At 37.4% G+C, this 115,781-nt stretch overlaps 2 protein-coding genes and 1 pseudogene across 3 annotated transcripts; 2 read left to right on the plus strand and 1 right to left on the minus strand.

The window, feature by feature from the left end:
• Positions 1 to 17,840: 17,840 nt before the first annotated feature.
• NAALAD2 (N-acetylated alpha-linked acidic dipeptidase 2) lies at positions 17,841 to 73,782 on the minus strand. 2 transcript variants are annotated; one of them, XM_068556645.1, is made up of 22 exons: positions 73,734 to 73,782; positions 73,291 to 73,402; positions 71,563 to 71,666; positions 67,494 to 67,816; positions 66,685 to 66,796; positions 55,404 to 55,590; positions 54,179 to 54,280; positions 53,348 to 53,473; positions 51,013 to 51,199; positions 47,052 to 47,145; positions 45,814 to 45,912; positions 40,986 to 41,071; positions 40,591 to 40,710; positions 40,404 to 40,486; positions 37,816 to 37,879; positions 36,804 to 36,871; positions 33,693 to 33,784; positions 31,675 to 31,765; positions 29,833 to 30,097; positions 27,951 to 28,032; positions 26,654 to 26,746; positions 17,843 to 19,251 (listed from the first exon to the last, which is right to left on the minus strand). In XM_068556645.1, the coding sequence occupies exons 3-22, from the start codon at positions 71,625 to 71,627 to the stop codon at positions 19,059 to 19,061; spliced, it is 2,532 nt and encodes an 843-aa protein (XP_068412746.1). In that variant the 5' UTR covers positions 71,628 to 71,666; positions 73,291 to 73,402; positions 73,734 to 73,782; the 3' UTR covers positions 17,843 to 19,058. The 2 variants fall into 2 exon arrangements, with proteins under 2 accessions (XP_068412747.1, XP_068412746.1); XM_068556646.1 differs by lacking the exons at positions 71,563 to 71,666; positions 73,291 to 73,402; positions 73,734 to 73,782 and having other exon boundaries at positions 17,841 to 19,251; positions 67,498 to 67,577.
• Positions 42,451 to 42,683, plus strand: LOC137772596 (mitochondrial import receptor subunit TOM6 homolog pseudogene; annotated as a pseudogene).
• Positions 73,783 to 98,474: 24,692 nt separating the features above from the next.
• TRIM77 (tripartite motif containing 77) lies at positions 98,475 to 106,229 on the plus strand. The gene is made up of 6 exons (XM_068556649.1): positions 98,475 to 98,885; positions 99,584 to 99,679; positions 101,992 to 102,222; positions 103,256 to 103,278; positions 104,340 to 104,437; positions 105,736 to 106,229. The coding sequence occupies exons 1-6, from the start codon at positions 98,475 to 98,477 to the stop codon at positions 106,227 to 106,229; spliced, it is 1,353 nt and encodes a 450-aa protein (XP_068412750.1).
• Positions 106,230 to 115,781: the final 9,552 nt, after the last annotated feature.

The raw sequence follows: 115,781 nt of genomic DNA on the forward strand, positions 1-115,781 counted from the left end.
TACGAGTTAGTTACAAAGCACTGACCTTTTTATATATATATATATGTGTGTGTGTGTGTGTGTGTGTGTATATATATATATATATATATATATCATCTGTCAAAAAAAATGCTTATTAACTTTATTAAGTTGTTTCTCTAGAAATGCTTCATCTTTCTTAGCATTCATAGTAATTACTATAGCAAAGCAGTCAACTAATCTGACAGCTGACTCAACATGGGAAACATAAAATACCGTTTTTCTTGCCTGGCACGTTTACTAGTATAAAGGAAGAAAAGTGCTAAGAACTTGAACTTTTATTATTTTTTAGCCTCTTATTTTTGAGATAATTTTAGATTTACAGAAGAGTTGCAAAAAAAGTACAGAGTTTTTTATATACTATATTAATCTTCCCTATACGTTAAAGTCTTACATACCCGTAGAACATTTACAAAACTAAGAATTAGCCTTGGTACAATGCTGTTAACTAAAGTTGAACATTAGTTTTGACCATTTGTTTTTAGTGGAACACGATTTAAAGAGTAGTTCTTGAGACCTATCCTAATATTTTGGTAGTAATTAAAGCCAGTAATTATGAGCCATTAAAAATATAAATTGAAATCAACCTATCATAGACATCTATAGGTCAATGTTGTAACTTCTTGCTGTAACCATATACTGGCAAAGTACTGCAATGATCTATTTTATTAAAATTTATATTTTATGCCAGAGATTTTAATCCTTACTAAGTAAAACTTGTTGTGTTTGGTTTTCTTTAGACAGTTCAACCATCTAAGGGTGAAGAGAACCTTAAAGAGTTCTTGGAAATATTTTAAGGTGACTTTTGGTTATTGCCTTACCACCCCTTGCTTTAAAAAAAAACAAATCGGTCATTGCCCAGCCCAAAAATGCATGTCATACAACTACCCATATTAAGTAAATTCACTTAAAAGCTTAAAAGTGGGAATTGCCTGGTGGTCCAATGGTTAGGGCTCCGTGCTTCCACTGCAAGGGTTCGGAGGGTCGGGGAGGGGGAGGGAAGCTTAGAAGCTCACTTATGAGGTCTGTAACCTTTTATTTTTTTTTTAATGCCCAGGTACTTTTAAGTTATCTATTAGAACGTTAATGGGTTTTTGGTTTGTTTCATTGCAAATTATTTTGACCTGGCATTCATATTTGATATTTATTTTTGCCTATGTTATAATTCCATAGCCTCAATTCTGGAATGAAAGCTAAGTCCCTCTTGTTTTTAAATTTTGTTAATAGGTGTTTCCTTTATTTCTTTTGTTTGCTGGGTAGGTGGCAAGTTGGTTTTTTACCTGATTGCTTCTTTACTTCCCGAGTACAACTTAAACTCATCTGGAGTTGTTGCATGACTTGCTTATTTTATTTAAGTGTAGATAGATACCTGCTGCTTTAAACATTTGGCATTATCTCTAAAATACTGGACTTGCAAGGGTTTTTTTGTGGTTTTTTTTTTTGCATAGTTGTTTGATTTTAAGTTTTTATATAATTCTTAGTTGTGAAGAATTCCTTGAAAAACAGTTTTTCTAGAGCATGTTTTTGTTAAATGCTAATTAATGCCTTTTCTTAGTTTTCCAATTTAGTAGGCCACGTTTAATGTCTACTGAAGTGAAATAAAACTTCCAGCCTTAAACATTTTTATGTTGCTTAAAGATTATGTGTCAAAATAATTTTATTTGTTAATCCTTTTTGACTAAGCAGATACAGTGTTCAAGTGATTGAGTCCTTAAATTATCTTTTTTAAGACTGTTAATAGAAGTAAGATTACTGATTAAGCCTGGGAGAGGGTAGTCTCCCTGAACCTGTAGTACTTTCCCCTCCTCCAAAAATGAGACTAGTTGAGTATATTAATGTTTTTGAAAACACTATGATCCTTTTCTTCATATTGCTCATTTCAGTTTATAGTTCCATATTTATTAATTATTTATATGATTAATTTGTTAATGTTCGTATACTCTTATAGACCACATACAACCTTGACTGTGTTTTGGCCAACAATTATGTCCCCGTTTTCTAGTACAGTACTTGGCATGTTGGTTGGCTCATGTAAATATAAAGACGTAGCACTTGTTATGGCCCTGTCACTGTTCTAAGGAGTTTTATGAATATGAACTTAATCCTCATGACAACCCTGTGAGGTAGGTTCTCTTATTACAGTCAAGGAAGCTGATTTATGGCACAAGTAACTTGCCCAGCGGCAAAACTAGTGAGTTGTGGAGGAGAGATTTCAAACTCAGGCACCTGGCTTTCTGTTCTGTGCTCTTAACTATTATTTTATGCTGCTTGTGTCTGTCAGTTGAATTAGTGGGTTCCATAAAACATTGGCACATAGCATGGAAAACTAGTAACACTGTGTTTAGTTACCAGGAACAAATTTTACTTTCATATGTTTTGTTAGAAAATAAATTTATAAAATAAAGTATGTAGTCCTTTTGTACGGTTTTGGTTATAATAATAGCTGGATTATAAACTTATCATTTATGTTTTGACAACTCTTATGGTCTCTAGTTTCTCTAAACAGCTTCCAAAGAAATCTCAGAATCCTCAGTTCAAAAAAGTTTCCATTGCCATTTTGATAGTGATATATCTGGTATATAGCTTGTAGATAGGAATTCGTATCTGTGTGTTGGATAAAATGTGTAATGAAACAGCATCAAACTTATCTTTGTTTTCCCCATTAATATGAGAGCTGCTTAAAGCAATCTTATGTCTGGAGCATAAGATATGCAGAGGAAGGACAGATAAGATTGTAAACATGGGGATAAATAGCAAAGGATCATTTGAATTGTTGGCTTTCATCTTGTAGACGAGGCCACTGGTTATCAAAATACCACTTCTAGACCAGAGGTGTCAGCATCTTGAAATATGTTAAAAATGCAAATTCTTGGTCCCCAACCTGTCAGACCTACTAAATCAGAAACTCTGGAGTGATACCCAAAAGTTTGCGGAAGAATTTCCATTTTATTCTGTTGTACGATAAGTTTGGAAAACGCTAGCAGCGTGGAAATCTAATTAGGCTTGCTTTTTTTTTTTCTTTTTATCAACTTAATTTCTTTTAAGTTAACTTTTTGTTTCAGAACAGTTTTGGATTTAAAGAAAAGTTGTGAAGATAGTACAGAGTTCCCATATATTCCACCCCCATTTTCCCCTATTTTTAATACATTGCATTAGTATGGTACATTTGTTACAACTAATGAACTCATATTGATACATTATTATTAACAAAGCCCATACTTTATTCAGATTTCCTTAGTTTTTTACCTAATGTCTTTTTTCTGTTCCAGGACACCACATTTCATTTAGTCATCATGTGTCTGTCCTTGGTGTCTTCTTGATTTTGACAGTTTCTCAGACTCTCTTCAAAACCCTTAACAATTTTGAGAAGTACTGGTCAGGTATTTTGTAGAATGTCTCCCAATTGGGATTTGTCTGGTGTTTTTCTTAGGATTAAATTTATGTGTTTTGAGAAAGAAAACCACAGGGGTAAAGTGCCATTCTCATTAGTGGTGTCAAGGGTACGTACTGTCAACATGGCTTACCGTTTTGATCTCCTGGCCAAGGTAGTGTTTGTCAATTTTTTAACTGTAAAGTTACTCTTTGTCCTGTCTTCTATCATTTAGTTCCTTCTGTGTGCAGCCCACACTTAAGAAGGGCTGGGGAGCTATGTTCCACCTCTGAAGGGTGGAGTATCTATGTAAGTTATTTAGAATTTTTATGTGTGGAAGATTTGTTTCTTCTCCTGATTTATTTATTTATGTATTTATACCAGTGTAGACTCGTTTTTATACTTTGAATTATAATCCAGTGTTACTTTGTTTCCCAGATTGTCCCAGCTTTGGTTATTGTAGCCTTTCAGTTGGCTGTGTGTCCCTTTGTCATATCCTTGGCCTGTCATTGTGGGTTTACTTTTGGTTTTGTTTTGGTGGTGGTCTTTAGCACTTTCTTACCTTCTGGCACTTCAGCATGCTCCAGTCAGTCATTTCTCCAAAGATTCTACGTTCTTTTTATTGGAAAATGGTATTAGAAACCAATATCTGGATATTAGGTGTACTCATTGCTGACTTATCTTTGTGTCTAGGTACACTCAAGCTGATAGCAAGGAAATATATGTGTGTATGCTAACCTGTCTATACACATATCTATAAATATTTCTATAAGTAACTATTTGTGTCTATAGTAAGGTGAACGTGAGTTCATACTTAGTTCTCCAACGCTAGTCCATTACCACACAGATCACTGCAGCGTCCACCCCTAGCTTATGTGTAACTTCCCACTCCTACAGTAAATACCTGGCTTCTGTCATCCACTATCCATTTACTTGTTCAGTTTCAGTTTACATGTACAGCAGTATCAGAATTTTTAACCTAATCTCCCATAGGAAACAGATTTATCAACTGGAGTAGTGCTTAGGTAGTTTTTTGCCTGTAGTCTTACGTTTCTAGACTCCTACAGTCTCAGAGTTAGCTGAGCACCTTTTCCCCCTCACTTCTTTCTTTGAGGTTTTTTCATATATTTGTAATAAGGCTTGTACTTTATTTTAGAAAGATCATTGTAGGGAATTCCCTGGCAGTGGTTAGGGCTCCACACTTCCACTGCACAGGGCCCAATTTTGATCACTGATCAGGGAAGTAGGATCCCCAGGCCACACGGCACAGCCAAAAATAAATAAAAATAAAATTATCATTATAATGAAAGGTGCAATTAGAAGTGTTTTAAAGAGAAAGACCCTTTAGGACGAGGGCATGAAATACACCAGAAGCAGTAGGAAGAGAAGAGGCTAAATTAGGAGATTTATCTTGAACTCAAAGGAATTAGGGATTAGAGGGTGAAATTTCAAGGATAACTCCTACATTTTGAAACAGAAGGAGCACCTAAACAAGATAGGGAATTTTGGAAGAAGTGATTTTTTTACAGAGGACTCTGAGTCCAAGGAATCTATAATGCCCAGGTAAAGTAGTCCAAGCTATTGGTAAGTTCTGACGCTTACAGCGAGGCCATGTCTGGCTCTCAGAATTTGGAAGTCATAAGTAAATAGGCGGTAATGTAAATATACCATTTAGCTAACTTTGAGAATACAAAGTTGATACTGTTCTGAACTTTTGAGAACATCTTGCTTTAATCCAAAAGCAGTGACAATTCCTGTCCTTTGTATCATGCAGGAGTACACAGGCATTGAGATAAGTAAGCCTGAAAAAGGAGTGTTGAGGCTTACATCCTGAATATGCAGCGTGTGCCACCTAAACCACCTGTAATGGGTCCCCTAGATGAAAGAAAAGTTCTTTACCAGAAGAATGCGGAAGGAAGGCTGGGTGGATGAAAAACAACATAAATTCACCACAGACCCTTGATTCTGTCAGTATGATCATTAAACAATTTTAGTGTTGGGCATAATATATTCTTATGGTGGAGGGAAATGTAAAGATTATTTGTTAGAAATAAAATCCACAAATTTTAAATGATGCAATAGGCTTATTAGAATTGATGGGTTCCTTATAATTACAATTGTTTGTAAAACTTTAAAAGGCTTCCTAATTATGAAAGCTGGATTCCGGTAACAGACTGATCCCAGACTGGCCTGAAACCAGGTTGGACTGTTTTTGTTACCTTAATGATTCCTTCCAGCCCCACCCTCCCTTGCCCATAATGCTACTTAAATTATCATCATAAAAAGGCTGAGTTGGACACAAAGGAGGGGAATGAGTTTAAGGAAGCAGAAAGCCAATGTCAGGATGATGAAAATCAGAATTGAAAGATATTTAGTTAGGTGGAATTCTTGTCCCATTTAAGTAGGTGTATAGTAATAGGGCTTTATAATTCACTTGATCAGATTAAAATACTTCATAAATTGTTTGTGATTTAGGCTTAGGAATTTAGGAAGTACTAGTTACAAGTAATTCAGAACTGTAGACATAATGATAACTAATCTTTTATTCAATAGCTTGGCAATTCAAGTGTGCTAAGCACTTTGCTAAGTGCTTTTGATAGCTTTTCATTTTATCTTCAGAATACCCCCATGATTATATATTATTATCCATATTTTATGGATAGAGAAACAGAGGCAAAGGAAGCTACATAACTTGCCTCAGGTCACAATAGGTAGCAGATGGCAAAACTGGATTTTAAAATGAGGGCCTTCAACTTCAAAATCCTGTTTAAACTCTCCACCATGACACTAAAGACATCTGAGTCACCATGCAAAACCTAAAATTGGAACTGCTATTTCTTTATTAATGTTTAGTCTTTTCTTCCTTAGTATCAAGTGAGTGAATTATCGTGAAAAGATAATGTGCTTTTAACTTTTGCAGTAGTTAATTGAGCCATTGACTTTCTTGATAAGGACCTCTATAGGGCTGATGGGCTATTGACAAGAATTAGGGATGGCTTCTGCAGGACTGTAAAAGGCCCATGGCAATGAATTTGTCCTTTGCAGGCTGTTTGTTCTAAAGACTTGTGCATATAAATAACCTTGGACTTATTATCATTTGGAATCTGGAACAGTTTTCTACATCTGTATTCTTAGATGTTGATGATTGGAAGACAATGTAAATAGGCAAATAACATGTCACTGTAATGGGGTGAAAGAAGCAATGCATTAAAATTAAGTATTAGTGCATTAGGCAAACAAATTCACTCTTCAATCATGTAAAACTAGGTTTTCATTTGTGAAAAGTTAGGGAAGATGTCTCCATCAAAGTACAGGGAAAGACACTTAAACCTGAGCTCTAGAGTGTTTTAATGAATCAAGAACCACATGTAAAATTATCATGTTATAAATTATAGGACACTTCTTCCAAAGAGAGATCTGTAGCCTACATGGGTGATCTTTTTATATATTATTCTGCTTTGCCAGATAATCTTGAGGCTAGTTGAGGTTTCTAATATTTTTCTTAATATTTTTTTAATATTATTTAATATCTATTTTATTTATTTAATATCTCTTTAATCTATCTAATTATATTTAATATCTATTTAATCTATCTATTTAATTATATTTAATATCTAATATTTTTCTAATATTTTTCTTAATATTTTTTTCTCCCAAAGGAATTGTTCTGAGTTGGTAGGTATGAAATTTACAGATTTTATTAATGTTTTGGTAAGATATAAAAGTTTGTGAGCATCTTCAATCATTATATCCATCCCTTTGCTTAATTATTTCATTTCATTCAAGAAAACATTTTTAGCTACTTCGTATGTGCGGGGATAATTACCAAACACACTGGCCTCTGCTTCCAAAGAAGATTCCAGCAAGGAAAGCAAAAGGTCATCAAAAACTATGCTAAAGATCCACCTGTAAAGAGTTGCTGTGAGAGCATGTTTGGTAGATTTTATACATGGATTTTTGGAGGGGTAGACACCAGAGTGCTGAAAAAAAATGGGTAGGAGTTAACCAAATAGGAGAAGGGGGATGTGAAAAGACCTGGAGTTGAGAGATGACAATGGCCTCTTAAGAAAACTCTTGTTAGTCTGCTTAGCCCCAAAGCATTCTATCTTGCCTTCGCCCCTAAGCAAACATCTCAGCCTCGGTTTTAGGTTCCTCTAGATTCCAGTACATCGTGGTAGTTCATACAGCCATCAGAAACTCTGCTGATATTCCCCTTAAAGTGCCTTAGTCTAGGACGAATCTGACCTTTTAGCCCATGCCTAGAATCGGCAAATGTCCCCAAGGAAGTAAACAGTTGTTGCTCTCAGCAGTATTTGGAGACTTTTAGTACATTTAGTCTTCATTGCTTCCACAGCTTTTTGATATCTCTAAAAATATTGTGCATTTAATACATTTTTTTTTTTAGTAGCTGGAACTGGAGTGATTGCCTGCCAGTACCTACTATATCATTCCTGGGAGTGTGGAAGTCCCTACTGAAAATCTGTAAACAGAGTGTAGCATGGTCACATTTAGGAAGATCGTTCTGGCTGAAGTTACAATAATTGTGATACAACAGGGGAAAGGAAGTTGGGTGATTTGAAAGGAAGTTTTTACATCATTTAAGTGAAAGATATTATTGGCGTGAATTTAGAATAATCACACTTGGGATTGAAAGAAGTGGATGAATACAGACTTACTAAAAAGAGAGGAAACAGAGCAAATGACTCACTAAAGTTAAAAAGCAATGACAATACAAAAACTAAAATCCATTACAGTGTGGTAATTATTTCTCACGTTACTGTTTTACCAAACTCATTTCTGTACTTCAAAAGTCAGGATTGGAGAATTATTTTCTTGTATCTCATCTCCATATATAAACTTGAAAGTTGGAAGGTCAATTGATAGTTTTGAAATTCTGAGCTAATATGAAAAATACTAAAATAGCCCATGTATGCATCTGTAAATGAGTGTTGTTTGTATCCTCAGAACAGAAAAACTAGTAAATTACAAAGATACAAAAAGGTTTCTATTTTTGAACTTTATTGCATCCCAGAACTTTGTGTACTTTTTTCTCTTCAAAGTTAAAACAGCCTTACTGTAGTTTTTATTATGAGAGGAATATATTCCAATGTAAGAAATTAAAGCAATACAGAAAAGTACAAAGATTAAAAGTCCACCACCCCAGTGTAATAAGTACTGCTGATACTTGTGTGATATCTGTACATTCAGTTTTATCAACATATTTTTTTTCCAGCTCAACAATAACTCACGGACAACTTACCAAAAAATGAAAAATGTTTATCAGTTTATCAGCTTTATGACTATTATGCTATAAGTTAAGCAGTTTCCCATTGATGAATATTTACTTTTTTACTATGACAAAGTGTTGCAGTAAGTATCTTTGTCACAAATATTGGCATTCTTTCCAATTTTCTCTAGAATAAATTTTTAGAATTTCTTAATGTATATGCCTATATTACATTTCACATGCTTTTTATTAGTTTACTTTTATATTACTCAGTATAAGCAACATGTCTAGATTTTTTAAATGATGAAATTATTGCATTATAATAGAAATTTATTGCTTATTTAAATTTGATTTTAAAAGTCAGCAACAGGGAATTCTCTTACAGTCTAGTGGTTAGGACTCAGTGGTTTCACTGCCATGGCCTGGGTTCAACCTCTGGTCCTAGTCGGGGGAACTAAGATCCACCAAGCTGCGCTGCACAGCCAAATAAAACTGTCAGTAATAAAGCAGGCAAAACATTTGTCACTAGCAAAATATTTCTTTGCTGTTTCACAAGTATCCTTATGAGAAATAATCTCTTACTCAGGATGTGGACTGAACAGGAATAGGATATGCTTAGGGGAAAAAAGTTTTATTTTTTTTTCTTTTTGGGGGTATGATTCTTTGAGCTGGGAGATGGATAAATGGGAGTTTATTGTATGTTCTCTATGTGTAAGTTTGATGCTTAATGAGACTTGAGGTGCTGTTCTGGGTGTACAGGACTCAATCTCTTCTAGAGTGTTTTTTTGTTTGTTTTAATATATCTGATATGTAATGTGTAAGTTTAAAGTGTAAAACGTTAACTGGATACATTTATATATTGTAATATGATTGCCATTGTGGTGATAATTAGCACCTCTATCACCTTACATAGTTATCCTTTTTTTGGTAGTTGGAATAAGTTCTCTTAACAAGCCTGATGATTGTAACACGATACTATTGTCTGTACTCCCTGTACTGTGCATTATATCTCTAGAGCTTTTTTACTACTTATTGTAAATTTGTACCCTAAACAGCATTAGTCTTGTCCCCCACCCCTTAGCCCCTGCTAACCACCATCTTATTCTGTTTCTGCAAGTTTGACTTTTTAAAATTCCAAATATAAGCAATATCATACAATACTTGTTTTCTGTCTGACTTAATCTCACTTAGCAAAATGTGCTGAGGCCATCTATGTTTTCACAAATGGCAGGGTACCCTCCTTTCTTCGTGGCTGAACAATATTCCATTATACATGTACCATATTCTCTTTATTCAACCATTGACAGACACTAAGTTTTTTTCCACATCTTGGCTATTATAAATAATGCGGCCATGAATATTGGGGTACACATATTTTTTTGAGTTAGTGGTTTCATTTTCTTCTGATAAATAACCCAGAAGTGGAATTGCTGGATCATGTGGTAGTTCTATCTTTAATTTTTTGAGGAACCTCCACACCATTTTCCATAGTGGCTGCGCCAGTTTATGTTCCTACTGGTAGTGTACAAAGGGTTCCCTTTGCTCCACATTCTCACCGGTACTTCTTATCTCTTTTCTTTCTGATGATAACCATTTTAACAGGTATGAGACGATAACTCACTGTGGTTTTAACTTGCATTTCCCTGATGATTAGTGATATTGAGCATCTTTTCATATACCTGTTGGCCATCTGTATGTCTTTGGAAAAATGTCTATTAGGTCTTCTGTCCATTTTTTAATCAAATTATTTGTGTTTTTGTTTCTGACTTCTCTCTATATTTTGGATATTAACCCCTTATCATATATGTGATTTGCAAAAAGTTTCTCCCATTCTGTAGGTTGCCTTTTCATTTTGTTGTTTCTTTTGCTGTGCAAAAGCTTTTAAATTTGATGTAGTCCCATTTGTTGATTTTTTGCTTTTGTTGTTATATCCAAAGAAATCATTGCTAACACCAGTGTTGAGGAGTTTCTTCCCTATGTTTTCCTCTAAGAATTTTAAAGTATCAGGTCTTATGTTTAAATCTTTAATATATTTCAAGTTAATTTTTGTGAGTGGTGTAAGATAACGGTCCATTCTCATTGCTCTGCATGTGTTTATCCAGTTTTCCCAACACAATTTGTTGAAGAGACTATTCCTTTCCCCATTGGGTGCCCTTGACTCCCTTATCCAATATTACTTGACCATATAAGCAGAGGTTTAATTCTAGGCCCTCTAATGTGCCCCACTGGTCTATGTGTCTTTTTTTGTGCCAGTATAATACTTTTTTAAAAAATTGAAGTATAGTTCATGTACAATATTATATGTTTCAGGAGTATGACATATTGATTCACAATTTTTAAAGGTTATATTCCATTTATAGTTATAAAATATTGGCTATATTCCCTGTGTTGTTCAATATATCATTGTAGGTTATATATTTTATACAGAGTAGTTTTTAGTAGTTAATCTCCTACCCCTATTCTGCCCCTTCCCCCTCCTCACTGGTAACTACTAGTTTGTTCTGTATACCTGTGTGACTGTTTCTTTTTAGTTATGTTCACTAGTTCATTTTATTTTTATTTATTTGTTTCTTTAATTGAAAGGAACATTCTTTAAATTCTATAGAACTTTACAATTTTCAAAAGTTTCACACATGATTTCATATAATCCCATAATAACCCTTTTTTTTAAATCACCTACCCCTGTATTGCCCCCCCCTTCCCTCTCTGCACTGGTAAACACTAGTTTATTTTCTGTATCTGTGAGTCTGTTTCTTTTTTTATTTTATTCATTAATTTGTTGTATTTTTTAGTTTCCACATATAGGTGATATTATACAGTATTTGTCTTTCTCTGACTTATTTCACTTAGCATAATACCCTCCAAGACCATGCATGTTATTGCAGATGGCAAAATTTTCTTTTTTATGGCTGAGTTGTATTCCATTGTGTATATGTGTGTGTGTGTGTGTGGGTGGGTGTGTGTGTGTATCACATCATCTTCATCCATTCATCTGTTGGTGGACACTTAGGTTGCTTCCATATCTTGGCAATGGTAAATAATGCTATGAATATTGAGGTGCGTGTATCTTTTCAAATTATGGTTTTCTCTGGATATATGCCCAAGAGTGGGATTGCTGGATCATATGATGGTTGTTTTCACTTTTTAAGGAACTCCCCCATACTTTCTCCAAAATGGTTGTATGAATTTACATTCCCTCAACAGTGTACGGGGTTCCCTTTTCTCCACATCTTCATGAACATTTGTTGTGTTCTTTTTGATGATAGCGATTCTGATAGGTCTGAGGTGATATCTTACTGTGGTTTTAATTTGCATTTCTCTGATGATTAATGATGTTGAGCATCTTTTCATGTGCCTGTTGACCATCTGTATATCTTCTTTGGAAAAATGTCTCTTCAGGTCTTCTGCCCAGTTTTTAATCAGGTTGTTTGTTTTTTTGATGTTGAGTTGTATGAGTTGTTTATATGTTTTGGATCATATCATTTGCAAATATTTTCTCTCATTCACTAGGTTGCTTTTCGTTTTCTTGATGGCTTCCTTTACTGTGCAAAAGCTTTTAAGTTTAATTAGGTCCCATCTGTTTACTTTTGCTTTTATTTCCTTTGCTTTAGGAGACAGATCCAAAATAATACTGCTATAATTTATGTCAGAGAGGGTTCTGCCTATGTTTTCCTCTAGGAGTTTTATGATTTCCTGTCTTATATGTAGGCCTTTAATCCATTTTGAGTTTATCTTTGTATGTGATGTTAATGTTCTAATTTTATTCTTTTACATGTAGCCGTCCAGTTTTCCCAGCACCACTTATTGAAGAGACTGTCTTTTCTCCATTGTATATTTTTGCCTCCTTTGTCATAGATTAATTGACCATAAGTACATGGGTTTATTTCTAGGCTTTCCATCCTGTTCCACTGATCTATGTATCTGTTTTTATGCCAGTACCATATTATTTTGATTACTGTAGCTTTGTAGTACAGTCTGAAGCCAGGGAGTGTGGTTCCTCCAGCCCTGTTCTTTCTCCAGATTATTTTGGCTATTCAAGATCTTTTGTGTGTCCATAGAAACTTTAAAATTTTCTTTTCTAGTTCTGTGAAAAATGCCCATGGTATTTTGACAGGAATTACATTGAATCTGTCAATTGACTTCAGTATTATGGTCATTTTAACAATATGGATTCTTCCAATCCATGAACACGGTATATCTTTCCATCTGTTTGTGTCATCTTCAATTTTTTTCATCAGTGTCTTACAGTTTTCAAAGTATAGGTTTTTTGCCTCCTTAAGTAGATCTCTAGGTATTTTCTTTTTGATGTGATAGTAAATGGGATTGTTTCCTTAAATTCTTTTTCTGATCTTTTGTTGCTAGTGTATAGAAATGCAACAGATTTCTGTATGTTAATTTTATATCCTTCAATTTTACTGAATTCATTGATGAGCTCTAGTAGTTTTCTGGTAGCATCTTTAGGATTTTCTACGTAGAGTATCATGTCATCTGCAAACAGTGACAGTTTTACTACTTCTTTTCCAATTTGGATTCCTTTTATTTCTTTTCCTTCTCTGGCTGCTGGGGGGAGGACTTCCAAAACTCTGTTGAATAAACGTGGTGAGAGTGGGCATCCTTGTCTTATTTATGATCTTAGAGGAAATGCTTTCAGATTTTCATCATTAAGTATGATGTTACCTGTGGGCTTGTCATATATGGCCTTTATTATGTTGAGGTTTGTTCCCTTTATGTCCATTTCTGAAGAGTTTTTATCTTAAATGGATGCTTAATTTTGTAAAGCTTTTTCTGCATCTGTTGATATGGTTTTTGCCCTTCAGTTTGTTAATGTGGCATATTACATTGATTGATTTGCAGATATTGAAAAATCCCTGCATCCCTGGGATAAATCCCACTTGATCGTGGTGCATGATCCTTTTAATGTATTGTTGGATTTGGTTTGATTATTTTTTGTTGAGGATTTTTGCATCTATGTTTATCAGTGATATTGGCCTGTAATTTTCTTTTATTGTGGTGTCTGTTTTTGTTATCAGGATGATGCTGGCCTTGTAGAATGAGTTCACAAATGTTCCTCTGCAGTTTTTAGTACAGTTTGAGAAGAACAGATGCCAAGTCTTCTCTAAATGTTTGGTAGCATTCACCTGTGAAGCTTTCTGGTTTCGACTTTTGTTTTCTGATAGTTTTTATTACTGTTCCACTTTCATTGCTGGTAATTGGTCTGTTCATATTTTCTGTTTCTTCCTGGTTCAATCATGGGAGATCATACATTTCTAGGAATCTTCCATTTTCTTCTAGATTGTCCATTTTATGGGCATATAGCTGTTCATTGTAGTCTCTTATGATCCTTTGTATTTCCTTGGTGTCTCTTATAACTTTCATGTCTGATTTTATTGATTTGGCCCTCTCTTTTCTTTCTTGATGAGCCTGGCTAAAAGTTTATCAGTTTTGCTTATCTTTTCTAAAAACCAGCTCTTAGCTTCATTGATCTTTTCTATTTTTAGTTTCTATTTTACTTATTTCTGTTCTGATATTTATGATTTATTTCCTTCTACTAACTTTGGGGTTTTGTTCTTCTTTTTCTACCTCCTTTAGGCGTATGGTTATATTGTTTATTATCATACATTTTTAGTACTACAGCTTTGTAATATAGTTTGAAATCAGGAAGTATGATACCACCAGCTTGGTTCTTTTTCCTCAGAATTGCTTTTGCTATTTGGGGTCTTTTGTGGGTCCATACAGATTTGAGGATTGTTTTCTACTGTGAAGAATGCCATTGGTGTTTTGATGGGAATTGTGTTGAGTCTATAGATGGCTTTGGGTAGTATGGACATTTTGACAATGTTACTTATTCCGATCCATAAACACAGGCTGTCTTTCCATTTATTACTTTCGTTTTCAGTTTACTTCAGCAATAATCTTTCACTTCCTTGGTTAAACTTATTCCTAAGTATTTTATTGTTTTTGATGCTGTTGTGATTGGGATAGTTTTCTTTATTTCCTTTTCAGATGTTTCATTCTTAGTGTATAGAAATGTAATTGATTTCTGTATATTGATTTTTATATCCTGCAATTTTACTGAAATCATTAATTAGTTCCAACAGTTTTTTTTTTTTTTTTTTTTTTGGTTGAGTCTTTGGGATCTTCTATATATGAAATCATATCATCTGCAAATATCCACACTTAGTTCTTCATTCTCTATTTGGATGCCTTTTGTTTGTCTTGCCCAATTGCTCTATATTGAGCAATTTAGTACTTCAGTACTTTATTGAATAAGAATGGTGAAAGTGGGCATCCTTGTCTTGTTCCTGATCTTAGAGGAATAGCTTTCAATTTTTATCCATTGAGTATCATGTTAAGTGTGGGTTTGTTACATATGGCCTTTATTATGTTGTGGTATGTTCCTCTATGCCCAGTCTGCCTAGGGTTTTTTAATCATGAAGGGATGTTGTATTTTATCAAATGCTTTTCTGCATCAACTGAGATGATCATGTAATTTTTATCTTTCATTATTAATGTGATATATTACATTTATTGATTTACATGTTGAACCATCTTTGCATCAAAGGGATAAATCCCATTTGGTCATGATGTATAACCCTTTTTGTGTGTTCTTAAATTCAGTTTGCTAAGATTTTGTTGAAAAATTTGCAGCTACATTCATCAGGGATATTAGTCTATTGTTTTCTTAAAGTGTCCTTATCTGGCTTCAGAATCAGGGTAATGCTGGCCTCGTAAAATGACCTTGGAAGTATTTCCTCCTCAGTTTTTTGCAAGAGTTTGAGAAGGACTATTGTTAATTCTCTTTTGAATGTTTGGTAGAATTTGCCAATGAAGCCATCTGGTCCTGAGGTTTTCTGTGTTGGGCTGTTTTTGATTACTGATTCAATCTCTTTGCTCATTAATGGTCTGTTCAGAATTTCTGTTTGTCCTGATTCAGTCTTGGTAGTTTGTGTTTATAGAAGTTTATGCATTTCTTCTAGGTTATCTCATTGGCATATAGTTGTTCATAATAGTCTCATATGGTCTTCTGTATTTCTGTAGTATTTGTATCTCTGTAGTGTCTTTCATTTCTAATTTTGAGTCTTCTTTTTTTCTTAGTCTGGTTAAAGAGGTTTGTCAATTTTGTTTATCTTTTGAAGAGCCAGCTTTAATTTTGTTAATCTGTTTTTTTCCTCCCTGGTCTCTATTCATGTATTTCCACTTTGATCCTCCTGCTTTCTTTTTCTAGTTTCTTGAGGTGTAAAAGTTAGGGGGAGGTTTTTTTGAGATGTTTCTAAATTTCTTAATATATGAATTTATTGCTATAAACTTTCCTCTCAAAACTGCTTTTCCTTCATCCCATAAGATTTGATAGGTTGTATTTCCATTTTCATTTGTTTTAATTTTTTAATTTCCTTTTTTTTCCCTCTGACTCATTGTTTAGGAGTGTCTTGTTTACTTTCCACATATTTGTAGATTTTCCAGCTTTCCTCTTATTGTTGATTTCTAGTTTCATAGATTGTTATCTGAAAAGATAGTTGGTGTGATTTCACTATTCTTATTTGTTGAGATGTGTTGTTTTCATTTCTTCTCATATCATGATTTATACTAGATAATGTTCTGTGTGCACTTGAGAAGTATGTATATTCTGCTGCTTTTGGATATGTCTGTTAAGGTCATTTGTTATACAGTATGGTTAAATTCCAACATTTCTTACTGATTTTATGTCTGGATGATCAGTGGTCATTGCTGGCAGTGGGATATTGAAATCCTCTACTATTATTGCATTATTGTCTATCTCTCCCTTTTGATCTATTAGAATTTGCTTAATATATTTCAGTGTGCCAATGTTGGGTGTATATATATTTATGATTGTTGTATCTTCTGGATATACTGACCTTTTTATTATTATATAATGACCTTTTGTCTCATCATTTTTGGCATTAAGTCTATTTTGTCTGGCTATACCTGCTTTCTTTTGGTTTCCAGTTGCACGGAATATCCTCATCCACTCACATCATCTTCACCCTGAGCTTATGTGTATCTTTAGAGCTGAAATTATATAGTTAGGTCTTTTTAATCCATCCAGCTACTCTGTGCCTTTGATTAGTGAATTGAATTCATTTGTATTTAGAGTGATTACTGATATGTAAGGACTTACTACTGCCATCTTATCATTTGTCTTCTGGTTGTTTTGTATCTCCTTTCTTTGCTTTTCCCTCTGTTTCTGTCTACCTTTGTAAAGTGGTGATTTTCCACGGTGATTTGCTCAGTCTCCCTTTTTTTCATGTTTCATGACTACTCTAGATTTTTGCTATGTGGTTACCAAGTGTAAACGTTTTAGAGATAAAATAATCCTACAGGAAAAAGACTAAAAAAATAGTTCAAACACACGTTCTGTGTGTTGAACATGTGGTAGTACATATTCTCTATCTAATATCCTGAGTTTATTACAGTGCATACCACACAATCATTGTTCTGTTCAAATGATCAATTGTTGATTAAAGATGATAAAAACAAAATAACTTACCAATTAAAGTAAACAATAAGTTGAAAAGGTTACTATTTTTCTCTAAACCCATATTTCTAACCATACATGCTGTTTTAGCAATAAATATCTTTCTTCTGGAAAGCTGCTGGTAGAAAAAACATACAAGAGATTTATAAATTTTTGCATTTTGTCCCCTTTTGAAATGATTATAGAGTTAGATGGAACCTTAACAATCCTTACTCTTGAAGAAACTGATGCCCAAAATTATGTAGTGATTTACTCAGTTGGGACAGTAGAAAACCCAATATTGTCTCTACAAGACAATGCTTTAAGTCAAAAGTTAAAATACAGTTACTCCTCTATCCTAAAATAAAGTCTTATGTTAAGGTAATATAGTATGGTAGAAAATTAAATTCATAGATTTGCTAAAACTGTTTTCACAGAAGTCTAATTTAATCTGCTTTATAAATTTATTTATACTTCATGAGTAATATCTTTTATTGCCCTTTAAAGCTTCTTATTGTAGTTAGTGTGCCTGCCTGTGAGGCTCATTTAATTTTGATTCTCAACTCTTTTTGGCAAAGTAATTGAACGACCAAGCTTTTTGAAGCTTTCATCTCAGATTTCCCACAATTCTGAATCATTAGGCTCTGCATGAAAGTTTGCACATGCTGATATACTTCTGTTCAGTAGGAGTCAGAGTATGAAGATTTGTGGCAACTACAGTAGACCTGTGAACAACACAGATTTCAACTGCATAGGTCCATTTATCCGCAGATTTTTTTCCTCTAAATACGTACTACAGCACTACATGATCCATGGTTGGCTGACTCCATGCATGCAGAAGCAAGGATATGGAGAGACCAACTGTCAAGTTACACGTGGATTTTCAACTGCACAGAGGGTCAGCACCCCTAACCCCCATGTTGTTCAAGGGTCAACTGTTTTCACCTATCAGATATATATTATTCAGTAGAGTTGAAGTTATCAAAAGTATAGCTATTACTCACTTTTCCTTACCATTTATACTCCATGATGAAACTTTCACAAGAGAAGGTGTGCTATTCCAGTCTCCTTGCCAGACATTTTTTTCTTGGTAATCAAATTTATTTATAAGGTATCATTGTTACACATTTTAAGTTTACTGTTTGATGAAGTTTGACAGCTGTATATTCCTGTGTAACTATCATCCAGATCATGATACAGAAAACTCCCATCATCCCAGAAACTTTCCTCTTTGTAGCAGATTTCCTCCCTGCCTGCCCCTTACTTGACCCAAGCAATCACTGATCTAACTCCTAATACCATAGATTAGTTTTGCTTCTTCATATAAATTGAATCTCATACTAGGCATTCTTTTGTGTCTGGCTTCTTTGCCTCAACAATGTCTGCCAATAATATTACATGCATTGGCAGTTATTTCGTTTTTATTGCTGAGTAGTATTCCATTGTGAATATACCACAGTTTATCCACTCATTTATTGATGGGCATTTGCATTATTTGCACATTAAGCTGCGATGAACATGCAACAGTCTTTTGGTGATCATGTTTTTGCTTTTCCTTAATAAATACCTAGAAGTAGAATTTTAGAGCTATAATATAAGTATATATTTAACTTTATAAGGAAGTGCCAGACTGTTTTCCGAAGTGGTTGTACTGTTTTACTTTCCGGCCACCAATGTCTGAAGAGTTCAGGTTTCTTGCCATATTTTATTTTAGGGAATTTTCACTTACTTTATCTCTTTCTCCATATGACTAGAGGTTTTTTGGTTTGTTTTATTGGATTAGCACTTCGATGATGAAGTTATGAATTTTCAAAGAGCCAAAAATCTCTTTGCAGATGAACAAGGTGGAAGTCTAAAGTCAAAACATGACATGAAAAGCAAGATTTTAGCATGCTCTGGCTTCATGTGTTATCAGAAAGAAAGACGGATTTTATCCTCAGACTTTTAATGGCAGCCAGTTGGCTGAGACCTTACTCTAACACCTCTTTCAGAGTCCCTGCTGCTGCTTGAATTGTAAAGGCTGCAATTGAAATGTGTTTCTTTACTTCTTTCCAGGCTGAACGAGGATCTGCTTTATTTTCAATATCAAATAGAGCATCAAAGATGCCAGGAAATGATTGGCCAGCATATTTGTTGTGGCTGCTTGGAGCAAAGATGATGTGCCTAGTAGAAAAAAAACAGAGGACAGGTTGAACTGAAGCATATACATATATTATATTTTATATGCTTTTTCTTTATTCATTCTGCTGTGTTAGACCATATCTTACTAAGTATTCTGTGTCTCCTCCTGGCATTTACTTTAGTTACTCCAAAATAAAAACATATATAATTGGTTTGAGATACTTAGTTAATGGTATATTTTTAAGCAAAGAAAGGAGTTGATAAGACGCATCTCGTGAATCATATGTTGCCAACCCATGCAATTGGAAGTAAGTAGATTCTTTCCTGTAAGTGATGGGCATTAGTTGTCTAACTGCCTAGACATCCACAAACTGACATCCGTGAAGCATGGATAATTTATGGATATGTTTAATAAGAGATTAAAAAAAATAATTACCTCTGTATTCCCTTTTTTAGAGATTCAACAAGAATGACAGTTGTTCCCAGTACTCTTCAGACATTAAAAAGCAATAATTAAAGAAGCTTGTATTACAAAAATATCACAAGTGATAAGGATAATAAAGCCCATTCCACAAAGGTAAAATGGCTATATATGGGTTGCCCACAAAGACACTCTTTTTTGATCTAGAAGGAAAGTTTGCAGTTGATTTCCTACTTCATAAGTAGCTCAAGAGATCAAGTTACTTCTCTCCCCAGTGTGTGGAATTCTGCCTTCCACAAACGTACATATTTTATTAAACACTCTTATCAGGAATTAGGCCCAACAGTCAAATCCTAGAGCTGCTTCAAGCTGTAAATCTACTGTAGGCCACAATATGGAACTCTATGTAAAGTCACTATATTAATGGTCAAAGAGAAATTTATAATGTAATCATTTAGATTTCCCGAAGTACATCAGGATTTATTGCTCTTGGCTTTTAAATTTTAGTATGGCCTCAAATGGATCTTATTAAAACAAGTATATGTGCTAAACTGTTTATAAACATTAATATTCTGACATATATAAGCTGAGATTAGAGATACAGGTCACAGGTATTCCTTATTATACATGCCGTCTTCTGGAGAATTGTAAAGGGAGAGTATAGTACAATATTATTGATACAGCAATCAAGTAAACCTGATGAAATTGTAAATGGGGTGTTTTCCTAATTTCTTTCTGATCATTAGTGTGTAGAAATGCCATAGGTTCCTGTATATTTATTATGTGTCCTACAGCTTTACTGAATTCATTTATTCTAATAGTTTTTTTGTGGAGTCATTAGGATTTTCTACATGTAGTACCATGTCATCTGCAATAGTGACAGTTTTACTTCTTCCTGGTTTGGTTGTCTTTGATTGACTTGTCCTAATTGCTGTGGCTAGGACTTCCAGTACTATGTTGAATAAAAGTGGTGAGAGTAGGCATACTTGTCTTGTTCCTGATCTTAAAGGAAATGTTTTGGGTTTTTCACCATTGAGCATGATGGCAGCTGTGGGTCTGTCATATATGGCCTATGTTATGTTGAGATACACTGCCTCTGTATCCAGTTTGTTGAGACTTTTTTTTTTAATTCTCTGTGCGGCATGTGGGATCTTAGTTCCCCGACCAGGGATCGAACCCATGCCCCATGCAGTAGGAGCACGGAGTCTTAACCACTGGACCACCAGGGAAGTCCCGTTGAGACTTTTTATCGTGAGTGGATGCTGAATTTTGCCAAATGTTTTTTCTCTATTGAGATGATTATATGGTTTTTATTCACTTTGGTTGGGAATTTTTTTCTTTCAGCACTTTGAATACATCATGCCACTCCCTTCTGGCCTGAAAAATTTCTGCTGGAATATCTGCTAATGGTCTCAAGAGGATTCTCTTGTTCATAAGTTGTTTTTCTCTTGCTGCTTTTAAGAGTCTCTCCTTATTTCTACCTTCCTTGCCATTTTAATTATAATTTTTCTTAGATGGGTATCTTTTGGTTCATCTTATTTGAAATTGTCTCAGCTTCCTGGATCTAGGTGTCTGTTTCCTTCCCCAGGTTGGGGAAGTTTTCAGCCCCCTTCTCTTTTCTTCTGGGACCTCTATAACACAAATGTTGTTTCACTTGATGTTGTCCCAGAGGTCCCTTAAGCTGTCATCACTTTTTTTTTTTTTTTAAAGTTTAATTTTATTTATTTATTTATGGCTGTGTTGGGTCTTCGTTTCTGTGCGAGGGCTTTCTCCAGTTGCGGCGAGCGGGGGCCACTCTTCATCGCGGTGCACGGGCCTCTCACTATCGCGGCCTCTCTTGTTGCGGAGCACAGGCTCCAGACGCGCAGGCTCAGTAATTGTGGCTCACGGGCCCAGTTGCTCCGCGGCATGTGGGATCTTCCCAGACCAGGGCTCGAACCCGTGTGCCCTGCATTGGCAGGCAGATTCTCAACCACTGCGCCACCAGGGAAGCCCCTGTCATCACTTTTAAAAATCCTTTTTGCTTTTTGTTGCTCAGTTTGTGTGAGTTCCACTACCTGTGTTCCAGGTCACTGATTCTTCCGCTTCCTCTAGTCTGCTAGTGAACCACTCTAGTGTCTTTTTCAGTTCAGTTATTGTATTCTTTCTTTAACACCATGACTTCTGTGTGGTACTTTCTTATATTTTCTACAAGTTTCTCAGCGTTTTCACTGTGTTCATCCATTCTTCTCTCACATTCAGTAGCATCTTTTATGACCACTACTTTGAACACTTTATCAGGTAGATTACTTATATTTGTTTAAGGAAGTTTTTTTCCGGAGGTTTTGTCTTTTTTTTCTCTGTTTGTAACATATTCCCGTGTTTCCCCATTTTGCTTGACTCTCTGGAAGAGGTGCTGTTTCATCTAATGCACAGAAACCAACAGTCTTGACAGAGTAGCCTCATGTGATAAACCTTATGTTCAACCTTTCCCTGGCTCTTGGTTGTCTCTCAAACCTCTGTGATTCTCCAAGCCACCTACTTTTAATAGCTCCCAATAGCTGAGTGTGTGCCAAGACCTGTCAGTGTACCAAAGGGGAATATCTCAGTCAGCACTTAGATTCCGGATGATTGGAAGCCAGGCCCTCAGGCAGCAGCTTTTAAAGTATGCAAATATATACCATTCTGTGGAACACAAGAGTAGGTCTGGTGGCCACTAGAGCCAGGTCATATGAAGGTGTCCCCTGGGTAGCAGTCAAAACTCGGGGCTCCAGACAAGTGTATAAGCTCCTTTCTGGTATATACTAGCAAGCTGTAGCAAAGCAGAGGGAGAACGTAAAGATGGCGTTCCCCGGCCCGTGTTCCCTGAGAGGAGCTCCACAGGCCTCCAGATGTGTGCCAAGCCTGAAGGCTGCCCCTCAGGCTGAAGCTCCAGGACAGGCAGATAGGCCTCTTCTACGGAAAGGTGGGGGGGGGGGGGGAGGGGGGGTTCCGCCTGCTCTCTGTGCAGTGACCTGAAGGTGGCAGCCTCCCAAGCACTGACTCTCAGATCGTTGTAACCCTGTGGGACCCAGGAAACAATCCCACCTGGCCGCCAGAGGCAGGGGATGAAGGGGTATCCCCTGGGCAGCAGCCGCAAAAGCTGAGGCATCAGACGTGTAAGAGTTCCCCTGAGAGATGCTGGTTCTCTGGCGCGTGGCAAAGGGAGAGCATGAAGACAGCACCTGCCCTCCTAGCTCTCCGGTACAGTTTACAGTCAGCCCTTAGATGGGTAATGTGTTTAATCAGAGTCCTGCCTCTCGGCCTGCAGCTGTGATTATAAGCTTACAGCCTTCTTTCCCTGGAAGACAGCCTTTGGTTCTGCTGCCTCTCTCTTGCTGTGCCTGACAGTGGTAGGTGTTTAAGATCTATTCCTATGACACCTGCAAACATAATCCCCTCTGGTCACCAGAGCCAGGCAATGTAGAGGTATCCCCGGCAGCAGCTTCAAAAATCAGGGTGCCAGAAAAGGGTATAAGCTCCCTTCTGAGAGATAATGTCAAGCTGGAGTGAGGCCGAGGCAGAGCGCAAAGACTGCTTCTGCCAGCCTCCATTCCCCGAGAGCACTCCGTAGGCTTTTAGAAGTGCGCCAGAACAAAAGCCGTCTCCTCAGGCCAAAGCTCCTGGACAAGCAAATGAGCCTCTTTCTCAGAAAGACGGGGGGTGTTTTTAGTCTGCTCCCTGGGCAGTACCTTGGGGATGGTAGTCTGCCAAGAACTGTCTCTCCAGTTGTTACAGCCTCATGGGATCCAGGAATGCAAGCCCTCCCCCGACCCCCGACCCTGAGCCAAGCAATCAAGGAGTGTCTCCTGGCGACAGCTACAAAAACCAGGACACCAGATGCAAAAGGCAGAGTACCAGCTGCAAATAAAAGCTCCCCTCCAGAGATACCGGTGCTCCGGAGATCAGCAGAGGGAATGCATGAAGATCACCACCTTCAGGGAAGAGGAGGGAAAGAAAGATAGTGCCCGCGAGCTTTAGCAAGGCAGAGGAAGAGCGGAAATCGACACCCACCGGCCCCCATCTCGGAGAGTATCCAAACAGGCCCCTGCCCCTCCAGCCGGCGCTCTAAGATCAACAAACGAATCTCTTTCACATAAAATCTGGGTGCTTTTAAGGACTGCCTCTGTGCTGGGCCCTGTGGCAGATGAGTTCCAGCGAGTCCTTTCAGCCTGAGCAGTTTCTCAGTTCTGTACCTCCCTTTGGTCTTAGGGATGCAGCAGCTTTGTTGGTTCTCAAAGCCAGATATTTGGGAGGCTTACCTCTCAGGCACAGGTCCTAAAAGTTGAGGTGGCTGATTTGGGTACAAACCCTTTGCTGTGGGCTGCTGCCCCAGGAGTGGGCTTTGTGGCAAGATAGATTGGGCCTCAGCCTCACCTACCCACATCCACGGGGCCTTTTTCTCCTTTGCCTGATGTGAAGGAGTTGCTCAGCTAATCTTCAGGTCTTTTTCAGAAGAAACTGTCCCATCTGTAGCTATAGATTTGGTATGTCTGGGAGAGGTGAGTTCAGTATCTTCCTACATTGTCATCTTGAACCACCTCTCCCTGGCTTTAGAATATAGTCTTCATGTTCAATTAATAGTTCCAAAATATGTGTTTACCCTTTGACCTTGAAATCTCAGGTACTGATTATAGAGATATTAAAACAAATATGCAAGTAGGGCTCAGGGACATTTTATAGCAGTACTTTTCATAATACTAAATAATTGAGGGGCAAAATCTAATTAAAAACTCAATAAGGACTAAACAAATTACACATGAAAGCCATACAGTGGAACACTATGCAGCAGATGAGAAGAGCTAAAATTATATATATTGGGCTTCCCTGGTGGCACAGTGGTTAAGAATCCGCCTGCCAATGCAGGGGACACGGGTTCGAGCCCAGGTCCGGGAAGATCCCACATGCTGTTGAGTAACTAAGCCTGTGCACCACAACTACTGAGCCTGCGCTCTAGAGCCTGTGAGCCACAACTACTGAGCCCGTGAGCCACAGCTACTGAAGCCGGCACGCCTAGAGCCTGTGCTCCACAAGAAACCCACTCACCGCAACAAAGAGTAGCCCCCGCTCGCTGCAACTAGAGAAAAGCCCACGTGCAGCAACGAAGACCCAACACAGCCAAAAGAATAAATAAGTAAAAAATAAATAAAGTTATATATATAGACATAGATCTCTAAGATAAATTTTTACCAAAAGCAGTTGCAAAGTGATATATGGTCCCATTTATGTAAACAGAAATGAATAAATAATAAATAAATAACTATACATGTGTACATAACTGCATTCAAAATTTAACATCAAACTCATCACTGATTTTCCCTGAAGGAAATAATAGAAATGTCTGGGTGTTAGCACTGTCCCTTTTTATTCTATGTAATTGTACAGAGCCTGAATTTGAAAAAGAGATGTTTTGCTTATAAATCATATAAATTAAAAAATAAGGACTTCCCTGGTGGTCCAGTGGTTAAGAATCCATCTTCCAATGCAGGGGACGCCGATTCGATCCCTGGTCGGGGAACTAAGATCCCACATGCTGCGGGGCAACTAAGCCCGTGCCTCAACTACTGAGCCCGTGGGCCACAACTACAGAGCCCGTGAGCTCTGCAGCCCACGCACCACAAGTAGAGAGAAGCCGACGCACTGCAACGAAGAGCCTGTGCACTGCAACAAAAGATCCCACGTGCTGCAACTAAGACCCAATGCATCCAAAAAAATAATTTTTTTAAAATACCTTTAAAAAACAAAGAAATAAATATATAAAGATGGACTAATGATAGGCAAGAGAGGATTAATGTGTAGATTGGCTTTCAACCTTTGATTTGATTTATGTAAATACTTAACTGATGGCTGCTATTTCATTTGTATTGATAAACATTTATCTTTACATTATGTAAGCTATTATAAAAATAGCAGCCATTTACTGAGTATACCCCTCTCTGAGCTAAATCTTCTGCATGCCTTAAATCCACAAACCTATGGGGTAAAAGCACTGTAATCTCCATCTACAGCTGAGGAACCTGAGTCTTAGAGAAGTAAATTTGCCCAGGTCACACTTAGTATTTGGCAGAGCTGGGCTCTAAATGCCTGGGCTTGTAATCAGTTAAATTATTACTAATATTTATAAGAAAGGTAACATAGATATATCTTTTGTATATGTTATTTGATGATAAACAGCCTCGTAAAATAGCAATTATCACCATCCTAATTCAGATGAGCAAACCCTAGATATGACTTGCTCTAAGTCACACATGTGCAAGTGAACTAGAACACAGATTTTCTGACTCTAAATGCTAGGACCTTTCTAATTTTTACCAAGAAACCGTGGCTTAAAATGTACCTAAAAAAACTGGAGGCTATCCAAAAGCAGCCAAGATACTGAAAGAAAACCTGAGATAGACATAAAAAAAAAAAAGCACGATATTTCTTTAGGGGAAACTATGGCATCCATGTTCAAAAACGTGAAATGTTATATGGAAATAGATCTAGAGTAATTCTTTTTGACTTTGGAGAGCAGAACAGGGTCAGAGGGAGAAAATTACAGGGAAATATATCTTTATGAAGAAAACTTTCTATTAAGTAGACCTTTCCTAAAACAGAACGAACTTCCTCATGTGGTAGTAAGCTTCCATTCACTGGAAGATTCAAACAGTGGCTGGATAACTACTTTTCTGAGATCCTACAGAAAAGATTCATGTAGAAAATTGAACTACATGAGCTCTAAGATCCCCTTTAAGATTCTGTGTCTTTTCGATTTTGTTACAAGAGTTCTTTTTCAACTATCATCTGCCATTTACATCTGCAGCAAAGCAATACACAATATGAAATTAACTTTTCTGATAGTACAAATTATACTGTTATGCATGATCTCACCCATATTTCCTTCAGTATACATATCCACTTTCCACTTGTCTGATAGCAGGAGTGTGAAGCAGACCTTGGGTATGCTGGTTTTGGTCACAGTGACATATTTGGTGTCCTTTAGTGGAACAGCTGTTGCCTCCTTACCTATAGAATGGCCTCCCTGGTAAACCAAGGGGATCGATGAATGCTCTTTCCAGGAACATCAGTTGGTCATTCATAATTCTCACTGCAGTGGGGCTTTGAGAATAAGAAATAGATAATTAAAACCCTTACCATGCAACCACATTTTAAAATATTAAATAAGGATAAGGCATGAGGAAATAACCTTCTAAACTCATAAATTTTTTTAAAGAAAATGCATATAAAACACACAGTAAGGCTCATATGGTAAGCTACATATAACAGCAGGGGCATCTTTCTATTATTTATAATAAGCAGAGAGACTGATTGGGAAATGGTTTGTTTTGTTTTTCAAGATCACAGACCAGAAAGAAGTGAAAGACATTTTTAATTCTTTGTAGGAGGAGAGCCAGGCCTCCTGCAAAGGTAGGCAGGGTGGACTGCCAAGTTGTTCTTGATAAATTAAACCAGTTAATTCTACTGTGGAAGAAAGGAGCAGAGTAAAGGCTAAACAAGACAGAATGAAGGGAAGTTGCAGGAGTCTGCAAGGAGGGAGACAGCTGCTCCTAGTGGGCAGGGAGTCCCCTCCACACTTGGAATCTGCCAGCTCTCTTTTGGGGTGCTGCATAAGTTCCCTAGGCTGTCCTACAACCCCAGGGAGAGAGAGGGCCCTCACAATGACTGATACAGCTTTCTGCCCGGATGGGAGGTGGCAAAGCTTATTCTGATAAATCTGAAAAAAATTAAGAAATGCGACATGGACCGTAAGGTGGAACAAATTATGCTTGTTAAATAATGCTTTGAGTATAACTTTTAAATTATTTTTCAACCTACCAACGGCACGAGGTTAAATGAAACGCAAAAAAAAAGTATTAGTAAAGAAAGAATTTCTACACCGTTCACAGGAATATTGTGACTGTAGTAAAATATGCCACAAATGCATTTAAACCCATAGAATTATGAATTACCAGAAATAGTCAGAATTCTTATCATGCAAATTCCTAAAGACATGTCTCCTTGGCCCTTGCCATGGGATGAGTTTTTAGTCTATCATTCCACAGCTATGTTCCTCAAACTTTAATGTGAATACAAACTACCTGGAGAGTCTTGTTAAAGCACAGAATTCTAATGAAGCAGGCCTTATGGGGTCTGATATTCTGCCTTTGTAACAAGCTCCCAGGTGATGTTGATGTTACTGGCTGGCAGACCATAATCTGAGTAGCAATGATTCAGAGTTGAATGCTTCTGTAAGTGTACCCAGTGCATTCCAGTAACCAGAATGCTTTTCCAAACAGTAGGGAGCTTTACATTTGAAACTTACTTATTCAGATCAACTTGTGAAAGTCTTCTATGAAAATCTGAAGCGGACTTTGAGAAGTTTTTCACAGCAGAAAATAAGGAATCTTTTTTAAAAAATAGAAAAGTAGAAGGGAAATTAGTAAGCATGAGTGCTTCATATTTCAAAGGTTCATTTTCCAACCCCCCCCCATTCCAGATTGCTGTGACTGAATAGATGTTGAAACTGTTTTTCTACTGAGTCTTCTTGCAGATCCATGGAAATTATTAGAAAATATTGTAACAAAGAAATAATGTATAAAATTGAAAATGGCAAAATCGGTTCTTAAGGAAATAACAGATTTCAAGAGTTTAGGACATAAAAAATCCTTTTAACTCAATTTATCAGAAACCCAGCATTCATTTATTTATTCATTCAATACTTACTTATTGGGACAACTCTTCATATAGATCTAAGCACAATTTTCTAAATTTTCTTTGCTTCAGTTTCTAGATCTTAGTGCCTGCTGCTCGTCGTAACTTTCTGAAGGTTACTAATTCTTATGTAATTATGTTCCAAAGCCTTTACTGACCACCTGCTACTCATTCTCAGCACCCCTATAGTACTCTCTGTGCACCCCTTTAATAGCTTATCCCCTGCATTTTGTCTTCTCCTTCCCCATGAGAATTTAAGCTCTTTGAGGACAATGACTATTTCTTTTTTTTTTTTTTTTTTTTTTTATTTATTTATTTTTGGCTGTGCTGGGTCTTCGTTTCTGTGCGAGGGCTTTCTCTAGTTGCGGCAAGCGGGGGCCACTCTTCATCGCGGTGCGCGGGCCTCTCACTGTCGCGGCCTCTCTTGTTGCGGAGCACAGGCTCCAGACGCGCAGGCTCAGTAGTTGTGGCTCATGGGCCTAGTTGCTCCGCGGCATGTGGGATCTTCCCGGACCAGGGCTCGAACCCGTGTCCCCTGAATTGGCAGGCAGATTCTCAACCACTGTGCCACCAGGGAAGCCCCAATGACTATTTCTTAATCTTCCTTATATCTCCCAGGAAATAACACAGCACTTGGTACACAGTAGACTCTCAGTACATATTTGATAACTTTGATATATACTAAGAATATGTACTCCCAGAATAATAAAAGAAAATGGTTGCAATAAAACAGTAATAATAGCTAACATTATGAGCACTAAGTGACAGTCACCATTGTTTCCATATACCAACCAAATGAAATCTCCACAGCAATCTTGGAAACATTTTATTTTACTATTTCACTCATAATAAAACTGACACATAGAGGGGTTAAGTAACTTTCTTAAGGTCACACAATGACCAAATATTAGAGCCAGGATTTGAACCAGGAAACTGCTTCCAGACCCAACGCTTAATGCTCCTACACTACACTACACTACATTTCACTTCTGCTTTGCAGGAGATACATGATGTGGAATAGCAACCACAAAATGGCCAGATATAAAAGGAAAGAATGCTTAAAACCATGTAAAAAATCCTCCATGTAGAAAAACATTAATAGGTAAATGCTATAATAATAATGATAATAATGTAATACTACATATATGTAGTGGAAGTGGTGGCTTTCTCTACTTTCCAATCTTTGTGTAATATTGTTACATTTTAATAGTATTGTTCTTATAACAAAACATTTTTAAAGGCAGCAATATGGGGAAAATATTTACCCACCCAATGTTTGTAGCACTAACTTAGCAAAATGGATTCATCCTACAAATATCAAACTAAATCACATTCTTTAATAGGTGTTTAAAGTTTTTTTTCGATAAGTCAGGATTAAGAAATGAGGCAGGGATAAATTCTAGGATGAAATAGTATGCATGGATGACAATAGGAGGTGATATCTTAAAACTCTAACTTAATGATTATAAAATATCTGTCCAGCCATTTCTTACCAAATGATACTTGATGGTCTCTTAATTGTTGGTCATAATTCTTGGATAAACTGTAGATATCTGTTGCATAGTTTTCCAAAGTTTTTGCATAGTCTTGAATGTTGAAAGGAATGATTTTAGAGTCTGCAAGCTCATAAACCAGTGCTCCTCGTAATTGAGCTACAGCAAGCTGTTTTTGAAACGTGGGGTCATAAAAATTCTCTACCAATTCAAATGTCTCGTAAATTGTATGGTATGTTGGATAGCTGCTGTAATTATCTGTTTTCTGAAAAAAAAAAAAAAAGGTGGGGGGGGACCGAGTATATACAAACATTAAATACTCAAATTATAATATTTTATGGAATCATAAAATGATCGTATTTAAAAACATAACCATACGGTACCCTGAGTTTTATCACGAGTGAAAAAAGTTACGTCTAATTAACTAAAACCCCACCACCAAATCTTCACCCATTTAAAATTTTACCATTATTCATTTTATAATTCATATAATCTTTGTTCAAAACACTGCTTCTTGAAAATTTTCCCTATTGCTTTGTTGACAATTAAATTAAGGAGAACATACTCAAATTGCATACCAGCACAGTTTAAAATTATCTATCAACTGATTGAGAATGAAAGGTTCTGAGCAGCTAAGTATTGTTATAGCTGAAGGATTATTCAGCTGACACTTTAACAACACAGGTTTGAACTACAGGGGTTCACTTATACATGGAATGTTTTTCAATAAATATGTACTACAGAACTACACGATCCCGAATGTAAAGCTATGTGTGGGTTTACAACTGCTGGGAGGGTTGGCACCCCTGTTGTTTAAAGGTCAACATTTCAGCCCCTTCCCTGCCTTCCCAAACAGTATATAACCACATGCCATTTAACCTTTGTTACAAAATTAAGGGTTACCATTATAAACATAAATTATTACAGGGTGGTACTCCACATAAATATATTTTACTTCTTAGGTCTGCCTTTCCTAACTTTAGTTTTTACCTATCTGCTACTTTGCCATAAAGCTATCATTCTTATTGCTTTTAATATCACTAAAAGGCACCCCTGTATCAGTCTCTCTCCCTCTATCTGATATTCTGCTTTTAATCTGCATTGTCTTAGAAACTAGATAACTTTGTTCAGAGTGATGACGGTATAAAAGTGAACAGGCTTTGACAGAGGTAAAGCGCATCTCTTATGTACGATGTGTAATGAGTATTAGTATACAGATTTATGCATTTATTATGGGTTATTCTGAAGCTGTTTTTGCTTACTTCTCTGTTAGCTGTATTCTGGATAGTCAAATTTGCAAGGGATATGTATTCTAGACAAGCAAGATATTGGCATACTGCAATTATGATTAGAAAATGACTAAAATCTGTGACAAATCTGAGTTTACTGATGTAATCTTCAGTTTGGTTTATGACATAATTTATAACAGACAAACAAACACGGTATAGGTTCGAAACCCATGTACTCACATGTCATCAATGTGTTTGAGTGGCAATGGTGCAATGCAGGCAATGCAGAGCAGAAAAGAAGAATTAGATTTTCCAACAAAGCCCCCATCGGGAAAAGGATGCAAACATCTTGGTAGCGATAACCAGCTAAGTACCTGGCATTACTCTATCAACTACCACTTCACTGAATAACCCTGGCAGTGAACATTCACAAAATAGCTCAAATTATTTCCTAGTCCATCTACGAAGGGACCTGCAGGCTATCTCTATCCCTGCAATTCTTCCCAGGCCACATGTCCACTCGGTGCCTGGTACCCAACAACTAAATGACAGGATTCCTAACAAAGAGAATGTGGATGAAGTGCTATGTATCCAAAATAATAAAATGGCTTACCCTATTCTTAGTGTACCGGACTCTTCCTGAAGCAATTCCAAGTCTCTGAAAATAAGCTTCAAAATCACTTCCAGATCCCAGCTTGCTGATTCTAAATGTAAAATATGATATACATACACACACACACAAAGAAATAAATGCATAAATAAATAATATAAAATTAAATAGATGGCACCATGAATCCTGTCCCAAGAACTGCAAGGAACTGTATGGCACATTTATAAAAATTAAGAAAAGGTATACCACCCTCAAAACACTTTCCTATCACACCTATTTATATGTGTGATAAACCTATAAATCTGAACTGATTAAAACCAGAGTCGGGCAGTGACACTAAATATGGCAGCCTGGTAACTATGATATCTTCCGTATCTTCAGCATTTATGGTATTTGTTTTGAGGGAAAAACAAATAAGATACGGTCTCTGCCCTCAGAGAACTATAGTAAGAAAACTGCCATGAGAAAGTCTACATTTAAGATCATGAAGACTCTAAAAGTGCCTTAGTTTATTTCAGAAATAAATCTAATTATAATATATTGCTTTGCATGTAATTAAGAAGCCACTACATACATACATATATATAAATAATATATAAATATATACATATAAAATGTAATGACGGGATTTCCCTGGTGGCGCAGTGGTTAAGAATCCGCCTGCCAATGCAGGGGACACGAGTTAGTTAGAGCCCTGGTCCGGGAAGATCCCACATGCCACTCAGCAACTAAGCCCGTGTGCCATAACTACTGAGCCTGTGCTTTAGAGCCCACGAGCCACAACTACCGAGGCCTTGTGCCACAACTACTGAAGCCCTCACGCCTAGAGCCCGTGCTCTGCAACAAGAGAAGCCACCGCAATGAGAAGCCCGTGCACCGCAACGAAGAGTAGACCCCGCTCGCCTCAACTCGAGAAAGCCTGTGTGCAGCAATGAAGACCCAATGCAGCCAAAAATAAATAAATAAATAAAAACTTAAAAAAAAAATGTAATGTCATAGAAGATTTTCATTCAAAAATGTCAGTAAAACAGAATATAAAATTACATATGCATTAAGAACCTAACTATATACTTCTAAACTATTAGAATGTTTTTGAGATTGAGACCTTGGGATGTTTTTTAAATCTTTTTTTCTACTCTAGTGTTTTTTTGAATAAGCATTTAAAACATAATGGAAGGACTTCCCAGGTGGTCCAGTGGTTAAGAATCCGCCTTCCAATGCAGGGGATGTGGGTTCCTTCCCTGGTCGGGGAACTAAGATCCCACATGTTGCGGAGCAACTAAGTCCATGCGCCGCAACTACTGAGCATGCGAGCCACAACTAGAGAGCTCGCATGCCACAACTACAGAGCCCACCTGCTCTGGAGCTTGCGTGCCACAACTAGAGAGAGAAGCCTGCGCGCCGCAACGAAAGATCCCACATGCCACAACTAAGACCCAATGCAGCCAAAAATAAAATAAATAAATAAATAAATAAATAAATAAATAAATAAATAAATATTTTTAAAAATGTTCCTGTAATTAAAAAAAAACATAATGGAGATACATTTAAACTTTCACAAGACTTATTTGCAATATGGAATGAAGATATAAATTGCTCCCACCAGCTGGTTTTAGAAATAGTATAGGAGTAGAAAACAAATATCAACATAAAATAAATACAAGAAAGCTGCTATTGTATAAATGAGAAGTAAAAGTTAATTCTTACATAAAATCTAAACTAATTAAAGGTAAAGACATAACTTGGTAGTTACTGATAATGCACCTTAATAAATTTAGAAAGAAATAATCCATCATTTGTTTTTTTACTTCACTTGAATTGTATTTATTAATGTACTTAATACATATCTGAATGTAATTTTATGCAAGAATGCAAAATAATGGCTAATAATTTTTTACTAAAAATTTGCAAAAATACTCTCAAATTGTTGAGACATCTGAGAATTGCCTGTCTGGAGAAACAAGGGGCAAAGGGGAACTCAACTGATCCTGTGGTAGAAAACATACATATAAGTAATTTACCTAGGCAAAGTTTTATTTTCAGATGAAGGGTCCTTTTCTAACCAGCTTTCATAAAGAGATTTATTCTCAAAACCATCATCCGGGCTGGAGATCTGGAAAGATAAATCAAATATCGGGAATAAGAGGTAGAACAACTAAATTTACGCCAATATAAAACCACATGTTAGTTAATATCAACTTTTATGTTTATCTACGTGAACATTTGTGTATCATATTCTTTACAGAGAAATATGTTTATGCAAATTGCACGAAAAAAATCCAGCCCAAATTCTTGTTCATTTATAATTCCCACTTATTTGTAATTGTGCCATGTCCTTTGGAAAAAATTTCTTGCTTATACTGGTAAACTTTTTAATAGCATTTCAGATTTTTAACAAGTGTCATCACTTCAGTGTTGGGCAGCTTAGATTTCTTTTAGTGGGAAGTCACTGGGAGAAAACTTTATATATATAATATTTACTTTAGTAAATTGCTTTTGTCCAAGATGACCTACAGTGAGGCCTTAGGGCAGGAGACAGACATTAAGAAGCTGAGCTTGAAATTGTCAATATGAGTCCTGGTTTTGTAGGGCAGGTGGGGTGAGGAGGAACTGTTATTTTAGAAAGTCGGTGTTTAAACAACGTTGGAATTTGATGGGTTTTAAAAAAACTGCATAACCTCAGGTTTCTAGTTGGGCATTTTAAGAACTTATGTATATACATAAACATTTTTTATTACCCTCATTAAACATATACTTACAAACTTATACTTTCCTTTTCTTTCTCCACTCTAAGAAAAGCAGAAGTATGTGGTGGAAAAAAAATCATCATACATATTGGCTGCATTTTATTTGTTTGTTGGTTTACAGCTCTGCTTTGTTCAAAAATGGACCAAAGACAGACCCTACTTATGAAACGCTGAAGGCATTATAACCTTTGGTGTATTGCTTCCTTTCTTTAAACCCTAGTTTCCCACATGTGGAAATGGGGATAATGGTGCCCATCTTAATCCAAACAATATCTTCTCTGATATCTTCTCAGGCCTTTATACAGAGTTGGTTATTCCCTCATCATAGCATACGAGGTCCTCAGCTTAAAAACAGTCTCGGCACCCCACAGAGACATCGCCTCCCCACCAGCTTGTGGGAGCTTCAGGGATGTTCTGCTCATTTCCAGCCAAATGACTGGGTTCTACTCTGTGCTCTGCTTCTGCCAATTTGCAACAGCTGAGATCCTGCTCGAATTCCTACAAACTGCTTGAACCGAATTCCCTGCAAAATCCTCTTCATTTACCGGAATCATACCATCCAGGTGTAGCACCAACCAGAACTGTGTCCCTATGGCCTGTACAGCTAAGATCAGAATTTTCTGTTTCAGCTATATGCGCTGTCATAATTGCTGGTTCTCCCCCATTATTTCAACACCTTGTCCATTTCCTGCTTCTATCAGGCAGGTAGGTTCCCTTCTCTCTAAGCTCAGCCCTCTCCACCACACTCCCCAGCATGGTTTGACCGTGCCAACACACACTAGGGGTTGATAAAATTGTAATAAACAGTTTAGGAGGATAAAAGTCTCCTTTTTCTACTGGGTTTTTGTATGGCCACAGATAGGCATCTGCCTTTGTACAAAGGGGGGATAGAATGAAACTTCTGCTTATTGGCCCTGAAATTATTATTATCCCTCACATCAAAGGCAGGAGCCACCTCTGTAGGACAGAACATGAATGCATATCCTGAGAAGGGTTCTCCCAGTAAAGATTGTCTTTACAACTTGCTTTCAGATGAGATGTTTTTATGGGACATTCCAATGAAAGGATCAAGGACATAAGCTTCCCAATACAGTGAGAGAGTTGTGATGGGAATAATGAGAGGATTCTCATTTGGGAGAATAAGATGTTAAAGACACTAACAGTGAAAAGGAGAGGGCAAGATTAAGGAAGATTGGGAAATAGTACCTACAGAAAAGTGATACCTACTTCACATTGTCATCTACGTGATACCTACTTGAAAGAAATACGTCTATAGTTAAATCCTGTAACAAGTAATTATTTAATGATGTACACAGATATTTAATGAATAGATTACATAATTTTTAGAGATTCAGAGTACATTAGAGTTTTCAGAGTATTTTATATATCAATAAGTAATATTTATAAAATTCCTGTGTGCTAAGTAAGCATGTGGAATTATTTCCATTTTGCTTTTAGATTTACTACAGCTTAACCTATTCACTACACTGATACAGAGTAATCTTTCTAAATGAATAAATATGATAATGTACAACCTTGTTAAAGATTCTTGAATTTCTCCATCACCAAATTTCTGAACCCCTTGACCTATTTGTCATGCCCCATTTTGTACCAGCCTTTCACCAACACTTTATGCTTAGGTCACACTAAGTTACCTACAGGTCAAGAAATATGTTCTTTCATACCTCCACATCTTTTTTAGGTACTGCATCCTCTGTTGAGAAAGCGCCTCCCTTACCTTCACATCCCTCCATATTACAGCCCAACCATTAATTCTTCAGGAAACATCCTCTAATGTTTTCCCACTTCCCCAGCTGCCCCAGGATTTTAGCTTCTCTGTTCCACAATTGTTCTCCATTGTATATAGTATCCAATATTCTAGTGAAATATATATAGTTCCCCGTTTATAGGTCTGTATCCTCTCTAGATTACAAAGTATTTGGATTCAGTAATGTTTTCCTTTTATCATTGCTGCTGCTAGAGTTCATTTTATAGGGCCTGATACATAGTAACCACGTAATAAACACTTGTTGAATGAATGAATGAATGAGTAGCCAAGGCAATCTTTGAAACAAAGGCTTTTCCATTCCAGCTCAGCGTTCTTTCTGTTACATAAAAATGCCTATGCCAGACGAAATGATAGACCCCATACTTTATGACAAATGTATACAATTATTAAGAACTATCATTAGGACAGAAACTAGCACTACTATTTTCATAGTTATGTCACATAAGTAAATATTATATTAAAGATTTTGTTCTGCTTAGTTATATCAATACAATCAGCTATGTGTCTCCAGTTTAAAAATAAGTATCACTAATTTAGAAAACAAGTTATTCACTTACTATTCATCAGAAAACATTAAGACAGAACTACTTATATACCTCTTTTGTCAGTTTATACACCAATTGGTAAAGAAGGGGTGTACAGTCAACTCTGAGAGTATAATTGCCTGAAAAATAAATAAGACACACAGAGTATTTTAATACTTCCAAATGAAACTCCAATCTATTTAATTCTAACTTTATTTTCTAATTATAAACAAGATATAATAAACTTCAAATTGAAGGCATCATTCCCAGAGAATTAAAAATAGGGTGGAAATAATTCTTCAGGGGTGAGAGAGGCTGCGGTACACACTTAGGACATTGGAGGGCATAGGTGGACTTTGCTGCTAAGGCAGCAGCTCTCATCCTTCAGTAAGGCAGTATCACTTAGGGAGACTTTAGCAAAGGCAGTGATAAGGCCACCGTATTCTTTCTTCATTCATTCAATTCAGCCTTTTTTTCTTTTTTCCCTGGCTGCACCGCTCGGCTTGCAGAATCCTAGTTCCCCGACCAGGGATACAACCCGGGTCCACGTCAGTGAAAGCACTGAGTTCTAACCACTGGACGGCCAGGGATTTCCCTCATTCATTCAATTCAATAGTATATATCAAGACATTAGACTACGGCATGTCAGTAGCTAGTAAGTGTGCTTTGACATTTATCTAGAAATAATAATACAGTGAAAGCCTATAGATATTAATGTCACATGTCAGGGTCAAAAGGTAGTCTGTAGTTTGTACTCACTTCAAATTTGCTCCAGTACATACAGGAAGTATTTCTGTATGAAATATTCTGTAGACCAATCCTTTTACTATCTCCACATGAAGAATGTAATTAAATACTAGAGTTTTAACTAGTAATCCAAGATAGGCAAATGGTAAATATACTAAAGAAATTAGGATCAATAGCTTAGTTATGAATCATATTGAATTTCTCTCTGGTAAAAATGGAAAATGGAGGTATTATCGAGGTGTCTCATAGGAGAGGATAATCTTAGAAAGTTTACAAGCTGAATTTACAGACTTAAATGATGGTATACTATTTAATAACAACCCAAAATAAAATTTACCTTCTATAGATGAATCTGAGTTGATATAAGCAACGCTTCTCTCCTGAAGTGATTTTACATTCTCCTATAGTTGAAGCAAAAGTTGTTACTTAACTCACAGCATTTACAATTGTGAGAATGTAAAAAAAATAATTTAGTATAAGAGTGGTCTACAAATACCTTTATAAATCAAATACCTATGCCTTTGACAATAATTTCTGAGAAATTATCTGATTGGTTGACAACATTAATTCAGTTAAAACAAGTAAGAAAAATATTATGATGCTGTAGCTACTGTTTATAGCAATAGCAGTGAGCCCTGAGGCAACAGCATTTTGAAAATGTGGTTCCTTGATCCCCTGCAGCAGAATATGAAGGGTAAACCTCACGGAATCTCAGCCCCACCCCAGATGAATAAGAATTGCTCAAAGTAAGGCCTGGAAATCTATGATTTTTAAAAGGTATCCCTGGCAATCCTTACATACATTAAAGTGTGAGATCCACTGAAATTGGACACCCATGTAAATTTATCATTTTAAAAGTGAGTAGTTGGAAATTTCCATTTATCTAAATATTTTTTTTAAAAAGATATGATGAAGAAAAAGAACAAAAAAGCAGGAGAATAGAGAAAAAAACAAGAGGGAAAGAAGGATGGGCAATAAAAAAAAATGTACTCTCTCTCTCTCTCTTTCTCTGATTCACACACACACACACACACACACACATCCAAGAAAAATAAAGCAGAGAAAAACTAATGTCATCACACTCAGATGAGAATATGCTGAGAGACCACTTTACTTCTCTTTCCCTCTAGCTTTGTACCTTATAAGAACATGTTACAATAAAATCATTTAAAGCTGTAAGTGGTTATCACACAAATGAGGATTCTTGCCTCTACAGTTGCCCACACAGGCCAGATCACAGCTGACTCTGCTGTAGATAGAGTCACAGTTCCCATTATAACAGACTTACAGTAGAAATAAAGAAGGTTCCTTAACTATATTTAAGGAAGGTGGGACTTCCCTGGTGGCTCAGTGGTTACGAATCCGCCTGCCAATGCAGGGGACCTGGGTTCGAGCCCTGGTCCAGGAAGATCCCACATGCCGCAGAGCAACTAAGCCCGTGCGCCACAACTACTGAGCCCACGTGCCACAACTACTGAAGCCCATGCGCCTAGAACCCGTGCTCTGCAACAAGAGAAGCCACCGCGATGAGAAGCCCACACACCGCAACAAACAATAGCCCCTGCTCACCGCAACTAGAGAAAGCCTATGCGCAGCAACGAAGACCCAGCGCAGCCAAAAATAAATAAATAAATTTATAAAAAAAAAATAAAGAAGGTAACTATGCTGCTGAATGTGATCAAGAATCTGGTAGAAAACTGGAAACAGTATTGAAACTGTCTTTTAACCCACGTGTATTTAAATTAATGCAAGGCATATTATATCTTGGATTTATTTTATCTTTATTTTAAGCTGCTGAAATTATAGGAACAGAGACATGTATTTATATATACATGCATTCATAAGAAATTACATATTTCTAAAAGTAAATGACCTTAATGAAATTTGATTCATCTAAATTAACAGTCTATCCCGAAATACATATTCATAATACCAACATAATAATAAAACCTCGCAATATAAATGGAATAAAGCATAAGTGATACAAGTAACTGTATGTGTGTGATTTTACTCCCATATTTATTTATTTCATATTATTATTTTAAAGTAAAGTAAGAGGAAAGGAGTCAGAAGGAAAGCATTTAAAAACTAGACACAATGGCAAGAATTATAAGACATACTTTAAAACAATTCTATAAAATCTGGACTTATAAAAGATAAATAGAGGATGGTGGAGGGAAAGTGCTTTATGGTGCACTTGCCTTTATAAAAATGCACAAGCTTACCTTGCACATTTAAGAACTTAGAGATACTCAACAGAGAGGCTAAGGGAAGAAGATGAAAGAGGGGGCCTAGGAGAGACACTTAAAGACTAAGCATTAAGACCCAGTGAAAATAAAAATTAATCATAACTGAAGGAAAAATAAACCCTTGAAATTGTAACTCAGTTTACAAAATTATCATATTATACTCAACAATCAGGAACTTTTGTGAATGGTAAAATATACCTATGGTTACAGTTATACATGGAATCTGTAAATGTGAAATTACAATCAAAGTATAGTCACCTTAACAGAACATCTTATGTTCTCTTAGATGGAAGAACTCCAAGGAAACTTCAGAAGCTTGAAAATTAACTCCAAGTATCTGTATCAGTTTTTACATAAGTTAATTCATTTGTCAGAAACAGCCTGCTAGTTTTAACTACTTTTGGAACTTAACAGATTTTTTACAAAACAAATACAAATAGAAACTAAAATATTTTGACAATAATAAATAAATTTGTTTGTAGCCCAATAATTAAGAGGATATTCTGTTTTGCCAATCTGATATGATAGTAAAAGCAAACTCTAATTCCTAAATTCTCTTGGGTATTTATCCAAATTAAAACCATATTAGGTAATGGAACCTATCTGTGATTATCCAGAGATACATATATTTGTTCCCTGTTGTCCAAGAAAATAAGAACTTCTCTGTCTTATTTACCTCAGCCCATTCTGTGGAACCCAGAAGTCCAAATTCTTCTGCATCCCAGCTGGCAAAAATAATAGTTCTTCTTGGTCTCCAGCCTGTAATCATTGTTAACATACATAGTTAGGTACACCTGCCTAAAAACAAAGGAAAATTCAGCGAGTCACTTTTTGTCATCACCTACCAAAGAAACATTACTTACCTCTACTCATCAGTTTGCCAAAACTCTGAACAACTTCTTGCAAAACAGAAGCCCCACTGGTTGGGTCAATACCTCCAAATACCCAGGAGTCCCGATGACCTCCCAGAATAACATACCTGTCTGGGAAAAAATGTGTTCAAAAGAACTATAACTTTGAATACATTATAAAGAGTAGTAATTTATGTTTTTAAATTAAACTTCCTCTCGCTTGAGTTTCCCCATAGAAAATAATCAACACCATAAGTTACAGTCTTCTTTTAGAATTATACTTTCTTATTCCAAATTTAGTTGTTTCACATCAGCCAGAAAAAAATCAATTGTTGACGAAAATTTATCTTCTCTTACTCTTGTAATCTTTGTAAAAATAAAATGTCTAAAATAATCCACCAACTCACCAGGTTCCACAGATCCTCTGATAGTTCCGATTACATTGTAAATCCTTGTGATTTTATTGATGTTATGAACATGCATTCTAACCTTCCTAGAATTTCAAAAGGAACAAATTACTTCACATAGAACATTATGTCTAACAGCTTTCTTCCAATGTTTTATTATGAGAAATCTCAAAAGTACAGAAAACTGTATAATAGGACAATAAATTCCCAAATACCCACCACATAAATTCAATAATTGTAATATTGTTGAATCACTTGCAAGTAAGTTGCAGACATCATGACAGGTTACTCCTGTGTACTTAAGCATGCTCCTTAAAGACAAATTTTAAAAACCAAATATCAATATTTTATATTTTTCCTCCCTCATAGCCCTACTGTTGATATTTATTTAAAGTTCAAAATATTCTATTATTAAACATGCCTTGGGTATTCATTCTAAAATTTATAAATACACCCTATACAATTACAAAAATAAGGGAGACAGCCCATTATCTATTAAAGGTCAAAGAAGCTTATTTTTAATGTGTTTTATATGTATATTAATTCCTGCTATTCAGTAACATTTCCCAAGATTACTGAAAAAGTCTATCAGTACATTGTTAAAGGGCTGACTGAATGCTGCCTATAAGAAACATGATAAATTCTATTGTTAAATGGCAATTTGAGAAGCACCTGCTAAAATGTACAAGACAACTATACGATGAAACTTTTCCAGGTCATCACTGTTGATTCTGATTTGGGCCTGCCTTTTAAATATTCATTCATCAATTATAATTAACCAAATTAGAATTCATGGGAAAGTACAATCAAGCTCAGAAAGTCAGAAAAAAATGCCATTCACATTTTATAAATCCAAAATGACATGGGAAAATGTTGAGCCTCTTTTTTCACAAAGGAACAAAAGTTTTTAATCTATGGTGGGCTTACAGGAGGTGGGCAGGGAACCTACTTAGTACTTCATTTTTGAATGGAAGAACAAACAAGTCAAATCCTGTATATTAAGTGCAAATTCTGGTTTTTCTCCCCCTAAAAGTACACTGTGCTTCTGAATGCATATGTAATTCATATGCAGTATTCAACTAAAAGTGCCTTTGGGGGAAAACTAATCAATGGGTGTTGTCTTGCATTTTAAGACATTAAGTAAAAGATTTGTTTCTACTACTGAATGATAAAAATTAATAGCAAAAATACTCTTTAGCATGTGTTTCTAAGTATATAAGCCTAAGATCTATTAGTAAGAAAGCCAGCTTCATTGATGTATGTCATTAAATGAAGAAAATTAAGTAAATACTGTAACAATGAGGAATGAGAAAAAAATCTATTTTAATCTAAACATGAAAATAAACTGGCTATCTGCTCAGATTCTCAAAGAAGCTCATCTACATCTTTAATCCTTATATCTTTCTGGTTTTTAGTATCATTGACTCCAGGAGTACCTAAAAGAATTATCTAAAGAGGTGCTGCTATGGCTTCCAGTGGGGTCAGTGTGAACGATGTGGGCTCAGCAAATAAAGTTCCCGAAATTCTGAAATTCCGGACAACTTGGGAGATTGGCTTTGGGGTGTCTACTGCTTCACCACCAATAGGAATGACTTCCAGAGAAATTTGATGCTCAGTTTGGGACTCTTTGCTGTGGGAGTTTGGCTGGCCAGGAATTTGAGTGACAATGACCTAAAGGCACCTCAGCCAGGGGTGTAGCCATAAAAACACATAGAACCCCTGTGCTGTATCTGAACCTTCCAAACACAGGGCCTCCCATCTGTGACCATTACACGACTTGCCCTGATGGCAACTGAAGTTTGATTCAGATGGGCACCTTTCCTTCCCTGCCTTGTAATACTTCTTGTACTCTATTACAAGTTATTCATTAAGGGATGTTGCCTATAAGCTTAAATTATACATAATGGCCCATCTCTGGGAGCCCTGCTTCCCAGGTAATGAACATTAAGCTAAAATTCCTTTTTTTAAGCTCACAGGAAACAACCTGACCAGGCCCACCAGTGAATGACTGCAGGGAGGAAGAAATTAACACATCCCCTCTGCAGGCTGACAGGAACCAGGAAATGTTTGACTTTACTCCCTCCCCTTTTAGTATGAAAGGAGCCTGAATTCTAACGTAGGCAAGATGGTTCTTTGGGGCACGCCATCTTCTCGGTCTGCTGGCTTTCCGAATAAAGTAGTTATTCCTTGCCCCAGCAACTCATCTCTCGATTATCGGCTGTTCGTACAGCGAGCAGTAGAGCTTAGACTTCGGTAACAGCCTGATTTCCTTTTCTTTGCTGAGTCCATTCAGAACACCCTTCTCTGGTCAGCAGGCAGGTTTCAGCTAAAGTGTTGTCCTCTATTCCTTAAAGTTCTGTACATAGTTCCTAAGTTTCTGCAGGGGATGATCTTTGCTCTTGTCTTTGTTCTTGATCTAATCTAATGGTATTTTAACAAATATTTGAAATAGAGATTATGCACAAAGAAAAAAAAAGAATTATCTACAGTTGACCCTTGAACAGCATGGGTTTGAACTGCATAAGTGCCCTTACACGTGGATTTTTTTCACTAAATATGCATTACAGTGTTACATGATCTGCAGCTGTTTGAATACACAGATGTGAAACCTCAGATATGGAGGGCTAACTGTAAAGTAATACGCAGATTTTTGACAGGTGGTAGGCTGGTGCCCCTAACCCCTGTGTTGTTTGAGGGTCAACTGTATTTGTTTGTCCTGTTATCACCTCAAACTCATCATGTTCCAAATAAACTAAACTTCAGAATGTAGGCTCCACAGGGCAGGGATTTTTGCCTGTTTTGTACACTGCTGAATCTCCAGTACCCAGAATGGTACCAGGGGTATAGTAAATGCTCAGTAAATAATTGTGAATTGAATGAATACACTCCTGTATGGAAAAACTGAGAACAACCTTAGTTCAACCATCAGAGTTACCTTTGCCTGTCATTTTCTTTGACTAGACTATTTTACAACTCTGTAGTGACAGAACTTAACTTGTGGTAATGTAGTAATACAAATAATTCATGCCCACTGAAATGCACAATTTCTCTAGTGAACGTTCAATTGACTTCCCTCCCCCAATGTGGAAGAAATCAGTTTTTCATCTATTAAGCACACTCATTTCAGCATTCCTAAGGAGCTCATTTTTTGTATCATCTTTGAATTCTCCTTCGAACCAGTTTTAACTCCTTTCTGGTCCCCTTATTAACTAATGCATTAAATAAAATTTTTACACATGTTCAGTTTATATTTGTATGAGAATTATGGTTTTACTTAAAAAAAAAAATCCTTTATCATTTTTGGAAGTCCCACTGAGATGTACATGGGCTCTGCTTGAAGAACCAAGAATGGGCAGCTTAAAACCAGACATGTCTTCTTTTGGCTCTCAGATGTAAATCCCAAGCAGCAAAAGAATTTTAACTTTGCTGAATCTCTGAATCTCTAACTTAATTTTTTTCTACTGAGTCTGTGTTTTGTTTATGTTTCTAGCTTGCTTACAGTAGGTAAATTACTCCCTATTTGTGGTAGCAATGTTTAAGAATTTAAGGTTTCATGCCTTGTCATTTGGTAATCTCTGTAAATGGATCCATAGATTATCAAGATCTCTTTTGGGTAAGAAATGACATACATAGTCTTGTTTTTAGCAATTTTTTAAAAAAATTTGTGTATCTGCCCATTTTGAGCTAAAATCAAATAGGATTTTGTGCCCATGGTGAAGGTGAACATTTTTTTGATATCTTGACCAGGTAAATGTTCTGTTTCTGAATTTACTCTTGAACTGTGACTGAAGCTATATGTTTATTGATTTCTCTGTATGTTTCTGTTTATAAATCAGAAAGGCCTATATCTTTCATTGTGTGCCTCTAGAGAGTATTAATAATTAGACAATAAAGTCTCTTATCTTAAAAGAACTCCATTCTAATTGAGAGATAGAGATAAATAAGCACTTATATAAAAATATTTCTAAAATCCCCATAAAATAAAATTGAACTTCTAATACTTTAAAAGTTCAGAAATAAAAAAAAAAAACTCTTACAGAAATTAAGAAACATTCTAAGAATACAATTTCACATTGTTAAAGTAAATTGTTAGCAAACAAGACTGATTTAATCATTTTAGCTTAATAAAAACAGCTATATTTTCTCTGATTTATCAGTGTTAAGTTTCCCTTCCTCTCTACATTTCAAGCAAATCAAAGTACTTAAAGTTCTGATCATGTCATGATGTTCTGCAACTCTGTATAAGCTGTTCTCTGCCGCTGGCATTTCCTGCCTATCTTGATACTTATTTTTTCTGTAGAATTAAGCTCAATGAACACATATTCTGTGATCACTTCTCGAAGTGCTCTCATGGGTTAATAACAATAATACCCAAAATGCTAAGTGTATTGAGCCTTACAGTAGTTACCTGCTTACCCATTTTAACTCATCTAACCCACCCACACATGAAGTGATCAACAAAGGTTGGCTCCTTTCTCTCTTCTCTTTTACTCCTTCCCTCAGGTTAACCTAGTGCTTCACATGCATAGCGTTTTGACAGTTATCTGAAAAACTTAAAAAGGTTAGGTGAAGAGGGAAGTTAAAATGTTAAACCTATAACTCAAATGTAATTTTTGAGATTTACAAAACAAATGTTGTGATATCACTGTTGGAAGAAGAATTTAATACATCATTCCATAAGTAATTCTTAAGCAATATAAAATAATTATTCATTATGAAAAATGAGAAAAAGAAGATAAGCAAAATATATCTGGCAGAATATTTATCTTGACATTTTTCCATTAAACATGTAAACCTTTTCTAGGATACTAAAGTAACATAAAATTACCTGAAAGAATCATGCCCTATGAAGCCAGGCCCGATATTATAATTCACCTTAAGACTTCCCTTCCAGCTCTCATCTGGTGGAGCAGTTCCTCCCAAATAGCTGTCAAGAGAACACAAAAATGACAGAAAAATGCTGAGCATCACAATTTCTTAGAAGAAATCATAAAGTGTGATGACGAGATATTTCACTCATTCATTTAACAAGTATATATTGAGGATTTACTAAGTGCCAGGTACTGTAAAGTTTCCTTGCCTTGTGGAGCTTACATTCTAGTGAGAGAGCCATAACTGAGATAAATAAGGAAAATGTTTAATATATTACTGATAAGAGCCAAGGAGAGGAATTCCCTGGCGGTCCAGTGGTTAGGACTCGGCACTTTCACGCCTGGGCCTGGGTTCAGTCCCAGGTCGGGGAACTAAGATCCCGCAAGCCCCACAGCATGGGCAAAAAAACAAAAAGAGCTAAGGAGAAAAAAACCAACCAAGATAGTGAGGGGAAATAGGAAGCATCAGCCTTTCTACTTTTGACTTTAATTATTTACATAGGGAAGCATTAGGTCCAAGAAATCCTGAACGTGTGAAATTCATGACTGTGTTAAAGAGAAGAAATTTCTAGAAAAGCTGCTGATTACATAGTAGCCACTCACAAAGCAATTATCAAATTGTATTGGTACATACATTAAACAAAAATAGAAGTTAGGTGATTTGAAAAGCAACACAGTTATACAATACAATAATAACAAACATTAATTGAATATCATATTATAGATACTTTATATACATGATCTCATCTACTTCTCATAATAACTCTGTCAGGGAGAAACTATTTCTGTCTTCATTTTACAGAGAAGGAAACTGAGTCAGAGAAAGATTGAGTAACTGGTATAAGTTCACACATCTGGTAAGTGGTGGACATTACCACATTTTTAAAATGCAGGTCAAATACAGATATCAAATGAAGATCTAAGAAAATCTAACTACTTGAAAAATCTCAAATCAGTATTTTTATCTTTGGACATAGTTTTGCTTTTGAGACTTTCATTTGTAGCAAACAAAGTAATGTTTTCTTATTATTTCTTAGTCATTAAACTGACTGCTCTTCTCTTATGGAAAAAAAAGATGTGGTCTGTTTTTCTTATTTCAGGAGTCATTCTGATACAAAACGTATTCGTTTTAGAAGAGAAAATGGACATACTAGTGTAAAATATCTTATTCTCAAATCCAACTAGAAAACTATACCGTAATAATATTTCTGCATCATTATATCCAATGGGATGTACAGGGATTTGAGGGATTCCCACTCCTTCTTCAACATCGAGTCTGAAGGTGTACTCTGCAAAAATCAATTGCATAAGAGGAAAACGATTGAAGAATCTGAGCAAGGGGTATAAAGGAATTTCTTTTATTACTATTGCAGATTAGCTATATGTTTAAAATTATATTCAAAATTTAAAGTTCCCCAAAAGTCAATTATTGTTTTATCTAATATGGTCTATTTAATTTGACAGTAAGAAATTAAATCATTTACACTTTAATGTAAAATCAATTATAGGGATTACAGACTCCCCAACTTGCTTTGACATTTCATGTAATTCTCTTGAATTTTACAAGAATATTTTATTTCCTCAAGGATATCTCAAATCCTTCTTAAAGAAGCTTCAGTTAACCAGATACCTGGAAAATGCGTCCCAGATTCTGAAACTAGAAAGAATTGTAAAAGAAAAATTAAAGGGAATTTATGAGATATTGTGAATAAGTGATAAGGTTCTTATTCAAACAGTAACAATATTCTCCTTAAAGGAAGATGAAAAGTATTGTCAGACTTAAAACCTAATTGGGACTTCAGCTTTCAGCCAAAATAGAGTTCTCTAGAGCATTATTACCACTATCTTAGAAAAAAGGGAGGTTTCAGGACTTCCCTCGTAGTCCAGTAGTTAAGACTCTGAGTTCCCAACGCAGTGGGCCCAGGTTCGATCCCTGTCAGGGAACTAGATCCCATATGCCGCAATGAAGATCCTGCATGCCGCAACTAAGACCCAGAGCAGCCAAATAAATAAATAAATAAATATTTTTTTAAAAGAAGAAAAAAAAAGGGAGGTTTCAAACAAGTGACATCAGATTCCACTTAAGAAAGTAAAAAAAGAAGAGTAAATAAAGCAAAAATAAGCAGGAGAAAGGATATACTGAAGATCAGAGCAGAAATCTAAGAAATAGGAAACAGAAAAATGATGGAGATTATCAATGAAATCCAAAGCTGGTTCTCTGAGAGGATTAATAAAATTGATAAATCTCTAGCAAGACAAATCAGGAAAAGAAGACAAAAGATATAAATTGCTAATGTCAGGAATAAAGATGAGAATAGCACTCCAGTACCTGCAGAAAAAGAGAGAGAAAGAGAAAGAGAGAGAATGTATTATGAACAACTCTAAACCCATAAATGTGACAACTTAGATGAAATGGACAAAATTCTTAAACAACACAAACTACCAAATCTCACTCAAGAATAAATAGATAACCTAAACAGCCATATATCTGTTAAAGAAATTGAATTTGTAGTTAAAAACATTCCTACAAAAAAAAACACCAGGCCCATATGGATTCACTGAAGAACTCTACAAACATTCACAGACAAAAATCAAACCCATTCTATATAAACACTTGCAGAAAAATGAAGAAGATGAAATAGTTCTTAACTCATTCCATGAAGCCAACGTTACTGTTACCAAAATGAGACAGAGATATTACAAGAAAATAAATTGATAGCAATAAGGGATAAACGATATCCCTTATTACTAAAGACAGATTCTTAACAAAATTTTAGCAAAAATCCAATAATATACCAACACTATGAAAAGAATAATACATTGTGACCAAGTAGAGTCTGTCCCAGGATGTTTTGGTTTAACATTCAAAAATCAATCTGGGGAGTCCCCTGGTAGCTTAGTGGTTAGGATTCTGGACTTTCACTGCCATGGCCCAGGTTCAATACCTGGTTGCAGAACATCCTGCAAGCTGTACAGCATGGCCAAAAAAAAAAAAAAAAAAAAATCAACCTGTATAATTGAAAAACCATAAATAAGAACAACTTAAGACCATTTCAATAGACGCAGTAAAAGCATTTGACAAGGGGCTTCCCTGGTGGCACAGTGCTTAAGAACCCACCTGCCAATGCAGGGGACGTGAGTTCAAGCCCTGGCCCGGGAAGATCCCACATGCCGCGGAGCAACTAAGCCCGTGCGCCACAACTACTGAGCTTGCGCTCTAGAGCCCGTGAGCCACAACTACTGAAGCCTGCACGCCTACAGCCCATGCTCCGCAACAAGAGAAGTCACTGCAATGAGAAGCCCACACACCACAAGGAAGAGTAGCCCCAGCTCGCTGCAACTAGAGAAAGCCCATGCATAGCAACGAAGACCCAACACAGCCAAAAATAAAAAAATAAAAAAAAGCATTTGACAAAATCCAGTACGTATTGCTAGTGAAATGAGATAAATGTGCTAAGATAAAAACTCGTAGCACTTTAGAAGTGAACTTCCTCAATCTGATAAAAAGAATCTATAAAAAATATACAGCTACTATCATACTTAACAGAGAAAGACTAGGACAGTCTTTGGGGCAGGAACATGGCAAGGATATCTGCTCTAACAACTTTTTTCAGCAATGTTCTAGAGGTACCAGACGCTACAATAAGAAAAGAAAAGAAAAGGCACCCAGATTAGAAACAAAGAAATAAAACTGTCTTTATTTGCTGATGACATGATCATCTATGCAAAAACTCTGATAGAATCCACAAAAACCTAGTAGAACGAATTAGTTTAACAAGTTTTCATAATACAAGATCAATATATTTCTTCTAAAAATAAAATAACATTTCTATTTACTAGCAATGAGCAACTGGAAATTGAAATTTAAAATGTAATTTAAAACAGCATAAAACTTTGAAATTATTATGGATAAATGTGAAAATATACATGCATGGTCTGTACAGTGAAACTACAAACATGCTGAGAGAAAGTAAAGAATACCTAAGTAAATGGAGAGTTGTGCCATATTCATGGATCAGAAGATTCAATATTTTTAAAACGTCAATTCTGCTCAAACTGATCTATAGGTTTAATTCAATCTCAAATCAACCTCCCAGGAGACTTTTTGGTAGAAATTGATAAGTTGGTTCTAAAATTCACATGGGAAGGACCTAGAATAGCTACCAAAACTTTGAAAAAGAATTGTAACTTGGAGGATGTACATATCTATTAGAATGTAAAGTTAACAAGATTGACCATACTAAGTGTTGACAACGGTGTAGCAGCTGGAACACTCATACACAGCTGCTGCAATATAAAACGGTACAACCAATTTGGAAAACAATTTGAAAATCATCTATCATATTATCCAGCCATGCCATTTCTATGTATTTACTCAAGAGAAATAAAAACATATGTACATATAAAGACTTGCATACAACTGTTCATAGCAGCTTTATGTGTAACATCTCCAAAACTTAAAGCAATCCAAATTTCCAACAAAAAGTAAATGAATAAACAAACTGTAGAGTATCCGTTCAATGGAATACCATTCAGCAAAAAAAAGAAATGAAATACTGACACAGACATCAACATAAATGAATCTCAAAATAACTATACTGACAGAAAGCAAATCAATGATTTCCTAGGGATTGGCAGGGAGGGGGTAGGGCTGAGAGGAAGGCTTTACAAAAAGATGAGAGGAAACTTTTTTGGGTAATGGATATGTTCATTATCTTGATTGTGGATATGGTTATGCAGATGTCAAAACTTTTCACATTTCACATATTAAATAACACAAAAAACCCACTGGTATTTTTAAAAATAGAAATACGTGATCTACAGAAGAATAAAATCATTAGACAATTCAGAAACTCCAAGTTCTGGTTTGGTAAGAGTAATATTACTTTGGACATGAGAATCTGTGTTTCTGAACCTCTACTAAAGGTAGAGAGAGAATTGAACTGATCCCTTCCCCTCTCCATGTCCACACTTCATGAAAATTTAAAACTGAAATAAAAGGGAAATGTTTTTGAATTCCTAGCAATAGCAATCCAAAATATAATTGCACACAGTTTTAATGTTATTCTATAGATGCTTGCTTGCTTTTATGCCTTCTATAAGGGCAAGTAATATTTTTGCAAAAATGAGTGGACCATAACAGGCTTATCTATTACCTTTAGCTGGATAGCCTGGAGTGAGCGGGTCACCAGCACCATTCAAGTTTAACACATTCCCTCTCTGGGCTGCAGTTCCAGGAAGGTTCCATCCTTTTGGGTATGGCTGTACCCCAGGGGCAGAGTAGTCAGCTGGATCTGAGTACAAGATGATTCCTTTGGCTCTTGCTAACATGGCATTTTTAACCTACAGGGGCAATGTGCAACCCATAATGCAGAAATGGAAAATGACTGATTTACCAATCTAAGATAAAATCAATTTAATGACATAAGGAAATTTACACACTGTTTTATCATCACACTGTTACACATTCAGTTCTCTTTGCCTTGAATACAATTTCTGTCTTGGTAGACTTAACAACTCTCATTATTCAACATAACTCCAAACAAGTTATTGCCTTTTCTGTGAAGCATTCCTATTATCCCTAAAACTGCAAAATTAATGTCTCCCTTCTTGGTACGTCTTCTATATTTTGTATATAATTATATTACAAGATGGATTAAATCATTATAAAATACCTTTTAAACATCTTTCTCCCCTACTACATTGAGGCTGTTTTTGAGAACAGGGACCCTGTCTTACTCACTTTTAACTATCCACCCTCCAACATTTAGTACATCATAGAGTAAGCATGATGTAAATATTTGTGGAACTAAACTAATTTAAAATTCTACACAGGTGAAGTCCCTGGCGGTCCACTGTTAACACTCTGCAGTCTCACTGCAGAGGGCCCAGGTTCAATCCCTGGTTGGGGAGCTAAGATACCACAAGCCACGCTGTGTGGTCAAAAAATAAATAACATAACATAACATAAAACATAAAATTCTACACAGAACAGTCATAGTGTGTGAAACATTGCCCATAGTGTTTTGTAAACATTTTTCTAACAATTCAAACTGACCACAAATAGGAAAATCTATCCTGTAAGATACTGAATTCTTTATTACCAGAAGTATTATCGCGAAAGATAGATAACTATCAGTCAACTAAAACACTTTCCAGTATTCAGAAAGCACTCTTTTATAATATTAGAAAGAGTAAAATCTGGCACAACTCGATGATGCCCATCAAACTTTTGAAATAATATACAATTGACCCTTGAACAATGCAGGGTTAATCCAAGAATAACTTATAGTTGGCCCTCTGTATCCGCCATTCCTCTGCATCCGCGGATTTAACCAACGTCCAGCCATGTAGTATTGTACTACTTATTATTGAAAAATATCCACGTATAAGTGGACCCATGCAGTTCAAATCTGTGTTGTTCAAGAGTCAACTGTGCACTATGATTTAGTCATTCAACTTCTAGGAATGAATCTATATTACAAAAATCTTCACACGAATGTTCAAGTACATATGGACAAAGATGCTAACAATATAATTATTTGTAATAGTAACAAATTTAAGACAAGCCAAGGATCTGTCAACAGAGCAATGGTTAAATAAACTGCTTATCAATTCTGTGAAATATTACATAGCCATCTAAAGTAATGAGGTATTTACTTGATAAGCAGTTACCAAGAAATTACTAAGTACAGGTAACTATCCTAAGCGCTTTCAAACTTAAAGTCGATTAATCCTACTGTGGATTCTAAGAGATTAGTGTTATTATTAGCATTCCTATTTCATATATGAGGAAACACTGGCACAGAGAGGTTAACTAACTTGCTCACAGGAAAAGATCTAGAGAATAGGGGGCCCAGACCAGATCAGACCCCAGGTTGTATGGATCTAGCTACCCATACTCTTAACCACTTCATTATACAACTCTCAATGTGTTGACATGGAAGAATACCCTTGAGTTATTATTGAGTGAAAAAATAAAGTTATACAGTATATAGTATCTAATGCCCTCTTTGTAAAAAAAAAAATTATGTAATATGAGTATATGGAGACATATATTTATATTCATATAATATATTCATATTTCATAGGCCTGGAAAGACCTGTTAAGATTGATTATGTCTGGGCAATGAAATTGAGTAATACATGGGAGATTTTCATTTTTTAGGTTATATAAAATTTCTTCAATTAAATAAAAAAAAACATTGCTTTGGTAATAAAACTATTAAGAATAATTTCCCTTTCTAGATATGTGAGGTAGCAAACAAACAAACAAACAAAAAAACCTCAAAAATAAACCAGGATTTTCTGTGAAACCATGAAAATAGCAAATTTACATATATATATATGTGTGTGTATATATATATATATATATATATATATATATATATATATATATAGCAATTTTGGAAACCATAATGCAAGCTGATCATTTATGTTCACAGGTTATATCCTATCTTTTTCCCTCTAGAAAAGCAAATAACACAATACTTTATTTCCTCTGAAGATTTTCCCATATCTTGCAATAACAATTTTTCCAATGCAGTTGATGTTCATCTCTCTTTCTAGTTTGAAAAAGTCTTCAGTACGAGCGTAGTTCACATATACAAGCTCCCCCTGTAGGAAAACAAAAATAAAACAAAAGAAAAAATACATAATACTGCTATAATTAAAGAGAAAACCAAAGAATAAGTTTGCTCTGCAACACTGCATCATCAAAAGTTATCTTTCCTGTCTTGGGCTTAATAAACAGATCCATGCTAATTCTGTAGAAGTCTTTAAAAATATTTCAGTATCCTGAAAGTTAAAAAAAAAAAAAAGACAATATGTAAAACATTTTAGAGAGTGTGCTCTGTCTTGAGGAAATTATTAGCATATCCTGAGCCATGGGAAATAGGATAAATAAAAGTAATTTTTAAAATCCTAACTATGTTTGATTTCCAACCATGGTATTAATTTAAGAATTTCTGTGGTATGATTTATAAATTCAGATCTATAAATCTGTAACAAAGTCAGACTATGAACAAAGGAAAAAAGCTTGAAAACCACCTATTGCCCTTACTGAATTAAAGCCGTGTTCAGCAGTTTCTTAATTATTTCAAAGAGTGGCATCTGCTAATCAGGGTCCAATTTTCATGTATTTATTTTCTTTATGTTTTTCTTTTTGTTTTTTAAAAATTATTTTTAGGAAGGCTGTATATAGCATCAAGCCTCCAAGTATGAATTAGCATGTATGGCCCACCTAATCTTGGTTTTAGTCCTCTACATAGGTTTTTTTAAAAAAGGTTTAAAGAGTTGAATTAAAAATGTCTTTTATTTTACCTCTGGTGTGCCCTGCGGTGAAAAGGCATTATAGGGTGGTACAATATTTTTAACATTTTCATATCCATCTGGTGGTGGCTCATGGTATGATGTATTGAAAATCTAGCAAGAATTGAAACACATGAAGTTAGAATTATTTCGGATTGCTATTAAGGAATAATGCATTTTGTGGGTGAAAGACCTAAATAGACACTTCGCCAAAGAAGATATACAGATGGCAAACAGACACATGAAAAGATGCTCAACATTGCTAACCATCAGAGAAATGTAAATGGAAACCACGATGAGGTATCACCTCACAGTGGTAAGAATGGCTATCATCAAGAAGTCTACAAACAACAAATGCTTGAAAAAACCATAATGGAAAAGAATATAAAAAAAAGAATGTCTCTGTGTGTATAACTGAGTCACTTTGCTGTACAGCAGAGATTGGCACAGCACTGTAAATCAACTATACTTCAAAAAAAATTAAAAATTTAAAAAAACAAATGCTGGAAAAGGTGGGGAGAAAAGGGAACCCTCCTACACTGTTAGTGGGAATGTAAATAGGTACAGCCACTATGGAGAACAGTATGGAGGTTCCTTAAAAAACTAAAAATAGAGCTACCATATGATCCAGCAATCCTACTCCTGGGCATATATCCAAAAAAGACAAAAACTCTAATTCAAAAAGGTACATACACCCAAATGTTCACTATTTACAATAGCCAAGACATGGAAACAACCCAAATGCCCATCAACAGACGGTTGGTTTAATAAGATATGGTTTATATATACAATGGAATATTACTCAGCCATAAAAAAGAATGAAATTGCCATTTGCAGCAACATGGGTAGACCTAGAGAATATCATGCTAAGTGAAGTAAGTCAGAAAGAGAAAGACAAATATATGATATCACCTATATGTGGAATCTAAAAAATAATATAAGTGAATCTATATACAAAAGAGAAAGACTCACAGACATAGAAAATAAACTTATGATTACCAAAGAGGGAAGAGGGGGAGGGATAAAATAGGAGTATAGGATTAACAGATACACACTACTATATATAAAGTAGATAAGCAACAAAGATTTACTGTATAAAACAGGGAACAATATTCAATATCTTATAATAACCTACAATGGAAAATAACCTGAAAAAAAATACATATATATATATTTTTTAAAAACTGAATCACTTTGCTATACACCTGAAAGTAACACAATATTGTAAAACAATCACCTCATTTCCATGTTCATCCGTGATTGATATGTAGTTGGCATTTGTCTCATTAGGGTAAGACAGGAGAACATCATAATGAACCAACTTGGCTGAATCCAGTCCAGATTTCTTCCACTGGGTTTGGATTTTCTTGGCCAGCAGCAAATTTTGTTCTGTTCCTGCCAGATGAGGTAGCTCTGTAAAAGAACTAAAATGAAAATAAAAGGGGGAGTTAAAGACTATATTCAGAAAATGTGCCTAAGAACTATTCTAGATGCATAACTCATATTTTAGGCTTCACACTATGTTCCCGCAGAAAAGAACACATCCCATGGTGAACACATTCAATCAGCAGAGGTTCGGGTATGAGAAAACACGCTGGAAGGATGGCATGCCTCTACATCAGTGGTGCTAAATTCTTGCTGCTTAACAGGAAATGAGGACATTCTGAAAAAAGATCATAACGTTTGCCAGAGACCAGTTGGGCAGTCTTGTTAACATAAACTTCTACTGCTGTTTTCATACTATTGTACGCAGTTGTCTATTTATCTCATTGAAGCTAGAGCCCATGCATTTTTATTTGTATATTCCCTAATGCTCAGTACTTGCCTGTTACCCAGGAATTACACAATACAGGTTTGTTGAACTGAATTTGAGCAATGTTCTCTAGGTTCTGGGTCTAAATGATTTGGAACAGTTAAATGACTTCACAAACATAGTTCTGAATGAAATTCACTTTGCTTGAGGTAAATAATATTTAAAAAGTTTCCCAAACCCTCTCCCTCCATAAGTAAGGTAATGATACTTTTGTAGATTGGTTTTTTCATCAACCATAGTACAACCAAAAAAGACAGACAGTAAAGAAAAACCAGTACTTATTGAAAACTTACTATATGCCAGGAACTGGACCAGGTATTTCACATGGGCTTTCTTATTCAATCCTCACAACCCTTCTGCCAATGTCCCCGTTTTGCAAATAAGGAAACAGAGAGTACTTAAATACCTTGTCCATAATTTCCTAAGTATTAAATGCCAGGGCTAGTGTCTGAAAGTTGCAGTTGTCTGACCTTGAGAAATTATGTTATTTTTAAACCATTCATCTGATCATTTTGATCAACTGCTTTTAAAACCCTTCTATCTTCTACATTATAAAGTTCACACTAGGCATGGCATTTGTGCCCTTTTTCAACTAATCCACTGTTTCACCTTTCCAGCTTCATTTCCCACCACTCACCTTATAAACTTCTTCACTCTATATCATTTAATATGCTAATTGGTCTCCTAAAATGACCACCATTTTTAGCCTTTGCACAAGATCTTCTCTCAGACATAAATATCATCCTATTTACATGAATCTCCCTGTATCACCACTCCTAGTCATTCACCTTCCCCACCTGTAAGCTATTAATCACCCATTAGGACTCTTCAAGCATATTCTCCTCTGTGAAGCTTTCCACTTCTATACCATTAAATCAAAGCTGCAAGGCTTCCCTGGTGGCGCAGTGGTTGAGAATCTGCCTGCCAATGCAGGGGACACGGGTTCGAGCCCTGGTCTGGGAAGATCCCACATGCCGCGGAGCAACTAGGCCCATGAGCCACAACTACTGAGCCTGCGCGTCTGGAGCCTGTGCCCCGCAACAAGAGAGGCCGCGACAGTGAGAGGCCCGCGCACCGCGATGAAGAGTGGCTCCCGCTCGCCGCAACTAGAGAAAGCCCTAGCACAGAAACGAAGACCCAACACAGCCATAAATTAATTAATTAATTAATTAATTTAAAAAAACACAAACAAACAAAAAAAAAACCCCAGCCCACACCTTCTCTCCTCTCATCCAATTTCTGGTCACCTCTTTATAAAAAAAAAAAAAAAAAAAAAAAAAAAGCTGCACGTTACTGATATTTAATATTGTACAATATTTGTAAAAAAAATATTAATGTGTTTGTAAACAGAAGTTATTTTACATGCATAGAAAAACCATTGAGGGTGGGGATATTTAAAATTCTACTTCAGGGCTTCCCTGGTGGCATAGTGGTTAAGAATCCACCTGCCAAGGCAGGGGACATGGGTTCGATCCCTGGCCCGGGAAGATCCCACATGCCACGGAGCAACTAAGCCCGTGTGCCACAACTACTGAGCCCACATGCCACAACTACTGAAGCCCGTGCGCCTAGAGCCTGTGCTCTGCAACAAGAGAAGCCACCGCAATGAGAAGCCCGTGCACCGCAAAGAAGAGAGTAGCCCCTGCTCGCCGCAACTAGAGAAAGCCCGCGCTCAGCAACGAAGACCCAACACAGCCAAAAATAAAAACAAACAAATAAATAAATTTATTTAAAAAATAAAATTCTACTTCATATAATTCATTATTGTTTTATTTTCTGTAGTGAACAAATAATATTCTTACAATTAGGGAAAAAATGAGTATATTTCCTTCATTTAAGATGGAGGATTAACCATGAAGTTTTGCCTCCCATCTTTTAGGCAACCCACTGAAATGAAAGACAGAAGTGCAAAAAACAAAAAGCAACAGGGAATAACTTTACTGAATTTCTCCTTATGGACCCAAGTGGGACACTGCAGCTCCAGGCATCATATATTCATGCTGCAACATTCAGGAGAAGCAAGTACAAACAAGAACAGCTATTTCCTCTTTTGTGTTTCTCTTAACAAAGGAAAACTTTTTGTATAGGATCTCAGCTAAATTTTTCTCCCATTTCATCAGGCATAATAGGGTCATATACCCCTTCTCCAACTAACCCTTGTCAGAAGGAAGTTATAATGATTGGATTATAGACCAGATTCTTGGGCGGGATGGAAGGTAACCCTCACTGAACACAGGTCCCCCTTAAGGACTGAGAACATGAGCAGTTGAGGCTCTGTCAGCAAGGAAGTGGCTGGGGAGAAATCAACTTTTTCCCACTACATTAATCCCTTTAAACCAATCTTGAAACCTTCCTTTCCCTGGAAGCCTCTTTCACTGGTCATAAATCTCTATTCTATAATCAATCAATTCTATTTCCTCGGCCCGTTCCTGAATGGTTACTTGACTTCCTTGCCTTAACTGGTTTCTTCGGGGGACCCTGCTCATGCTTCCACATACCTCAGGCCCAGATGATCATTGAGGAGGAGTCCTTCTTACTCTCCATGGGCTCTTTCAAATATTTTCCCTTTATCTTCTCTCAAAAATAACAACTCTTTTAAAACTCATACCAAAAGTCACCACCTACTATGCCTTCTAGGTGCTGTCAAAAATGTGGATCACTCCCTCTTCACTCACTAAAGTCTTGGGCTTCTAATTCAACGCATTTCACTCTACCTCGATTCTTGTCATCATTCTTGGTATATGCAACTTCTGTCTTCAGTTGGATGTAAAGAAAAGAAAAGCCAACTCTAACAAGATAACATCATGCAAACTATTCATACATAACTTATCACCTTATGCTACATTATACATTAAAGCAAAGGAGAGAGAAAATAAACAGACATAAATTTTAATGTTTGGTCAAGAGCATCACCAAGTTTTGCTTCTGGCACCTCATGTATTGATAATTTTCTAGGTAATTTCTTCTGGACACTTTATGATATGCTGCAGACAGAGTTCAACGGTGTTTACATTTTACCTGGTCTTTTACACATTTTTATTTTGTTTTATTTTATTTATTTTTTTGGCCACTCCGAGCAGCTTGCAGGATCTTAGTTCCCTGACCAGGGATTGAACCCGGGCCACGGCAGTGAAAGCACTGAGTCCTAACCACTGGACCACCAGGGGATTCCCCACATTTTTAAATATAGGCATTCTGTCTTACTTGATAAGACAATTGGTTATTTTCATGTATTGCATGAGAAATATAGAATGCGTCTTTCTTCAAATGACATCCACCCTACTGCCTATAGATTCTTTTCTTATATCTCCAAACAAGCACCTCAAAACAGACATTTTGATTTAGCTTTCCTGATACCTATGTGCCTCAGTCATAAGTCAGCTCAAATTTCTAAGAAGAGTATAGCTGTTTTCATTCCTCAACTTCAGCTTGCTATAGTTCATCCATCGAAAGTAAGATGGAACTTTGTGATCACATCAAATCACAGGACAGATGGGGAGGAAATATACTACACCATATGAACTTCACCTTGTTCATTTGATTCTAGGGTTTAATTGGAGTCTCAAAAGGATAGAAGAGAAAGAATGATGCAGAAAATTTTCAAGAAAGAATGAACAGGGGACTTCCCTGGCGGTCCAGTGGGTAGGACTCCACACTCCCAGTGTGGGGGGCCCAGGTTCGATCCCTGGTTGGGGAACTAGATCTCACATGCATGCAGCAACTGGGAGTTTGCGTGCCACAACTAAGAAGTCCGCATGCTGCAACTAAAAGATCCTGCATGCCGCAACTGAGACACGGAGCAGCCAAATAAACAAACAAACAAACAAACAAAGAAATATTTCCAAAAAAAAAAAGAAATAATGAACAAAAAGTAGTGTTCCTAAAGTAGTGAAAGACAAAAGTTTACAAAGTCAAAAAGCTCAGAGAGGACTTCCCTTGTGGTCCAGTGGTTAAGACTCCACGCTTCCACCGCAGGGGGCAAGGGTTCAATCCCTGGTTGGGGAACTAAGATCCTGCATGCCATGTGGTGTGGCCAAAAATAAAATAAAATAAAAATTAAAAGCTCAGAGAGCCTTAAATAGAATAAATTTGAAGAAAACTATGCCTAGACACATATTAAACTGCTGAAAATTAAAGACAAAAATGACATATGTTATATAACTTAAATAACTGTGGACTGCTCATCGGATGCCACTACCAGCCAGAGGACAGTAAAAAAAAAAATATTTAAAGCTCTGAAAGGAGGAAAAACAAGGTGATCTTAGAAATCTATATCCAAGAAAAATTTTCTTCAAGAATTAAGATGAAATAAATGTGTTATAGACAAAGGAAAACTAAAAGAATTTGTCAACACCAGACCCAACATAACAGGAAATGCTTAAGAAAGTTATTCAGACTAAATAGATATACCACAGGATAACCTAAATTTTCAGAAACAAATAAAGGTACTGGAAACAATAAAAAAATAGTATTTTACATTTCTCAGATATTTAACTCTTAATTGGCTTTCAATAGGTACAACTGTTCAAAGAAAAAATTATAACATTGTTTTGTGAGGTTTATATTGTATGTGTATATGATAATTTCAACAACTATCATATAAAGGATGATAGAAAGACGGTAAATGGACATACAGAAATGTGAGTTTTCTGCATTTTATGTTAAATGGTACAGTAGTAACTTTAAAAATACAGTGAAACGTTAGACAAGTATAATGTAATCTCTAGAGTAACTGCTAGAAAAGAAAAAAGAATCAATGCAAAGAGTTATAGCCAAAAGATAAATTGAAATGAAATAAAATTTAAAATACTCTCCCCACTACCAAAAAAAAAAAAAAAAAAAGCAGAAAATGAGAAGTAAAGGAACAGAAATAAAGGGAGCAAACAGAGAACAGTAAAGGAGTTGGCCTAAGTTTAACCATATCAAGTTACATTATATGTTACCAGACTAAATGCTCAAATTAAAAGGCACAGATTCCAAAATTAATAAAATAGCAAGTGGCAATTACATGCTCTCTATAGAAGGTACATTTTAAAAGTAAGTGGATGGAAGAATACGTATCATGCAAATGTAAGTATAAGAAAGTTGATGTGGTTTAATTTATACCAAATAAAATATGCTTAAATATAGAGATTATTACCAAAGATAAAGAATATTTCACAAAGGTAAAAGGTTAGTTCTGTCCTGAAGACATAATATTAATGTGTATATGTCTAATAAATGAGTTTCATAATACATAATGCAAAAATTAACAGAATTAATGGGAAAAATAGACAATTTCACATTCCTGGAGGAGATTGTAACACTATTCTTGACAGAATTTGATCCCCCCAAAAAAGTCAGTGAAGAAATAAAGGAATCACCATACTAATCAGCTAAAGCAGAAAAGAAGAAAAGTCATATGATCATATAAATTGATGCAGAAAAACTGAAACTGAGCGGGGCCCTATGGGCTCCCAGGCACGGAGGCCTTTTTGTCTCCCATTTCTTGTAGGCAAGACTCCAGCCTCCATGACATTCCCCGAGTTCCAAAGGGCAGATTCCAACAGTTGCAAATCAAAGGAGGAGCAGCCAGGAAACCACCTGAGGCCCTGCACACATCCTAATCTTGTCAGCAACCCCACCCTTTTGAAACTCTGCAGAAGAAAGAAGAATGCAGGACTGTTACTGCCTTGATCCTTATAGCATACCCCTGACCAGGAGCCCTGACTGTAAGACCTCTCCCTATTCCCCAGGGAGGGGGACACATTTCTTGAGGTGTTAGCCTGCTGTGTTCCCCTCTTTGCCTGGCAAAGAATAAAGCCACCCTTTCTTTCTCCTCCAAAACTCTGTCTCTGTGTCTAATCTTGGCATTGGTGTACAGGGAGCCAAGATTTTGAGAGCAAAACCATTTTACAACTGCCAGCTAAAGTGTGTCACTGGCCATCTGGTTCTACAAGGATTAGCTCATTAGTCACTGCATTTACTGACCTCCAACACACTCTGAAAGGAATTCAGGGTTGGAGATCAGGAATGAGATACTCTATGCTCTGGGAAAAACTGGCAGAACAGGCCTTCAGATAGTTAGATATTTTCAGGAGAAAATTTTATTTACCCAATTTCTTGTATCTTCTCATACATAGAAAAGCACTAAAATTATTCATGGAGATATCTGCTCCTTGTGACTAGCAGCAACATTCTTGTTACTAGTAGCAACCGTGTACCAAGATGTGTGCTTGATTGCATGCACCCCCTTCACTAAAATCATATATATACGGACCTGGACCTCCACCCATCCCCACCTCCACCTCTTGGGAGAAGTTACAAAGAGCTATCTGAGAGAATGTCTCCTGGGTATAGTCCTCTGTAAGTCCCCAAATAACACTGAACTCACAGCTCTCTCATGTTGTGCTTTTTTTTTTTTTCCAGTTGACACAATATTTAATACCCATTCATGATTTAAAAAAAAAACAACAAACCTCTTAGCAATCTTGGAATAGAGGGATGTTTCCTTAACTCAGTAAAGAATATCTACAAAAAATCTACATACAACATCACACTTAATGGGGAAACTCTGAGTGCTTTCCCACTAAGATCAGACATAGGGAAAGAATGTTTGCTCTCATCACTTTTATTCAATGCAGTACTGTAATTACAATCAGCACAATAAGGACACATATATATATACATATATATATATATATATACACATATATATATGGCATACAGTTTGAAAACAGAGAAATAAAATGGTCCCTATTTGAAGATGGCCTGATTTTCTACATAGGAAGTAAATCCTAATGAATCTACAAAAACTCCTAGAACTAACACATGAGTTTAGACAAGCCACAGAATGCAAAATCAACAGTATTTCTATATACTAGCAACAAACATGTGAAAACTGAAATTAAACACCATATGATTTTACATCTGCTGCAAAGAAAATGAAATACTTCCATGTAAAGGTAACAATACATATACAAGATCTGCATCCTGAAAATTGCAAAATGTTGATAAAGGAAGACCTAAATAATTGTAGAGACGTACCATAATCATGGATGGAAAGTCGAGACAGAGTAAAAATGCGAAGTGCCCCTAAATTGCTCTGTAAGATTAAAGCAATTCTTGTCAAAATCTCATCAAGGATTTTTCCAGATATAGATATATTTATTCTATATTTTATATGAATAGGCAAATGATATAGAAAAATAAAGTGGGAGGAATCATCCTATGCATTGTTAAGGCTTACTACATAACCTCAGTAATCAGGACAGCATGGTACTGGCAGGGAGTAGACGCATAGATCAGCAGAGCATCAGAGAACTCAAAGAGACTCACACAAATATGCCCAACTGATTACTGACAAAGGAGCAAAAGCAATGGATAGCCTTTCAACAAATGGGGCTAGAGCAACTGGACATCCACAGGTAAAAAAAGAATGACCCTCAACCAAGCATTACACCTTATGCAAAAATTAACTCTAAAATGAATCACAAAATATATTGTAAAATGTAAACTATAAAATTTGGGGGTAAAAAGAGGAGAAAAGGTATCTAGGGCTAGACAAAGAGTTCTTAGACATGAACCCAAAAGCATGATCTATAGAATGAAAAATTGATAAATTAGACCTTATTAAAATTAAACACTTCTGGGACTTTCCTGGTGGCCCAGGGGTTAAGAATCCACCTGCCAATGCAGGGGACATGGGTTCGAGCCCTAGTCCGGGAAGATCCCACATGTCACGGAGCAACTAAGCCCATGTGCCACAACTACTGAGCCCATGCTCTAGAGCCCACAAGCCACAACTACTGAGCCTGCGTGCCACAGCTACTGAAGCCCACGCACCTAGAGCCCGTGCTCCGCAACAAGAGAAGCCACTGCAATGAGAAGCCTGTGCACCACAAAGAAGACCCAACACGGCCAAAAAAAAAAAAAAAAAAATTAAACACTTCTGATGTGCAAACAACCCAATTAAGGTGTGAAAGGACAAATAACAGACTAGGAAAAATATCTGTACACCACAAAGCCAACAAAAGACTTGTATATAGAAAATATAAAGAACCCTCCCTCAAAGCTCAGTAGAAAAAAAAAAAAAGTATCCAAATAGAGAATAGGTCAAAGGCATGAACAGACATTTCACTGAAGATGGTATACAGATGGTGAATAAGCACAGGAAAAGATGTTCAATATCATTAGGTACTAGGGAATGTAAATTAAAACCATAATAAGGTATCTCTATGCACCTGTCAGAATGGGTAATATTAAAAAGAGTAATAACGCCAATGAAAAATATAAAATGATATAGCCATACTATAGTTTGGCAGATTCTTCAACAACTAAAAGTGTACTTTTCCTACAAACAAGCAATTTTCACTCTGGGGTATTTATCCCAGAGAAATGAAAACCTATGATTACATAAAAGTTGTACATGAATGTTAATGGCAGCTTCATTCATAATAGCCAACAAGTGGAAGCAAAACAAATGTCCCTCAGTGGGTGAAAAGTTAAACTGTAGTACATCCCTATGATGAATGAAGAGACTGAAAGACTCTTCCAAATTCACCTACAGATTCAATGCAATTTTAATCAAAGTTCCAGCAGGCTTTTTTTTTTGGTAGGAATTGAGAAGTTGATTCTAAAATTTATTTGGATATGCAAATGACTTAAACAGTCAAAGCAATTTTTAAAAAGAAAAATTTGTAGGATTAACTCTACCTGATTTTCAGACTTACTATTAAGCTAGACTAAACCAGATAGTGTGGTACTGAGATATATAGATTAATAGATCAATAGAAGAAAATATAAAATCCAAAAAACAGGCCATGGATTTATGATCAAGTGATTTTGGACCAAGTACCAAGGCAATTCAACAGGGAAAGAAAAGTTTTTAAACAAATCTTGCAGGAATAATTAAATAATTGTATTTAAAAAATCATCAACTCTTACATCATACCACACACAAAAATTAACTTGAAGTGGATCATTGACCTAAATGTGCAAGCTAAAATTACAAAACTTCTAAAAAAAAAATAATATAAGAAAATCTTCACAACTTCTCATAGGCCTAGATAGGACACAGAGTATGAAACATAAGACAAAAGATTGTTCAACTGGAGTTTATCGAAATTAAAAATCTCTGCCCTTCAAAAACTCCACTAAGCAAACAAAAAAGCCAACCATAGAACAGAAGAAAATATTCACAAAAATGTCTGACAAAAGAATGTATAAAGAAAGAACTCCTATACTCAATAATAAATCAAAACAATTTAAAAATGAAAAAAAAAATTGAACAGAGACCCTATAAAAGAAGCTATACAAATGTCCAATAAGTGCATGAGAAGAGGGGTGGGATAGGGACGGTGGGAGGGAGACACAAGAGGGAGGAGATATGGGGATATATGTATATGTATAGCTGATTCACTTTGTTATACAGCAGAAACTAACACACCATTGTAAAGCGATTATACTCTAATAGAGATGTTAAAAAAAAAAAGAAAATGCAAATTAAAACCACAATGGAGATACTAGTACACACCCACTAAAATGGTTAAAATGAAAACAACTGACAATACTAAGGTAGGAATGTAAAATGGTACAACCACTTTTGAAACCTGTTTGTCATTTTCTTAAAAAGTTAAAACACGTGCTTATCATCCAACACAGCCATTCAAAAAGAAATGAAATCATATGTAAACATATGCTCATAGCAACTTTGTTCACAATAATCAAAAACTAAAAACAACCCGAGATCCATCAACTACATATTGGAGTCTCTCCATTCAATAGAATACTACTCAGCAATAAAAAGCAATAAACTACAGATACATGCAACAACCTGGATGAATTCCAAAATCATTCATCATGCTGAGTGAAAGACACAAAAAAGCATATACTGTATGATTTTATTTATATAAAGTTCTAGAAAATATAAAGGAGTCCAAAGGAAGGGAGTTGAAGGGAGGAATAAACTGCAAAGGCATGATGTAAATTTTCTGTATCTTAATTGAGGAGGTGGTTTGCTGAGTATATTGTGCATCTGTCAATACTCTCAAATCGTAGGCTTTATATGGATGCAGTTTATTTTATGTAAATTATGATTCAGTAAAAATTTTTTTAATGATACTCCTTTGAAAGAGTCGGAATATAGAAATAAACGTCATAACTGCCTTCAAGGAATTCATAACCACTCCCCTGAATGAATGTCACTCCTTCTCTTGCTAAGAGACTGGTGGGTTTGCACTGATCCTTTTGCTTTCACTTTGTCCTATTTGTGTTACTTAAATTTGCAACACGGGATAAAGGTTTAATTTGTAGAGGACAGAATCTGAAACTTTAATCTCCTTTCCTCTAAATCAGAGTTTGCAACCATCTTACTCTTCCTGGCAGAATATGACATTTAAATTAAATTCCTGATTAAACCCAGGCACAGGGAACAAAGAATAACATTGAGTTGCAGTCCAAAGTACATGAAGTTGAAACATCTCTTAATAAGGCAACCAGATACTTCTTCTGCAGATGAAGTTGGGGAAGAAAGGCTCCTTCAACATTCAAGTAGATTTTACTCAAAGAGTGGAATAAAGGAACATTTAAACTACCATGAATTAATGTGATATCGTATAATTTCACACAAAGATTACCCACATGAATAAAGTCAGTTTTCATACAGTTCTCACTCTGCAATATTTTAAACACTATTTTTATGATCAAGTATACAAAACAAACTTACCGAAGAAATGATTTAATATTTTCAGCTTTCATCTCAGATACCAGTTTCCACCTTAGATTTTGGTGAGTGTCCACTGAAGTGGCTGTTTCTTTGAGAGGCTTACTAAGCCAGCCTGGGAGGAGAATACATACACATATGCATACTACATACACAAGAAATTGCTTTTGACTTTTATAAAAACTAGAAGCCAAAGGGGAAGAAGGAAAAAAAAAAAAAAAAAAAAAAAAGCCCTTACCTAAGAAACAGATCATGGTGAGCTTTACAAAAACTTCATACCAAATGCAGAAAACCTTCAAGTTCTGATGTGTAACTTTGAGTTGGTTAAACGAGTTTTAAATGAGGGCTATTCTTTTCATTTTCCCATGAGCTATGCATCAAGGCACGGGTCTTTATCTTTCTTGTTCTCCCATGGGGGTTAAGTTCGTAGCACAGTGCCTGACACACAGGGAGCATTCGACAAATATTTATGTAATAAATGATTACAGAAGGGCAGTTCAAAGTTTTGACTCATTAATGGTCTTGGAAATGAAATCATCTTTTTGACCCCTGCGGATAGTGGCAACTCTAAATTGTCTTCACAACAGCCCTTAACAGTACCCTGAACTCAGCGAGCATTTAATAAATTTGAATTTCTGGCACACTTTATTAGGAAGGCCGAAATGCATTCCACTCAGTTTCCAGTTCTGCTGAAATTGGCGGAGCTCAGCCGGCCCGGCGCCCAGCGCTGCAGCCCAGCTCCTCAGCCCCAGGTTCTCCCGCTTTTCTCCGGGGAGGCTGGAGGGATCCGGGGAAGGGGTCGGTACACTTACCCACCATAAATCCACCCAGGAAAGATGCCAGCGCTGCAGCCAAGCACATCCCAAGGTACAGACGACCCCTGGACTTGGCCATGGTTTCCTCGGGACTGAGCAGGAGGCGCCGGCTACCGGAGCGAGCCTCGGGAATGAGGGCGAACAGAGAGCGCGCGCCCGGGAACGCGGGGAACGCCCAGGTTGCCGCAGACCGTGGCCTCCGCTGACCTTCCTCAAAGCCCTGCCTCTGCCCTCCAGGTGGGTCCAGAGGCGAATGGAAACCGGCCCCAAACTCCTGGCTCCTGCGATCCCCGGGGAGCCTCGAGGGGAGAGAGGAAGCCCTGCAGGAGGAGGACACGTTCTGCTTGCTGGCAGGCAACGTCCAATCTGTTGATCCTGGACAAAGTGTGCTTTCGGCGTGGGGGGGGTGGGGGTGGGGGTGGGGACTACTGAAAATGTCCCTGCTTGTTCCCTAAAGAACTCTACTTACCAGCCTCATTCTAGGAGTTGCCAGATGCATTTAACTCCAGCTTTTTCTTCCCTGTTTATTGCCCTGCTGCCAGATTCTGACTAATTTATAACCGGTCACACTTGGGCAGCCTTTCTGGTCCTGGCTGCTCTCTGATAACACATTAGTTTCCTAACCACATACAACCTCAGAACTGATAGGATTGGGCTCTTTTGTCTTCCTTTACCCAAACAAGTCTCCAAATTACTGAAATTGTCAGTTTCTTCTTCTGTAACTGGGGTTTTTCCCTATCTCACTAGAATGTTGTAGGTTCAAATTAATAAGATTAACCACTGAAAGTGCCTTGCACCCTAACCCATGGTGGTTTCTCAACAAATGTCATCCTCCCTAACCTCCCCCTCCTATCACGTTTACCCCAGCATTTCTTTTTAAAAGTGATTAAAAGGTTTACAAGGCAGTACTTGTAAATAGGACACCATTATCCATCCATTTTACCCTGGAGGAAATCTTTAGCAATTCATGACTGGATTCCTCCTATCCAACCAAAAGCAATTTTGCAGCCAGAGCAAAGGTGCCTACTGGGTGGAATATGAACAAGATAGTACATCTCTGGTTATGAAACTGAGAAGGACCCTGTGGGGTTCCCCAGTACAAATCCTTTCTGTGTCACTCATTTCTTGTTTGTAGGAAATTGGCTTCATTCAGCCTCCTTGACCTTCCCTGAGTTCCAAAGGGCAGGTTCAAACAGTTGCTAATCAGGGAAGGGAAGGAATACAGAAACTACGGAGGAGCAGTCAAGAAACAACAGTGCAGCCTTCGGGCAGGGTCCTGGTTCCTCTTGAGGGAATATATATAGCAATATCTTTGAGTTCTTCTGAAAAACTAAGGCCCCCACCCAGGTAGAGGACGGCAACTTCAGGCTGAGAGCAAGATTCCTGGAGCACTGCCCTGTTACCTCACCACCAACCAATCAGAACAAAGCCACACACCCTGCAGCCCTCACCCCAAATTTTACCTATAAAAACTTCTCCCCCCAAACAATTGGGAAGTTTGGTGTTTTTGAGCACGAGTCACCCATTCTCCTTGCTTGGCCCTACAATAAACCTTTCTCTGCTCCAAAATTCTGATGTTTCAGTTTATTTGGCCTCATTGTGTATCAGGCACATGAACTTTTTTCAATAACAGTTATACCCCCAATCTTCACTGCATTGTCTGAGGCCCTGATAATCTTAGATAAGGCACTTTTCTTTGCTCCTAAAAATTTGCCAGGAGAGTCTGATTTCTTTTTCTTGCACTGCAATTGTTGATAAATGTATTTGATGGTTTTTCCTTCAAAAATTTTGTAGAAGAAATATAGGTTTCTGATAACTTTCAGACCATACTACTGAACTGGGTAACAAATTACAGAACTCTAATTGAAAAACTGATGGCTTCCTAAAACTGCTAACAACAGATCAAGATCAACAAGAATCAATTGCATTAATGATTGAATGAACTGACGAATATTATTATAATTTTTATGACTTTTCATTTGAAATATTACTGGTTTTTTAATCTTTCATTTTCAGATATGAGGAAACCTTTCCTCTTGTGTAATGACATACAGCAATTTGGTAAATTATACTTTTGTATAATACCTTTGTATTTACATAAAGTCACTAATAATCTGCTCTCCTTGTAACAGGACACAATTGGAAACACTGTTTACATTAACAAGGCTTTGACTGGAAGGCAATATTTGAGAATATGCGTTGAATCAGATATGACCAGACAGCTTTAAGGAACTAAGATTGACTTTATGAAGCTATAAAGCCCCTTAGAAAACCAGCCTGGTACCTTGCTTACTTACAGTGTTCCCAGCAGCCTTACCAGGTGAGTAAGAATGGTCACTTCCTGGCAGATGCAAGAACCTCAGGATATTTTGGGAACCTCAAGAAGAGAGAAATTCACCCAAATCTATAGGTATTACATGCAAGTGTGATGGCAAATACTTGGCCTGGCTTGCTGGCCTTGAGAGCTATTAAAAATTCAGTCTGGGACTTCCCTGGTGGTCCAATGGTTAAGACTCCATGCTTCCACTGCCAGTTGCTATTCTTGCTGGACTTAAGTAAATAATCAGGCCAATTTGAGTGAAACTAAACTTATTTTCCAAACAAATTAGTTTTAATTTGGCTTTCTTTGGTAGAAATGAGGGTGATTTTAAAGAGAAAAAATTGTGTTTCAGCAAAAACTGTAATACACAGTTATGAATATTAGATTTGAGTTCTATCAATCATCTTTGAAGTTTTGTTCTTCCACCTAAAAACTGGACTGGGTTCTGAATTCTTCTAGTCTCCTCAAATATTTGGCAACGACTGTTCAAACTAATGTTTCCAATTTTTCTCCCCCTTTTGACTTGGAATCATTTAGAACTATAGCTGAACAACTTGATATAAACTTAAGAGAGATCACCACAATAGCCCATGTTTAGACAATCTCTGTGCCTGTCACTTTGTAAGCCACGCAGAAAGTTTACCTGAACACCTGATGACATCATCAGAGACATTTCAAACTACAAAAGATGCTTCGACCTTAAGATCTAGAAATCTTCTCCACTGGCAACTCTCAGGACTCAGACACTGGGTTTACAATTTGCTCCAACCATGAACCTTTGTTTTTCTTTTGTCTCCATAGAAATGCGTCTTAGTAAATACCTGATTGCTTGCACCCTATAGGGCTAACTTTGAGAGCCCACTTGCATCACTGCCTCCTGAAATGAGTAACTGACCTGACCTATTGTCAGAACTAAGAAACTGGCTCAGTGAGATAAAGCAATCTATCAACCCAACTTCTGGACTGTGAAATCTCTTAAAAGAAGTTTCAAAGGCAGGACTGTAGTAGAGCAAAATTTGCCACCTCAAAATGTCTCTTTGGCATACGTACTATTTCTAGATGAAAATAATCAAGGCCCCAAAGACTCAGTAGTAAACTTTGATCTTCCTCCTAACTGCCTAAAAGAAGGTAGTTAGAGGACCTGTTGCAGGAATGGAGCTATCAAGTAGATAACTATAGGATGAATAGGTGTGGTACACTGGAAGGAACCTGGAAAAATCTGTTAAAATTCCTCTCTGTGTCCCATTGTCTCTGCCTGGCTCAGCAAACTTTTTTTTTACTACACATCTGCTTTCTATCTCCATGTGAATTACTTTCCTCCCCTTTGAAGTCCCAAACTACTTCCCCCTTTTGTCTTTAGCTAAAGATGGTATTTAAGGTGAGGGTTTTGGCCATTTGGGGGAATTACTCAATTCTTCTGGGTCTCTCCCATCTATACATGTTAAAAAAAAAATGACTAAGTTATTTGTGAAATTTGTTTTTTCCTACTCCTATCTCAATTTTTATAGCTAATTATATGTTGACTAATAGAAGAGATCAGTCTATTAATTAGCACAGTTTCCCAACTTGATTAATATTCCCAAATTAAAATTAGATTATTCGTTCATTCAACGAGGCTATAGCATTCCAGACATTGTGAAAAATTCTGAAGATATGGTCCTTGCCTTTAGGAAGCCTACAACAGTGAGAAGGCAAATATTGAATAGGTAATTAAATGTAAGAAGTTCTAAGAAGGAGCAGTATTACCTTAAATGTGAAGGTTGTCGCTGCCTTAATAGGTGGCATCTGCAATCTTTATCTTGGCAATCCATTGTAAATAGTCCAGTTAACTGGTTCAGCAAGCCTTTCACCTTTGTAAAAATATGGACACAGAGTCATTTCATGATTTCATCTTCTCAATTAAGCATATAAAAGAATGCTGCTATCACAGTTTCTAATTATTAGCATCTTAGAAGATATTTGCATCTTACAAAGCACACTTAACAAAGCAACATTGTTTGATTTATGCCAACCCCTTTCAGTCTTTCCTTCAAAGCTAAAAACTGTATAGGAAACTTTTAGTATTGGAAAATCAATCTCAGTAAAAGTATTTAACACATTTGATCTGCTCAGTATTCAGGGTCTCTAACATGACAGGATCTCACTATCTTCTCCATTAGTGAAGTTAAATTGTTCTTATATAATCTTTCTTTCCCTTCTCCTCTCACATCCTAGAAAAGGCAATCTTGTAACTTCAAAGTCCAAATCCTATCAAATGGATCACTGCAAGGTTTGAAAACAAAGTGTGACTTGTGTACTAATAAAGCAGTATATGTAAGTTTCTTAATAAACATACCAATAATTAAGATTTAATAGAGAAGAAATAATATCTAGTGTCAAATTTCACATTTTCCCTGAAGATGTTGTATTATCTTTCATAAAAGAGGGATCGCCTAGATGCTCACTGTACAGATATAGACATGATGCCATTAATGATGTCACAAGGTGATAGGATGATCTGGTCATCGAGATAGCAACATTCTCTTTCCAAAAAAGTGAAAAGTTAATGTCATGGTAGCTGAGATTCATGACAAAAAATACATTCCAATTGAGTATTTCTAAAATCCTGGGTCTAAAAACTGCCCAAAATTAGTTTCAAACTTAAGATGTGAGAATGTTAGTATATTGTACCATAAACCATAACACATAGAGCAGGTGAGAAGTGAGACAGGAGTATAGTGTGAAAAGTGTAAAAGACTAATAAAAGTAAGTGAGAAGAAATTTTAAAAGAAAAGCAGAAAACCATGATTGGATGATTTCCTCCTGATGTCACAATTACTCTACGCAACAGTAAATGTAGAAATTAGAAAAGATCCACCAAGTTAAAGTGTAAAACAGAGAGAGGACTGCCACCCATGTCCTCCTATCAATACAGGGTGTGTGTACCATGATGCTAACATTCCAGGTGGTACCTTGGCGCTGGTAAGTTATATTTATTTGGCCTTTAAACCATGTTTTCCTATCCAGTATTTCTCATCCCTTATAATTAACATGTACCTTCAGCCTATTTTCCATGATAGCTTGTACATAATAGTGCTAGGATCAGGGGACCACTCATGCTTTTTCTTCCAACACTCTCATCCTCTATCCTCATTTACATCCTCAGTCCCTGTGTACTTTCCCTATCGTTAGATTATGAATAAATCTCTCCAGATTTTTGATCTTCCTTCTGACAGCCCTTTCTCTATTCCATCTTACCTGACACCTATTTTTACTTGATGATACCCCTTGTCCTAAAACCAGAGAAAAATCCACTTCATGGGGAAGTAGGAATGAGTCACATAGGGACTCATGGAGTCAGAAAGGAAGGATGGACCTTTGCTCTGACATCATAAATCACTGGGTGTTCTCTTTTGAAGTTACTACCCTCTGATTATATCATCTGCTTTTTATTCACATCATTGTCCCCAGTTGAGCACCAAGATATTCTCCCACCTTCTGTAATGGTTTGAACAGCTGTCTTGTAGATTTTTGGTGTACCTCTGGCACGTCACTCTTCCTTTTCTTTCACATCTTGCATCCAATCCACCAGTAAGTTCTACTGGCTCTGCAATCAAAATATATCATGAATCCAGCTGCTTCACCAGTATTCATCTAATCCTAGCCCCAGTCATCTCTCATCTAGACTTCCGCAACAGACCCCTAGTGGGGGTCTTCCTCCACTGTTGCTCCTGTTGTTACTTTAGGAAGAAAACTCTATGGAGTCAATCAGATCATGTTATTATTAAAATCCTTCAAAGCTTTCTCATTAAACTTAAAAACAAAATTCAGACTCCTTAGAGCGGCAACTACACCTACTTGATCTAGCTTTTGAAGCTTGCCTCCTTTCAAGGGAAGACAACACTAAGGAAACACATGCAGACCAAGTGCATACAGACCAGGAAACAGCCACATCAGCAGAGATCACCAGCATCACAAAGAACCAGACAATCCCAGAGGGAGGCCTGTGGTAATGTGCTCTCCCAGCGCTCGTGTAGTACATCCATATGCCTACAGATGAAGGCATTGGTAAATGTCCAGTGGCTAAGAGCATTCCTGGCCTTCTTCTACAGTATTGTCCAAGGCTTGCTAATAAGACAAAATAACAAAAAAAGCAGTTTTCAACAATTTTATAATTTGAGGCAGTTGTTGGAAAAGCTAAAATTATTTCATGTTTTTCCTTCAGTGAGCTGAGACTGGTACCACTTCTTGACCAGCTAGAGTGACCAAGGGCAGTATAACTCATAATAATAGCAATATAATTCATATTCTGCAAGCCCTATCCATAATAAAGGTCAAGCCTATATTTCCCTAAACTGCATTGACAATATTTATGATTCAGTGTTTATTCTCTGCTCTCTAAATCTCAGACCACCCTGAGAAAGGCTGTCAGGCATTTGCCAGGCATCTCACTACTACAAGCTTTCATGCAGAATGCCTTTTTTTTTATAGTAAGGCTATTCATGAACAAGTGAAAGAGGTTTTCAGATGATCAAGTGGTGAAGTTATTGCAGACTCTGGTTCATACACAGGGTGAAAAAGATAAAGGGAAGAAGAGCCAAAGGGTAAGAGATCCATGGTGTGGTCCAAGGGGATGTGAAATAATGCTCAATGAATGCTCTCTGGCTTTCACAAAGACCAAAATTTTAACAACAAATCTATTCCATTTCCTAAAACACAGGTCATTCTTCCACAGCAAAACTAAATCTCTAACCAACATAGACAATTTAAAAATTCCTTTATGCTGGAACAAAGTATCTTAGTGTAGCTTGCATATTGCAAATAGGATAAAAGACCCTAGAACTAAGTGAATAAGTAAAGCTGGACTTTGAATGTGTCAAAAAAATGAAAGGATGATTATAGTCAACTGTACATTGTCACAAGTTTTTCCTCAAAAATATTTTAAAAAATCAACTCCAATCAATTTGGAAGATAGCTAGATCCCAGGACCATAATCCTGGTAATTGTCATCTTTGTGTGGTAAGCAGGCATACTATAAAGCCAGTATCTTAACATCAAAACATTGTGTTTTCTGAATTGCTCAGAGAAGAAAGATTCTGTCCTTGCAATTTATTGGCCTGAAGAGACCCTGCCACACTCCGACAAAATACAGCCAAGGAGAAAGACAACCTTCATGGACAATCACATTTTCTTATTTCATTAGTTTTGGTGAAATCAAATTTAAAACTGATCTATAAATACAGAGTTTAGAGTGAGGTGATTCCTATTTACCTTCCACTTTAAAAATTGCTTTGGAAACTTGCTCTGTAGGCATTGGGACATGGCACCTCACTTGAGTGAAAGGGTGGTTCGCCTGTTATTAAAACAACTCCCCCAAAATTAAAAATAGAATTACCATATGATATGATCCTGCAATTCTACTTCTGGGTATTTACCCAAAGAAAACAAAAACATTAATTTGAAAAGATATCTAGAGACTTCCCTGGTGGTCCAGTGGTTAAGACTCCATGCTCCCAATGCAGTGGGCCTGAGTTTGATCCCTAGTTTGGGAACTAAAATCCCACATACCGCAACTAAGCCCACGGGCCACAGCTACTGAGCCCGCACACTCTAGAGCCTGCGCACCGCAACTAGAGACGCCAGTATGCTGCAATGAAGACCCAGCACAGCCTAAATAAATAAATAAATAAATTTTTAAAAAGAGAGCCACATTCAAATTAAAAAAAAAAGAAAAGAAATCTACACCCCCATGTTCATTGCACATTATTTATTAATAGCCAAAACATGGAAACAACCTAAATGTACATCACTGGATAAATGGATAAAACAGTGTGATAGGTATATATCACATTATACATATATATATGCCATAAAAAAGAATGAAATCTTGTCATTTGTAACAACATAGATGGACCTTGAGGACATTGTGCTAAGTAAAATAAGTCAGACAGGAAAAGTTAAATACCATATGATCTCACTTATGTGGAATCTATAAAGCAAAAAAACACACATATACATACACATGTTCTTTAGATTTGTCCACTGAGAGGACCCGGGAGAAGCACATTTCAGGAGCGGTGAACACACATATATCCTTGGCTAATATCATTCTCCTCTAAGTGGACTGAGGATCTTTGGGGAAATGGTTTATTCCAGGGCTGTGGAAAAGGAAATGCAAGTCTGGAACATCTTGTGCCAGAAATCAAGGAAATGCTCAAAGAATGATGGAGACACATCAAAAAGACAGGGAGGGCATCTTGAAGGGGCTGCTATTGATCAAACCTGGGACAAATTAACTCAAAATAAATAATGCTTGTAGCTAATTATAACTTACTGAATAAAATTGGAAATCATGAGTCCAAACAGTTATAAATGAATGAATAAATTAAAATGATATAAATGAATAAATTTAATGTTTGATGAGGAATATGCTTTTTACATAGCTTCCAAGTACATAGCCATAAATATATTTAAAAGAGAAAAAGTAACTTTTTTTTTTTTTTTGGCTGCACCACACAGCTTGTAAGGATCTCAGTTCCCTAACCAGGGATTGAACCTGGGCACTGTCAGTGAAAGCCCAGAATCCTAACCACTAGGCCACCAGGGAACTGCCTGGGAAAAAGTGGGGAAACCTGACAGACACCACCTTAAACAAGTGACCTAAATGAACAACATCAAAATGGGCCCATCAAAATAGTGCACCATTAGATAGGATGCAATAGAAACAGCATCACTTTTGTGATTTTCTGGTCAAGATGCATAACCTATTTGTAATCAGGAGAAAACAGACAAAATTACTTTAAGAGATATTCTACAAAATATCCAACCTTTCATTGTCAAAAGTATCAAGGGCATGAAAGTTAAGACTAAGGACCTGTTCCAAAATATATATATATATTTAGAAGAAAAGTAGAGCTGAGAGACCCCTGAGTTACACAAATCTGTCCAATTTAACTCAAAAAACATAAACTGACAATTTTGCAAATTTCTCAATGTCCAATTTGCAAATGTTTACAAACTTAAACTAATAATAATTTTATACAATTTTATTTGTAAAGCAGAGAAGTTCAGATGTCTTAGAAGTTGATTAGTCTCTATTCCATATTTCTAAATCAGTAAAAGTCCTTTAAAAGTTGATTTGCCATGGGACTTCCCTGGTGGCACAGTGGTTAAGAATCCGCCTGCCAATGCAGGGGGCACGGGTTCGAGCCCTGGTCCGGGAAGATCCCACATGCCACAGAGCAACTAAGCCCATGCACCACAACTACTGAGCCTGCGTTCTAGAGCCCACACTCTAGAGCCCATGAGCCACAACTACTGAAGCCCCTGTGCCTAGAGCCCCTGCTCTGCAACAAGAGAAGTCACCAAAGTGAGAAGATGGCTCACTACAACAAAGAGTAGCCCCCACTCACTGCAGCTAGAGAAAGCCCGTACGCAGCAACGAAGACCCAACGCAGCCAAAAATAAATAAATAAATTTATATTAAAAAAAAGGGGGCTTCCCTGGTGGTGCAGTGGTTGAGAATCCGCCTGCCAGTGCAGGGGACACGGGTTCGAGCCCTGGTCTGGGAAGATCCCACGTGCCGCGGAGCAGCTGGGCCCGTGAGCCACAATTACTGAGCTTGCGCATCTGGAGCCTGTGCTCCACAACAAGAGAGGCCGCAATAGTGAGAGGTTCGTGCACCGCGATGAAGAGTGGCCCCCGCTCGCCACAACTAGAGAAAGCCCTGGCACAGAAACGAAGACCCAACACAGCCAAAAATAAATAAATAAATTAAAAAAAAAAAAAAAAGGAACATACATATTGATAATTACCTTAAATGTAAAAGGATTAAGTGCTCCAACCAAAAGACATAGACTGGCTGAATGGATATGGAAACAAGACCCATATATATGCTGTCTACAATAGACACACTTCAGATCTAGAGACTCATACAGAATGAAAGTGAGGGGATGGAGAAAGGTATTCTATGCAAATGGAAATCAAAAGAAAGCTGGAGTAGCAATACTCATATCAGACAAAATAGACTTTAAAATAAAGACTGTTATAAGAGACAAAGAAGGACATTACATAATGATCAAGGGACCAATCCAAGAAGGAGATATTACAATTGTAACTATTGGGTTGGCCAAAAAGTTCATTTGGGTTATGCTGTATGATGTTACAGAAAACCCTGAACGAACTTTTTGGGCAACCCAATATATATGCACCCAACATAGAAACACCTCAATATACAAGGCAAATGTTAACAGACATAAAAGGAGAAACTGACAGTAACACAATAATAATAGGGGACTTTAGGACCCCACTTACATCAACGAACAGATCATCCAGACAGAAAATCAATAAGGAAACACAGGCCTTAAATGACACATTAGACCAGATGGACTTAACTGATATTTATAGAACTTTCCATCTGAAAGCAGCAGAATACACACTTTTCAAGTGCACAGGGAACATTCTCCAGGATAGATCATGTGCTGGGTCACAAAGCAAGTCTCTGTAAACTTAAGAACATTGGAATCATATCAAGCATCTCTTCCGACTACAATGTTATGAGATTAGAAATCAACTACAAGAAACAAACTGCAAAAAACACAAACACATGGAGGCTAAACAATATGCTACTAAACAATCAATGAATCACTAAAGAAATTAAAGAGGAAATCAAAAAGTACCTAGAGACAACTGAAAATGAAAACATGATCTTCCAAAACCCATGGGATGCAGCACAAGCATTTGTAAGAGGAAAGTTTTCAGCAATACAAGCTTACCTCAGGAAACAAGAAAAATCTCAAATAAACAACCCAAGTTTACACCTTAAGCAACTAAAGAACAACAAAACCCAAAGTTAGTAGAAAGAAACATATCATAGAGATCAGAGGAGAAATAAATGAAACAGATACTAAAAAAAAAAAAAAAAAAAAAAAGGAAAAGATCAATGAAACTCAAAACTGGTTCTTTGAAAAGATAAACAAAATTGATAAACCTTTAGCCAGACTCATCAAGAAAAAAGGGAGAGGTCCCAAATCAATAAAATCAGAAATGAAAAAGGAAAAGTTACAATTGACACCACAGAAATACAAAGTTCCATGAGAGACTATTACAAGAAACTATATGCAAATAAAATGGAACCTAGAAGAAACAGACAAATTCTTACAAGCGTATAATCACCCAAGACTGAACCATGAAGAAAGAGAAGATATGAACAGAAAAATTACCATTAATGAAAGTGAAACAGTAATAAGAAAAACTATCAAAAAGCAAAAGTTGTAAACCAGAAGGCTTCACAGGTGAATGCTACCAAACATTTAGAAAAGAGTTAACACCTATTCTTTTCAAACTGTACTAAAAAACTGCAGAGGAACATTTGTGAACTCATTCTACAAGGCTACCATCACCCTGATACCAAAACCAGACAAAGATGTCACAAAAAAGAAAACTACAGGCCAATATCACTGAGAAACATAGATGCAAAATTCCTCAACAAACTATTATCAAACCAAATCCAACAATACATTAAAAGGATTATACACCATGATCAAGTGGCATTTATCCCATGGATTTAAATATCTGCAAATTAATCAATGTACACCACATTAACAAACTGAAGAATGAAAACCATATGATCATCACAATAGATGCAGAAAAAGCTTTTGATAACATTCAAAATCCTTTTATAATAAAAACTCTCCAGAAAGTGGACATTGGGGGGAACATAACTCAACATAATAAAGGCCATATATGACAAACACATGGATTCAGGGCAAGATGGCGAAAGAGTAAGACGCAGAGATCACCTTCCTTCCCACAGATACATTAGAAATACATCTACACGTGCTCCTACAGAACACCCACTGAACGCTGGCAGAAGATGTCAGACCTCCCAAAAGGCAAGAAACTCCCCGCGTACCTGGGTAGGGCAAAAGAAAAAAGAAATAACAGAGACAAAAGAACAGGGATGGGACCTACACCAGTGGGAGGGAGCTGTGAAGGAGGAAAGGTTTCCACACACTAGGAGCCCCTTCGTGGGCAGAGACTGCGGGTGGCGGAGGGGGGAATCTTCGGAGCCACGGAGGAGAGCTCAGCCACAGGGGTGCGGAGGGCAAAGCGGAGAGATTCCCGCACGGAGGATCGGTGCCGAGCAGCACTCACCAGCCCGAGAGGCTTGTCTGCTCACCCGCCGGGGCGGGCGGGGCTGGGAGCTGAGGCTCGGGCTTCGGTCAGATCGCAGGGAGAGGACTGGGGTTGGCGGCGTGAACACAGCCGGAAGGGGACTAGTGCGCCACAGCTAGCCGGGAGGGAGACCGGGAAAAAGTCTACAGCTGCCGAAGAGGCAAGAGACTTTTTCTTGCCTCTTTGTTTCACGGTGCGCGAGGAGAGGGGATTCAGAGCGCCGCCTAAATGAGCTCCAGAGGCGGGCGCGAGCTGTGGCTATCAGCGCGGACCCCAGAGGCGGGCATGAGATGCTAAGGCTGCTGCTGCAGCCACCAAGAAGCCTGTGTGCGAGCACAGGTCACTCTCCACACCGCCCCTCCCGGGAGCCCGTGCAGCCCGCCAACTGCCAGGGTCCCGTGATCCAGGGACAACTTCCCCGGGAGAACGCACGGCCAGCCTCAGGCTGCTGCAACGTCACGCTGGCCTCTGCCGCCGGCAGGCTCGCCCCGCATCCGTACCCCTCCCTCCCCGCGGCCTGAGTGACCCAGAGCCCCCGAAGCAGCTGCTCCTTTAACCCTGTCCTGTGTGAGCGAAGAACAGACGCCCTCAGGCGACCTACACGCAGAGGCGGGTCCAAATCCAAAGCTGAAACCTGGGAGCTGTGCGAACAAAGGAGAGAAAGGGGAATCTCTCCCAGCAGCCTCAGAAGCAGCGGATTAAAGCTCCACAAACAACTTGATGTACCTGCATCTGTTGAATACCTGAATAGACAACGAATCATTCCAAATTCAGAAGGTGGACTTTGGGAGGAGGATATATTTTTTCCCCTTTTCCTTTTTTTGTGAGTGTATATGTGTATGCTTCTGGGTGAAATTTTTTTTCTTAATAAATTTTTTCTTAATAATTTTTTCCTTATTTTTTATTTTAAAAAAATTAAAATTTTTTTCTTATTTTTTATTTTAAAAAATTTTTTCTTAATAATTTTTTTATTTTTATTATAAAAATTAATAAATTTATTTTTAAAAATTAAAAAAACATTTTTCTTAATTTTTTCCTTATTTTTTTATTATAATAGCTTTCTTTTATTTTATTTTATCCTCTTGCTTTCTTTCTTTCTATTTTTTCTCCCTTTTATTCTGAGCCGTGTGGATGAAAGGCTCTTGGTGCTCCAGCCAGGCATCAGGGCTGTGCCTCTGAGGTGGGAGAGCCAACTTCAGGACACTGGTCCACAAGAGACCTCCCAGCTCCACGCAATACCAAACGGCGAAAATCTCTCAGAGATCTCCATCTCAATATCAAGACCCAGCTTCACTCAACGACCAGCATGCTACAGTGCTGGACACCCTATGCCAAACAACTAGCAAGACAGGAACACAGCCCCATCCATTAGCAGAGAGGCTGCCTAAAATCATAATAAGGCCACAGACACCCCAAAACACACCACCAGACGTGGACGTGCCCACCAGAAAGACAAGATCCAACCTCATCCACCAGAACACAGGCACTAGTCCCCTCCACCAGGAAGGCTACACAACCCACTGAACCAACCTTAGCCACTGGGGACAGATACCAAAAACAAAGGGAACTACGAACCTGCAGCCTGTGAAAAGGAGACCCCAAACACAGTAAGATAAGCAAAATGAGAAGACAGAAAAACACACAGCAGATGAAGGAGCAGGGTCAAAACACACCAGACCTAACAAATGAAGAGGAAATAGGCAGTCTACCTGAAAAAGAATTCAGAATAATGATAGTAAAGATGATCCAAAATCTTGGAAATAGAATAGACAAAATGCAAGAAACATTTAACAAGGATGTAGAAGAACTAAAGAGGAATCAAGCAACGATGAAAAACACAATAAATGAAATTAAAAATACTCTAGAAAGGATCAACAGCAGAATAACTGAGGCAGAAGAACGGGTAAGTGACCTGGAAGATAAAATAGTGGAAATAACTACTGCAGAGCAGAATAAAGAAAAAAGAATGAAAAGAACTGAGGACAGTTTCAGAGACCTCTGGGACAACATTAAACGCACCAATATTCGAATTATAGGGGTTCCAGAAGAAGAAGAGAAAAAGAAAGGGACTGAGAAAATATTTGAAGAGATTATAGTTGAAAACTTCCCTAATATGGGAAAGGAAATAGTTAATCAAGTCCTGGAAGCACAGAGAGTCCCATACAGGATAAATCCAAGGAGAAACACGTCAAGACACATATTAATCAAACTATCCAAAATTAAATATAAAGAAAACATATTAAAAGCAGCAAGGGAAAAACAACAAATAACACACAAGGGAATCCCCATAAGGTTAACAGCTGACGTTTCAGCAGAAACTCTGCAAGCCAGAAGGAAGTGGCAGGACATATTTAAAGTGATGAAGGAGAAAAACCTACAACCAAGATTACTCTACCCAGCAAGGATCTCATTCAGATTTGATGGAGAAATTAAAACCTTTACAGACAAGCAAAAGCTGAGAGAGTTCAGCACCACCAAACCAGCTTTACAACAAATGCTAAAGGAACTTCTTTAGGCAAGAAACACAAGAGAAGGAAAACACCTACAATAACAAACCCAAAACATTTAAGAAAATGGGAATAGGAACATACATATCGATAATTACCTTAAATGTAAATGGAATAAATGCTCCCAACAAAAGACACAGACTGGCTGATTGGATACAGAAACAAGACCCATATATATGCTGTCTACAGGAGACCCACTTCAGACCTAGGGACACATACAGACTGAAAGTGAAGGGATGGAAAATGATATTCCATGCAAATGGAAATCAAAAGAAAGCTGGAGTAGCAATTCTCATATCAGACAAAATAGACTTTAAAATAGACTATTACAAGAGACAAAGAAGGACACTATATAATGATCAAGGGATCGATCCGAGAAGAAGGTATAACAATTGTAAATATTTATGCACCCAACATAGGAGCACCTCAATACATAAGGCAAATACTAACAGCCATAAAAGGGGAAATCGACAGCAACACAATCATAGTAGGGGACTTTAACACCCCACTTTCACCAATGGACAGATCATCCAAAATGAAAATAAATAAGGAAACACAAGCTTTAAATGATACATTAAACAAGATGGACTTAATTGATATTTATAGGACATTCCACCCAAAAACAACAGAATACACATTTTTCTCAAGTGCTTATGGAACATTCTCCAGGATAGATCATATCTTGGGTCAAAAATCAAGCCTTGGTAAATTTAAGAAAATTGAAATCGTATCAAGTATCTTTTCTGACCACAACGCTATGAGACTAGATATCAATTACAGGAAAAGATCTGTAAAAAATACAAACACATGGAGGCTACACAATACACTACTTAATAATGAAGTGATCATTGAAGAAATCAAAGGGGAAATCAAAAAATACCTAGAAACAAATGACAATGGAGACACGACGACCCAAAACCTATGGGATGCAGCGAAAGCAGTTCTAAGAGAGAAGTTTATAGCAATACAAGCCTACCTCAAGAAACAGGAAACATCTCGAATAAACAACCTAACCTTGCACCTGAAGCAATTAGAGAAAGAAGAACAAAAAAACCCCAAAGCTAGCAGAAGGAAAGAAATCATAAAGATCAGATCAGAAATAAATGAAAAAGAAATGACGGCGACAACAGCAAAGATCAATAAAGCTAAAAGCTGGTTCTTTGAGAAGATAAACAAAATTGATAAACCACTAGCCAGACTCATCAAGAGAAAGAGGGAGAAGGCTCAAATCAATAGAATTAGAAATGAAAAAGGAGAAGTAACCACTGACACTGCAGAAATACAAACGATCATGAGAGATTACTACAAGCAACTCTATGCCAATAAAATGGACAACCTGGAAGAAATGGAGAGATTCTTAGAAATGCACAACCTGCCGAGACTGAACCAGGAAGAAATAGAAAATATGAACAGACCAATCACAAGCACTGAAATTGAAACTGTGATTAAAAACCTTCCAACAAACAAAAGCCCAGGACCAGATGGCTTCACAGGCGAATTCTATCAAACATTTAGAGAAGAGCTAACACCTATCCTTCTCAAACTCTTCCAAAATATTGCAGAGGGAGGAACACTCCCCAACTCATTCTACGAGGCCACCATCACCCTGATACCAAAACCAGACAATGATGTCACAAAGAAAGACAACTACAGGCCAATATCACTGATGAACATAGGTGCAAAAATCCTCAACAAAATACTAGCAAACAGAATCCAACAGCACATTAAAAGGATCATACACCATGATCAAGTGGGGTTTATTCCAGGAATGCAAGGATTCTTCAATATATGCAAATTAATCAACGTGATACATCATGTTAACAAATTGAAGGAGAAAAACCATATGATCATCTCAAGAGATGCAGAGAAAGCTTTCAACAAAATTCAACACCCATTTATGATAAAAGCCCTGCAGAAAGTAGGCATAGAGGGAACTTACCTCAACATAATAAAGGCTATATATGACAAACCCACAGCCAACATTGTCCTCAATGGTGAAAAACTGAAACCATTTCCACTAAGATCAGGAACAAGACATGGTTGCCCACTCTCACCACTATTATTCAACATAGTTTTGGAAGTGTTAGCCACAGCAATCAGAAAAGAAAAAGAAATAAAAGGAATCCAAATCGGAAAAGAAGAAGTAAAGCTGTCACTGTTTGCAGATGACATGATACTATAATTAGAGAATCCTAAATATGCTACCAGAAAACTGCTAGAGGTAATCAATGAATCTGGTAAAGTAGCAGGATACAAAATTAATGCACAGAAATATCTTGCATTCCTATATACTAATGATGAAAAATCTGAAAGTGAAATTAAGAAAACACTCCCGTTTACCATTGCAACAAAAAGAATAAAATATCTAGGAATAAACCTACCTAAGGAGACAAAAGACCTGTATGCAGAAAATTATAAGACACTGATGAAAGAAATTAAAGATGATACAAATAGATGGAGAGATATACCATGTTCTTGTATTGGAAGAATCAACATTGTGAAAATGACTCTACTACCCAAAGCAATCTACAGATTCAATGCAATCCCTATCAAACTACCAATGGCATTTTTCACAGAACTAGAACAAAAAATTTCACAATTTGTATGGAAACACAAAAGACCCCGAATAGCCAAAGCAATCTTGAGAAAGAAAAATGGAGCTGGAGGAATCAGGCTCCCTGACTTCAGACTATATTACAAAGCTACAGTAATCAAGACAGTTTGGTACTGGCACAAAAACAGAAACATAGATCAATGGAACAGGATAGAAAGGCCAGAGATAAACCCACGCATATATGGTCACCTTATCTTTGATAGAGGAGGCAAGCATATACAGTGGAGAAAAGACAGCCTCTTCAATAAGTGGTGTTGGGAAAACTGGAGAGCTACATGTAAAAGAATGAAATTAGAACACTCCCTGACACCATACACAAAAATAAACTCAAAATGGATTAAAGACCTAAATATAAGGCCAGACACTATCAAACTCTTAGAGGAAAACATAGGCAGAACACTCTCTGACATAAATCACAGCAAGATCCTTTTTGACCCACCTCCTAGAGAAATGGAAATAAAAACAAAAATAAACAAATGGGACCTAATGAAACTTAAAAGCTTTTGCACAGCAAAGGAAACCATAAACAAGACCAAAAGACAACCCTCAGAATGGGAGAAAATATTTGCAAACGAAGCAACTGACACAGGATTAATCTCCAAGATTTACAAGCAGCTCATGCAGCTCAATAACAAAAAAAAAAACAACCCAATCCAAAAATGGGCAGAAGACCTAAATAGACATTTCTACAAAGAAGATATACAGATTGCCAACAAACACATGAAAGAATGCTCAACATCATTAATCATTAGAGAAATGCAAATGAAAACTACAATGAGATATTATCTCACACCAGTCAGAATGGCCATCATCAAAAAATCTAGAAACAATAAATGCTGGAGAGGGTGTGGAGAAAAGGGAACACTCTTGCACTGTTGGTGGGAATGTAAATTGATACAGCCACTATGGAGAACAGTATGGAGGTTCCTTAAAAAACTACAAATAGAACTACCATACGACCCAGCAATCCCACTACCATACGACCCAGCAATCCCACTACTGGGCATATACCCTGAGAAAACCATAATTCAAAAAGAGTCATGTCCCGAAATGTTCATTGCAGCTCTATTTACAATAGCCAGGACATGGAAGCAACCTAAGTGTCCATCATCGGATGAATGGATAAAGAAGAAGTGGCACATATATACAATGGAATATTACTCAGCCATAAAAAGAAATGAAATGGAGGTATTTGTAGTGAGGTGGATGGAGTTAGAGTCTGTCATACAGAGTGAAGTAAGTCAGAAAGAGAAAAACAAATACAGTATGCTAACACATATATATGGAAAAAAAAAAAAAAGGTCATGAAGAACCTAGTGGCAAGATGGGAATAAAGACACAGACCTACTAGAGAATGGACTTGAAGATATGCAGATGGGGAGGGGTAAGATGTGACAGGGTGAGAGAGTGGTATGGACATATATACACTACCAAATGTAAAATAGATAGCTAGCGGGAAGCAGCCGCATAGCTCAGGGAGATCAGCTCGGTGCTTTGTGACCACCTAGAGTGGTGGGATAGGGAGGGTGGGAGGGAGGGAGACGCAAGAGGGAAGAGATATGGGAACATATGTATATGTATAACTGATTCACTTTGTTATAAAGCAGAAAGTAACACACCATTGTAAAGCAATTATACTCCAATAAAGATGTTTAAGAAAAAAAAAACTCTGGATTTTCAAGAGAAAAAAAAAAAGTATAGTATTAGTATAATGTGAGATATATTAATATGTACAACAATGAAACAGAATTAGAATCCAGAAATAGATAACACATCTATGGTCAATTGATTTTCAACAAAGATGCCAAGATAAGTCAAAAATGGAAAGGATAATCTTTTCTACAAGTAGAGCTTAAACATTTGGGATTATATGCAAAATGAACCTCACCCTCACATTACACCATACAAAAAATTAACTAAAAATGGTTCATTGACCTAAATGTATTTCCTGAAAACTTCTAGAGGAATTCATGAAAAAGAAAAATTAGTGAGCTTGTGTTTAACAAAGATTTCTTGCACATGGCACCAAAATGAAACATAAAAGAAAAAACTGACAAATTGTATTCATCAATATTAAAAATTTCATTCTTCAAATAAGGCATCTAACAAAATTAAAAGAAAAGCCATAGCCTGGGAAAAAGAATTTGCAAACAAATATCTGATAAGGGAGTTTCATCCAAAAGAACTCTTACAATTCAATAAGACAAACAATCCAACAGAAACCATTGTACAATTAAGAAGACTCAAGTAGGCATTTCACCGAAGAAGATATCTGGATGGCAAATAAGGACATTGCCTTTGTCTGTTCCAGCTTCTGTAACAAAAATACCATAAACCCCAGAAATTTATTTCTCACAGTTCTAGGGGCTGGAAAGTCAAAGATCAAGATGCTGGCAAACTCGACGTCTGGTGAAGGCCTGCCTCCTGGTTCACTGACAGCTGTCTTTTCTGGGTGTCCTCACGTGTTAGGAGTGAGGGAGCTCTCTGGAGTCTCTTTTACAATAATAGGACACACTGTATTCATGAGGGCTCTATCCTCATAACCTAATCATCTCCAAAAGTCCTACCTCCAATATATCACATTTTTGATTAGGTTTTAACATACAGCTTTTGGAGGGACACAGACAGCCAGTCGATAGCATACATAAAATGATGCTCAACATCATTAGTTATTAGTAGTACATGTGCAAATTAAAACTACAGTGAGATACCACTACACACTAAAAAATGAAATGGCTTAATAAAGGCAGACAATACTGTTGGTGAGGATGTGCAGGAATCGGAACTCATAAATTGCTGGTAGCAAAATAAAACGGTCCAGCCACTCTGAAAAACAGTTCTGCAGGTTCTTAAATGATTAAACATATAAAACAAATAACTTAGCACTTTCACCCATAAATATCTACCCACAGTAAATGAAAGACTTTTATGAAATGTCATAGCAGCATTACTCATAGTCACTAAAAACTGGAAACAATCCAAATGCCCATCATTTAGTGAATGGATAAATAAATTGTGGTATATTCATAAAATGCAATACCTCTTAGCTAAAATGTAATAAATTACATATACCAAAAAAAGAATAATGAACCTCAAAAACATTATGTTAAATGAAAGGAGGCAGGCACAAAGAAAGGGCCATGTGTAGTATGATTTCATACATATGATGACCCTAAAAAGACAAAACTGTACAGACAGAAAGTAGATATCTGGTTGCATGGAACTGGGGATGGGAGTAGGGATTGACTGTGAAAGATCAGGAGGGATCTTTTGGAAAGACAAGTGTTCTAAAAGTGGGTGTGGTGATGGTTGCATAAAATAAATTTTAAAAACATTTTTAGAAGTCATTAAACTGTACATATTAAGTGGGTGAATTTTATGGTACATAAATTATACCTTGATTACGCTAATAAAATTATTGTAAGGCCGGGCCCCCGAAAGCTTTTTGTTTATGTAGGTTTTTTTTTAATGTCAGAATATGCCACATTAGAAATTAAAACTAAAAATAATTATTAATTTACTAAATAATTAAAATAACATTTATAAAACCATCTTAGGCCACAGGACAAATAAACTCTGAATATTATTTTAAATATAATTTTGACTTCACAGACTCCCACGGTTCTCAGAACCACACTTTGAGAACATCTGTTGTAAGGACATATTTCCTGTGGGGCTGGGATGGGGAAGAGAATGGTCCACATGTGGGGCTGCCTGGGCCCCTGGACACCAGGCCTGTACCTTGTTGCTTGATCTTCTGGGCCCTGCAAACTAAGGACACTGCACATTGGCCATCTTGCACCCCTCCTAAGGTGCTGTAGCTGTACAGGCAAAAGAGCCTGCATTTTCCACCACTTCTTTCTCTCCACCACAGACCATAAAAAGCTATAGTAGCAAGTTCACAGTGTGCTTCCAGCCTTATGCTTTCCAATAAGATTTTTTCTTTTAATTGCCCATCTTCGTACAGCCTATAAGTATCATCTTTTTTTTTTTTTAATAAATGTATTTATTTATTTATTTTTGGTTGCATCGGGTCTTTGTTGCTGTGCATGGGCTTTCTCTAGTTGTGGCGAGTGGGGGCTACTCTTCATTGTGGTGCGTGGGCTTATTGCAGTGGCTTCTCTTGTTGTGGAGCATGAGCTCTAGGCTCACAGGCTTCAACAGTTGTGGCACGTGGGCTCAGTAGTTGTGGCTCGCAGGCTCTAGAGAGCAGGCTCAGTAGTTGTGGCGCACGGGCTTAGTTGCTCCGTGGCATGTGGGATCTTCCCGGACCAGGGCTCGAACCCGTGTCCCCTGCATTGGCAGGTGGATTCTTAACCACGGCGCCATCAGGGAAGCCCCTAAAAGAATCATCTTTAATGGATATGGGCTCAGTCAGAGATTCTAAAATTATGGTCCAGCACCAACAGCAGCATCTCATAATTTGTTAGATATGCAAACTCTGTGACCCCACCTCAGATCTACTGAATCAAGAATCTTTGTGGTTGAAGCCTAGCAAGCTGTGGTTTAACAAGCCTTGCAGGTGATTCTGATGCACCTACTAGGGTAAGTCAGTCTTGATGATTAACATCAAATCTGACCAGGATCCCTTCTTATAAAGGAAACAAAGCACAGCTGGGAAGGGCAGCTTCTTTTTGCCCTCTCTCGTCTCCTCCCCTTCCTGAATGTGGACAGTGGGCAGAGATACAGAGAATCAGTTCCTGGTGTTGGGGGCAGACAAAATCAGGCAACAGGGGTTCCTTGAGAAGAAGCATCAACTAGAAGGTGAGAAAAGTGAGTTGTATAAAACAAAATTACCTTGCTTCTGATTACTGTTAGTTTGTCTTTCCCTGTAGTTTGAATTAAGCCTTTAATCAAAGTTCCAACCTCACCTCTGCCCCTTGCTTGAATAAAAATTAGACCAGGACCATATTATGTGGAAAAAACCCACCTGTGGTCACCTTGATGGTAATGGGGGTTATCCAGAAAACCTTCAAAGAAGTGGAATTGGAGTGAGAACTGCCCTCTGCACCTGGAGACTCCACTCTAGAACACTTTGGCAGGTTCTGAGTTTGCTCCTATTAATGAAAGAGGCTTCATTATAGTTCATTCAAATGTCTGTGAGTACCATAGGGATAACCATCTACATCCCCTCTTCTAATACAATCTTGCACTTATATTTTTGCTACTTGCAAAAAATCTGTAAAGTACAAAATAACAAAAATAAACTATTTTAACCCTGTATACATAAGTAGCCTTTATTAATGATTTTGTTAATATTTTTGGTATAAGTTTTTTTTTTTAATTTTTTGTTCCATTGGAGAAAATTTTATTAAGAAAATTAGCCAACAAAATTTACTGGGATTGACTGGTAAGACTGCTTTTATATACATTGAAAGAAGGATTGAGGGGAAGAGAAAGAGAAAAGATCTGCATGGTGTGATATCAGTTGCAGTGTTGATATCCTTCTTGGGAAAAATTCAGAAGCAAATCTTCTAGGGGTTAAATGATGTTTTCAAATGTATTTCACATATCACAGCAATTTCTGTATATTTTTGAAAACCTCTGAGTGTGAGTGTGTGAGCTTGCAGGCACACATGCAAATGAGGAGGGGAGAGAAGAAAGTCAGATATTCCCACCCTTCTGAAAGACTTTTTAATCTTTGAGGGGATCTTGTCTCTGGAGAAAGATAACAAGAAAAAGAGGCCATGTTTTTCAAGGATAAATGAAATTGGGAAATTTTTTTTCTCTTTTATCTGCTTTTTCTTTTTTTAATTGTGAGAAGCTGGTTTCAGGTAAGTGATAGGCTAAGCAGGGGTGATTATTGATGAAAGATTTCATACAATGGCTTTGAAAGGAATAGTACAGATGGTTCTTTTTACTGTTATCTTTCACTGAATTGGTGTGTATAAAGGAGGAAATTCATCCAATTTGTTCTTGTGGTTATTCCTTCCCTGTTTCTGTGAGTTTATTACTTGTTTCAAGGAACAGAGGGGAGAAGAGCCCCACTTAGAAACTTTGGCACCAGGAGCTTTCTTAAATATCTATTTTCATGTAGACCCAGGATGGGGCTTGTGGGCATTCCCACCTAGGAATACTGTACTCATGCTGCAGTGACCAAATCTCCAAAAGAATGAGGAATGGAGAGAAGCTATGAGAAGCTCTGCTCTGTGTAATAGTAGGGTGCTTGTTCTCAGTGCTAGAATGGGGATAATGATCCAGAACTCCCTAATCTAAGGGAGCTGTATTCAGAGACAATCGGCAGGTTATGGCACGATCAAGCAAAAGGAAAGCTGAGTCCTGGTTGTGGGCTGAGTTGGGTCTTTGGGAGAAAAGAGGATCCCAGGACTCACGAACTCACTGCTTCATGCTTTACTATGCCTAGAGTGCTCACACAGCTTCAGTATGTCTCCCATCTCTTTGTGGCTCCGCTAGGAGCCTAAAGGGATCCTCATGTCATCTACCTCTAAGGGCAGCTGACACCCTCTGTGGCTCTGAGAAACTCTTATTAAAAGCCACACCAAGGTTCAAGAGCGTGGTGGAGCAGTCTAGGGATTCATTTTAGGAGGTGTGGGAGCATAAAAAAGCATTTCACTGCTACCCTACAAATTGAGAACTAAATGAAAGAAGCCAACTAACTAAAGCCCACCTCCTTGATTGTGAGTCCCTTAGCTGAGTCCTTTGGCCATTTCCTACTGTGTCTTTTTTTTTTTTTTTTATTGATTTTTGGCTGTGTTGGGTCTTCGTTTCTGTGCGAGGGCTTTCTCTAGTTGCGGCAAGCAGGGGCCACTCTTCATCGCGGTGCGCGGGCCTCTCACTATCGCGGCCTCTCTTGTTGCGGAGCACAGGCTCCAGACGCGCAGGCTCAGTAATTGTGGCTCACGGACCTAGTTGCTCCGCGGCATGTGGGATCCTCCCAGACCAGGGCTCGAACCCGTGTCCCCTGCATTGGCAGGGAGATTCTCAACCACTGCACCACCGGGGAAGCCCCGATCAACACATCTTATGAAAGTGAAGAGCAAGAGCTGAGCCCTGGAATGTGGGTAGAGACATTCCAGACTTTTGTACTGAGATCTGGGCCAGACAGAGGACTGAAGGAGAAGGAAAAAGATTTCAGGGTGATTTTGTCAGACATCATGGTTCAGTAGGGCCAGGGTAGAGGTGCATATAGGAAGACAGTCAAAAGCCTGTGGCAAGGACAGGGCCTGTTCCTTCACAGCAGAATGGTAATATAGACACTCGATTTTAGCAAAGAGAGGCCATGTCTCAGAGCCAGCATCAGAAACTTCCACAATCCAGAAGAGTGGGAGGTCATAAGAACTAGCCTGACTGTCCCTTCAGAGTATGGGAGGCACGGGGACTGTGAGAGTAGAACAATTTCTGTCTGAGAGTGGGGGCAAGTTTCAGGCTCTTCAGGCCACACTTACTGATAAGGTCCAGTGGATGACTCAGCTATGGGGTTTTAACATCTGTCTATTAAAGGCAGGATATGCCACCCTCTACTCAGAAATACTCCCATGGACAGAAGTCCACAAGGCCCATATTAATAAGACTTTCAGTGAAATATGGAGACATCAGAAGGGGCTTCCTGCAGAGGAGAGGTACTGACCTTCTTCCCCACTCAGTCCTAGAATCACCAAGTCTTTTCCTGGTGCTCTATGAGGAGATGAACATCTCTCCCATTCAGTATTGTGCATATCTGTGTCAACACTCTTTTACTATGTTGTATTCAGAGTAATTGTCCAGTTGTCCTTGAAGGGCCCCCCAACAGAAAAAATATTTACTGTGCCAATTTTCCAGAGAACTAGAGATGCATTTAATAGAAATCTGGAGCTTGAAATGTGGAGCTATCTCATTGAATCCACTATATCCAGGGCCCTCACTCTCTGGATGCAGATCCCTGAGATCAGCTTATTAGGAAGAGCAGATATAGCGGGTTTTATTCCTCCCCTCCTCACCCCCAAATAGACTCAACAATATATCCCATCCCTCGTTCTCTTCCTACAATGTAACTTCAATACTGCTCCCCATTGAAAGTGTTCCGTCCCTTTGAACCTGGGTAGGGTTGTGGCAATAACAGATGAGATACTCATGTGTTGCACAAAAGGTAGAATAACTTCCATCTGACAGTATTGGGATCCTTGCTCTAGAAAGCTAACTACTATGCTGTGAGGAAGCCCCCAAGCAACTACATGAAGAGGTTATATGAAGATATTCTGGGCAACAGCCCCAGCTGAGGGAACTCAGAGAGCGTCAACTGCCAGACTTGTGAGTGAGGTCTTCTGTTTCCAGTGCATGTTCACTTACCAAGAGAATGACCACTAGGTGGGTCTACAGACCCAACAGACTCACTGTACTCTGGGATTTTCCAGAGCTGCATTTCTTACCTGATTCTCATTAGTTCCCAGTCTAACATGAGGTGATAGTTATGCTTCAGGTCTCCAGGTATCAATTAAAACTCATACCCTGTGTGAAATCAAAATGTCTGCATCTTCCCATTTTCCTAATGAACAGTCACTTGAGTTATTAGTCATAGGTCCCTTTGGATTAGGACTGGGTAATCATTACAGTATATAATACTGTGTCATGGTGTCACAGGGAACTTACTCCTAGGGATGTGGTCACCTCATCAATCAAGGAGTTCTAAGTCTGAAAATTGTTCTCAGTCCTGTTCTCAGTCCTGGGAACTGGAAAAAAGGATCATTACTTTAATTGGAGAAAACAACCCTCTGCCTCCTGATAACACTTCCTTGATTTCTTTTGATTATATCTTAAAGCAGTATTCTTGGCTTCTCTTGTATCTATTCTGCCCCTGGGGATCTTATTCATTTTATTAACCATCTCGGCAATTCCTTGTGGGTCAAGCCATCTTGGTTCCTGCTCAGTCCTTGCTAGTCATTACAAAAATGCAGTCTGCTGGCATCTGGCGGTTAAATGCCCTATCATCTGATTGATATCAGTAGCCAAGCTCTGTAAACACTTTTATCATCATCCCAATCCTGGAGAGGATAGCTACCACTGAACTTCTTTCTGATGCTAGATCCCTCTCACCAGCACATTTGTGATAACCTTGGTGGATAGTGTATTCTCTTTATTGACAAACACAATGCTATGGTTGACCTTCTGACCTCATAATATATCCACTCCAAGATACAAATGTCTTTTTGCCTTTTAATCCTGTCCTGTCCCATCTTACAGAGCAATTCAGGCATTTCATTGTTACTAAGCGTGGGCCATTGCTTTTTCCAGGCTTGTAGGAGCCTGCAAACGTCAAATGTTCTAGTCTTCTAATATCCTTCCAAAGTGTTATATCCTATATCCTGAGAAAGTGCCCCCAGACCAATAAACTCTCTCTTATCCTGTTTGATGTTCTAGCCCCCTTGATGAAGCATCCTCAAAATCCGGTCCTAAGGGGACTCTCACACTTTCTTCAAGTACATGCTGGATAATTCTCCCAGCTTCTTTAGGATATAGTATCTTAATTCTCAGGCTAAATGTCTTCATGGTTAGGCTTTGCTGAGACTTAAGGAAGCCAGGAGAGGAGGTGGGGCAAATTTTGAGGGGGTTCTCTATTGACTCTCAGGGGAGAAACCTCTGCAGTGTCTCCCTTCATAGTAGTTCCAGGTTTAATAGGAAGAGTGAGACATTTCTGTAATCTTTGTGGATCCAGAGAAGTCTTGTCTTCTGTCTTGTCAGTCTTTTCAGTTCATTTGGATAAATATCTCAGAGTGAAATTGCTGAGTTGTGTGATGATTCTTTGTTTAGTTTTATAAAAACAAAACAAACAAACAAAAAACAACTGCCAAATTGTCTTCCAAAGTGACTGTACCATTGTTCACTCCCACCAGCAGTAAAGGAGAGTTCTTGTTGCTCTGCATCCTTACCAGCATTTGATGTTGTCAGTTTTTAAAAATTTTATTTTAGCCATTCTAATAGACATATAGCAATACGTCATTGTGGTTTTAATTCCAATGCCACTAATGACTAATGCTTGAGCACGTTTTTATATGCTCCTTTGCCATCTAAATATGTTCTTTAGTGAAGTTTATATCTTTTGCCCATTTAAAAAATTGGGTTGTTTGCTTTCTAATTTTTGAGTTTTAAGTATTCATTTTATATTCTGAATATGAGTTCCTTATCAGTTGTTTGACTGCAAATATTTTCTCACAGAGTGTGGCTTGGTTTACATTCTTATAATGATATCTTTCAGAGAGTGAAAGTTTTAAATTTTGATAAAGTCAAATTTATGTGTATTTCTTTCATGGATTGTGCTTTTGTTGTTTTATCTAAGGCTATTCTTTCTCCACTGAAGTGCCATTACACTTGTAAAAAATCAGCTGACTATATTTCTGCAGGTCTCCTCTTTACTTTCTGTTTAGTTCTAATGATCAGTACGTCTATCCTTTTCTCAATACTGTGTTGTCATAATACTGTGGAATTCCACTAAGTTTTAAAATCAAGTAATGTGAGTATTATGATTTTATTTTTTTAGGATTGTTTTGGCTATTCTATTTGTTTGGTATACCATAACAAATTTTAAAAACATCTTGTGGATACCTACAAAATTTTTCTAGAGTTTTGTTAGAGATTACACTGAATTTATAGACCATATAGAGGAAGATTACCATCTTATCAGTATTAAATTGTTCAATGTATGAACATGATATGTTTCTCCGTTTATCTAGATCTTTCTTTTCTTTCATCAATGTTTTGTAGCTGTTGCCATGCTGATCCTGCACATATTTTGTTAAAAATGGTAACTAGTTAATTCACTTTCTTAAAATTTAAAATTATGTGTTCAGACATAATTGACAAAGAATAAACTCCACATACTTAAAATGTACAATTTGACAAACTTTTGATATATGTAAACACTTTCAAAGCCACCATCACAGTCAAGACAATGAACATATCAATACATTACCTGCAAAATTTCCTTTGTCCCTTTAATTTTTTTTTATTGTAGTATAAAAACACTTAACATGAGATCTACCCATTTAATACATTTTTAATTATATAACACATTATTGTTAAGTATAGCTATAATGTTGTATATCAGATCTCTAGAATTTATTGCATTTGGTTAATTCACCTTTTCAAGTTATTATAAATGTGAGGTTCAAAAAATTCAAATACAAGTTTTTCATTACTTGTGTATGGGAATAAAATCAACTTTTATATATTGACCTTTTGTTCTCTGACCTTGCTAAACTTACTTATTACTTCCAGGATTTTTTTAGTAGATTCTTTGGGATTTTCTACACTCACAGTCATGTCATCCATGAATACATATAGTTAGTTTAAAATATACCTCTTTAAATAATCTTCATCCACCTTCAGTAATACTATATTACTTTTCATGTAATGTAAAATCCTTATAATATTTCCAATTCCTCTTTTTCATTTCTTGTGTCATTGTCATAAGTTTCATAAACACATACATTGTTAAACTATTGCTTTAAACAGTAAGTTATCTTTTAAAGAAATTAAAATATAAGAGCTTACATTTTGTCTTTATTGAATTTCCAGTGTCCTTCATTTTTTTGCATGTAGATCAGTTTTCTTCCCAGCATCATATGCTTTTGTCTGAAGAACTTCCCTGTGTATTTCTTACAGATTAGGCCTGACGGCACTGAATTCCCTCAAGTTGTCTTTTTTTGGAAAATTCTAATATTTATTTTACTTTTGAAGTATATTTTCACTGGATATAGAATTGTGGGTTGACAGTTGTTTTCTTTCAGCAATCTAAAGAAGTCACTTACCTGTCTTCTTGCTTGCATCGTTTCTAATAAGGTTTCTGCTATAATTTTTATCTTTATTATTCTGTATGTAATCTTCATTTTTCTTTTTCCTATTTTGGTGGCTCCCTTCAAGAATTTCTCTTTGTTATTGGTTTTTATTCAGTGTGAATATGACTTGCCTGAGTGTGTTTTTTGTTTGCTTATTCATTTTGTATTTTTCTGTTTGATATTCTCTGAATATCGTAGATCTTTTTTTTTAGTGTCCGTCACTAATTTTGGAAGAGTCTCTAAAATTATTTCTTTAAATGTTTCTTTTGCCCTGTTATATATTTATTTTCCTTCTGGAAATCTAATTACACAGATGCTAAACAATGTTAAACAGCATTTAATGTTGTCATTCTGCTCTTTGATGCTCTGTTTTGTTTTAATTTTTTACTCTTTGTTTTTCTCCTTTGTGTTTAGTTTTGGTATTTTATATTGACCTACCATTATGGTCACTGATACTTTTCTTTCTTGTATTGTATCTACTCCTGAATGCAAACACAAAATTCTCTGCATATATTATATCTTATCAGATATAAGATATATGATATATAAGATATATTATATCATCAGATATTCTCTGCATATATTATATCAATCAGATAGGCTTGCCAGATAGACAAGCCTATCTGACTGTCTTATAGTTTTCATCCCTCTCCTGAAATTACCTATCTTGCATGTTGTCTACATTTTTTATAAAAGCCTTTAACATACTAATCACAGTTATTTTAAATTCTTTGTCTGATGGTTCTAACAACCGTGTTGTATCTAAGTCTGGTTCTGATGACTGCTTTGTCTGTTCAGACTACATTTTTCTTGCCTTATGATATGCCTCATAATTTTTGTTGAACCCCTGACGTATTACATATGACAGTTGATACTGTGCTAAGTTCTTTTTTTATGTGGTAGTGAGCACAAACTTTCTTCTGTTAGGTCTTTCGTATAGGGATTTATGTTAATTTAGTCAGAAATTGGCCTCTCCAGAATTAGTTAACTCTTGTTCAGTGTCATTGTTAAGAACCCAGTTTCTTTCCATCTTTTTGTTATCCTTAGACTATTGGCTTTTCTCCTTAGGCTAGTTCACGTTGTGACCACAAGATGGCTTTGCAAAAGGGTATTGTATCCAAAAAATGTCCAGAAACAGAAAAAGCAGGGTTTTTTTTTTAATTCCACGCATCTCTTCTGAAGCAAGAAAATCTTTTCTGGAATTGTCCTAGGAGTCTTAGTTTCTTATTTCATTGGCCAGAATTGGAACAGATACCCTGTGCTAACCAATCAGAGAGAGGAAAAAAGGGGAAAATTGTGATAGTTTTGGACACAGTATGACCCACTGCCTATGAATGAGCCCAGAACCTCTGATTTCTTTGTCTTTGAAAGAGAGATAATATATGTGAAAAATACTGGATTTCTACTAGGGAAATGAGAAGTAGTGCTGGAGGCCAATGTTAGAAAATAATAATGCATTTTACCAGTCTGTAGGACTCTCTTTGTGCCTCGCCATCCTATTCAAAACATGGCCTGTCCTCCTATGGTACGTATGTGTATTAGTGAGAGAAGGCTCAAAGTTCAACTCACATGCCAAGGGTAAAGAATGTCCTTTCCTTTTATCTTCTCAGAAACATGGAATCTGCTTTCACTCAGTGTTTCCCCAGTGAGTTCATCTGCTCCATCTGCAAGGACAATTTCACAGACCCTGTCACCATTAGCTGTGGGCACAGATTTTGTACTCCTTGCCTCTGTCTCTTGTGGGACGATGCCCAGACAGCTACTTGCTGTCCTGTGTGCAAGGCAATATCTCCAAAAATGGACTTCAAAAGCAGTCTTCTTGCTAAGGAGCATATTCTTCCTACCAGAGAATCAATTGTCTGCCAGTTACCTAGCTCTGCCAAGCAGATGTGTAGGATACACCAAGTGGTAAAGCTCTACTTCTGTCAAGCTGACACGAGCCTGCTGTGTTTGTTCTGCTCTCATTCCCCAGAGCATGCTGCGCATGAACACTATCCAATAAAGCAGGTTGCAGAGCACTACAGGGTAAGTAATATCTCTGAATGCACTTTGAAATGTGGACGACCCTGTATCTGATAGGCAATGAGGCAAATACATTGATTGTTATTATTATTTTATGTAATAAACAAATAGAATTTCTGAACACCATGTGCCAGGCACTATTCTGAAATCTGGGGATAAAGCGGTGAAGAAACTAGACAACATTGTTGCTCTCCTGAAGTTTAAATTCTGTTGGGCTGAAAGAGAGGAATGATGATGAAATTGATGAGGATTAGGGTGCTGGTATTTCAGTGTAAGTAACGTGGTGGATAAATCTCTAGTTTCAGTAACAGTCATTGGCTCCTACAACCATGATTACGATGACCCTGTTCTAATTATAGCAGATTTAGAAACACTGGCCAATATTTTCTTATAGTGCCATAGGAAAACTGAGGGCTAATATTTCACAATTAAATATAAAGCAAGATTCACTTCTGAAAATTGACCAGGTTACTACAATATCAGTGTTAGATTCCTCAGATAATAGATTACATTTTCTAAATTTAGGCATTCTATTTTTGGTTGATCTCTCAGATTTATCAGTTAGTGTTCCCAAGGAAAATCATTGACATCTCTGCTCTCTTTACTGTTTGTCCCATGTTCATCCCCTTCTATCTTCTTTTAAGTATCTGAAATGTACTACCTTTGCTTTTCTAGTACTCCAATTTATAGTTATTTTGCAGGAGAACCTTCTGATGCAAATGAAGTCTATTTGGAAAAAGAAAAAAGAAAATCAGAGCAATATAAAAAAAGTGACCAACATATTCAGAGTATGGGAGGTAAGCGGTAGACCCTGTATCCACTGGAACCAGCTTGGGACAAATATCCTCATAACTTACAGTGGAAGAACTTGAATTAAATCATAATGTCCCCTGAGTGAGTGATCAGAGAGAGCTACATATGGAAAAACATGACCTTCAATGTAGGATTTCATGTTGAATGAACCCAATATGTAACTAAAAGATTCTTCCTGAGTTTCTTGATAAAGCAATGTCTACCACTAACATTGTACTTCAGCAGGGACAAGAAAATGCAGTATCACAAAACAAAAGGCAATGGTCACTGGGATGGAGGTAAAAATAGAGTTCCGTAGGAGATTAATAAACTTTGAATGTTAAGAAAAGCTTCTCAAACAAGTAAAAATCATCCCAATGCTAATGTGTTAGTAGAATCTATAAATTCATGGGTATTTATGACACAGACACCTAAGGGACAAGAAAGCTAAAAATGAGACAAATCATGGAATTGTCTGGGACCTGCAAGTAGCTCCTATTAATTAGTACATAGGGTATGAAGCAGGCAGTGAGAGTTATGGCTAGAAATGTAATTATAGCCATGGCAAGACTGTGAACGCCTACCTAAGGATTTTGGGTTGTATCATTCATTGATTCACATATATGAACTGCGAACCTGAAACTGAAGGTTTAATAAAAATAAACTACATTTTTATTTTCAAAGAACTCAATCACTTCTAAAGAAGACATATCAACAGGCTATAGTAGAGAATATGTCGTTAAACCGAAACCTGTATACAGTGCTGTGAAAATACCAAAGGCAATAATAAAATTATCTTGATCATTTAGGATGGATTTCCTAATAAACCACTCATTCATAGGAGGGCATATGATGCATTGCTCACTGTTCTAGGCCCACAAAGAGATACAGAAATGGACAAAAAGAGGAAAATCACTGACCTCAGTTAGTTATAATCTAATAAGAGAAGTCATGTAACAAATAAAAAAGAGTAACATTTATAATACCTCACGTCTGTAAAGTTCTTGGGAGAAAATTAAAGCAGGGATGTGTATAAATAGTACAGGTTTGGGGAGAAAGTATGCTGGTCAGGGAAGACTCAATTTGAGCGTTACATCAGGGTAGAGATCTAAAGAAGCAAAGGGAGTGAACCAGCAGCTCTCTGAGAACACATCCTTCTGGAGCAGAGAAAACAGAAGGTATGGTCCAAAAGTTTGGGTTCCCCCCTCCCCCCCGCCACCAAGTTCAAATGTTGAAATTCTAACCCCCAAAGTGATGGTGTTAGGAGGTCATGCCTTTGGGAGGTGATTAGGTCATGAAGGCAGAGTCCTTATGAATGGGATTCTTATAGAAGAAGCCCTGTGGAGGCTTGCCCCTTCTGCCATGTGAGGACACAACCAAAAGATGACTATCTAGTCAAGACATGGAAGCAACCTAAATGTCCATCGACAGATGAATGGATAAAGAAGATGTAGTATATTTATACAATGGAATACTACTCAGCCAAGAAAAAGGATGAAATAATGCCATTTGCAACAACATGGATGGACCTAGAGATTACCATATTATGGGAAGTAAGTCAGAGAAAGACAAATATCATGTGATATCACTTATATGTGGAATCTTAAAAAAAAATGATACAAATGAACTTATTTACAAACCAGAAATCGACCCACAGGCATAGAAAAAAAACTTATGGTTACCAAAGGGGAAAGTGGGGGAAGGATAAATTAGGAGTTTGGGATTAACATATACACACTACTATATATAAAATAGATAAACAACAGGGACCTACTTTATAGCACAGGGAACTATATTCAATATCTTGTAATAACCTATAATGGAAAAGAATTGGGAAAAAACAGAATATAGATATATACATATATATATATATATATATATATATATGTATGTATAACCAAATCAGTTTGCTGTATACCTGAAATAACACAGTATTGTAAATCAACTACACTTAAATAAAAAAAATACATGCATATGGTAAAAAAATGAAAACCAATTATGTGAATGTGCTTTGTAAAGTGGAATATATTTTAATCATTATTAAGCAAAAAAAAAAAGAAAAAAAAAAGATAGCTATCTAGGCAGTGGCTCTCACCATACACCAAATCTGCTGGCACTGATCTTGGATTTCCCACTTTACTGAACTGTGTGAAGTAAATTTCTGTTATTTATAAGTTATGCAGTCTATTGTGCTTTTGTTATAGTAGCCCAAACAAACTAAGACAAGTATTCTATACATAACACGTAGACAATAGATGATAAGAGAAGAATAAAACCATCCAGATACATGATCTAATTTAATCCAATGTCACTGCAGGGTTTTGTAAATCTACGGATGGTGATGATAGGAGCTGAATACCCTAAGGTATATCAATATCTCCAGGAAGAAAAGCAAAAACATTTAGAGATGTTGGCAATTGAAGGCAAGATCGTTTTTCAGCGACTCAGGAGAAATGTAGCCAGAATGGTTCATATGGGGAAACTCCTGAGAAGAATATATGAGGAGCTGAAGGAACTGTGCCTTAAAGCAGATGTGGACATGCTCCAGGTAAGGACTAAGGAAGGACGTTAGGGTGCTGAACACCAGCCAGCTTGGAAAGCATTTATAGCCACTGAAGTTATATCCTTTTTGGCCTCCATTATTTTTCTGGTTCCAAAGTCCAGATTCTTCTTCTGCCTCTGTGATGGCGGGTTTTGCTCCTCCAGTATAATCTGGAGACGAAACATCACTTTTGCCTTATATGGAAGAAGGATAACTATGTGGAAAGGTTCAAGTAACAGATCCAGAAGAAAATCTCTCAAACCTTCTTGTTATATTCCTCTACTATACAGTTAGCCTTCCATATCCCTATAGGTTTCACATCCGAGGATTCAACCAACTGCCGATGGAAAATATATTTTTTTAAAAAACCCAGAAATTTCCAAAAAGCAAAACTTGAATTTGTCAATGTTGACAACTATTTACATAGCATTTACATTATATTAGGTATTATAAGTAATCTAGAGGTGATTAAAGTATACAGGAAAATGTGCATACATTATATGGAAATACTGTGCCATTTTATATAAGAGATTTGAGCATCCATGGATTTTGGTATACAAGGGGTCCTGGAATGAATTCCCCACATATACTCAGGGACAACTATATTTACAGTTTCTGACCAGCTGCAAGAGAGCAGCTTGTGAGCAGATAATTTAACTTTGTATGTGTACTTGGTAGTATGTGTGAATATGGGATGTATGCCTTCTTTCTGTTGTGAAGTTCTAGCTTTCACACCCTTATAAGAACTTTGGGGAACGCTGTGAATCCTGCTGTAGATTACAACAAAGCACAGCCACTCGTGTACCCTAAGAACATCTTCTGACTTTCAATTTTATCAAGATTATGATTTTATCAACTGTATGTAAATGTGAGACTGGGTTTCATCTTTTTAAGGATAAGGGAAATGGCAAATGATTTTCCCCAAGGAAGAAAACTGGAGATAGTGAATTTCCCGGTATAATCTCATATCCTCAAACTAGACTAAACAAACAGGAGAGCTTGTGCTGAAAGCTAAGCCTTCCTTTCTTTCTCTTTACAGGGTGTGGGAGACACAATGAAAAGGTAAGTTTGCCCCTCTATTCAAATCATGGTAATTGTGATAGTGATCAGGTTATTTCTGTTGAGATGGACCCTCCCTTTTTAATGAGAAGTTTCTTTCTGTCTGCGTTTATTCCTTCCTTCTCTAAAAGTCTGCCAGGTTTTATATAGTCTACCCTTAGGTGAAAGTAGGGTTGAGGGGAGTGTAGCTTCAGTTGCAAGGCTTACTGTAGAAGTTGCAAAGAGACAACTATTTTTCTTGCCCCTAATTTCCAAATTCTAATTATTGATATTTGAGGATTATTCCTGGTCATCTATGAGAAAGGCAGATAAGCTCAGAGAGGCAGCAGGTAGACGGATGCTGAGACGAGGAGTGAGGTAGAATCATCAAGAAAGAACATAGAGGGGCTTCCCTGGTGGCGCAGTGGTTGAGAGTCTGCCTGCCAATGCAGGGGACACGGGTTCGAGCCCTGGTCTGGGAAGATCCCACATGACGCGGAGCAACTGGGCCCGTGAGCCACAACTACTGAGCCTGCGCGTCTGGAGCTTGTGCTCCGCAGCAAGAGAGGCCGCGATAGTGAGAGGCCTGCGCACCACGATGAAGAGTGGCCCCGGCTCGCCGCAACTAGAGAAAGCCCTGGCACAGAAACGAAGACCCAACACAGCCAAAAATAAATAAATAAATTAAAAGAAAATGAAAAAATAAATAAATAAAATAAAAATAAAAAGAAAGAACATAGATAGTGCTGAGGTTCCATATGTATCAGATGGCAAGTTCCAACTATTTGCCACCTATTAGATTTCAGGAATTAAATGAGAATTGCTGTGTGGATCCCCTAGGGAAGCTAGAAGGGAGGAAACAGACACAATTATGATGGAGGTGACATATTCTACTAAGATTGATATGCTAAGAGCAGGGAAACAGATTGTAAAATATAATAGCAACTGTTGTGTTTCTCCATCTGAGGAGTTAAATTCACACCCTTCAAACCTAATTATGAGGTTTCTGATGAAGCACGATCAATGGATTGCTAATGATACCTTTGGGCCTATTAGCAAGTGGGTCTTTTTTTTTTGTTTTACAGGAGTCACTTAATGCAGCTGTACATTCCTCAGCCTATGGACCCACAGCTCAGTACATGGGCCATCACTGGGATGTTGGAAAGGCTTAACAGCTTCCGAGGTAAGAGGCAGCTCTCTGTGTGAAGGCAGTAATATTTCCTTCACGACTAGAGACATGCTGATGATCTCTCTTCATTGCTCTGTCTGTTCTTTGCAGAGAACAGGGAAGCAGGCACTGCTTTATAACTAACTTTATAATTTATTGTTAATTATCAGTCAGAGAAAGCTAAGTGAAGCCTGTCAAAAACAATCAATCGAATATGACAGTTTCTTATATAGTTACTTGTGGTGAGTTAAAGTTTAAAAAAAAAAGAACACACTGCCTTATAAAACTGCATATCCATTCAGTGTATTTCATCTTGTAGTTAACTGTGGTTATATGTGGATATTCAGATTCTTAGAATCACCTTAATGTTGTTATTTAAATGTTTATCTGAATATTGAATGTAATAATTACATTTGAAAAATCACAAGACTTTTAAAAAGCTCAGAAGTATTTTTATATACAACAAGTACAACCACAAAACAAATTGAACCCATGATTTGTTGCATAGAGGGCCCCTTAAGACAAATGCAACTGAAGGGTGAGCCTGGCAGACAAAGGAGAAGCAGGCCTGAGATGGGATGAGTTGTATTCTGATTCAGCGGTGGCTCCATTAGAAATCCTAAGAGAGAAATCACTTCTAAAAAAAGGCACAAATGGGTTTTTGGTTTATTTTATTTTTGCTTGCTTAAACGTTAAGCATGTGATCACTATTTAGGACTAAAAATATCAACAATATCATATTTAAATATAATGTATAATGTATTTATTACTATTATATTTTACTTTGTGAGAGTGGATTAATGAGAGGACTTAAGTGGATTAAGGGCCATTTTGCTATTTTCTTGACATCTATGAATGAGCTCTCCAGTTTTTGAGGAGTTAGTGAAAATAAGCCAGAGCCTGATATCCTACATCTTTATATATTCTCAAAATTTTCCTTCATCTAGTTGTACGATTAGAGATTTTCTGGCTCTTTAGATAGACAAGAAGCCCTTCCTGTTCTTTCTCTGGATTTCCAGTGACACACTGTCTAGTCACCTTTGGTAAAGTGGTGTTCTGGAGCTAGCTGGTACTGACACACTCATGGGAATGAATTGTTACAAGTTCCAGAATTTTAGGAGCAATTACTAAATGGCTGGCATCTTGAAAATGGTCAAGGTGGGCTGGAATATTCCCAGCAAATAAGACAAACCAGCTTTGCTTTGTTCCAGAGATTTGGTTGCTAAACCTCTGCCACAATACCGCCACACTTATCGATCCCTCAGAACTTTAAAACTCTGTTCTTTGACTTTGCTGTTTTCTTTTTACTAAAGTGTATGTTACGTTGGATCATAAAATAAGAAATTGTCATGTGGCTCTGACTGAAGACCTGAGACGTTTGCAGTGCAGTCCTGACCATCAAGACGTGCCCCGTAATCCAGCAAGTTCAGAGAATACTCCTTCATGGGGCGCTCAGACCTTCACCACTGGCAAACATTACTGGGAGGTGAATGTGGGAAACTCTCGTAACTGGATTATAGGACTTTGCAAGGAATCCTGGACAAGTAGGAATGATATGCTACTTAACTCTGAGGATATTTTTCTACTTCTGTGTGTCAGCGTGGAGAACCGTTTCAGTCTCTTTTCTACCTTCCCACTCTTACCCCACTATATTCAAAGACCCCAGGGCTGGATAGGGGTGTTTCTGGATTATGAATGTGGTATAATAAGCTTTATTAATGTTGCCAGAAGTTCCCTCATTTGTAATTTCCTTTCACGCTCTTTCTCTTTCCCTCTCAGACCTTTCATTTGGTGTGGACCCAAATGATCAGGAACAGGTCACCAACCTGACCAAGGTCTCGGGAATTCTAGTAGCTGAGGGGCTCCTATCCTGGTGACTTCTAGAATGGGGAAAATCAATTATACTTCACTGTGTTTAACTTCATTTTACCTTCAGGAGATATAATGGCTGCATTATTTTTTAAAGTGGTGATAATGTTAACGATGTACATTTGTCTTTTCTATTTTATTTAAATAAAAGTAATCTCTTTTATTTTATTGGGTAGGATACATGTACTTTTCATTTGCCATCTGAAGTTGCTAGAGATTAAAGAATACACGGGTGTGGAAACGCAGCCAAATGCATGAAAAAAAGCACAGAGGATTCTCCTTCCAGAAAGTCCTTGTCAAAACTCAAGGGCAGTGCAGAATTCTCTTCTCCCTCCACTCATCTGGCTAAATCCTATTCCTCTTTTAATCCTCAGTTTACCAAACTAGATTAGGTCAATTATAATATGACCTCAAGAACCGCTTATTCTTTCCCTTTGTAAAACTCACAATAGATATTGGGTCTTCTTTTCTAGTTTGCAGACTGCAAGAAGCAAAGGCCAATGTTAGTCCTCTTCCCAGACACATTCCAGGGATGAAACACCAGGTTAAGGATATGAGAGACATCAAAAATATATTGGAACAAATGAATGAATGTGTAGGAAAATTATTAAAAGCAAAGGCTATATAACCAAAAAAAAGTTACTATAATGTAGACACAATTAGCAGCTCAAGAAGCGATGAGAAATATTAAATAAAGATGTGAATTAATTTATTGTTCAGGTACATGGCTCAGAAATTCATTTTAACTGGCAAAATATAGACTGTGTATGATCTGATTCCTCAATGTTGCTATTAGTAGCTCTCAATGATGAACAGAGATTTTTAGGAATATACACATATTTTATCAGAGTGGTAGTAGTATAGATAATAAGACCTAGATGCTTGGATACTGCAGTACTTTTAAGGAAGATATATAGAGTGAAAAAACCTTGAATATATATTTTCAAGGATGGACAATAAACTTTATTTCTTACATGCACAAAACATCCAAGCTGTCAACAGTCAAATTTCATTTCAAAGAGTGTTACTGACTTAGATCTTAAAACTTTGTAATCAGACATTGAAATCAATCTCTTTGGGGATGTGTTGTCCAACATAATGACTCTAGTTAACACTGATGTATGATAGATAGGAAAAGAGTAGATTCTAGGAGAGTTTATCATAAGGAAAAATTTTTTTTTCTTTTTCTTCTATTTTAGAAGAATCAATCTTTCTCTCCCCACTCCCCTTTCTCCTTCCATCTCTCCATCTTTTGCTCTCTCTCTTTAAAGAGAAGTTGCTTAGGGAATAATTTGGGGATTATATGTATTTCTATGAAGTTGTAGTGGAAAAGAAATTAAAACTAGATTTTCAGATATTTGCTTAGGGATTATTTAAAGCAATCTAATAATGCCCTCATCTTTGGAAGGGGTCCAAGAATTGTTGCATACTGAAAAGTTTTGAATTGACTCTGGCACTGGCCAAAATGGAATACATTCTCCATAGTCTGTCTCACCTACAGATTACAACTGAAAACTCTGAACTGACCATAAAAAGTAACCATGTGAGGAATGTGAAAAATTAAAACTAGAAAGTGAAATAAGGAGAGAAATTAAGACTTGAATAATTACCCACAGTGGAGGTGAGTTGGTGGAATTATTTTTCCTCTTCTCCTTCCTGGCATTGACTGAATTGAAGGAAGACTCAGTTCTCTGATCTACACAGCATGAGCATGCAGCAAAAGCTCAAACATAAACACCTGATTTCTAGTCAGAGGACCAGGAAAAGAGGTTCCTGCAAACAGAAAAGTGTGAGAGGAAATCATTTTTTTTCTTTTTATCTTTTCTTTTTCTCTTCCAGTGCTGCCCCAAGATCAGCCACTGTCAAAAAGGTGCAGTGAGTGGCAACAGTGAAATGGCAGACGGGGAAGCTTTGTCCCAAGAGAGAGCCCTTTTGTCCTTTTTCCAGAGGAACTGCAGAAAGAGGCCCCTATTGTCCAAAGTGGGGTGTGTGTGTGAAATCTTCTTAAGTGTTTTCTATTGTTGCTTTGACTTGAGGACCACCACAGTCCTAGGCCAGAAGGTGGTGTTAACTCTGGAAGAATCTCCAGTTTTCAAGGCTTGCTTATAAACGGTGTTAAGGAGAAAGCAGAGAAGTCTTTAATCTGGGCTGGATTTTCCCCGCCACTGGGACAATACCAACCCCCCTGCCCCCCGAGTATTCTAAAAGTTATGCCCTGTACTGTGAGGGTTTTTCACTCTGGATAGTGGGAACTATTCCCAGCTCTGTATGACCTGAGGTATTGCTCCATCTACCCCTTTGGGGTGGTTCTTTCCTTGATCTTGGATATTTTCCTCACAAGCATTCACTGATCTGTACTCAGATGTAGGCTCCTGCTGTGGGACCTCTCTGGAGCTCCCTCTGTGCAACTCTACCCTCAACTAGTACTCAATCCTGGGAACTCCAGACACCTTGGTTTTACTGAACTTCCAACCCTGTCTCTTCAACTCAGGGAGACCACTGGGCTCTGTCTGGGTTCCCCCTCCCTGTGACAAGTCTGGAAATCTCCAGGCAGTAAAATGGGACTGTCAAAGGCTCCCCTCCTTTGGTCCCTCTCTCTAAGTTTACTCTCCTGTGATGCTTATTGTCAAACGTCTGAAAACTGTTGCCTTTATATGTCACATTTCTGGGTTGTCCTTGTTTAGGATAGAAGAGCAAATCCCATCCCTGCTACTTCATTTTTGCTCAAAACAGAAGTCTGAGAGTAATTTATTAAATTACAGATTCAATTCTGTTAACGGATATCCAACTATTCATTTTACTTACTTCTATCTTCAGGGGGCTTTAGTAGTGTGTATCTTCCAATGAATTTACCTGTTCCATCTAGACTGTCAAGTTTATCAACATTGGCCTTTGCTAGATATTTGTTTTGCTGAATAAATTACGTATGCCTGGTTTTGATGATGTTGCGGTGGGGGCTTCCATTTGAGTTTCTGGAAACTAGATTCTAAGCCCTGGTTGCACTGTAAGCTGTGGGTCCCAGCAAAGGGTGATGTGGGATGAGTGTTCCCGCTCTATCCCATCCTCATGGCAGGAAGTACCCACTGGAAAGAGAAGCTCTTCTGGGTGGTTACTAAGCACTGATCTGACTTAGAAGAGGAGGAATCCCATGACCTTTGAGGCAGATGAGTCAGTGGTGGGTCAAGAAGGAAGAGGCGTGAGAATTCCAGGATCATGGTCACTACGGTCCATCAGGACCCTGACTTGCTAGGTGACTCCCAGGTTTAGATATTCCCATTCAGGGGCTAAGGGCACTGGATCCCCCAACCCTCGTGGGTCCAGTGTTTTAGCACCCTGCAGTCAGGATTGCTTCAGGATTGCTAAGCACCACCCAGTGCTTTGGATAAGAGCTTTCCTTTGGGTTTTTTTGGGCAGTGCTGCTAGGCATGTGGGATCGTAGTTCGCTGACCAGGGATTGAACCCACGCCCCCTACGGTGAAAGCGTGGATTCTTAACCACTGGACCACTGGGAAAGTCCAAGAGCTTTCCTAATTCCTTTGAGCACTTCTTAGCCCTGGTAACACCTAAGCACTGCCCTATGCAGGAAGGAACTTAAAAGTCTCCCAAAATCATGTATTGAAGAACCTATCGTTTCCCCACTGTGTGTTCTTCGTCTTGTCAAAGATTAGTTGAATGTATATGCACAGGTTAATTTCCTGGCTCTCAATCCTGTTCTATTGGTCTATGTATTTTTTTATGCCAGTACCATATCACTTTGATTACTGTAGCTTTGGAATATAGTTTGAAATCAGGACATATGACATTCTTTAATGAGACTATACTTAGATTTACTTAGCCATTTCACCAGTAATGGAATTGAGATTGGCCAGAGTTTCTTTTTTATTATTATTTTGGTGATTATATATTACGTTGTTATGACCAATTTGTACCTGCCACATATAGCACTTGTTCTTGTCTAGATTATTCAATCAGGATTCTAAATATGTTCAACTTGAATTTCACTAGAGATTGATTTCCATTGATTCCAAGAGAATTGTACCAATTTTTACTCCCACAACATGAGATATTTTGGGTTCCTCTTGTCATCACCAGAGCTTAATATTTTTTAAAAAATATTATTTTGGGGGCTTCCCTGGTGGCGCAGTGGTTGAGAGTCTGCCTGCTAATGCGGGAGACACGGGTTTGAACCCTGGTCGGGAGGATACCACATGCCGCGGAGCAGCTGGGCCCGTGAGCCACAGTTACTGAGCCTGCGCGTCTGGAGCCTGTGCTCCGCAACAAGAGAGGCCGAGATGGTGAGAGGCCCGCGCACCGCGATGAGGAGTGGTCCCCGCTTGCCGCAACTGGAGAGGGCCCTCGCACAGAAACGAGGACCCAACACAGCCATAAATAAATAAATAAATAAAAGAACGTGAATTTCTAAAAAAAAAAAAAAAAAAATACCATACTGCTGAAAATTAAAAAAAAAATTTATTTTAATGTTATTAAAATAAAATATTAATATTTTAAATGTTATTTTAAAAAATATCTGAAGGTAGTGATTGTGATTTTAATTTTTATTTCTCTGATATCCAATGAGTTTGAGGATCTTTTTATGTATATCTGCCTTTCTTTCCTGTGAACTTATTGCTTTGTCCTTCTATGCTTGGGGTAATGGACTTATATTGGTCTTATAGATTTTCAGGTCTCTTGATATATTCTGGTCACTTATCCTTTGCTAGTTTTATGGATTACAGTGTTTTTCCCAGCATTTCTCTTCCATTAAGATGACTTTTGATAACAGAAATGCTTAATGTTTGTAGTTAATTGATCATTTTTCTTATTCAATTTGTGGTTTTTGTTTCTTTATTAGGAAATCCCTGTGTAAAAAAGGGTCAAAAAGATTTTCTTTTAATATTCACTCCTTTTAAACTGATGAATTTGTCTTTCCCATTGAACTCAATCCACATGAAATTGATTTTCGTGGATGGCATTAGGTAAATACCACAGCAGATTTATTGAGAAGTCTATTTTACACCTACATGCAATGCGTGCCTATTCAGGCATAAATCAGACATTCATACATCAGGTGAGTTTGAGGCTTTGTCTTTGGTTCCTGTGGTCATTTTCTCCATCTTTGTGCCAATGGGCCATGGCTTAATTGTTACAGCATCCTGAGATCATAACATCTGCTACTAACATCTCAGACTATATACTTGATATTTTGACCCAGGAAAGGACACTGCTCTAATATTGCTGATATCCATGTCTAGTGTAAAATTTATATGTATACCGTAATCACTTAGAATCCTCTCATTTTAGGAATGTATTCCCAGAAATTTAAATAATCCAATAAAGCATATATGATTACAAAGTCTTTTCTGACTAATCTTCTAGAAAGTAAATTGAACTCAGCTAATGTTTTACCTACTTACATCTAGAGTATTTTTTGGCTATTGTTCGTTTCCTGTATTTTCTAAACTAAAGAAAGGAAGTTTTCTTTTTTTTATAGTAAGCAAATGACTCAAAAAGTATAACTGTGTATATCTTCCATGAAAATAATCTATTTTCCAAAATGTTTCACTAATTTTCTGAATCCCCAACATTCTATTTAAAATCTTAAGCTCTCTTATTAAACTTTTTTCATTAAGAAGTACATAAACAACCCTTTTGGACCATTTAGTGTATAATATTGTGTAGGGAAGACTAGCCCCCTTGGCTGATGGGAGTTCCTCTGGGATTAACAGGAGGGATGTGGGAAGCCTGGATACTGCTTGTCAGGAGTATGTGTGTGCCTGCTGGCTCCCCCGGCAGGGCAGAAATGGCAGATTGAAAACTGCCCCAGTATGTGCCCAGCCTGAGCCTAGTGAACACTCCAGCCCCATGAAGCATACTTCACATCGCAGCTCTGCACTGGACCAAGGGCTGCCAGGGCCCGGGGAAGAGCTGGCTGTAGAATGCAGAGGCTTCTTGGACTGGGGAGGCATCTGAGCGGGGTGGGAGAGGCATTGCTGTAGTTTACCCAGCAGCACATCAGGAGCAGTCCTGATCTCTGACAGAGGCCAGACTGCCATAGCCCACTGCTGCGATACATGCGGAAAGCTCGCGTGAGCCCGACGGCTCCACAGCAGGGCGGGGGGTGGCAGAGGCTGGGGACAGTGATCGACTGTCAGGGACAAGAAGACTCAGACCAGAAGGTGTCTCTGAGCAGAGCCAGGTCAGCCTGGTGCTTGCACAGGTGGCGCATCAGTCTAATGAATTATAATCTCAAAGAACTGAGTGACAAAAATTTGGTTTTCCTATGGCTCTTTTCTATCCTGGCTTTACTCCGGGACCAAAGAAAGTCCCCAGTCTCTGAACTGCACAGCAGGAGCTCACAGAAGAACTCCAAGAGACCCTCTCTTTCCCGTCAGAGGATCAGCAAAGAGGCCCCTGAAAACAGAAAAGTGTGGAGGTGGGGAGTCTCATTTTTTTCTTGTTTTCTCTCCCACCCCTGACCCAAGACCAGGCTCAGTCATGAAGCTGAGCTGTGTAGCAACAGCAAAATGGCAGCAAAATGCCCAGTGGCATGGGCACCAATGGCCCTGGGAGAGCCCTTCCTTCAGGCCAGAGTAATTGGGAGAAGGGGTGTCTGTTATTTGAAGAGTGTGGGTGGAACCTCCTTTAATTTCTCTGTTGTCTTGCCTCTTTGTGCCAGAGAAGTCATGGTTGCACAGCCTGGGAGTGTAGAAGTGGGGTTAACTCTGGAAGAAATCTTGACTTTCAAAGCTTGCTTTTAAACTCTGTTAGTGGGAAGAGAGAAGTCTTTAATCTGGGCTTGATTTCCCCACCAGCGGGGCAATCCCCTTGCACGTCCTCTCCCCTACATCCCATGTAGTTCAAGGATTTCCCATTGTGGATGAGGAAACAACTACTCCCAGCCCTGTGTGAGATGCAGGCATTGTTCTACTGGTTCTCTTTGGGGTCCTCTTTTCTTGACCTGGAATATTTCCTCACAAACATTAATTGACCGGCATTCAGCTGTAGACTCCACCTTTGGGGCCCTCTAGAGATGTCTGTCTCTGTCTGTCTCTGTCTCTCTGTGCAGCTTTACCCTCAACTAGGCTTCAGTCCTGGGAACTCCAACCACCTTGACTCCCTGAACTCACATCTACACTCAGGGTCCCCCCACCCTGTGTTGTGGCCTAGAAATCTTCAGGCAGTAAGGTGGGTCTATCACTGGGTTTCCCTCATTTGTTTCCTCTTTCTCAGGGTTCACTGTCCTGTGCTGCCTATGTAACAAGTTGAAATCATCTCATCATACCACATATATTCAGAATTTTAAGTACAAAATAACATTCCTACAAATTATTCCAATAAAATGTTATTCCAAAAATAACATTCCTACAAATCTGATTGTATGTCTTTTCTGAATAATTTTCAAGACAGTAAATTAAATTCATTAGTTTTATACCTAACTACATATGGAATTTTTTTTAATATTGTCTGCTTCCTGTATTTCCCCAGACCAAAAAAAAAAAAAAGTGTAGTTTAAGTAGTCAGCAATTCAAGAAATATGACTATGTGTATTGTCCATGAAAATAATCTGTTATTCAAATTTATTTTTGGAATCCTCAACATTCTCTTTAAGAACTTAATCTTTGGGCTTCCCTCGTGGTGCAGTGGTTGGGAATCCGCCTGCTAACGCAGGGGACACGGGTTCGAGCCCTGGTCTGGGAGGATCCCACATGCCCCGGAGCAACTAAACCCCTGTGCCACAACTACTGAGCCTGTGCTCTAGAGCCCGCGAGCCACAACTACTGAGCCCGCATGCCACAACTACTGAAGCCCGTGCGTCTAGAGCCCGTGCTCCGCAACGAGAAGCCGCCGCAATGAGAAGCCTGTGTACCACAAGGAAGAGTAGCCCCTGCTTGTCGCAACTAGAGAAAGCCCCTGCACAGCAACGAAGACCCAACGCAGCCAAAAATAAATAAATAAAATAAATTAAAAAACGTAATCTTCACCTTTATGCTTTTTTCATTAAAGTATAGTTAATCAATGCTATTGAATCAATTTGTGTCTAGTGATACTTTAGATCTGAGAAGTAAGAAATTTCCTAAGTCTTTGTTTCTCTGTAAATCAGCCTAATTCAGTGTTTCTCAAACGTTAGAAATCATCAGAATTACCTGGAATGACTGATAAACTACAGATTTCAGGTCCCACTCACATGACTTTTGATTCAGGAGGTCTTGGGTGTAAGCCACGAATCTGAATTTCTAACAAGGTTCAGGTGATGATGATACTGTTTGAATTGGAACCAAACTTTGAGAACCACTGGCCGAAGTAATTTTTTTATTCCATTTTATCTTCAACATTTCCTATTCTTCTGATTCATTTTATGTCTTTTTCAGTGGCTTATAACATTTCTTTTAATGACTATTCTCACTTATTAATCAGAAATATTTGGTATCATAAATGTTTCAAAACTACGTTCCTTTCAGAAATGTAATTTGGAAGGAAACTGTTTATTATGTAAACTGTAGGAAAGATTATTGAGTAGCACACCCTAATCAAAACCCTACTGCCAATAAGACAATCATCTCATCTCATTTATTAATTTATTCATTCATCAAATATTTTAGTGCCCAGACACTGGGCATTATCTGTCTTTATCTGCAGATAAAGACATTATCTGCTGGGAATATGGCACTGAACACTTCCTTTATCTCTTGCAATTTACACTATTATGTAAAAAAAGACCAGAGTTTATATAAAGAAAGACCTATTCTGGTCCTGAGGGTCAGTGGAGATGTGCCTGTAAAATAGATTTTTTTTCTTTCTGAGGGTGAATTAGTGAGTAGGATATACTAGAACAAAAGTAGGGAGAAGGTTTCCAACTGATATGGGGATTGTACGTAACCAAGTCTGTCCACGATGTGCAACCCTGTGTTTCTTGCCAGACTGCCATCCAGCCCTGCTCATCAGTTAAACGCCACCTCTGTCCCTCCCACGCTTACCTTGAACGTGCTCATTCACTGCGTCAAGCCCCATCCCGTTACAGGCAGGACACTCAAGTTGTAAAACCAATGAAGAGAGTCCTGCAAGTGAGGTGCTCAGAATCTGAAGAAGGAAGCAGACAGCAGCATTGGTGACAAAGCACTTCAGTCTGCAGGAACGCTTGGGCCGGGGTGGGGTAGGAAGGCCTCATAAGAAAGGTGAGGCTTGAGCCTGGGTGAAGAAGGGTTACTTCACTGAGAACAGGAAGGAAATGTGAGACAAAACTCAGCCTGGTCCCCCAAGGCATGAACTGTATGAAGCAGGACCTTTAATTGCTCTTTAATCAATCAATCAATCAATCAATCGTGGCTTCAAAAATATGTATAGGTAACATCTCTTAAGAATTGAGGACTGGGGCTTCCCTGGTGGTGCAGTGGTTGAGAATCCGCCTGCCAGTGCAGGGGACACGGGTTTGAGCCCTGGTCCGGGAAGATCCCACATGCTGCGGAGCAACTAAGCCCGTGCGCCACAACTA

Source organism: Eschrichtius robustus, chromosome 11 (assembly GCF_028021215.1).
Source record: "Eschrichtius robustus isolate mEscRob2 chromosome 11, mEscRob2.pri, whole genome shotgun sequence".
Lineage (NCBI taxonomy): Eukaryota > Metazoa > Chordata > Mammalia > Artiodactyla > Eschrichtiidae > Eschrichtius > Eschrichtius robustus.

Excerpts from the sequence above, each read along its gene's own strand:
- NAALAD2 (XM_068556645.1), bottom strand. The coding sequence starts at position 71,627 with ATGGATTGCCAAGATAAAGATTGCAGATGCCACCTATTAAGGCAGCGA. Across the intron at positions 55,591-66,684 it reads AATATTAAATCATTTCTTCG|TTCTTTTACAGAGCTACCTC; the intron begins GTAAGTTTGTTT and ends TTTTCATTTTAG. Across the intron at positions 51,200-53,347 it reads AAATCTTCAGAGGAAATAAA|GTTAAAAATGCCATGTTAGC; the intron begins GTATTGTGTTAT and ends TTGCCCCTGTAG.
- TRIM77 (XM_068556649.1), top strand. The coding sequence starts at position 98,475 with ATGGAATCTGCTTTCACTCAGTGTTTCCCCAGTGAGTTCATCTGCTCC. Across the intron at positions 103,279-104,339 it reads GTGGGAGACACAATGAAAAG|GAGTCACTTAATGCAGCTGT; the intron begins GTAAGTTTGCCC and ends TTTGTTTTACAG. Across the intron at positions 104,438-105,735 it reads AAGGCTTAACAGCTTCCGAG|TGTATGTTACGTTGGATCAT; the intron begins GTAAGAGGCAGC and ends TTTTTACTAAAG.